Source organism: Carettochelys insculpta, chromosome 5 (assembly GCF_033958435.1).
Source record: "Carettochelys insculpta isolate YL-2023 chromosome 5, ASM3395843v1, whole genome shotgun sequence".
NCBI classification, from domain to species: Eukaryota; Metazoa; Chordata; order Testudines; family Carettochelyidae; genus Carettochelys; species Carettochelys insculpta.
This window is the reverse complement of record NC_134141.1, coordinates 45,358,577-45,487,835: the sequence shown is the minus strand read 5'-3', so window position 1 is coordinate 45,487,835 and position 129,259 is coordinate 45,358,577. Positions and strand designations below refer to the sequence as shown.

The 129,259-nt window shown below is 44.8% G+C and overlaps 1 protein-coding gene across 5 annotated transcripts; it reads right to left on the bottom strand.

The window, feature by feature from the left end:
* Nucleotides 1-41,142: 41,142 nt before the first annotated feature.
* GRAMD2B (GRAM domain containing 2B) lies at nt 41,143-108,085 on the bottom strand. 5 transcript variants are annotated; one of them, XM_074995019.1, is made up of 14 exons: nt 107,895-108,085; nt 67,423-67,545; nt 65,008-65,095; nt 63,205-63,271; nt 61,401-61,504; nt 55,433-55,528; nt 54,348-54,419; nt 54,163-54,243; nt 53,460-53,571; nt 50,443-50,565; nt 50,158-50,245; nt 49,402-49,506; nt 45,484-45,577; nt 41,143-42,476 (listed from the first exon to the last, which is right to left on the bottom strand). In XM_074995019.1, the coding sequence occupies exons 1-14, from the start codon at nt 108,017-108,019 to the stop codon at nt 42,435-42,437; spliced, it is 1,320 nt and encodes a 439-aa protein (XP_074851120.1). In that variant the 5' UTR covers nt 108,020-108,085; the 3' UTR covers nt 41,143-42,434. The 5 variants fall into 5 exon arrangements, with proteins under 5 accessions (XP_074851120.1, XP_074851122.1, XP_074851121.1 ...); XM_074995021.1 differs by lacking the exon at nt 107,895-108,085 and adding an exon at nt 87,609-87,688; XM_074995020.1 differs by lacking the exon at nt 107,895-108,085 and adding an exon at nt 87,167-87,284.
* Between the last annotated feature and the right edge of the window lie 21,174 nt (nt 108,086-129,259).

Here is a 129,259-nt window from a genome sequence, read left to right as displayed (position 1 = left end):
TTTAATTTCTAGAATTTTAATTCATGCTGAAAGCTTCAGTCCTTTGATGCTGTTTTGCATTACCCCTGTGTTGCTTCACTTGTTTGTGGTTTTTAAACTCGTTGACTTTAAAGAGTGAAGAAATGATTAGACAAACCTCCCTCCCCCGGCCCCGCACAAACTTGCTCCTTGCCTTTTAGATGCCTGCATTCTCTACAGATAAATTAACAGCCTTACCTTAACAGTATCCTGGTTTTATGTAGATGAAAAGATCTCTTCATGTTCTGGGCAGAATAAACAATTCCCATTTGTTTGTAAATTGAAGTTACCTGAAAATCTGAAGTGCCATGCGCAATGCAAAGTCTGGAAGTCTTAAGGCAAGACCAGTCCACTGAGCTCAAAACAAAAATATCCCAGTCACTTGCTAATATTATGGCCATGTTCAAGCTTTCGACTGAAAATGATCAGGAAAGAACGAGAGTAGGAACATCAAATCTTTGTTGCTGGTGACTGAGCTCTTCACTAGAATATAATAACTTTAATGTTTGAGATTAACTTGGATTTTATTTTTTAAAGGTGTTAGGTCTCCTCTTTCATCCCAAACCTTTTTGATGCTCTTCAGGTCTTACAGAACATTTCAGGGAAATTCTCAGTTTCAAGCACCTTTGCAACTACTCTTGTTTATTTCTGGCTACTGCCACCATTTATCTAACCTTACAAAGAATTAGTAACAAGCACCTGTATATTATTGGGACTATAATTCCATCTAGGGACTTGCTCACTTCACAAATCATGAGATCAAAGCTCATGTTTGTGTAGTGGCTAGAATTTGATCAAGAATTACAGTTCAATCCTTCACCATGTGATTGGTTATATTTTAACACAGCAATTTATCAGCTCTCTAGACAACTCTTGCTATCCTTTAGTGATTCTAGCAGCTCTATAAAAAGGGGTTACTGAATTGTCTTCAATTTAGTCACCAGAAAGGCTTTCACTGAAGCTAGTCTGGGGAGGGTATAAATGATGGTGGAGCAGTTTTTGGCATGGATACCAGTGCCGTAGATTAGATACCTGTAGCAGACCTGTATTTATGGTGAATTAATAAAAGTCCTAAATTGAACTTATGTCATCTAGAATTCTCGTCCAGCAACATCCATAATCCAGCATGATTTTAATTAGCTAGTTGGCCACTTATCAGTGTGTGGCCAAGTTTTCTGTGGTTCCATAAAGTTCGTTTACAGTCACCAGTCCAGGCTCTCAGTGTTATGTGCTGTTATTTAGCTGTAGTATACTCCTAAACATCTTGTAAGAGCCCAGAAGCAGTGAAGTGGTGGTAATGCTGCTAGACCATATTGACTTCCTGTGGTTTGGCAAACTTTCTGGTTTGGAGCCAGTCAGGTCCTGAGGGTGCTGGATTAAAGAGGTTCAACCTGTATTATGAACCATCTCTTTCTTAATTTCTGGGAAATAGTTGGGTTCACTCAGACTAAATGCATAAGCTGTCATTTGTTTCCGGCACCTGCGGAAGACAGTTTCACAGAATCATAGAATTCTAGGGCTGGAAGGGACCTCAGAAGGTCGTCTAGTTTAGCCCCCTGCCTAAAGCAGGATTAACCCCAATTAAATCATTTCAGCCATGACTATGTCGAGCTGGAACTTAAAAACCTCTAGGGATGGAGATTCCACCACCTCTCTTCTAAAGCATTCCAGGGCTTCACCACTCTTCTGGTGAAATAGTTTTTCCTAATATCCAACCTACATCTCTCCTACTGTAACTTCAAACCATTGCTTTTTGTTCTGCCATCTGTCACCACTGAGAACAGCCTCTCTCTATCCTCTTTAGAGACCCCTTTCAAGAAGTTAAAGGCTGCTATCAAATTGCCTGTCAGTCTTCTCTTCTGCCAACTAAATAAGACCAAATCTCTCAGGCTCTCCTCATAGATCATGAGCTCCACCCCCTTAATCATTTTTGTTGCCCTCTGCTAAACCCACTCCAACACGTCCACATCCTTTCTATACTGAGGGGTCCAGAACTGGAAGCAATACTCCAGGTGTTGCCTCACCAGTGCCAAATAGAGGGGAATAATAATTTCCCTAGATCTGCTGGAAATGTGTCTCCTAATCCACTCCAAAATGCTGTTAGCCTTCTTGGCTACAAGGGCACACTGTTGACTCATATCCAGCCTCTTGCCCACTGTAATCCCCAGGTCCTTTTCTGCTGCACTGCTACTCAGCCAGTTGGTCCCCAGCTTTTAACAATGCTTGGGAGTCTTCTGTCCCAACTGCACTTGTCCTGGTTGAACCTCATCATATTTCTTTTGGTCTAATCCTCCAATTGGTCTAGGTTACTCTGGACCCAATCCATACCTTACGATGTATCTGCCTGGCCCCCAACTCAGTGTCATCTGCAAATTTGCTGAGGTTGAAGTCCGTCCCCTCACTCAGGTCATTAATAAAGACATTGAATTTATGAAATATATCTTCTAGAGCTGCTAATGAGCTACATAGTGCAGTTTGCCATATATTGCAACTGCTGTGGGCCACTTCTGCTGGTGCACAAACTTAATTGTTATTAAGATATTAATAACTGAAACATCAGTTAATTGCAGTGTTGCAACATGTGCTCAGTAATTTCTTAGAAGGGTATCACTTACTTTGAAATGACCTCAAAAAGAAAACACTTGCAACTGCCTTCCTTTATGGAGGACATTTGTATCTATAGCCAATGACACAGATACTTTTTGCAAATGCCTTTTCTTTTATACACTCTATAGGACTGGCTTCTGTGACCAGCTAATCATAAAAAAATCACCTACAATTCAATGGGGAGAGAATTGTTGTTCTTCTTCAAGTGGTCCCCGTGGGTGCTCCACAGTAGGTGTCGGGCTCGCCCTGGCGCCGCAGATCGGAAATCTTTAGCAGTCTCCGTCGGGTCGCGCGTGCGCCGATGCGTGCTGGTCTTTCGCGCGCCTTCGGTCACATGCGCGATCTGGTCCCTGCCAGTTCCTTCTCAACCGCCAGCGGCTGCAGATGGATTCCACTTCAGCTCCAACGCCTGAGAAAGATAAAACTATCTCTTAATTTTGTTAATCTTGTTAATAGTTATTACTTTGATAGTTTAGTTAGCATTGTTAAAGTTGTTTCGTTAAATGTAGGTATAGTTAAACAAAAAAAAAAAAAAAAAGGAGAAAGAGAAGAACGGAGGCGGCCGCCTTAAGCGGTCTGCTATCCTAAAAGCCGCAAATGTTGTCTTTTTTTCCAGGACTGATTAGCTGTTAAGTGCCCTATTAACATTCAAATACTAAAACCCCGGGCCGAGATGTCCTCGCCGGGGTTTAAGAAATGTGTGTCATGCCGTGAGGCCATGCCTGCCTCAGATGGGCATAGCGAGTGCATTCGTTGCCTCGGGGAGACCCACGTCCCACAAAAGTGTCCTCACTGCTCCAAGCTCACGGCCAGAGCCAGAAAGGACAGGGAGATGAGGCTGAAAATTATTTTATTTGATAAGGCCCTCCAACCTGAACCATCGGAGAAGCCCCGTAAGGAGGGGCCCTCAGGATCACACAAGAGAAAGGTGGCTTCCCTAACCTCCTCTGTACAAAAGAAAAGGAAGCTTTCTCCAGCTCGATCCTTGCTGGTAACACCTGCGAGCAGGATGAGCGGAGCACAGGGCTCTGACCTGCGGGCTGCTCAAAGCGGGATGACCGTAGCTCACGCAGCTGCGCCGGGGCTTCTGACCATTAAGCAGTTGGCACCGGGGGCGCCGCAGGCACCAGCATCGGTGGCACTAACTCCCACGGCACCAAGCCCTGGGGCACTGATGACGCTGGAGCAGGGGTGCCCGGCACGGGACCCAATGGTGCTGGAGGAAGCTATCCACGTGGCGCCATGCACAGGGGCACTGAGCGCGGCACCCGCAACGTTGCCAAGGTCCCCGGCACGGGAGGGGGCGGCGCCTGCTTCACAGGGACAGGGAAAAGCAAAGGCCAAAACACAGCACCGCAGCCCATCCCTGGAGGCCACCGCATTGCCGTTATTGCCTAGCTCCCCCCAAGAAATACATCGGGCAGCAACTCCAATGGCCTGCTTCAGACCTCCATCCCCGTTCCTTCAACCACCAGCCCCCTGGCTCAGACAGCCTTCACCAATCTCCAGTAGGGACCCCTATGAATACTATCACAGAGCATCTCCACTATTAGCATCATCACGGAGGTCAAGCTCGTCTAGACCCCATGCTTGCATTTTTCAATCATGGTCTAGATCCCCATCACCGGGCCCTTGCCCCTGCTGTTATGGCCATCCCTACCATGCTGAATACCGGCACAGGGGATCCAGGTCCAGGAGTAGATCCCCACCCACACATCGCCAACACCCCTTCACACAGTCTGACTCCGTGAGAAGGACACAGCCTCCCCAGGCGGATGTTGGTCCACAGGCCCTGGACCTCCCCTCTGAATCCTCAAAAGAACAAGCATATGAACAAATCCAGGAATCGGAGGAATTAGGGGAGGTATATCATAGCGACACCTCTTCGTCCTCCCCAGATGTGGGGACTGTCCCCGGGGATATTTCCCCCCCCGGACGACCTTAGGCAATTCCAAGAACTATTCAAGAGGGTAGCACAAACACAGGACATTCACATAGCGGAGGTGCAGGAGAAACATCGTAAACTGAAAAATTTAAGACCCCCAGCTTCATCTAAGATCACTATCCCACTAGATGAAGTGATTATGGAATCAGCCACCAACATATGGCAGACTCCAGCCACTACCCCTCCCACAAATAGGAGGGCGGATAAGAAATACTTTGTTCCAGCCAAGGGCATTGAATTCCTGTTTAGCCACCCTCAACCAAATTCCCTGGTAGTCGAATCATTACAGCAGAGATCCAAGATACCCCAATATAAATCAGGAGGGTCAGAAAAAGACGTGAGGAAATTAGACACGTTCGGTAGGAAAGTCTATTCCTCCTCTACCTTACTGCTCAGAATGGCAAACTATGCAGCACACCTGTCAAACCACAACTTTGACAATTATTCCAGACTTGCTTCCCTCATGGACTTCCTTCCAGAGGATAAGAAACCGGTGCTAAAAGCAATCGTCCAAGAGGGCCACGCGGCCTCATGAACAGGAGTCCAGATTGTGCTGGACGTGGCAGACATGGCAGCACGCTCCACAGCCACAGCAGTGGTAATGCGTAGGGAATCGTGGCTCCAGATGTCAGGCCTTCCCAGAGATCTGCAAACAAAAATCGTAGGCCTTCTATTTGATAAACAGAAGTTATTCGCAGATTCAACTGACTCGGTCCTACACTCCAGCAAGGACTTCAGAACTATGCTTAGGACCCTGGGTATATATACCCCTCCATACAGAAGGAAGAAGTTTTACCCCCAGCAAAGGTGCTACGCTTATCAATCTCAGCGTACACAATACCAACGGAGTTATGACCAAGGGCGCCACCACCAGCAGCAACAGTATAGGGCCCCCAGACGACGCCCCCAGCAGGGTCGCGCACCCGTGGGGCAAGCCCTGAGACAGCAAGTTTAATGGGTATGTCGAGGACTGCAATATCAACACCATCCCTCAATGCCAATCCCAACACATGTTCCACCATCGGCTCAAACTGTTCTACTCTCAATGGCAAAACATCACCACAGACAAATGGGTACTGGAGATTATAGTCACGGGATACCCGATCCCCTTCCAATCACTACCTCCACCGAAACCGCCCACCCAGTCCTTCTTCAAGGACCCCTCCCACGAGAGAAGATTAGAACAGGAGATGGACCATCTCATGTTCATAGGGGCGGTGGAGAGAGTTCCGGAACAATTCCAAGGGAAAGGGTTCTACTCAGGGTACTTCCTAACAGAGAAGAAGATGGGGCTGGAGACCAATCCTGGACCTACAGGCCCTCAGCCGGCATCTGCACAAACAGCGTTTCAGGATGATTACAATTGCCTCCATGCTTACGGCATTGGACAATGGAGACTGGTTTGCAGCCCTCGACTTGCAGGTCGCGTATTTTCATATAACTATTCACCCGGCACACAGACGTTTCCTCCGCTTCACAGTAGGCAGGGAGCACTTCCAATACAGAGTTCTTCCGTTCGGTCTCTCTTCAGCACCCAGAGTGTTCACCAAAACACTGGCGGTAATATCAGCTTACCTACACAGACAGGGTGTGTTCATTTTTCCATACCTGGACGACTGCCTACTGAAAGGGGCCTCAAAGGCAGAGGTCATATGCATGATACATGTCACTACAAACACATTCACCTCATTGGGCCTAGTTATTAACCTCTTGAAATCAAAGACCAAACCTACGCAGAATATAGAGTTCATAGGGGCACGCATAGACTCTACTACATCAAGAGTATACCTGCCCGAGGCCCGTTTCCACACCATCAAATCCCTGGTACAAGCAATGACGTACAGCCCCACAGTGCCAATCCTAACATGTCTACAACTGTTGGGGCACATGGCGACCACCACGCTCGTGGTACAGACTGCCAGGCTGCATATGCGGGGCCTGCAGCATTGGCTGGCGAGCGTTTACAAACCAATAGTCCATACCATCCACAGGGCAGTATCGCCCACAGCGGAGGTGCGCAGGTCTCTGGCATGATGGGCAGATCCCAAGAACTTACTAGTAGGGGTGGCCTTCCACCAGCCACAAATCATGATTTTTCTTACGACAGACGCATCCCACATGGGATGGGGAGCGCACATCGGCAACAAAGTAACTCAGGGGCTATGGTCCCCCGTGGAAAAGACATTGCACATAAACATACTAGAACTCAGAGCAGTGTTCAACGCATGCAGACGCTTTCGTAAATACCTGCATGGCAAAGTAGTCGGGATAAATACCGACAACACCACCACCATGTTTTATATCAACCGTAAAGGAGGGGCCAGATCCCGTGCACTATGCATGGAGACAGTCCGGTTGTGGAACTGGTGCATTGCCAACAATATAACGCTGAAGGCCTCATACCTACCTGGTGTCCACAATGTGAAGGCGGACCAGCTAAGCAGGTGATTTGCGCTCACGCACGAGTGGCAGATCCATGCCGATCTGCTCCAACAAGTTTTTCACAAATGGGGGGTTCCCCAAATCGATCTGTTTGCCATTTACAACAACAAACAATGCCCTCAGTACTGCTCCAGAGCGGGCATAGGACAGGGATCCTTGGGGGACGCCTTCACAGTGCCATGGAAGGGCCCTCTACTCTATGCGTTCCCTCCCATGTCACTCATTCACAAGGTTCTAGAGAAAGCCAAAAGAGAGAGAGCACATATAATACTGATAGTCCCAACCTGGGACCGACAGCAATGGTTTCCTCTGCTTCTGCGCATGTCATGCCGCCCGCCACTCCCCCTACTGGTAGTGCCGGACCTTCTCACACAGGCTCAGGGGTCCACAGTGCACTCACACCCTCAAAGACTCCGCCTACAGGCGTGGCTAATCCATGGCTCAGCGCCTTAGAGAGCACATGTTCGGAGGGAGTGAAACACGTCTTGGAGTCCAGTCGAAGGACTTCCACCAGAAGGACTTACCCGCAGAAGTGGAAACAATTCATCTCCTGGTGCTCTTGCAAGCAGTTGGCGCCTCAGAGCATCCCTATAACTGCAATTCTAGACTACCTGCTGGAGCTAAAACAAGACGGACTCTCCCTATCTTCTCTACAGGTCCATCTTGCAGCTATATCAGCATTTCAACATAAAGAGGAAGGACCAACCATATTCGCCCATCCTATGGTCACACGCTTCCTAAAGGGGCTGGTAAACCTGTACCCCCCTCGGAAACCGCTATTGCCGTCATAGAGTTTGGACTTGGTCCTCCACACGCTGTCGGGACCACCCTTTGAACCATTGGCCATGGTACCCCTCCGGCTACTTACCCGGAAAACAACCTTCCTTCTCGCCATCACGTCAGCCCGCAGGGTGAGCGAACTCGCAGCAATAATGGCAACGCCACCCTGCACAGTATTCTCAAAAGAAGCGGTGATCTTACGATTCCCCCCCGGCCTTCGTTCCAAAGGTTTCCTCAGAGTTCCACATTAACGACCCAATAGTATTACCCTCATTTTATCCTAAGCCTCACAACTCCAGCAAAGAGGCGCGGCTGCACCTACTAGACGTAAGGAGGGCATTGGCCTTTTACATAGACAAAACTAAGCCCTTCCGGAAAACGGACAGACTCCTGGTGTCTCTTGCACCCAGGTTGAAAGGGGAAGGCCTATCCTCACAAAGAATTTCAAATCACATCGTATCCTGCATAAGACTGTGCTATGAGTTCAGTAAGACCCCTCTGCTAGTTCCGCCCAGGGCTCACTCCACCACAGCGATGGCAACGTCGACAACCTTCTTCAAAGGCATAGCATTAAAAGACATCTGTAGAGCGGCGACTTGGTCATCTTACGACACATGTGCCAAGCATTATGCCATGCACCGGGTGTTCGATGAGGATACACGCCTATCAACGGCAGTCCTGTCAAGGGCAAGTTGCACATAAGTCGACACCCACCTCCTTAATTGGGGTCACTGCTGGGTAGTCACCTACTGTGGAGCACCCACGGGGACCACTCGAAGAAGAAAGAGAAGTTACTCACCTGTGTAGTAATGATGGTTCTTCAAGATGTGTCCCCGTGGGTGCTCCGCTACCCGCCCATCCTCCCCGCTTCGGAGCTCTGTTTTTGTGTTTTTCAGAAGCATCCGGGGCGGTTGGTCAAGGAACTGGCGGGGACCGGACAGCGCATGTGACCGAAGGCATGCGAAGGACCGGCGCTCATCGGTGCATGCGCGACCCAACGGAGACTGCTAAAGATTTCTGATCTGTGGCGCTGGGGTGAGCCTGACACCTACTGTGGAGCACCCACGGGGACACATCTCAAAGAACCATCGTTACTACACAGGCGAGTAACTTCTCTTTTCCATTATGTTCTATTTTCTCCTAGTACAGTTTGCAATAGGACAGTAAACTGTCAGACTGATGGCACTGGAATTGCTTTCAGGCTTAAAAACTGATGGATACTACTACCCAATAACAAGCAGTCCTGTTCCTGTAGCACCTTAAAGACTAACAAATTTATTTACTGGGAATAACATGGCTACTCCTCTGAGTCTACAAGCTAACAGTGAGTCTCAGGTTAGATTTTTGCAAGTAGGAGTTGCCTCCCTGAGCTGAATTTAACAACCTTGCAGGTCTTCACAGTCTTCTTCTAATGCTAATATAACAGCAAAGTCAGACTTGTCGATCTGCCATATTATTACATCACGCTGCTCTTTCTGTGATATCCCTCATAAAAAAACTGTGTTTTGCTGCTGAACGTCATAAGGGTTCAAAACCTGTTGGTGATTGGAATTGTAATTTAATGCCACTGTCTCTATTGTGGGAGAAACCAATCAACTTGTATTGAAATCAGTGGAAGTCTTTGCATTAGTTTCAACTGAAGCTGTCCCAAAATGGATGGTTGTGTTCGAAAGCTTTGCCTAGCTTGTCTTTTGTAACATTTGTCACATTCCTCCTGCATAATGCAGTTCACTAGGTACACACTACACAAATGTATACTGCTAATAACAAAAACAGACTGGGTGGGATGGACAAAAGATGTGAATTATTAAATATGTATATATTACAAATGATATTGTTCAGAAGCTTATTTTTACCTGAAGCAAGTGAGGTGCAAGTACCTTTGCAGTATCTCTTACATAGTTTGATGTACAATGAGGTCTGGGTGGCTAATGTTTATGAAATCTTTGCATAATTGAAGCTGTAAAAGTGCAAATTATTTTTCAAAGTGAACAGGAGGCTTCATTTTTTTTCTTGAGCAGCATGGTGAACTTTGCATATACCTAGAAGTTGAAAAACTATCTTTGAATAATTGAATTAGTTTGCCAATACTGGCTGCTGCTGCTTTCTCCAGTGTTGGACATCTGGTCTCAATTTGGAACAGATCAGTAACGGATACCCCACAAACAATTTACACTGAATTGTCCACAACATCATATTTACGTTGAATACTTTGTGAGGAGGGGATGGTTGTGAGAAGAGAGGAACTTGTCCACCCACCATGTAACATGGACAATTTCCAATCTCTTGAGCTATGTCAAAATTAGGGAGTTTTGTCAACAAAACACCAGTTTTGTTGACAAAATTTGTGGAGTGTCCTCACTAAAAATGTATTCTGTTGACAGTAAATCGACAGAATGCAGCACAATTGTCAGAGAGTTAGCCGTGTTTGTCTGCACAATTGTCGACAGCATTCTGCCTCTCCCCCATGAGGCACTTTCTTGACTGAATCTGTCAATAAAAAAGCCGTGTGGACACTCTGGGGGAAGCTCTCTGTCAACAGACAGGGCTTCTGGGTCACCTCTTTCTGTCCGCTTTTTCGTCCACTTTGCTGTTTGGCTGCAGTCTGTCAACAGAAATTTAATCAGAAGGTATCTTCCAACAGTAAGTTCTGTCGACAGAACGTTGTAGTGTAGACATAGCCCCTGGAGTAAGATAAGAGGAAAACATTTAACAGTGTGGACTTGATCTTCACTGCTTTGTCCACTAGGTGGCACTGTTGGTCAGAACAAGACCTGCCAAATAGCAGTCAGGTGCATTTGGTTTTTCAGTTCTCCTTCTCACTGGTGAGGTCACAGCAGATGGGTAAAAACACCAGCCTCTACTTTTATGAGTGCTTTTTCCATTCTAGCACAGCTGGGAACATTACTTGAGCTGATAATTACAGCTACTTCTCTCTGCTTAAGCCTCAGTTGATTAATGCCATTCTTATATAAAACATTAGTTTAAAAAAAGAATCAAAGATAAAAATACTATTTCGATTTAATTGCAGTCAAACATCCATCCTCCATGGGCAAGTGCAAAGCAAATTAACTACTATATTCAATGCTTTACTTCTTTTGGGTTTTTTTTTTTTGTTCCTGTTTTAGTGCAAGAATCCCTTAAAATGGGCTGAGTATTCTTGTGCGGAATGGGAACTGAGAAAGTTACATTCCTGTGCCATAGAAGAAGAAAAACTTCTTCAGGAAGGCATGTGTTATACAACCCCTGTAAGTTGATAATTTTTCACTGTCTTAACATCTTTTATCTCGGGATCTCAACGCCCTTTCAAATGGTAATGAATTTAGCGTTATTTCACTGATGTAGGAAAGCATTATCCTAGTTTTACAGATGGTGACAGGAAGGTAAAAAGGTAAATAAACTTGCCAAAGTCACACCTAAAGGCTACGTCTAGATTGCTGAGAACTGTCAGCAAAAGATTTGCAACTTGCACAATTCGTTTGCTTATCTTTTGCTAACAGTACTGTCCAGAGAGGCTTTTCTGACATTTGGCCTGTCCACCTGGAGCCAAATGTCAGGAACAAAAAACCTCTCTGTCGAGACATCCCTTCTTCCTCATGATATGAGATGTACAGGGATGTCGACAGAATGCTCCCGCCCAGCAGATCTCTTCCGACAGATCTACAGTCTGGATGCGCGCTCTGTCAACAAAACTTCTGTTAACAGAAGTCTGCAGTCTAGAAATTGCCTCAGAGACAGAGTCAAAAATAAGTATCACTTGCATTTGTTTATGGTGCTTCTGGGGCAGTACATTAGATGTCTTGCTGATGTATTTATTTGCCATCGCTAAGGAGAGGGGCTTTGTGGGGCTTAAAAATAATTAGAGAATCATTGTGAATAAGGACGGTCCATGGCATGGAGCAGAGGTGGGCAATAAGTCTTGATAGGGCACCAGTCCGAGATTTTGGTAAGTGGTCAAGGGCCACTCTTTTTTTTTAGTGTGCATCCAGGGTCTGGAACAGAGGTTTGGTGCAGAAGACAGCTCAGGTTAGGGGCTGGGTTTCAAGAGACAGTGGGAGGTTTGAGAGGGAGTTGGGTGAAGGACAGGGGTTGTGACCTCGTGCAGGCTCCAGGAGGATGTATGGGTGGAGAAGAGGATTCTGGCCTGGGGGAAGTGTGTAAGAGGGATGCAGAGTTTGGGAGGGGAGGTTAAGGTGCAGTGCCAGAAGCAGACTCTGGCCAGAAGGTGGTTACCTGAGCAGCTCCTGGCCACCAGTGCACTTATGCAGGCTTCTCTCACTGCCAGCAGCCCCAGCCCAAAGGTTGTTCCTTGGGGCTCTCTGTGGTGGGAGGGAGGTCTTCCTGCTCCTGTCCCCAGCAAAATCTCTCACCTGTTGTTAGCCAGCAACTGGACAGTGGGAGCTGAGAAATTATGCTGCACTGCCCCCACTCCAACAAAATCTTTCAGCTCCTATTGGCCAGAAATTGGTCAATGGAAGCTGAGAAGTTGTGCTGCCCTGTTCCTACCTTCAGCTAAACCTCTCAGTTCCCATTGGTTAATTTTGTGTGTCTGGCCAATAGGAGCTGTGGGATTTTGCTGGGGGTTGGGCAGCCCAATTTTTCAGCTCCCATTGGCTGGTTTCCAGCCAATAGGAGCTGAAAGAATTTCCTCCGGGGCAGGGGAAGCACTTGAAGCTCTGCCCTCTCTGCAGCCCTAGGAGGTGGCTGTTGGCTGGATTAAAAGGATGCGGGGGGGCAGGTTGAATCCTGCTCCGGGCTCCTATCTTACCTGTCTCTGGCATAGAGGATCAGGAAGGGCATTCTAGGTTTAGTGGGAAGCATAAAAGAATGCGGGAGCAAGTTATGGGAGAAATGAAAAAGGTGACATGGAGGGAGGTGGATTGGTAAAGTTTGGGGTCCCTACACAAAGTGAAATGATACAAGCAAGTGTAGAGCCTTGAAAGTGAGAATAATGAGACAATCTGATAGGGAAGGAATGATAAAGAGAGGAGGAGTAATGTGGTCATGGTGGCATATGAGAAAGATGTATTTTGGATACATGAAAGGTTATGTTGGGAAGGCTATACTGGAGGAGGTACAGTATGGCAAGAGGAGATTATCAGGATGTGGACATGACAGCAGGAATGGAAAGGACAGGACAGGTTTTGGGTCTGTTGGAAAGGAAGAAAGGACAAGATTTAATAACTGTTTGAAAATGATGGTACAGGACAGAGAAGAACCAAGCATGACTCATAGGTTGCAGCTCTGAGGAGTGGGCAGGATTGTGGAACAATCTACTGCGATGGGGAAAGAATGGGAGGACTTGGGACAGAGTGAACCATTCTGGTTTTGTTATTCGTTCTAGCCTTTAGAAGAGAAATGACTACAACCTGTCTTAGCACATACGTAAATACTTGCTCTGTTTCTTTTGTCAACTCTGATGTTACAATCCACATATTTCAAACCTGGTTACAGCTGTACATGTGTTAATTTTACACCAGCCAATATTTGCCTAAAAGACACCAGTGTGCATATGCTGATTATCCCATTGCTGTTCCTCGTGGCTCTCTGCGCTGGGATGGAGGTCTTCCTGCTCCTGCCCCCAGCAAAATCTCTCAGCTCTTCTTGGCCAGAAACATGGGCTGTTCTGCTTCCTCACCACCACCTTCTTAAAGGAAAACAAATAGATTAAATTTGGGGTTTAAAGGCTGGTGCCTGAGTAACTTGTATTTGTTTTGGCAAAAGTGTCTTCTTTTTTAAATTGCACAAGACTCTGTTCTCTATGGTGAAAGATTTATGCTTGCATCTGAACATGAACATATTTCTACATCTGCTGTAGCTGAGTTACGAATTAGCAAGAGGGACCCTATTAATTTTGCAAATGGTAAGCAACTTGCCCACAAAGTATGAGTTGAGTACGGAATAGAACATATATTTCCTGCCTTCAAGCTGTGTGGTGTAACCACTAGAGAAGCTGCTGCCTCATCATAATGTCAGGTTAAACCACCAGGAAGTCACTGACGTCAAAGAGCCAGAACTGGCTTCTACTGGAGTTATGGAGAATTCTGGGGTAGATCCAGGCCTTGGCAGGCACTGTATGATTTGTACCCAACTGGCACATACTAAAAGTTCCCTAGTGCACGCTGACATAGTCTCATTACACAGGTGCATTATGTCAGTGCACACTGGGGAACTTCATGTGTGTCAGCATGGCCCATGTGTAAGTTAGTGCCCAATACATCTGTCACGTTCTACTTTTTGCCATGGCTGTTGCATACTAGCACATCATGCAGACAAGCCATTACATGGGATCAGGCCTCAGTTCCATCAGCACATTTTTCAGAAGTGCTGTTGAGTGTAATAGCCTGTCTATAGCAACTCTTAGAGCAACCTCCATTTATTTTAAAGGCTCATAGGTTCCAAGGCACCAGATGGGACATTTTGATAATCTAGTCTGACCTCCTGCGTAATGCTGACCATACAATTCCCCAAAATAGTTCTTTGGGCATCTGTTTTGATTTAAGCATACAATTTAAGCATTTGAGCATACAATTTTGATTTATAAATGGTCAGTGATAGAGAATCCACCATGCCCTTGGTTCCAGTGTTTAATTACTCTTACTTTTAAAAGTTTACACCTTCTTCCCCCATCAATTTGTCTAGCTTCAGCTTCCCAGCATTAGACTGTGTTTATCCTTTTTTCTGCTAGACTGACACGCCCATTATCAAATGTTTGTGATTAGAACAAGGTGTCTGGCAAATCCAGTAAAGTGGTATGTTGCTTGTGTGCAGTTTCTTAAAAAGGAACAATAAAGTTAAGCTCTATAGGTTTACTTGGAGAGGCCAGGACACTTCATAGCATATGGTTTTGGGGCCATTCAGTATGGGCAGTGTATTTGGCTCACCTTGCATAAAATAAGTGGGTGACTGAGACTAGAGAGGAAATGTTTGTATTGTAGGCAGGTTGCTGGAGTCGGAGTGATGAAATTGGGCTGCACGGGACACAGATATTCAGGGGCTTGTCTGCTGACTGCACTCAGGATTATAGGGCAGCTAGAGACACGACCTCTCACTGGTAGGGTTTGCACCCCAGAACCTCACACTATTGTGTTCTCTATTTATTAGGACTCTGATCTGTGAACTTTCCAGATCGTTTTCTGCTGAGTTAACAGTGACTCAGATATGGCCAGTGGCTAATGCCACTTTTGACACACACTACCACTTCCCCTCCTATTTTGCCCACTCACTTCCTTAAATAGGTGATAACCAATGAGTTTAATATTTCAGTCAGGGGACTCACACCCACCAGCTCCAAAAACCAAGCTTGTGAGAATGGACCAACTTCTAGGGTTCCTATATTTTGAGTTCCCCAACAGAGGACACAATCAGGGGAGAGGGAAGAAGAGCTGGAGGGGTATTTGGGTGCTGGGATGAGGTTTTGGAGGATATTGGAGGTGGGCTGCCAGGGCTGTGGAGGAGCAGGCAGGGCAGTATTAATGAAGGGACCCCAAGCTGCTGCTGAGGGAACACTGCATGCAGGGCTCCCACTCCCACCATTCCTGTATCCCCTTCACTTCCCCATCAGCCCACCTCCTCCTCTTGTCTGCCTCTCCTTACTCCATCCCCTTCCCTCTCCTCACTGTTCTCTTCCCCCCATTCCCCTGTCTTCACTCCCACATCTCCCTTTCCCCGCCCCTTTTCTTTCCCTGCTCTATCCCATCTCCCTTCCTTCCCCACTTCCTTTTCCTGCCACCTCTCCTTCCTCACGGGTACTCACCTTCATACAGAAGACAGGAGGGCAGTCATATAGGATGCTCAGCACAACTGTGCAAGGAGGAGGTGGATGGAATCAGGGAGCAGAATCTAGCTGCAAAGGTGGTGAGAAGCAGTTCAGAACCAGGCCTACCACTCTTGGCCTGGGCCTCTGTTATGGCCTTGGGCACAAGGCTGTGGGTAAACAGGCACGGAGTAGAGTCTTTTGTCTCATTCTGTATTTTTAACAATAGTTGGCAGACATTTTCTTCCACACAGGCATGAAGTGAAGAGGTTTTCCTCTCCCTCCGCTGTCTTGTCTTGCTGCCTGTTTGCAGGTCATAGATTGGTTGGGCAATCTAGGCTGCTATCACTTTTTTCCCCACTGCAGAGGGTTTGCCAATTGTTTCGTTGCTCAGATTACTCGTTTGGATGGAACTGACCTCAGCTGGGGTTCCAGTGGACAAACACTACAGTTTTGGTAGCAGCTTACCAAGATCCACACTCATTTACCTCTCCCAGCCCAACTGAGCACATCTTTGCCATTTTGGAGCATGCCAGTGCTTTTGCCCCTTGTGCTTTACTAAGCACAAAGGGGTTTTAATTACAGTAAGATTGATAAATATAGTTAAACGGAACATCAACCTAATGACATGAAACTCCAGCATAGCTGTTAGCTTATGCACATGTTTATTCCTTAAAATGGAATAGAAGGCTTTCAAATGAGAGAGAGACAGATAAGGCCCTCTTGTATACCTGTATGCAGTTGTGACTGTGGAAGCTCAGAAAGAGACATTTAATAATGAGCTTGTTCTTTGGGCTCAAGCCAGGCAACTGAGTCTGCAGAATAATGTGCAAAGTATACCTGTGTCTCGTCACATGTACAGTCAAATGCAGGCACTGGTGTGAACCATAAAATCCATATGAAGTGGAAAGGGTGCAATGTATATTTAAGTATTATTATGGGGGAGCTGATGACAACTGCTGTAAACACACACACACAGACACACACATTAAAATAATGAGCTTTATGTTCCATGTTTTAACCTTTTTATATCCAAGATACATTTTAAACCATGTTTCTGTATTGGGAAGGTGGAAGCAAAGCTCCTCTGCTGCTAATTAAAAAAAATTATATCCAGAAGCAAATCTCCCCTCCTTGCCAAAGGAAATTCATGATATGCTAATAGATCTTATTCCTTGAATTAGCTAGCTGAAGCTTGGTCTACACTAGGAATTTAAGTTGATTGCAGATACACAATTCTAGCTTTGGTAATTGTGTAACTGGAATTGACTTTCTGCAATTGACTTACCTGGCTGTCTACACAGAGGGAGGTTGATGGGAGAAAATCTCCTGCCAACCTCCCTTACTCCTCATGATATTGAGGAGTACAGGGGTTGACTGCTGACCCCAGCTAGTTTGATTTTGTGTGTCTCTACCAAGTGCAGAAAATCTAAGTCCAGAAGATTGACCCTGACTGAGTTGATCTTCCCAGTTGTGTAGACATACCCTGAGTGATTAAGAAATGAAGGGAAGAAAGAAAGACAACAAGTAGAGGCCATGAGCCAAGAGGGGTTGAATTTACTGTACTTAATGTTAAGTTGCCAAATTAATCTCTTTCTAGTCACTCCCAGGAGTAAAGCTGTCAACTAGAGAGGATTCAGCAAGTGCTCAGGGTTTCATAGGGGAAAATACAATACAGTATTTTTTATTATTCATAAAACAACGCTAATATTATACTTGTTATGGGAGACATTCCAATTTAGATATTAAAGGTCAGTGTTGTAATTTGATTTCTGATGGTGAGAGATAATATAACATAAGATCTTGCCTCTTGTGAAAAAAAATATATTGAGTGGAATCCCTAGTATCACGTTTTATGAGGGCCTGATTGCTATTGTTTGCAGTCCATCAGAGTAATCACCAAGAGTTGTATGAGAGTTCAACAGCACCACTGGAAGTCAGTCTGAATGATGAAATGTTTCCATTTCTGCATGGAATGAAATTCTACGATTAAATAGGGAATTAAAAAACTAATAATTGCAGATTTGATAAAAGCTGTTGCAGGCTTGGTTGCCAATAAAGGAAATGAGCAGTTCTGGCAATTACTGTCCCATAAGTCTAACTTTCATTTCTCACAACATAATAGAACAAGTTTTGAGGAAAAGTTAGAAGAGTAGTGCTGGCAGAAATGGGGACTTGAGAGGAGCTGGATTTGCTTATATCAATAGTGTATTTGATAACCATTTTTCTGAACACACAGGATAAAAGCTGGGGCCCTATTAAAATCAATGGCAAAAATGTCCTTGACTACAACAGGGCCATGATTTCACCCATGCATTTTCTTCACTAAGCAACAGGTAGTGTGTGCATGTGTGGAGGCTAACACCTGTAAGCTGATACTAAATAAAAGCCTAGCGAAGGCAAGGCAGGTGTAGTTTACACATTTGTCTTTGAGGTAAATCTAGGCTCTCTCCTACTGTGTACCTCAACTGGTTAACACACATGAAACGGACAAACTATTGTCTATTTGAGGATGTTACCAAATGTCAGCTAATGTGATAAAACTGCTGCCGTCATTTTTGAGCACTCAGACAATGAGAGCTTGCTGAATGGGGAAGTTGATTGCCACAGCTATTATCTTCATGCAGACAAGCCTTAAGATCCACAGGTTTAAAGTAGCACAGGTTGATAAAGACCAAATCTCAGCTAGCCAATGGGATAGTGTTTTTTGATAGAATTAGTAAATTTGTTAATGAAGGGGAGACAGTGATTTAATATACGGATATGCCAAAAAGTATAAGAAGGACAATCCAGGGAACTATAGAATGGTCAGCCTTACTTCAGTCCCCAGAAAAGTCATGAAGGGATCCTCAAGGAATCCATTTTAGAGCACTTGGAAGAGGGGAAAATGATCGAGAGTTGTCAGCATGGACTCACCAAGGGCAAGTTGTGCTTGGCCAATCTGTTAGTTTCTATGATACGGTAACTAGCTCTGTGCACATGGGGAAGTCAATGGCTGTGATATACCTTGATGTTAACAAAGCTTTTGATACAGTCTCCCCCAGTATTCTTGCCTCCAATGTAAGAAAGTATGGATTGGATAAATGGACTGTAAGGTGGATAGAAAGTTGGCTAGATGGTCAGGCTCAGTGGATGGTGCGAAATGGCTCAAAGTCTGGTTAGCAGTTGATTTCAAGTGGAGTGCCCCAAGGATCAATTCTAGGGCTGATATTGGTCAACTTCTTTGTTAATGACCTCGATGAAGGGATGGGTTGCAACTTCACCAAATTTGCAGATGACAGTGTGCTAGGGGGACAGGTAGGTACATTGGAGGGTAGGATTAGGGTCCAGAGTGACCTAGACAAATTGGAGGATTGGGCCAAAAGTAATCTGATGAGGCTCAACAAGGATAAGTGCAGAGTCCTACACTTAGGACGGAAGAATCCCTAGCACTGTTACAGTCTGAGGACCGACTGGTTAAGTAGCAGGGCAGCAGGAAAGGACCTGGGGATTACAGTGGATGAGAGGCTGGATATGAGTCAACAGCATGCTCTTGTAGCCCAGAAGGCTAACAGCATATTGGGTTGCATTAGGAGGAGCATTTCTAGTAAATCTAGAAAAGTTATTATTCCCCTCTATTGGCACTGATGAGGCCAGGTCTGGAGTATTGTGTCCAGTTCTGGGCCCCCCAGTATAGAAAGGATGTGGATACATTGGAGCGGGTCCAGCAGAGGGCAACAAAAATGATTAGGGGGCTGGAGCACATGACCTATGAGGACACGCTGAGCAATTTGGGCTTATTTACTTTGCAGAAAAGACGACTGAGGGGCGATTTGATAGCAGCCTTCAGCTTCCTGAAAGGGGCCTCTGGAGAGGATGGAGAGAAGCTGTTCTGAGTAGTAAACAGATAGCAGAACAAGGAGCAATGGTTTCAAGTAACAGAGGTGTAGGTGTAGGCTGGGTGCCAGGAAAAACTAGGAGAGTGGTTACCTAGAGAGGTGGTGAAATTGCCATGCCTAGAGGTTTTCAAGTCTCAGCTAGACGAAGTCCCGGATGGGATGATTTAGCTAGGGTTGATCCTGCTTTAGGCAGATGAATGGACTCGATGACCTCTGGAGGTTCCTTCCAGCCCTCGGATCCTACGATTTGATGAAGTCCCACTAGAAAGGTAACTCAAACTGGTCGGCATGGAAATAAAGGCACACAGATTAAGAAAACTGGCTAAAGGGTAAACTCAAGGGCTACATACATACATATCACACAGAACTAGAAGGGACCTCAGGAGGTCATCGAGTCCAGTTCCCTGCCCTCTTGGCAGGAACAAGCACCATCCCTGACAGATATTTTTTTTAAATCTATTTGGCCCAGACCCCTAAATGGCCTCTCAAGGGTTGACCTCACAACCCTGGGCTTAGCAGGCCAATGCTACATCTACACTAGAGGGTTTTGTCAACAAAATCCCAGTTTTGTTGACAAAACTCGAGGAGCATCCGCACTAAAAATGTGCTCTGTTGACACACTCTCAACAGAAATCCAAACTTTTGTCAACAGTCTTCTGCCGCTCCCTCATGAGGCAGAATGCTGGTCTCTGCAGAATCCGATGACAAAAGGCTATGTGGACACTCTGGCGGGGGCCTTATGTCGACAGACAGGGCTTCCAGGTCACTGGGCAGCCCTGTCTGCTGTACCTCTAGTTTGTCATCGTGTTGAGAGAGTGGCCGGGCAGTCTGGCTGCTCTCTGTTAACGGAGTGGATTGACAGAGCAATCCGCTTTCGTATGTGGCTGCAATCTGTCAACAGAAGACACTTTTGTCACCAATTTGCTGTAGTGTAGACATAGCCATTGAGTAATAAGTGGCAAAGTAGGTGTCTGTTGAAAAAGGTGTCCAGTGGAGTACTACAAGGATGAGTTGTCTGTTTAGGCTTAAAACTTGGGTAACTTTACGATTACCATATTTGAACTTTCAATAAATATGCTCTATTCCCTTCAATAACATTGATAACATAAAAAACAACAAGAAGTCCTGTGGCACCTTATGGACTAAGATATTTTGGAACATAAGCTTTCATGGGCGAAGACCCGCTGCATGCATCTGATGAAGCAGGTTTTTACCCATGAAAGCTTATGCTGTAAAATATCTGTTAGTCTATAAGGTGCCACAGGCCTTCTTGTTTTGAAGATATGGACTAACATGACTACCTCTCTGATAATTGATAACACATTAATACACCTGAGTTGGTAGATACTTATACAGATACACTCCCTCTCAGGAGTGTCCTCGTTATTGAAAGTTCAAATATGGTAACCCTAGACTTGGGCAATTTTGAACTAAGTTCTTGCAGACAGTACATTCAGAAAGGGACAGAGGTAGGCACATACCTGTTAAATGGTTTCAAGACCACTTGAAAGAGAAGCTACTCACTTGTAGTAATGATGGTTCTTCGAGATGTGTCTGCGTGGGTGCTCCACAGTAGGTGTCGGGCTCACCCCGGCACCGCAGATTGGAATTCTTCTAGCAGTTTCCTCTGGATCGTGCATGTGCCGATGCGTGCCGCTCCCTCGTGCGCCATCAGTCATGTGTGCGATCCGGTCCCTGCTAGTTCCTTGACCAACCACCCTGGATGCTCCTGAAAAACACCGGACAGAGATCCGAAGCGGGGAGGATGGGCAGGTAGTGGAGCACCCACGGGGACACACCTCGAAGAACCATCGTTACTACAAGTGAGTAACTTCTCTTTCTTCTTCGAGTGGTCCCTGTGGGTGCTCCACAGTAGGTGACTACCCAGCAGTAACCCCAAGTAAGGAGGTGGGTACTCGATTCATGTGCAGCTTGCCCTTGAGAGGACTGCTGTCGACAGATGGGTATCCTCATCAAACACCCGATGCAGGGCATAATGCTTGGCGAAGGTGTTGTAGGATGACCAAGTCGCCGCTCTGCAAATGTCTTTCAACACGATTCCCTTGAAGAAGGCCGTTGATGCCGCCACAGCTCTGGTGGAGTTGAGCCCTGGGTGGGGCTAGCAAAGGGGTCTTTCGGAGCTTGTAGCACAGTTTTATACAGGACACAATGTGATTTGAAGTTCTCTGGGAAGAGAGGCCTTCCCCTTTCGACCTGGGAGCGAGAGACACCAGAAGCCTGTCCGCTTTCCGGAAGGGCTTAGTTCTGTCTATGTAAAAGGCCAACATCCTCCTCACATCTAGGAGATGCAGGCGCGCCTCCTTGCTGGAGCTGTGAGGCTTCGGGTAAAACGAGGGTAATGCTATTGGTTTGTTAATGTGGAACTCTGAGGAAACTTTCGGAATGAAGGCTGGGTGTAACCGTAAGACCACCACCTCCTTTGAGAATACTGTGCAGGGCGGTGTTGCCATCACTGCTGTGAGCTCGCTCACCCTGCAGGCTGACGTAATCGCAAGAAGGAAGGTCGCTTTCGTAGTAAGTAGTCGGAGGGGTACCGTGGCTAATGGTTCAAAGGGTGGTCCCGATAGCGTGTGGAGTACCAAGTCCAAACTCCATGACGGTGGTAGCGGTTTTCGAGGGGGGTACAGGTTTACCAGCCCCTTCAGGAACCTTGTGACGATAGGATGGGCGAATATGGTGGGCCCTTCCTCTTTGTGCCGAAAAGCTGATATAACTGTGAGGTGGACCTTTAGCGAGGATAGAGAGAGCCAATCTCGTTTGAGGTCCAGCAGGTATTCCAGAATTACAGTTATAGGGACGTCAAGAGGAGCTAACTGCTTGGAAGAGCACCAGGCGGTAAATCGTGTCCATTTCTGTTCGTAACTCCTCCTGGTGGAGGTCCTTCGGCTACACTCTAAGACTTGTCTCACTCCCTCCGTACACGTGCTCTCTAAGGCGCTGAGCCATGGATTAACCATGCTTGTAGGTGGAGTCCCTGAGGGTGCGGGTGCACTATGGACCCCTGAGCCTGTGTGAGTAAGTTCGGCGCTACCGGTAGGGGGAGTGGTGGATGATCCGACATGCACAGAAGCAGGGGAAACCATTGTTGTCGCTCCCAGATTGGAACTATGAGTATCATGTGAGCTCTCTCCTTTCTGGCTTTCTGCAGAACCTTGTGGATGAGTGTTGTGGGGGGAAACGCGTAGAGTAGAGGGCCCTTCCATGAGATCATGAAGGCGTCCCCCAGGGATCCCCGCCCTATTCCTGCTCTGGTGCAGTACTGAGGGCATTTCTTGTTGCACTGGGTGGCAAACAAATCAACTTGGGGAAATCCCCAGGTGCGAAATATGTGTCGTAGCAGGTCGGAGTGGCTCTGCCACTCGTGCGTGAGTGCAAAGTGCTTGCTCAGTTGGTCTGCCTTTACGTTGTGGGCGCCGGGCAAGTACGAGGCTTTCAGCGTTATGTTGTTGGCAATGCACCAGTTCCACAATCGGACTGCTTCTGTGCATAGCGCATGGGACCGTGCCCCTCCTTGTCGATTGATGTAAAACATGGTGGAGGTATTGTCGGTATTGATCCCGACTACTCTGCCGTGCAGGTATTTCCAAAAATGTCTGCATGCATTGAACACTGCTCTGAGCTCCAGTATGTTTATGTGCAGTGTCTGTTCCACGGGGGACCATAGCCCTTGTGTCACCTTGCTGCCAATGTGCACTCCCCATCCTATGTGGGAGGCATCGGTTGTAAGAAAAATAGAAATTTGTGGTTGGTGGAAGGGTACTCCCACTAGCAGTTTCTTGGGATCTGCCCACCACGCTAGTGACTTCCATACCTCCGTCATGGGCAATACTACCCTGTGGATGGTATGGGCTGCCAGTCTGTAAACACTCGCCAGCCAATGCTGCAGGCTTCGCATGTGTAACCTGGCATTCTGTACCACAAAAGTGGCGGCCGCCATGTGCCCCAACAGTTGCAGGCATGTTAGGATCGGCACTGCAGGGCTGTACATCATGACTTGTACCAAGGATTTGATGGTGTGGAAGCAGGCGTCGGGCAGGTATACGCTTGATGCAATAGAGTTTATGTGTGCCCCTATGAATTCTATATCTTGCGTGGGTTCAGTCTTTGACTTTGCGAGGTTGATAACTAGGCCCAGCGAAGTAAACATGTTCATGGTGACGCGTATCATGTGTAGGACCTCTGCCTTTGAGGCCCCTTTCAGTAGACAGTCGTTCAGATATGGAAAAATAAACACGCCCTGCCTGTGCAGGTAAGCTGATACCACTGCCAGGGTTTTGGTAAAGACTCTGGGTGCCGAGGATAGGCCGAACGGAAGAGCCCTGTATTGGAAATGCTCCCTGCTGACCGTGAAGCGGAGGAAGCGTCTGTGTGCCGGGTGGATTGTTAGATGAAAGTAAGAGTCTTGTAAGTCGAGGGCTGCAAACCAGTCTCCATCGTCCAGTGTTGTAACTATGGAGGCAACTGTAATCATCCAGAAGTGCTGCTTGTGCAAGTATCGGTTGAGGCCCCTTAGGTCCAAAATCGGCCTCCAGCCTCCTGTTTTCTTCTCTGTTAGGAAGTATCGTGAGTAAAAACCTTTTCCCTGGAATTGTTCTGGTACTCTTTCCACTGCTGCTATGAACATGAGGTGATCTACCTCCTGCTTCAGCCTTGCCTCGTGAGAAGGGTCCCTGAGAAGAGGCCGGGTGGGGGGTTTCATCGGTGTTAGTGACTGGAAGGGGATCATATAACCTGTGGCTATAATTTCCATCACCCATTTGCCTGTTGTGATGTTTTGCCATTGGGAGTAGAACGGTTTGAGGTGATGATGGAACATGAGGTGAGAGTGTTGGTGGTGCCCTTGGTCATAGCCTCGCTGATATTGTGCGTGTTGTGGTTGGTAAGTGTAGTGCCTTTGCTGAGGATAGAATTTCTTTTTCTTGTATGGAGGAGTGTAGATACCCAAGGTCTTAAGTGTGGCCCTTGAATCCTTGCTAGAGTGGAGGACCAAGTCGGTTGATTCTGCAAACAGCTTTTGCTTGTCGAAGGGAAGATCTATGATCTTCGCCTGTAGATCTCTGGGGATACCAGACGTCTGGAGCCAGGATTCCCTACACATTACCACTGCTGTGGCTGTTGAGCGTGCCGCTGTGTCCGCCACATCCAGGGCAATCTGAACTCCCGTTCGCAAGGCCGCGTAGCCCTCCTGGACGATCGCCTTTAACACTGGCTTCTTGTCCTCCAGGAGGGAATCCATGAGAGAGGTAAGTCCAGAGTAATTGTCAAAGTTATGGTTTGATAACTGTGCCGCGTAGTTTGCCATTCTCAGTAATAAAGTAGAGGAGGAGGAGACCTTTCTGCCGAACAGTTCCAATTTCTTAGCATCTTTATCTGACCCCCCTGATTTATACTGAGGTGTCTTGACCTCTGTTGGGATGATTCGACCACCAAAGAATTGGGCTGTAGGTGGCTAAACAGGAATTCCACGCCCTTGGCTGGGACGAAGTATTTCTTATCCACCCTTTTATTCGTAGGCGGGATAGAGGCCGGAGTCTGCCATATGTTAGTGGCTGATTCCATAATGGCTTCGTCCAGTGGGATAGCGATTTTGGATGAAGCCGGGGGTCTCAAATTTTTCAGGAGTTTATGATGCTTCTCCTGCACCTTTGCTATTTGAATGTCCTGCATGTATGCTACTCTTTTGAACAGCTCTTGGAATTGTTTAAGGTCATCCACAGGGGAGATGTCCCCGGGGACAACTGCCTCATCTGGGGAGGATGAGGAGGAGCCGCTAGGATAAACCTCCCCCAAGTCCTCTGGTTCCTGAGTTCGCTGGTATGTTTGCTCCTTTGTGGGCTGTGAAGGAAAGTCTCGGGACTCTGGACCTATTTCCCCGTGGGACAACTGCGTTCCTCTCCTAGAGCGAGAGTGTATACGGGGGTGTTGGCGAGGAGTGGGTGGGGATCTGCCCCTGGATCTAGACCTCCGATGTCGGTGTTCGGTATGATGAGGACGGCCGTAACAACATGGACAAGGGCCCGGTGATGGAGACCTGGACCACAATCAGAGTGTGTACCTATGATGTCTGGGAGAGCGGGATCTCCGTGACGACATTAATAATGGTGAAGCCGGTTTGTGATAGTACTCCTAGGGATCCATGCCCAAAAAGGGTGAAGGTGGCCTGAGCCAAGGCGAACGTGGTTGGAGGAACGGAGAGGGGGGTCCGAAACAGGCTGGTGGAGTTGCTGCGCGGCGATGCGGCATTTGTATCTCGGAGGGAGGGGCTGGGTGATAATGGCATCGCAGCCATGTCTGGAGATGGACTGAGGTGCTGGGTTTTGGCCCTAGCTTTCCCCCACCCCTGCAGGGTGGGCGCCCCCCCTCCTGTGCCAGGGATCTCGGCCCCGCTGTCGGTGCCGCGCTTGGTGCCATCATATGCAGTGCCGTGCAGGTAGCTTCCTCTGGCGCCGTTTGGCCCCATGCTGGGTGCCCCTGCGCTGTTGGCACCGTGAGAGCCGGTGCAGCATGAGGCGCCGCCGCCGATTCCGGCGCTTGCCGCGCTGGCGCCCGTGGCGCCCTCGGTGCTGACTGTTGAATACTCAGAGGCCCGGCCCTGGCCACGTGCGTGACCGTGCTGCCGCTTTCATGAGCCCGCGGTTCAGGGCTCTGCGTTCCGCTCGTCCTGCTAGCTGAAACCGCCTGCAAGGATCGAGCCGGGGAGAGTTTCTTCTTCTTTTGCACAGAGGGGGTCAAAGAAGCCGCCTTCCTTTTGTGCGACCCAGAGGGCCCTTCTGTGTGAGGCTTCTCCGGTGGCTCAGGCTGAAGGGCCTTATCAAACAAGATCATTTTGAGCCTCATCTCTCTGTCCTTCCTGGCCCTGGTTGTAAGCTTAGCGCAGTGCGAACACTTCTGGGTAACATGGGACTCCCCCAGGCAACGAATGCACTCACTATGCCCATCAGAGGCTGGCATAGCCTCACGGCATGACTCATACTTCTTAAACCCTGAGGAAGACATCCCAGTGTCTTTACTGTTAATAGGGTACTTAGCTGCTAATCACTGTGTTCTTCAAACAAATAACATTTACGGCCTTGAGGGTAACGGACGGCTTAACCAGCCTTCCTTGTCCGCTCCCCTCCCCTCCATTCCTCTTCTCTCATACTATTTTATTTTTTTTTCCCTTTTTTTTTTGCTGCTTTTTTTTTTTGTATAATAGTAAAAACAACAAGCTGACAAGTAGAATTAACTGTCTTATCTGTCTCAGGCGTTAGAGCCGGAGCGGATTCTGTCTGCAGCTGTTGGCGGTTGAGAAGGAATGGGCGGGGACCGGATTGTGCACATGACCGAGGGTGCGCGAGGGAGTGGCGTGCATTGGCGCATGTGCGATCCAGAGGAAACTGCTAGAAGAATTCTGATCTGTGGCGCCAGGGCGAGCCCGACATGTACTGTGGAGCACCCACGGGGACCACTCGAAGAAGAACGGCTCCTTCACAGATTCCATGTTGTGTTAATAGGTCTGAAAGTCTTTTTCACTTTTAAGTTAACTAGTTTCTCTCCAGAGTTAGATTCACCAGGCTGCAACAGCCACAGAGTAGGGATCGAAAGCGGTGGCTGGGACATTAAGACCCAGTAATGTCCCAAATTTTCAAATGCTTTATGCAGTTGGATATTCTGTGTATGGGTAAGAATGGTCCCGGATACCACATTGTGATTGTTTTACATATAGTCATTCCTATGAAAATCTTGAATCAGTGTCACAAACTGCATTTCGTGAGAAGAAAAAGTCAAGAGTTCACCACTTATGTGTTGGAATTAAACACTGGTGCAAAGTGACTTCCTTTGTGTGAACTTCCCTTTATGTCTTTCCTAAGTTCCAGCTCTTGTACTGCAGCAAAATGAAATCACATTGAAGGGTTTGCACAGCCCTTCAAAGGTCATTGGCACTACCATATTAGTGGCACAGTTCCCAGAGCTAGGTTTTGCACCCAGGAACCAGATACAGCATATGAGGTGGTAATAAAGCGGTTGAGCCACTTGTTCATTCTTTACTTTACTTTGGAAAGAACGCAGTGCTATCTGCAGATATATAGATAAGAGCTCAGTTCCTATTTTGCACTTGGCAGCACATCCCAAATGATTGCTCTCCACTGCCACTGAGCCCTGGCAAAGTGCCTTCTCAGTGGAAAATTACCTCATCACTTTCATTATATATAGAATGCAGTTGAAGGGCCCCTTCAGTCTATAGTCCTCTTTCTATGCTGGCTACATTGCCAAAGGCCAGAAAATTTGTTCACAAACAACAAGACAATTTACCCAGCATTTCTTGGCTCCTTAGCTCAATTAATTTTTGTTTTGCTTAATTTAAATCATTGTGCTGGAGCTGAGAGGTTCAGTATGCACACTGCCCTGGGGACAGAGAACTATCCCAGAGTTGTCTCATTGGAGCAGCTTGGGGCCAGGTAAGAAGCACCTTTCCATGGCCACTGATGCTCTGCAGGTGCAGTCAAAGGAGGGGTGCATGCTCCCAGCCAGCCCCTTTCACCTGCCTGGTGATTGTCTCTTTTCTGTATGGTTTATGAGAAGCAATGCCATTCTGGGAACATCCCATTTCCCTGGTACTACCAAACCCTTGTGCTGCTTAAAGTGGTTGTAAGAGGAAGCTGTATACTGAATTTGGTGGTCCTAGTTCTCACCACTTAGGAAGCGTTCTTGAACAAACAGAGGAACTCTCTCAAATATGTAATAGACCAAAGGTGTTTAAAATGGACACTTCTGTTTTGTCACGACTTGAGTAACTGTGGGCTGGCCTTTCCCGAGGATTACTGTATGACCAGCAAGAGTGTGTTTTTTAAGAAATTAATGAGTACGTGACCAGTAAACAGATCAATTCAACCCAGTGGAAGACTAATGGTCATGTTATGCAGAGAACAAGCCAACTGCCATTAAACACAATATTCAAGATGGTTACCCACAACAATGGGGATTTTGTTTTGCTATTATTATTTAAGGAGATACCTGAGTATTAAATAAAAGTTGTTCTGGGAAGGAGAGAGGGAACTGAAAAAAGTATGCATAGGTGGACGAGATGTGCATAGCTACACCTTAGGAGGAGATAGCTAGAGGCTACATGGGGTCTTGTAGTAGCTTTTTATTGTTTCTCTGATATATGGGACCAAATTCTCCATGATGGGTAGGATAACCTCAAGTTATGTTAAGCTTTTGACTGGTTTTTCGTTAGCGGATGTTTGCAGGGGTGGAGAGGGAGTTTTTTAGTAAACAATCTAGTAGTAAGCTATCATCTGTTCCAGGGGTCAGCAACCTTTCTGTGCTGGAGAACCGAAATTTGACATTTTGAACTCTGTGTATGATCAGAGTGCCGGGGATACTTTTAAAAGCCACTGATAGACCTACTTACAAGTTTCATTAATAAATTAAGATGTAGACCTTTGCAATTTATGTGGTGGTTGGTAGCATTACCTGGTCTTTTGTTAATCCATGGGCAATGTGGCTTTGAGCGAGCTCCCAGATGCATGGGTAGGAGGAGTGGGGCAGTGATCACACCTCTCGTGCAAATGAACATCAGCTCGCATGTCACTCTCGGCATCTGTGCAAGGGGTTGGTGACCCCAGTCGACTCCCATAATGTTATGCTACTCTGATTTTTACCAAAGTTCTGTGTGTCCTGCAGCAGAAAAATCTCTGCTACAGGTACAGCAGGAATTAGGGATGAGCTCACTGATTTCAAGTCAGAGGCAACAACTAAGATTAGCCATTCTATGTATGTTAGCAAATTAAGAGTGTTAAATAAGGGTTCTGCTATTTCTCACCTCTCAAACTGTAATTAATGTTTAGCTGGTGAATCTTTCAACTGAAGAAGTTATTGTTGTTTTATTTATATAACCAAGCATATGACAGAGTGATAAAAGACTCAGTTTGCTTCAGTGTCACTTATAAATAGCAGTCCTTCCCTCATTATCTTTATTGCATACAGGTCTTCCTTAATAACATCGGAGTCTCAATGCTCTCAAATGCAACAGGTCATCAGTAACTGCAGCTGATCCAGTGAGGTGATAAACAGTGTAGAGCTGAAGGTTCATTTAGAGATTATCAGCTGACTACAACATCTATAGCAGTAAAAATTTGTCTACACAGCAACTGGAGAGTGTAATTCCCTGCTGGAGCAGAACTAGATGTGCCTAAAAATAACAACACAGACTGCAGTAGACTGGCAAGGGAGCCTGAGTACATGCTCAGAACATTTTTTCTTCAGCTTATTCCCTCCCAAACAGAGAAGGAATTTGATGAAAAGACAGGCAGACAAACTGACTCTCCCTCTTCATGAGTAGCTCTGAGGGAGATGTAAGGCCCAGTGCAGGGGCTGAAGGATTCCTGCAGGTGGGCAAAAACAAGTTGAAACAGAAAGGTGAAACTTAACTCCTCTGCCTTATCCCTGGCATCCTCCCACATATTTTACTACAGCAAGGGCTTTCAGAGGGGTATTTAAAGAGTGGGGTCCCAGTAAAAGGGAGGGCCAAAGCTGATAAGGTCTATTCAGCACGGTGGTAATGGCCCATTAGTAGTAGTATGTATCAAAAGAGGAAAAAACAAGTCAGATCAGACAGGCCCATTGTCAGAGTCTAATGGGGAGATATTAACACTCAGGGCTGAGAAGCTGCTTTTGTAAGGGGCCAGCCACTCCTAGTGTCTGTTTAATCCTTGGTTGATGGAGTCAAATTTGCAAATAAAATTGCAGTTCACAGATTTCTCTCTCCATTTGATTTTTGAAATGTCTTTGTTTTAGGACTGCTACTTTTAAATCTGTTACTGAGTGTCCAGGGAAATTGAAGTGCTCTCCCACAGGTTTCTGTACATTACTGTTATTTCAGTGGGTTTTTCACCTTCAGTCCTTATGATAGGATGTCCTTCTCTTTGCATTCGGAGAGGAAGAGGATGTCTGTCTGTATCTGTGCAAGTTTTTTCATGAGGTTGATGGATTTCCACTCATCATCATCATCAATAACCGTGGACTCAGCGGTGTCCGATGCCTCTCTCACTATTTCCTTCCATGGATTTCCCCTCAGTGCGGCTAAATGCAGTGCCTTGCATGGTAACAAGTGTCAGAGAGGTAGCCGTGTTAGTCTGTATTTTCGAGAACAAGAAGTCCTGTGGCAAAATATCTGTTAGTCTATAAGGTGCCACAGGACTTCTTGTTGTTCTCAAAGATACAGACTAACACAGCTACCTCTCTGATACAGCAAGGGGTCACCTGTGCAGGGATGAGCTAACTTTTTACGTCAGGCCCCACTTTTCATCCCTGCAAATAGCAGCCAACCTCCCACCCCCTGGCAACCTGTTGAATGTAATCCAAACTGACAGAAATGAAAAAAACCCCAACCTTTTGTTATGTGTAAGAATTAGGTATGTAGAAAGTAAAAACTTAGACAGTATATAAATGTGAATACACATGCATAAAACAGCCACATTTCAACATTTTTAATGAGATAGATGAGCCTGAGACTCAGTAGCTGATTGTGCTGTGACCCCCCTTATGAAATTTCATGGCCCCCTGAGCTCACCCCACCCACTTTTTGCACCCCCAGACTCAAGTCTAGACCAAGTTCAGAGCTGTGACAAAGGGGCTTTCTGTGTGTTCTTACCAGATCATCCTCACAGTGATTCCATGGGCCCTTTCCCAGCAGCTGTGGAGAGGGCTTTGCACCCTCATCGGCACATACACAACACCTTTTGGCTCAGGGCCCATAATGCTTTATTGAAACATGTCTTAAGCCCTGCCCTCACCCTTGTGAAGCAATCCATCACTATTCCAGCTTCTCATGTTTGGAAACCGACAACAAATGATGTGTGGAAGTCAGTGTGAAAGTGCCACACCTAGATTCAGCATGCAGTGAGCTCTCCTGATCTCCCCTCACCACACAGCTGTGCAGCAAAAAGACAAGGTGACTGAGGTGATAGCTTTTCACAGACCCACGTCTACTGGTGGAATAGCCAAGGTCTTGATGTTGCCTTCTTCACCACGTGTCTTTCTGACACCCTGGAACCAACACAGTCATGATGACACTACAAACAAAATATGGGTTCAAGGGCAGGTATCCGCCCAAGCATCTATTCATATCAACTTGGATTACTCATTCACTACTGCAGCTGTTTGTTCTGGTCACTGTTACCTAATACACCTGCTTAGGGCATAATAGGTTGGTGATAAATCTTTAGACGACCTGCTCTGCTTCAGGCTCTTCTGTAAGACCTAATTCAGCACATTACAAATATCCCCATAAAGCATTATTATAGCAAATCCCTGGCATACCTGCTGTTATAGTGGTATAATAGATCTGCTGTGTTCTGTGATCGGCAATAATTGTTGTGCTGCCTGGAGAACAGGAAATTCTATTGATGGATAGTGCTCAACCCATGCATTTTAAAGGCACGGTGCTCCCATTGAGTGATACATAGACCACAACAGGTTGGACCTCTTATGGTCTGGCCTTCCCTTACCCAGCAAAACCTGTGATCCAACATCCATGTAGGAAGTCCTAGGATGGAACACAATAGGGAAAAGCTGGCTGCCCCGCACTCAGCAACTGCTCCTCTCTCCCCCACCTCAGCTGCAAATAGCTCATTTATGGCACTTAAGTTTGGGGGGGGGGAGAGGGAAGGTGTGGGAAAGAGGGAGGGAGAGAAGAGCTAGGGTGACTGTGACGCCCTGTGGCCAGGAGCCAGGAGTGCAGCCCAGCAGCTTCCAGGCTCAGTGTGCTACCACAAGCTGCACTTCTGATCCCCCTCCAGTCAAAGGGCTCTGCAGCTACCCTGCCTCATCCCGTGGGTGTCCGCGTCAGTCCCCGATCAGTCAACGCTGACCCCTTTGCTGCCACCAAACAACTCCCAGCAGCACCAGAGGGGCTGGCATCGACGGCCCTTTGTCCTGCAAATTCCCTGGATTGGGAGTGGTGAGGTCCCGAGGGTGCTGGACTAGGGAGGCACAACCTTTACTACTACATCGTGGGAAACAGAACTATTCTGTGGGCGTTAGAGAAGTGTTGGGGGTATACAGCCCATTTTTCATGCTATGGCAAAACAAGAAAACAAACCAGAAAGTGTTCCAGATGGCTATAGAACTAGTGGGATGGGAGGAGGGAATGGCCTTATCCTATCAGGCTTATAGGGGAAAGCTGTGGAAATTCTTACCCCTCCCCAATGATACCTGAGGAAAGAGAAGTTACTCACCTGTAGTAACGATGGTTCTTCGAGATGTGTCCCCATGGGTGCTCCACAATAGGTGTCAGGCTTGCCCGGCGCCACAGATCGGAAATCTTCCAGCAGTTTCTCCTGGATTGCGCATGCGCCGGCGCGCGTGCTGCCCCCCCCGTGCGCCCCCAGCCACGTGCACAATCCGGTCCCCGCCAGTTGCTTGACCAACCGCCTCGGATGCTCCTGAAAAACACTAGACAGAGATCCGAAGCGGGGAGGATGGGCGGGTGGTGGAGCACCCATGGGGACGCATCTCGAAGAACCATCGTTACTACAGGTGAGTAATTTCTCTTTCTTCTTCGAGTGGTCCCTGTGGCTGCTCCACAATAGGTGACTACCCAGCAGTAACCCAAGTAAGGAGGTGGGTAATCAGTTTATGTGCAGCTTGCCCCCGAGAGGACTGCTGTCGACAGACGGGTATCCTCTCACAATACCCGAGGCAGGGCATAATGCTTGGCGAAGGTGTCATAGGATGACCAGGTCGCCGCTCTACAGATGTCTGTTAACGCGATGCCCTTGAAGAAGGCTGCTGACGCCGCCACTGCCCTGGTGGAGTGAGCCCTGGGTGGGGCCAGCAAAGGAGTCTTTTGAAGTTCAAAGCACATTTTTATACAGGACACAATGTGCTTTGAGATTCTCCAGGAAGAGAGACCTTCTCCTTTTGACCCAGGAGCGAGAGAGACTAGAAACCTGTCCGTTTTCCAGAAGGACTTAGTTCTGTCTGTGTAGAAGGCCAACGCCCTCCTCACATCTAGGAGATGCAGGCGTGCCTCCTTGCCGGAGCTGTGAGGCTTCGGGTAAAAACGAGGGTAAAACTATTGGCTCGTTAAGATTGGACTCCGGAGAGACTTTTGGAACAAAGGCTGGGTGCAGCCTTAAGGTTACCGCCTCCTTTGAGAATACAGTGCAGTGCGGCGTTGCCATCACTGCCGTGAGCTCACTCACCCTGCGGGCTGATGTAGTTGCAAGGAGGAAGGTTGTTTTTATTGTAAGGAGACGTATGGGAACTGTGGCTAATGGTTGAAAAGGTGGACCCGATAGCGTGCTGAGCACCAAGTCCAAATTCCACGATGGTGGAAGCGGTTTCCGAGGGGGGGGTACAGGTTTACCAACCCCTTCAAGAACCTGGTAATGATAGGATGGGCGAATACCGTGGGCCCTTCTTCTGTATGCCGAAAAGGCTGATATAGCAGCGAGGTGGACCTTTAGCGAGGATAGAGAAAGCCCGCCTCTCTTGAGGCCCAATAAGTATTCTAGTATTACAGGTGTAGGAACGTCAAGGGGAGCTAACTGCTTAGCGGAACACCAGGCTGTGAAACGAGTCCATTTGTGCTTGTAAGTCCTCCTGGTGGAGGTTCTTCGGCTACATTCCAGGACTTGTTGTGCTCCCTCCGTACATCTGCTCTTTAAGGAGCTGAGCCATGGATTAGCCATGCTTGTGGGTGTAGACCTTAAGGGTGCGGGTGCACTATGGACCCTTGAGCCCGCGGGAGTAAGTCTGGCGCCACCGGTAGAGGGAGCAGTGGGTGGTCCGACATGTGCAGAAGCGAGGGAAACCATTGCTGCTGATCCCAAGCAGGACTATGAGTATCATGCGAACTCTCTCCCTTCTGGCTTTGTGCAAGACCTTGCGGATAAGCACTGCGGGGGAAACGTGTAAAGTACGGAGCCCTTCCATGAAAAACATGAATGCGTCCCCCAGGAACCCCCGCCCCACTCCTGCCCTGGAGCAGTGCTGGGGACACTTTTTTTGTACTGGGTGGCAAACAAATCAATCTGGGGGAACCCCAATGTATGAAAAATGCGCTGTAGCAGATCAGAGCGGATCTGCCATTCGTGCATGATTGCGAAGCGCCTGCTCAGCTGATCTGCATTCATGTTGTGAGCGCCTGGCAAGTACGAGGCTTTCAACGTTATGTTGTTGGTGATGCACCAATTCCACAATTGTAGTGCTTCCGCACATAGGGCACGGGATCGTGCTCCCCCTTATCGATTGATGTAGAACATAGTGGAGGTATTGTTGGTATTGAATCCCGACTACTTTGCCATGTAGGTAATCTCGAAAATGTTTGCAGGCGTTGAACACTGCTCTGAGCTCCGGTATGGGTATGTGCAGTGTCTGTTCCGTAGGGGACCATAGCCCTCGCACTAACGTCGCCGATGTGCGCTCCCCATCCCATGTGGGAGGCGTCGGTAGTAAGAAAAATAGAAATTTGTGGTTGGTGAAAAGGCACCCCCACTAGCAGATTCTCGGGGTTTTCCCACCACGCCAGGGATCTGCGCACCTCTGTTGTGGGTGACACCACCCTGTGGACAGTGCGGGATGGCGGTTTGTAAACGCTCGCCAGCCAATGCTACAGGCTTGACATGTGCAACCTGGCATTCTGTACCACAAACGTCGCTGCCGCCATATGGCCCAGCAGCTGTAGGCATGGTAAGATCGGCACCGTGGGGCTGTATGTAATGACTTGCACTAGTGAACTGATTGTGTGGAAGTGGGTGTCGGGTGGGTACACCCTTGCTGTGATAGAGTTTATGCGTGCCCCTATGAACTCTATATGTTGTGTGGGTTCGGACTTTGACTTTGCGAGGTTGATGACTAGGCCTAGCGAAGAAACGTGTCCGCTGTGACGCGTATCATGCGTGAGACCTCTGCCTTCGAGGTCCCTTTTAGCAGGCAGTCGCCCAGATATGGGAGAAATAAACACCCCCTGTCTGTGCAGGTGGGCTGACACCACTGCCAGGGTTTTGGTAAAGACTCTGGGGGCCGAGGAAAGGCCAAACGGAAGAACGCTGTGCTGGAAGCGCTCCTGGCCGACCGTGAAGCAGAGGAAGCGTCTGTGTGCCGGGTGGATTGTTGTATGAAACTAAGCATCTCGTAAGTCGAGTGCTGCAACCCAGTCTCCATCGTCCAGTGCCATGACTATCAAGGCAACTGTGATCATCCGAAATCGTTGCTTGCGCAAGTAACGGCTGAGGCCCCGAAGATCTAAGATGGGCCTCCAGTGTCCTGTTTTCTTCTCCGATAGGAAGTAGCATGAATAAAAACCTTCCCCTGGAATTATTCCAGCACTCTTTCCACCGCCCTTGTGAACATAAGGTGAGTCACCTTCTGCTTGAGCCTCGCCTCGTGGCAGCGCCCCTGAGGTGAGGACTGGTGGGAGGCTTTGTTGGTGGAAGCGACTGGGAGGGGATCGCGTAACTGTGGCTATGATCTCCAGCACCCATATGTCTGTGGTGATCTTTTGCCATTGGGAGTGGAACGGTCTGAGGCGATGATGGAACATGAGATGAGAGTTGCATTGAGCGAGGGTATAGATAGTGCAGCCCCCGACATACCCATCAAACTTGTTGCCTTTGAGGCCTGACCCGAGGGCGTACGGCTTTGTTGAGAACGTCGCCTAGGGGTTCTGTTCTGTTGCCGCTATTGATAGCGCCCGTGGCCGTAGCCCCGTTGATATTGAGCACGCTGTGGTTGTAAACGTAGCGTCTTTGCTGAGGATAAAATTTTTCCCTCCTGTATGGGGGAGTATAAATGCCCGAGGTTCTAAGTGTAGCTCTCGAGTCCTTACTGGAGTGAGGGACCGAGTCGGTTGAGTCTGCAAAACAGCTTTTGTGTATCAAAGGAAAGGTCCACGATCTTTGCCTGTAGGTCCCTCAATATACCCGACGTCTAGGTTCAGGATTCTCTATGCATGACCACTGCTGTAGCCGTTGAACGTGCCGCTGTGTCTGCCACGTCCAGGGCAATCTGGACTCCTGTCTGCGATGCTGCGTAGCCCTCTCGAACAATCGCCTTTAACACCGGCTTTTTGTCTTCCGGGAGTGAATCCATGAGGGGAGTAAGCCCGGAGTAATTATCAAAATTATGGTTTGCTAGGTGTGCCCATAATTTGCCATTCTCAATAGAGAGGCCCATAGGAGAGGAATATACCTTCCTGCCAAACAGCTCTAGCTTCTTAGCATCTGTGTCTGATCCCCCGATTTGTACTGAGAAGCCTTTGACCTCTGATGTGGCGACCCGACCACCAAAGAATTTGGTTGTGGGTGACTGAAGAGGAACTCCATGCCCTTAGCCGGGACGAAGTATTTGTTATCTGCTCTCTTGTTCGTAGACGGAACAGAGGCCGGAGTCTGCCATATAGCAGTGGCTGACTCCAGAATGGCCTCGTCCAGCGGAATAGCAATTTTGGATGAAGCCGGGGGTCTCAAATTTTTCAGGAGTTTGTGGTGTTTCTCCTGCCCCTCTGCCGTTTGAATGTCTTGCGTGAAGCCACCCTTCTAAATGGCTCCTGAAAGTGTTTAAGGTCATCGGGGGGAGAGACATCCCCGGGGGCCATGGCCTCATCTGGGGAGGATGAGGAGGAACCACTAAGGTAAACCTCCCCCGAACCCTCGGGTTCCTGCGGTCGATGATACACTTGCTCGCCGGAGGATTGTGAAGGAAAGTCTCGGGGTTCTAAAATTAACTCCCCTTGAGACAACTGTGTTTCCGTCCCCGATCGGGAGTGCCCGCAGGGGTATTGAGCGGCCGGAGGGGGGACCTGCCCCTGGGTGCAGGCCTGTGGTTTGTCTGCGTCCAGCATGATAAGGACGACCATGGCAGCATGGGCAAAGGTCCAGGGATGGAGACCTGGACCACTCACGGGGTGTGTACCCCCGATGTCTGGGAGAGCGAGACCTCCGCGATGACACAGATAGAGGTGAAACTGGCTTGTGATAGTATACCAGGGGATCCAATCCCAGAAATGGTGAGGGTGGCCCAAGCCATGGTGACATTGGTTGGAGGAACGGAGAAGGAGGTTTTTTGTTTTTTTTTTTTTTTTTTCCAGATGGGCCGGTGGAGACACAGGCCTTCGGTGCGGCGTGTGAATCTCAGGGGGAGGGCTTGGTGCTAACAGCAGCGCAGCCCTGTCCAGAGATGGACTGTGGTGCTGGGTTTTTGATGTTGCCTTGCCCCTCTGCTGTGGGGCCGGCACCGCCCCCTCCTGTGCCGGGGATCTTGGCCCCGCTGTCAGCGCCGCGCTCGGCACCGTTAGCTGCGCTGCCGCATGGGTATCCCCCTCCGGTGCCTGCAGGCTCCGTGCCTGGCAGCCCTGCACCGCTGGTGCCGCGGGGGTCTGTGCCGCCAGTTCCGGCGCTTGCCTGGCTCACGCTCTAGGCGCCGCACGTGCCGGCTGTTGTATAACCGGAGGCTCAGCCTCTGCCACGTGCGCTGCCGCGCTGCCGCTTGCCTGAGTATGCGGCTGGTGGCTGTGTGCTCCGCTCGTCCTGCTCACTGCAAATGCACGGCAAGGATCGAGCCAGGGAGAGTTTCCTCCGTTTCTGCACTGAGGGGGTCAGAGAGCATTTTACGCCTCATCGCTCTGTCCTTCCTGGCCCTGGCTGTGAGCCTAGCACAGTGAGAACACATCTGGGTAAGCTGTAATTCCCCCAGGCGTCGGATGCCTTCGCTATGCCCCATGGAGGCCGGCATAGCTTCACGGCATGACTCACGCTTTTCAAAACCTGAAGAGGCCATTGCGGTGAGTCCTTTATTGTTAATAGGGTATTTAGCACTTAATCTGTGCCTTTCCACTCCAAATAGTGATCACCAGCCTGCGGGGCAGCGGGCGGCCTAAATGGCCTTCACGTCCGCTCTTCTCTTCTCCGCTCCTCATTTTTTCCTTTTTTTTTTTTTGCTGATATTCTCTTTGTCTTTGCCTTCTCTCTCTCTCTCTCTTTTTTTTTTTTTAAATAACCAAAAACAACAAATTGCACGTGGAACAAAACCACTAAGTAACCTGACTCTGGCCTTAGCCTAAGTGGATTCCGTCTGCAGCCGATGGCGGTTGAGAAGGAACTGGCGGGGACCGGATCGTGCACGCGGCCGGGGGAGTCCAGGGGGGAGGCGCGCGCCGGCGCATGCGTGATCCAGGAGAAACTGCTGGAAGATTTCTGATCTGCGGCGCCGGGCGAGCCCGACACCTATTGTGGAGCACCCACAGGGACCACTCGAAGAAGAAGGATAGACACAGGGCCAAGGAAAGCTCATTAACCTGGCTTGCATTTTATTACTAGAACTTCAAGAGCTGTGGCAGCTTGTGCCTGTGTGAGTATGAGTGAGAGTGCTGGGAAGCTGCTCTGTTGGCTTGCGTAATCAGAGCATGCTGACAGCGGGGGCCCTGCCAGCAGGCATGGGGGCCTTGCTTCCCTTGCTCTGAGGTTGTTGAAATCTATTTGAACAAAGACAGTGACAGCCTTTTTCCCATCCTGTGCTGTGTTTTGCTTATAGCGCCAGGAATCGCTTTGGATGAAGTAGGAGCCATGTGGGCACCTCCAAAGGCAACATTTGGCCCTTAGAGATCTAGATTATGCATTTTTGGGGGGGGCAAATAGTGAATTTGCTGAAACACATGGGTTCAGTTGAGCTGGGACTTTATGTGAATTTGACCCAGTTAGTTCTTCTTCAAAAAAAACTTTTTGCAGACCAGCAAAGTAAGAGTTTGTCCCATTATAACTTTTAGCCCAGTAGTTTAGTGTATTTGTACATGATCTGGGAAACCTCAGCTTAAATATCCTCTGTGGAGCAGGGTCTTGAATTTCGCACTCCCCTCTCCCAGGTGAGTGCCCTGATCATCACCAAGCTCTAGAGCTGTGGTGTCCAGCATGTTTGCCATTCGCCACATGTGGTGAACAGGACACTGCAGTGGGGCAGTTCTGGATCTGGAGCCATATGTGGCTCTTGGAGCCTTTAAATGCGGTTCCTCCTAGAGCTGCATGTGGGGAGTGCTGTCTGCTCGCTCCATGCACCCCCCCCCCCACAGGGGGCATTTATGGAGGGAGGAGGGTTGGGAGTGCCTGGTTCTGGGGAAGCCTGGCTCTGGGGGAAGGGGAGCGCATTTATTTAGAGCAGAGAGAGGATTTTAACCTGGGTCTCTCACATCTCAGACAAGTGTTTGACTTGCATGAAAGAATTACGCTGAGTTACAAGAACGCAACCCCTGCTTATCTCCAGGGTTTACCGTAGTCGTGGCCCTAAAGGTTGTAAAGCACCCACACTTTCACCATTATTTAACCAGCCTGAAACAGACTTTTCTGATCAGCCAACAAAACCCAAACATTTTCAGTACGAAACAGAAAACCTGATTTTCTTCCCTTCAACAATATTTCAAGGTGCCTCAAGAGGAAAAAATAAATGAGTGCAAGCTCTGTTATGACATCTCTCCCAGTAACGTCATGGAGAAACCTATTACCCAGCTGGCACACATTTTATATGGAAAACTCAGGTGCCAGATCCTCTGCACATTCTGGTAGACTGGTTGTTCCCAGGGGCCATCATGGGTTAGGTGATGCTGTGTTAGGGTGATCAGAGGCATGACTGGGGAGAGCCAGTGTTTTGGCAATTTGCCACTGTCATAATGCTGAGCAGTAGAATCACGTTAGAAGAGTTATCAGGGATAATCAAGCCTGCCACAGAGGCTGTGCCCATTAAATTCACAGTTGGAAGTCAGCTACTGCCCTCCATTGTACATATGCTACACTGCTGTCTTCATAAGGAAAGGCAGAATATGGCTCATATGTGGGAATGTGAGATGAAAAACTGTGGATGGAAATAGCTTAAGAGATTTGTTTATTAGTTTGCGCAACTAATGATACTGATATATCTAAGTAATATAAAAGACCCTCCTGGAAACGTTCCCTGAATCTGCTCTGTTTGTGGGTGTAACTTCTGCCATGCTGTGCTTAGGGTGGGATGACAAGAGGCCTCGGGGGGCGGGGAGAGGGGGCTGTGAACTCTTAACTTCTAGCAAGCTGGAGAGCCAAGCCTTGCAGGGTGCTCTTCACTGGAGGTGTGTATTTGTGGGAAAAAATTCCATCAGCCTGAAAGAGATCCGTTGAATGGGAAAGGTGCTAATCAGGCTCTATTTAGGACCGGCTCCTGGCTCAGTTGTGCAGATTGCTGCACCTCACCTACAGATGGAAGATGACAGAGGCTTCTGTGCCACATTCTCCAGGCACAGCTTTCCCCAGCATTCACATCGACAGATTACAACCAAGGGCCTGATCCTCAGGAATGAGGGCTACTGCCACTGCATCTGTCAACTTGAAAAACAAACACCAGACAGATGGCTTCTGTCATCAGCACCCCAATAGATCACCAGTTGGTATATATCAGCCCTGTTGTTACACTGATTTACAATAGCTGAAGATAATCTCCAGTGGCTGTAAGGAGAAAAAAATACATCCATAGCAAGAAACTGATTGAAAACCTCCAGTGGAAGGCCTGTCATGGCCTAGCTGCATTGTATAATGTGATGCATTAAAAGAAGTTTTGAAAACAGATTTTGGAAGCACAAAAAACAGTAAGAGCAACATTTCTGTTGGCAAAAAACTTGTATCAGGTTTGTTTATAGTATAAAACTAACTGCCACATGTTCAAATAGCCACATACAAGTACCAGACTTTTAAAAGCAGGTCACTTTTTATTAGACAAAATAAGCTACATTTCACAGAAATGATTGTAAAAAGCATATATAAATATCTCTTTACTTACAAGTTGTATCTTATTCTACCCCAAATATTGCCTCATGAGCACCAACCCACTTGGTAAACCAAAGAGTTAAAATTACCAGTTACTTCATCATATGAGGATCAGTGAAAACAAACAGATGAATGTAACAAGAGAGACACCTATCTCACTTCTATTCACTCCAGAAGAATGGTTTGTATCATTGTATTTTTCATTACCTTGCCAGTTCCCATTGTGTAAGGATGATGGAAGATCCCACAGAGTCTGTGACCAAAGTAGCTATGGGACTCCCAGTAACTGGAAAGGGAACTGCACAGCTAAGACCCTATGTGATCCTTTGAAAAGCTGACAGCATCACAGCATGGAAAGGCATTAAGAGCAAACTGTGTTACACAGATTAAAAATATACTGGATATTTTAAATTGTGCTTTGGTGGCACACTGTGCTGCTACCCTCATAAATAGTTTGCAGAAGCCACACACCGTAATGTGTGGGATACTGTGTAAAAATTGTGAGTGATTGCCTAGGACTTGATCTGGCCATCCGTTGGGCACTCAATTTCCATCTAAACCAACAAGCCAGGGACTCAGCTGGTATTAAGTTGGTGAAGCTGGTGAAGCTCCAGTGAAGTGAATAGAGTCATGTTGATTTACATCAGCTGAGAATCTGGCACATAAGGAGCAGAATGTACTGAATCAGCCTCAGAGGGACCGGCCATTAAGGTGCTTGCCACATGCGCCGATTTTGGGGAACTGGGAGAGAAGAGAAGTGGAGAAATGGAGTGTTTATTCATAACTACAGTGATAGGTGTCTCTCATCAAAGGAGAGCAAGCATTGCACACAGAGGTTCTGTAGCTGTGCATCCAGGACCAAATTCTGCTCTGTCACATCCATGTAAATGAAAACTATTGAGCTAAACGGAGTTACTCCAGATTTCCCCTGAAGTAATCAAAAACAGAATTTGGCTCCAAACTATAAAAATCACATTGTCTATCCTGATGTGTGACCAGCAGTGGACAGACATTGTCACAATACACAGATACATTTTATTGCACAAAAATAAACCAATCTTCACATCCTTCAGAAAGAAGCGCTTCTGCTGCAGTATAGGTACGGGGTAAGGTTAAAAGAATGGAACGTGAACTCTGGCCTGCAGAGTTCACTGCAGTGTTTGATGCTGCTTGTCATAAGCAGGGGAGTGAGGTACGAAGTAGCCCAGAACATCAATGTTTCAATCACCATCTTCAAGTAGTCTTTGTAAGTTGTTTTGTATCTTTAAAAACAAGCAAACAAAAAAACAAAACAAAACAAAACTATCAGAAGCTTCAGATAAACTTACAGCTACTCACACTGTTAAAAAGCCTTCTTTGGTGCAAGTCTGAATGCACCATTTAATTCTGGCACTACTGTTTACGCCCTTCATACATTTGGAATGACTGCTATACTGTTACTATACCAACATCCCCATGTGCATCAATCAGATATAAGCTGAGCTGGAAAGCTGGGACTGAGGCAGCAGGACTTAGGTGCGCTTTCAGTAAATTCCAGAGTCGTCCTGCTCTTCTACTAAGTTTGAGCTAGTGAGAGACCACGGCAGCTCCAGGACTGACAGCAGAGTTGGAAAAAAAAATCCCAGTAATTAACATAATCTTTTTAATTGATTTGTCAATACATTGCCATTATTCAAAATTTCATAACTGATCTTTTTTGGATAATTGAAAAGTGGTGACTATCTTCATAGAATGCCAAAATCTCAAGAAAACATGTACAGAACTTGTATCAAAAGCCTTTGGGTTTTTCAAAGTAGGGAACTGAAAGCATTTTGGCCAGCTCATAAGGGACAGGCTGATCCCCTCAGCTTACAGATAGTAGAATACAATCTACATATTGTGAGATAACACATTCCATGGTCCAGAAATTATCCTACTCCTTTAAGGAGCTGCAAGGTGGCAGCCAGCACTAGTGGGAAGACTCTGCCCCCAGATGCTTTGGGCTATTGAAGGCAGTACAGAGCAGCCAAAGTGCTGCCCAAGGCAATTGCTGAATGGTGCAAAGCTGTCATTGACAGTCTTACATCTACCTTGTCTTCTCTCCACTTCAACATAGGGCATTTTGGCATGGGATACGTGGGCTTCTGCTAGAGCCTCAGCTGCCAGAGCCACTCGCTACATATGGTGTAAAATGGAGCTGCCTTAAGGCTGCTCTAAAATGACACCATGGCCCAATCCAACCCCCAGTTGACCCAAGATCTTCAAGTCATGTTATCATGCCTTCTACTTTCCTGAGGCACACCAAAGAAACATTAAGAAAAAAGGCAGAGTTGGGTTCAACAAGGGAAAAGAAAGGAGAAAATGAAGTCAACTTCAAGGTTAATGTACACAAATTTATCAAGTGCCCTCATTTTATTCCCTTCCCAGAAGAGGTGCAGGAATAAACTGAGGTGCTGGGTCTGATGTATGTGAAGTGTACTGGTCATTTTGATTTTTCATTTCAACCATTTCCCTGATGGATACATCTGGCACATTCAGCAATCAAACTTTCTGAAACCACCAAAAATAGCCTAAATGTGAGGGAGATTGTGCTATTAACTGAATGGGAATTCAGCGGCTGCTAAGTGTGGAATTCAACGGAGCTGAGAGAACCACAAGATCACATTCAAGCGAGGTCCCTGTAATGGGCTCTAATTCTGAACAAGTTTTTTGAGAGTAGGTTGAAGGCCAGATTTCTGCAAGTCTATGAGAAAGATGTGATGAGAAGAAGAAAGCATGTATTAAGTACAGGTAGCAGGACTAATAACTTTCCTCATTTAAAAACAAAAAATCAGAGAAGAATGTCACACAAGCAATATAGTTTTCACACACAACAAATAGCTATTTCATTGTGTTAGCTTAAATACTTGTGAAGGTTAAGCAACACTTTACTGAAGAGTGCTAGTGCCAGTTTAAGAGCGGTGTGTTGGTATGCAACAACCTGTGCTCAAATGACACTAGGACCATTGTATTGTAAGTTGGCAGCAATCCAAGTATGAGAACAAGCAAAGTTAAAGTCTCTGTAGAGGTTCAATTCTTTAGACCCTAGTTGAGCAAAACATTTAACTTTAAACATAGGCTCAAGTCCCACTGAAATCAATGACACTTCAGACATGCTCATGTGCTTTGCTGAATTAAAGCATTAGTCTTTACATGAGACATCCTATTGAAATGGTTGGGCCTGTGTACTTGGGTCACGACTACAGGAGTGCTGTCTGAATATATCTTACCATCCAGTAATTCTCCCCTCACTCACTAATTTTAACTTAGTAAACACCGACACGGAAATCAACGGAATTACTCCACATTCACAGTGACGAGAGAATCAAGCCTCACTTCCTTGGTTACAAAATTGTACTGAAACCTTTGACATTTAGCTAGTAATTATATTAAAATAATCTGAGTGACATGCAACCTGAAAAGTATGCTCTGGAAAAACAAACAGTATTAAAGACATTGGCAAGCTACCAACATTTTAGAAACAAAGACTAGTGATTACAGCATGTAGGAATTCAAGTAAAGGGTTATGATGGTAGAAATTCAACTGTTGGGTCAGTGGTAAAAATAAAACAAACCACCTTAGCTTTAATAATCAGTTTACTGCAGTTGAAATGTGAGTGTAACTGAGTGAACATATACCTGCTTGCCTAATCCTGTTTTTGTTTGATTTTCCAGCAGGAAATAACAAATACATTTAGTTCTGCAAGTTGTAATGGAAAAGAGAAGTGGTTATCTGCAGGGAATAAATAGCTGGTGCGTTTGTACTACTAAGCAGTAACAGGCTACTCTTAAACACCCACTTTGTAGGGGGACACTGAAATTCCAGCAGCTTTTATTGTTTGGGCAAAACAGACAAGAAATATTTCAACTAAAAAGGGTAAAATCAAGAGTCTGTTATCTAATCAGCCAAAATACAGTTATTAACTGATAGTCAGCAGAATAAATCACTGGAGGTTTCAGAATAATTAAATTGCAATTGATCCTTCAAACTCTCATAAGGGAGCACTCACATATATCTATACATGTGCTCTGGCTGTTAGACAATGGGATAAATTAACAGTTAAGAACGGTTTCACCTCAGGAAGATAGTTCACATTCTTCCTGAGATGCTGTTGCAAGATCTATAAAAGCAAATTTGGGAAGTCTGGTGCTTTGGGGAAAGACAAATGTCAGTGGTTTGACAGGCAACTGGTGTGCTCATCATATATCCGAGCACTGGGCATTTAAGTACCTGCCAACTGTTGTTCGTACCTTTTCCAGTTTAATGAGGTTAGCTGTTAGTTCATCACAGAGAGCATCAGTATTCATTTGCAGATGGGACCCCAGACCTTTTTGCACTGGCTGTCTGTTAAACAAAAGAATGAGATATGAGGGAGGAATGAGGATATGTAACACATTTTACACAGAGAGCGATGAATGCTCAGAAAGGGAACATTGCTAGTCTGATACTTATTTAGTACAGTATTTCTGTAATGTAATTTGTGCTCTCAGACTGCATTCTTTACCAGACTAATTCTGCAGAAACGATGGTGGGCCAACAACCACAGAAGACTCAGGCAATGTGGGAGGGGGGCCTGGCTCAGTGTCCTTGGTGGGGGTGGGGCAATGGTGGAAGGTGAGAGCCCTAGGGTAGTCAGTCCCTAAAACTGCTCAAATTGTAGTACTTCCTCCTCTCCCTCCCATCTCTATGGAGCCAAGCTAGCAGCAGCGATGGCTGGAGTTCCAGGCCCCTTTGAAATGCCAGACCCTGGGGCAATTGCCCCCTTTGCTCCCCTCCCCCTGCCAGTGGGCCTGGAAGAAACCAAGATGGAAATTCTTAAGCATTTTTATTAGTAAAATCCCTCTGAAAGCATGCTTGTGGCTTATGACCTGGATCCAAACAAACTGGAAAAACAAGGGTAGGAAGTGCTGATTAGAAATTACTCTCTATGATTTAAAACTTTGGCCCACATTGGAATGACCCTCCCTCCATTTTGAAAGTAAGTCTGAAGGGGCCATAATGGTCTCACACAACTCTAAATAAGGAAAGAACTAGTGGATTAACAGCTTTCCAGACATTCCAGTGAAGGATAAGGCATCATTCCCTTCCTACCCCTTTCAATTAAGACTCACGAGCCTAATTCTGCTCTCTGATAGACATATACTGTCCCCACTGTCAATACAAGCTGAGAGCAGAATTGGATTTAAATGGTACAACAGATTTTTGAAGTGGTCTGAAGTGTTTTGTCAGGGAAACCAGATGAATCCAGCAGGAAAATGGAGTTAGAAGTTTTAACGCAACTTGGCCCAGGAGATTGGGCCCTTTCAACACTCTGCCAACAGGCCCACCCATTCTGGGTAAGGCACCACCCTGTAAAGGTTTTGCTATTTGTTGCTTTCTTTGGCTGCTTGTTTTTCAGGTGGTACTTCTCCAGCTGGCTCACTGTGTCAACATTTCCGGGTAAAGCACCTGCTGTTGCAAGTTTGCATTCTGGTTTACAATTTGATTATTAACTACTTTTGCATGCTAGACTAGGAAGGCACACAGTCACATGAAGAAGAGAACACAGTTCACTCTTTAATGTCACCATAAACAAACTGATCGGTTTCCCCAATTATCTCCACCTGTGAACCCAACTAGCAAGGGTTTTGGACCAGTGACTAGGCATTGCTGTGTCTGGGCAGGATCTTAGGTTTCTGGCGCTCAGACAATGCTGAAGCAAGTTATTCCCCAACAGAGTGGAGCACAGCTACTTTTACTCTAATTGGCTCTGTTACGTACAGCTGTCTCCCTGCTGCTGGGTCCCATTCCTTAGCCCAGGAATCATGTGCTTGCATCAGACAGCATGTAGGAGGAGTCTGGAGAAACCTCTCCTGTCATGGAGCCCCAGCCTGCTGCTGAAAACAAGGGTGGATCCTGACAACAGGGTAAAGTTGGCAAAGGAAATGTACATAGCAGGTGCTAGGAAATGGGGCCAGGCGAGGGAACCCTATTGTAACCAGGAGCAGGCCTGGTGTGTGCTTAGTTACCTCAGGAAGCTCAGTGAATTGCTTATCAATAGGCTAACAGAATTTTTGGAAGCAGGTCTTTGATCATGAAGGCTCATGCTCCTAAAATTCTGTTGGTCTATAAGGTCCCACAGCACTTCTCGGTGTTTTTGCGTATAAGACTAACATGGCTGCCCCTCTGATACAAACAGACTGTGTACCTCACAGCCTTTTCCCAAGGATGATCAGTGTTCATTCCAAGTTCTGAAGCGTTAACTAAACTGGCCACATACTGCTGGCGGGGGAGGGGCAAAGGGGCAGTGGCCCCCCGGCCCAGCATTTCAAAGGGGCCTGGAGCACCAGCCAGCACTGCTGCTGCGTTGGTGCTTGGTGCTCTTTTGAAGTGCTGCAGCAGCTCTGTGCGTGACTGTGAGGGAGTGGTGGTGGGCCAGTGCTGCTGCCTGGGTGGTGCTGAGGGCTGAATGCCCTAGGCCTCGCCACTTCTGCCCCTGGCTTCACCCTTTCCAGGGCCCTCCTCCCATGCTGATACAGAGCCAGTTGGCCCCACTGCATACTACTTACCTTCTACTGATTTTTCCATTCACTGAGGCCATTGTTGTGGTATATGGGAATTTATTTTAAGTCACCTGATTTGATTTTTTGATTTTTTGTGGGATTGGGGACTGTGCCGCTAATGGCTAAAACTACCAGACAGAGTCTGGCTGGAATAAGCTCTCCGTAAGCACACCCATTTGGAAGCAGATACACAATAAACCTGCTCTTTTGCAAGCAGCTTAAGTTAAGTGCTGAATGATCCCTGAATGACACAATTGGCTGTACTAGAAATAAGTACTTATTAGATCTTTTATATTTTTAGTGCAATATAGGCATTCATAGTACATATTGCTCCGTGAGAATAAATATTCATGAGTTAGTGGATTAAGTTACTGATATTGACCTTATCTGAATTACTAGTATTTTCCTTTCTACTCGCTCCTTGCCCCATTCATATCCTTAAGCCTTTAAGGCTAGGTCTGCTCTTATTTTTTTGCTGGGAAAGCTGTGTCAGTTAGCAATGTGAAAAAAGTTAAGGCCCCTCCTAATGTAGCTATGCTGACAAAGCCTTAGCTTACACAGTTATGACAAAAAATACAGCCTTGAGCTGGTATAGCTTATTTTATTTGGAAAATTGCTGTCAGATATATCTGCAAACAACCCTTCAATCTACATAAACTATGTCCCCGGTAGGAGGTTACCAACATAATTACACCAGAAAACCCTTTATAGTGCAGATCAGGCCTAAGTCTGTGAAGCAAGAAAACAGCCATGGGAGACAAATATTCCCCCTGACCTCAGCTCCGCAGGCTTCTGCAACACAGAGGGACTAGAACTGGGCCATAAGGGTCATGGGAAAATTCCCCTAGCGAACACACACCACATGGCAGACATCAGTGGTCTTAACGATTTTGGGGTGGGGGAAGGGAGGCAAGCCTATACTGCCCAGCACTGTGGGAGTTCCAGCCCGCTCTGAAATCTGTAGTAGCCAATAAACTGCCCTAAGGAGCCTGCCAGAAATTAAAAGACCCTCTGGCTTCTCTAAATTAAGTTGATCATTGCCACACTGGCACCCACAGCAGTCCAGATTCTTGAGGGAGTAATTTTTCCCCTTTCCTTTATGCTGCACCACAAAACAGGGTTTTTAGTTCAGTAAGATGGGTGTTCCCTGAAGTGAAGGTAACCCAAACCTTCAAGGCACCTTCTCCCCTACAACGCACACAAGCAGAGGAACCCACCTGCTGGTTCTGAAAGGGTCTAAAACTAGCCACATAGCATGTGAAGAATAAAGGTTTTCTTTGCAGAACAGCTAGTTTCAGTGCTCTGTAAGACTTGGAGAACTCTGAAATACACCTCTTTGAAGACAGAGTACAATATCACTCCATAATAGCCAGTGTAACCTTTACTCCCAATTAACTGAAATGTGCTTAAATTTGGTTTATACCTGAATTCACTTTAATTACGTTTACCCCAGTCCTTCTTGGAAAAAGAGAAAGTTGTGAGATGAGGCTAATGCAGGCTTGAGAAATACATAGCACTAAATTGCTTGTCAATTATCATGAGATTTTGAAGAAGATAGGTTTCCAGATGGACTTAATGCATAAACCAGAGGAATATTATTATTTTTTATAAATGATGCGTTCTTACCCATTAATATGGGATTCAACAAAGGAAGCCATGGAGACTAGCTGTTCCTCCAGAACATTGATTTTATATCTCATGTAGAAGGTAGAAAAGACAAGGATGCAGACACTGCAGGGGGAAAAAAAATGAAATTAATTAAATAAATAAATAAATAAATAAACCCTCAGTGGTGCTAATTGCAATGAAGCACCCTCATGTCCAAAAAGAAGCATGACAATATTTATTGTTGTAAAATCAATTAATAAAAGTTATTTGTAGACTAACATTCTTAGGGTGGCATTTTCAGAGCTGCTTTAGGACATAGCTTTTCTAATTCCTCTGGTGTCTGCATGTTGTAGGCAGCTTTGAAAATCTCATCTTTAGGCTCTACAGCCATGTAAAGTGTTATTTGGAATTGACATTCAATTAGTGTTATTAAATATAGTTGTCACAATTATCTTAGCGGGTTCTATAGGGCATAGACCATGAACTCCACCCCTGCTCTGGAGAACTTCTTTGAGCAGTTTAGAAAGATCACAATAAATGGTATTTTCCTGCTCGCATTAATGCAGAACACATTTTACTGTAAAATCCTATTGCTGGTACTGCCCTCAACCCCCCACCCCAAAAAAAGGGGTGGGGGAGGAATGAAGAAACCCTTTCTAAAATACACTTCTATTTTTACATTGGTGCAACTCCATTGAAAGCAGCACAGTAGTAAGTCTGGTGTAATAAAGGTATGAGGAAATTGATGGTGTTGGTAAGAAATTGTTCACTTACAGAACTGCATAGAAAATGAGTATGTGGTTCAGAGACACAAATCTGTGGGACTTGACTCTCTGGAAGAAACCAAAGACTTCAGCATGACCTGTTGTGAAAAGAATGGAATTATTTTGATCATACTGGACTGACTTAACACAATAAAAAGACTTTACAAATATGTGGCAAAGGATGTAAACAGCAAGAGATAGATGCCCTCGTGGTATAAATTGGTTTAGTTGCCTGGGCTTACACAGAACTACACCAATTTATACCTGCTGAAGATCTAACTTTTTGGTTCTTTACCATTTCTGGGAATGTTCCTGCCTGTTTCTTCAGGCATATGGTTGCTGTGTCCATCTGTATGGATAGACTTTCCTTCTGCTTTGGAAACTTTCAGATGAGTCTGGGTCTCAATGACAGCGTAATCTGTCAAAAACAAAAATGAAATGAAGCACAAAAGAAAATGATCTCCTCTTCAAGGATACAAACAATTAGTCCCTCAAAAAGGTTTCCTATGAGTGGAAGTGAAGTGTGGATGACATGATTACTAATTCCAGAACTTGCCCTTCTGAAACTAGCAACACTAAAAATAGGGTTTTTTTTCTTAAACCAAAAATAGCAAGCCACCAGGTCAATGTGACAATCGCAAATCCTGCCATTACCCACACGCTGACCAGCCATTCTCTTGACGACTGCCAATGTATTTTGCTGGGAATTGAATGATGGCTATATTTAGAAATCCAATTAAACTAATTATATCCAGTTCAGATTCTGACAGCATACATGTAACTGTAATATCTGACTATGTCATAGTGATGCATTAAGCTAGTTCTGTTTTTAAATGAGATGCTGTGCTTTTACTTATGAGGGTGGGTTGGAGAAGAGACCTTTGACTAGAGCAGTACAAGAAAGCTGTTAGTTTCTGCAGGACAGAATTCTGCACTCTCCAAGCAGCCTACAGTATGGAACCTTTAAAAAAGTTGGCCACATCGCTGGGGGTCTAAGCTATACTGCCCCAGAGAGAGGAGCTGAAACTGAATGTGTTCGTTGGGTGGGAGCAACACAGTAGTTTAGTTGTGGCTCCCTAATACTGCAAAAAGATCATTTCAGAAAACCTACTTGGTAAGCATGGGTGAGGGAGGAGAAATGAGTGTTCAAACATGGTGGCAAATTAAAAAGCCCTGCTAAATTATATCTAACCAGGTTAGTAAATTGAGATTCTAAGGCCAGAAGGGATTATTGTGATCATGTAGTCTGACCTCCTGAACAGAAAGAACATACAGTTTCCCAAAAATAATTTAGGCTATTCTAAACAAAAAAGGAGTTGAGACACTGCCTGAGTTGAAGTTACTGGTATTCAAATAGCTTTTGATGTGATACAGATAATGATTTGGAATTGCAAAATAATACAGCCCAGGGGTGTAAAATCACTTTATAAGTTCTAGACAATTTAGACACATTGGCCCATTTTGTGCTGTCAGTTCTTCTGTACAACCCCACTGACACAATCCTAACCTGGCTGATTTTTGCCTTATTTCTTTAAATTGCAAACATTGACATTCTACTATTCCTTCCCATTATGAAATTAAAGGAGGCAACAGAATCATCTCTACCTCCTTCTGCAATGTTTTGGGATGTCTGGCTACAGAAAGCAATTACGTCAAGCAAACACCTGGTCAAGGAAGGATAACTTTGTATATATTAAGGCATTTGCAGATATAGTTCAAAGAACCTTGAGTGAATAAATTCACATGACAAAAGCCGGTCTCTTCTAACAGCGTAATGGAAAAACCGAAACATCTGTGATATTTCCCAAGGCTTCAAGGATAAATAGTTTTCTGTTTTGTCTGTCTTGCACCGAGACACTAAAGCACTTATTTAATTAAGCTAATACGGGATAAAGCAGGAATTCAGCTGCTCATTTTAGGCATGGATCTGCAGAGAAGGAGTATTTACACTGCTACTTGACATATAAAACTGAAAATTAATGCAGTACACAATATTTCAGGAACTTATCTGGTTTCCAGAATAAAGGCATACAAATCACCCCAGTCACTCTAAGGGAATTTAGGTTCCTGAGTCTAAGAAGAGCATGTAATGCCCTCAGCTTTGCAGATGGCTGCCCTGAGCACCAGCATTCAGGGGTGGCAAGTCACCTTACTCAGAGGCTCAAAATATTTTGTGCACAAAGGAAACAAAAATCTAGGTCTGGACAAAGCCTTAGCTTTACTTACACTGGTTGCGCCACTGGCCCAGTGGGTCTGCTGTTGTGAATAAATGCACATATCCATAACCAGGGTCTTAGTAAAGCCATATTTTATTTTATTACATGCAAGGTTAGGAGGTATATATATATATATATATGGCCTTATTTAGACTCCCATCATACAAACAAGTAACTGAGGGATGAGTAGGATGCTGAGTCTACACTGTAGCTGGGAGGGTGCTTCCCAGTGTGAGTAAACAGCCACATGCTATTTCTGCTTGAGCAAGAGCGCTAGAAATAGGTGCATAGCTGGCAGTAGCATGGGTTGTGACTTGGCTCTACTTAAACTGGATCATGCTCCCGCTTGCTAGATTACCATGCTCATGTCTGGTATCCACACCTCTAAAAGGAGGTTAGAATGCTGGAATGGGTTCTGAAAAGAACTATAAGAATGGTTAAAGATGTGAAAAAATATGCCTGACACAACAGTAAAGCAGCCTGAGCTACTAGCATATTTAAAACAATGTTAAGAGGTACCTAAGGGTAACTACATGGAAAGAGAACAAGAAGTCTTGTGGCACCAAGGCACAACATGGAAAGAACAACTGACAGTAGAGAGCTCTCTAACATAGCAGACAAAAGCATAATGCTGCCTAGTGCCCAGATGTAATGTTAAAGGCCTGCACACATTATTTTATCAATCTTCTGTCCTTCCCCTTTTCCACCCAAACCACAATTTGGGAAAACATGGTGTAGACCGACATAATATACTTCCTCTCTATTCCTAAATTCTTTCATAGGGAATGCTAATATCTTAGTATTATTAGCATCTGATTTAGTGCCCATGCAAATTAAGGGTGCAGTTCACAATTCAGAACCATTGATTCAGGCTGCCAGCAGAATCCAGTGGATGTCTTTGCCTTGGTGGTACTTGGATCATGTTCTCAAGATGTTCATCACAATCCATAACAGCTAGACATTCTTAAAAAGTCCAAGTTGAGGCTCTGGAGAATAATTGAGATGTCCACCTGTACTCTCAAAGATAATCTGTCACATTACCTGACCTTTAGTGCTCTAAATACTTCCAGTCTTAAAACACTGAGATTATGCAGACCTTGAAAGTGCTCTGATTCAGGGGTCTGAGAGCCAGTACTGCTTGTCTCTTCCAACTCTTGCCTTCGATGGCGCACTATACCATCCAAATCTGAGTAGTCTTCATTGAAATCCTAAAGGGATAAAGTACGCAAAAAAGTACGACAAAAAACAAGGCAACTACTAAAGTTATGAGGATTTGTTTTTACACCATTACTCTTTGGGTTATCTGCATCTTAAAACTGTAGCAGAAATTTAAAGGCGTAACTCTACAGATGAATTATTAGTATAGCTATAGCTTAAACTATCTGGTCATTGACTGTGGCATAAATCAACTACTGAACAGCTGCTTTTTCTTCAGATCAACGTGCTGAACTGATATGTGGGGGAAGTGTGAAGGCAGAAGCTTTGAGAAGGCTGTTATTCTGCCTTCAGTGGCAAGGGAGGCCACTTGCTGCAAGTCTAAATTAGCACAAAATACAATGAATATCTGGCTGCTGGAAAAACAGACATGTGGAAAGGAAGAAAAATATAAATCAGTGCACAGCTCACATACAGACCTTAATAATTGTGTGCTCTGAGCACACGTACAGACATCACATCTATTCATTCATTGTTCTTGTGGAGAGGAAGATTACATCTACGCTTATGTCACCAACAGCTATCTGGCAGATCATTCAGAGATTTCTGAGGTGACAGAACTTGGATGTGACAAGCCAACTTACCAAAGTCAGAGTCATAGGGCGATTGGCCCTGAAGCTGTTTTCGGCAGAAGAAGGACTGGAGCTCTTGCCAACACTTGTATCCTGAAAGCCAATTTTTTGAAATTATCTAATTGCCAATCTTGAAAATACAATGCATGCATAAGAACCATTGCTGAGCTGGACAATTTCACTCTGTCAATACTTACCTCTAAGTGTCTACACACAGATTTTAGTAGCTTATAGGTAGTGTCTCTGGAGAGTAACGAGACAAATATGTACTGAAAGGCAAAAATAATTATTTACATAATTACTGCTTGAAAAGACATTTTTGCACAAGTTTAATCTTATCAGTTGCTAGTTCAGCAATTGCTTTCTAAGGCCTGCAGATAGTAAAGACAGGCCTAGAAGATATGGAGCAAAAAACCCCCACAGTTTAAGCATATTACAAAGAAAGGTGGACGAGGGCTACCATAATTTGCCAAAGCCTGCAGTCCATGCCCAGATAGAACACATAAGTTTTGCTGTGCAAGGACTATAAGACTTGATGCAGTATATTTTCCCCACCCCATTCAACCTGCCTTTCCCTCATCTCCTGGGTCGAATTATAGTAAATTTGAATCCTTTCATTGCACAGATACTGTAGGAGTTCTAAGAATTTTTCCCCCCTAAACAAAACAACAAAATAAAAACAGGAAGAAATAATCCTAGATACCACATGGGCTGCTATTACGCTGTAACCAAACTATGCTAGATTGTTGCTGGCTGGACAGGAAACCGTCAAGCAGAGCCACAGGTGCTGTAGGAGGTGGGGCTGGTGATTCAGCAGATGTGACTTTTCCCTTCCAGCCCTTCTGCCACTGGACAGGCCTCCTGCAGCTGCATAAATGATCCCCCAAAATAGATTAACTTCCTTAGCTGTTTTAGCTCCATCCTGGGAGGTGTGTAGTAGGTCCATAGAAAGCTACTGGTGTCCTGCTTCTCTATGTCCCCCTCTTCTTCCAGTACCTTGCACAGCTATATCTTCTGTGCATCCCAAGGAGAAAATGGTATTCTGGAAGGCTGAAGCACCACTCTGTGACAGGACAGGCAAGAAGTTCCCTCAGAAGGGTGCATCAGGCCTCACTGTTGGTCAACTCCTGCAGGGTTTGGTTTTGTGACACTCTAAAATGGTGACATGGGATTGATCTGTGTCTTGACATCTAAACAGCCACCTGACAACTGCTCCCTCTGACAAATACTGGGCATAAAGAGAGAAAATGCAAGAGGAGGTCAAAGAAAACCCCACACTCACCCGGTCAGTGACTGTTGCTATCACCAGAGCATTTGGCACCAGAAGGGCAGTTTTGGTTTTCTTTATCAGTGTTACGGACATCACAGGAATACTAATCTGAAAAGAAATCATTGTTGTTAGAGTGCCAAAAATAATATAATACTTCAATCACCACAATGGTTCTATAAAAGTAGCAGTTCATGCAAAAACCAAGCCACTAACATTGATCAAAGAGTGTTGAAACAATAAGCTTATCTGAGGACTTCCGGGGCTCTGTTTTAACTATTACATGTAAAAGCTACAGGCTGATGTAAGGAACCCTGGTTCTTGCTTTTGCTTAAGTGTAAATGTTACATTCATCAGCTGTGTTTTACTCTGACAAAAGTTTGTGATGTGTGTAAGAAACAAAACAATTTCCCCCGCCCCTTTTCTGGTCTAGAGTTTTCAACATTACTAGAAGTATTTAGCCCACTCACGCTAAACATAAACACATCTCCTTGGCCGTGTCTACACTAGCCCCAAACTTCGAAATGGCCACGCATATGGCCATTTCGAAGTTTACTAATGAAGTGCTGAAATGCATATTCAGCGCTTCATTAGCATGTGGGCGGCCACGGCGCTTCGAAATTGAGGCAGCTGGCCGCCGCGCAGCTCGTCCAGATGGGGCTCCTTTTCGAAAGGACCCCACCTACTTCGAAGTCCCCTTATTCCTATGAGCAGATGGGAATAAGGGGACTTCGAAGTATGTGGGGTCCTTTCAAAAAGGAGCACCGTCTGGACGAGATGCGCGGTGGCGAGCTGTGTCAATTTCGAAGTGCCGCGGCCGCCCGCATGCTAATGAAGTGCTGAATATGCATTTCAGTGCTTCATTAGTAAACTTCGAAATGGCCATTTGCGCAGCCATTTCGAAGTTTGGGGCTCATGTAGACACGGCCCAAGAGTTTCTTATGGGCCCCACTCTGAAATCCCATATTATTAGCGAGTGCTTGTAGGGCAGGCTCTTTGTTTCCAGTAAAAAGGCTGCCTGGAAGCAAAACAAACAGATGTGACACTTCAGCCTATACAGAGGATGGAATGGTTGCCCTGTTATCATTCCTGTTATTTACACTTCTGACTGATGCAGAGCCCAGAGGACAAGAATATGTGAGAAATTAAGACAGAAGGAAACCTGTCTAAAAATTAGTTAAAATGAGCATTCATAGCACTAAATTGAAAGCATATGGTGTTGCAGACTAAGAATTAAAATAATTACATACATAATTCATATTCATATCACCATTCAATTATTTAATTTATATCAGATAATCTTTTAGTTGTTAGCCTCTACTTATGAGGAGCCTCTAAGAAAAGCAGCAGTGAGACAAGAAACGGTGTCTCATTGTCTTTTGGCTAGACTCACTCCCCCCAAAGCCCCCATCATCACAAGTGCTTTTGCTTATGTTTAGTCAGGGTATGACACTTTGTCACACACCATTTTAGGGATGGCTAACCAAATGGATAAGCTACCCTCACCCTATAGGCTAGAGAAGAGGTCAAGGTCACTTTGATCAAAAGCACAGGTTACAAATTTCTTGATGAAAAGAGAGGCCTGAATCAAAACTGCTAGCTGAAAACACCCCCCTTGAGGTCTTGGGAGACTTGGATCCACAGTTTTGAAACTCTGGCCTATCTCCAGTTTGTTTAGTTTGAGTGTGTGAACTTCTGTTTGGCCTGCTTGCTAGGCTGTGTTCACAGCATGACTGGAATGCCTCTAACCCATTTCTTTAAATCATTACTGAAAATAGCCTGCCTACCTCAATCCGCTTTCTATGCCTTTTCCCAGTGATGCTGGAACAATTTGTACAGAGGGGTGCTGAAAGCATTTGGATCAAACCCTGTAAACCACTTTGAGCAAGCAAGTGTGGAAGCTCCCCAGGCACTCTTAGTTTCAGCACTTAGGCCTTTCCAGCTTGAGTTCATCATATGTTGTCCAGCTAGATGGTAAGAATTTCTGAAAAGGGCTTGGTTTGTAATTTTTTTCCTGGAAAATGACTTACAGTCAGCACTATTCAAATAAATATAGTTGAACAGAACTTGGACAATTAAAAAGATATTCTGCCAACTGCATCAAATACAATTACCCTTCTGCATTAACGTCTAATCGTGTTTCTGCTGCATACTATTTTGGTGGCCAGTCCTAGCTGTGATATCTTAGTTCAAAGAGGAAAAATAATCTAAGTGGGATGGAATACCCATTTCCTACAAACTTGCACCAGAGACCTTTTAACAGAGAAACTCACCAGAAAATAGTCCTATTCATCTGAGTTACCCATCTGCAGTATTCACTGTCCAGACAAGGATAGTGACTATGGAAAATTGGAAGAAGCCAGGTGGAGAACTACACAGCATAATGCAAGACAGTGATTCACAAGTGTGATTCACTCTTGGGAAAATTTATGGTTGCTGCACAGACAGAAGAGTGCTTGCTAGGCTCCACTACCAAGATGTGGCTACCCAGAGAGGCACCAGGAGCAGAGTTGCTAAGTCTTTTGATGTTTATCCAAGACTGCCATAAAAATCTCTTCCTTATTGAGCACATAGGGCATTGCCACTCAGCACATATCCTTCACACACCCTGTACATTTCAAACTCTGAGTAACTGATTAGTTGAAATAGTTATCTTCTACAGGGCCTAATACTACATTGTAAACTCTAGAGGTTAGAGACAGAAAAGATCCATTAGACTGTATAGTTAAGCTCCTCATCATAAGAAACAATTGCTTGCTGAAAAGTTTTCCTGTTTTTGTTCAGCCTTGTTTTAAGAGTTCCCAGCAATGGAACATTTATTATTTATTACATTATCCTCAATTATATTCTCTGTTCTATTTCCCTTTTTGTTGCTGGCACACATGAAATATTTGTAGGCATATCAGACACCATACCAGATCATTAGTTGCTGCTTAGCATATCTATAAACGTTTAAGTCTTTTCTCACAAGTCAGTCCTTTCTGATTTTAAGCACTGATATCTGTGCTTAAGCTATCAGCGATATCTGGGCTGACTGGGCTATCAGCGATATATGAATCGCTTCCGTTTCTCAATATTTCCATCAACAGGGAACCTTGGTGCAGTTGCACCACAGTCATTATTGAGAAACACAAATTATTGCTTCAAGAAATGGGATGTTTGTGTACTATATGTAGTCCAAAAATTTTACTGGCATATTGCAAAAGCATAACACATTGCTAAATGTCTAATTCACAAGTCTCTTTCTGCATTACTAACTTCCCAGGTTTGTCGCTGACTTTGAGCTTTGGAATGTATTTCCCCAAGTATATTAGCTTGCATATTTCAGAACTGAACTCCAGTTTGGGCCAAAATCAGCACAAACAACGGGGCACAGTATCAGCTTACTTTATAAATTGTCTCATTAACTTCAGTGGAACTACTTGGCCAGGGAGGCTGCACTCAATTAACAACAGTGACAGAATATGACCTTTTTATTAACTTCAGATTCTTTATTTATCCTATATGGCTGTTGTTGAAGTACAGTTCCCCATTCATGGAAGAGAATTTATTATGACTAATGCACTCTGTTAATTCACAACAATAGCTCAGTTACTTCAGCTCTGTAATAGTACACCTCACAAATCCAACGAGCTATTACTCTGAACAACTATTTATCATTACTCATTCTTTAAATCTGTATTATGTTCTTAAAAATTCTCTAAATGCAGGATTCTCTAAATGCCAGGCCTTTTATCAGATTTTCTTCTTGGGCTGCTATCTTTTTAATGTGTCTCTCTAATTAAGTCAATAGGCATGGCATCAGAATCCTAATATATACATAAGAAGGAAAAGGTGTGCATCTAACTCCAATTCCCCTTCAAGGAAATGTATAAATAAATATGTATAAATAAATATGTATAAATATTTTACACTTTCAAAGCACAGTCTTCCCCCTAAAATGGGCTCCCCGCTTCCCTCTGCATCCCAAAAAAAACCAACCAAACAAAAAACCATACTCAGATATACTGATTGGTTTCAGTGGGATCCCAAGGACAAGAAATCAGGGCAAAATTTATGTTGAAAACAGAAATCTCTTTCAGCAGGAACCACCTCTTCCCATTTGTAATTACAGTGACTAGTACAGTATGGCCCAAGATGGATGTGGCGCTGTCACACCATGATACAATAACAAACATTTGCTAGATTCAAACACAGAAGTCTCTCAGAACTTTCCCAAAACAGTGAGTACTGGTGACTGGGCTAAGTCAGTACCTCCACAGCTCACCTCTGCCCTTCGCAGCAGAGCCACAGACAAGAATCCAGAGAACTGGGTCCACTCCACATAAGGAGTGACAGCAGCAGGTGGGAGAATCTGTCTCCCCTCCTTTACCACATTTCCTCAGCTACCAAACCACACTCTCTCCATCAATGGTGCTTCTCAGCTTTGTCTCCTCCCTTCCCTTCCTATTGCTCTCCTCTCTTCCAATTCTACCCTGAGATCCCCCAAATACCTCGACTTTTTATAGCACATGTACACAAATAAAATTTATTAAAAAGGTATTTTTTTAAATCAGACATGGTGCTAACAATGATGTGGACTTGTGAGACTCTATGCATGTGTATGTGTGTGTGTGTGTGTGTGTCTGTCTACACATCAGACAATACAAGGGTTGACTGATGCTTTGGGGCCTTACTGCAACATACAGTAAAAGCTCTGTTGTCCAGTGCTCTGTTAACCAGGAAACTCAGTTAACCAGCATTTCTGATAACTCCCAAGAAAAATCTTCAATCTAGTAACCAGGTCTAGTCTTCTGTCCTGTGCATTATGTAATTGCATGTTCTGGGCTTTACTTTCATGCAAAAGAGGCAGAAAACAAGTAAGGAAGCTGAAACCCGGGATTTGTAAATAAAAACACAACTCCGCCCCATGTTCAAGGGTGTGTCACAGGGTCATTACAGATTCAGTCCAATCATCTACACCTTCTACATCTTCAGTAATGACTGATGTTGATAAAGATGACAACTCCACTATGAAGCCACTGTGAGCTCCATGCCAGTCCCAAGCCTGGATGAAGGAGGAGGGTTGGTCAGATGTGTGTTGATGCGCTGACTGTCAAACAACAATACAAATGAAATCTGATGCCAGTACAACTAAATATTAAAAGATGCCGGCTTGGACGTCGCCCGGATAAACAAGGTCTGCGATACCAATCGAGCAATCGGGGTTGGGTCGATAAGTTGGCTACCGAAAGAAAATTACACCTAATACCTATGCTATCCATTGGAACATGGAATGTCCGAACACTTTGGGATGGTTCAAATAGGAGAGGCAGACCCCACAGAGACTGGATAGATGATATAGTTGATTGGTGTGGAGCTAATCTACAGAAACTAAGCCACCCTGCACTGGACAGGGAAAGATGGAAGGAGATAGTGAGAGAGGCATCAGATACCAAAGGGCGCTGAGCCCACGGTTATTGATAATGATGATAAAGATGACAGACACTGCAAGGCCCTGAAGTACATTCTGAATTATCAAAAGGACGTTAAATTGTGTTCTGTATCGTATTAGCATTAAGTATATTTTTAGTAAACTGGGTGTACACCATGCACTGCCCTCAGTAATACCTAGTACCATAAAATAATGCACTATATAGAAAACTTTACCATTATATACCTAAGTGTTTCAAGAAACAAACTGGATCAGTGAGTACCTGTATAGTGTATTTTATTCATTTGATTGTATTCTAATTCTTTGAAAATTGGTATTCCATTGGTAATGTATAACTCCCAATTAACCTGAATATTTGATTAACCAGCACCCCCGTTCTCCTAATGTGCTGGATAACAGAGCCTTTACTGTAGCTGTTAGCATTCAATAATGCTCCAGAAGGAAAAACAGATGCTTAACACCATTTTCGCATCTTAGAAAAGTGAGAATTTCTAGAAATCACCAAAATTCCAGAGAATTATACGATTTGCATGCAGTGATGCTACTAACCTTGGTGTCTTTACCAAAAACCTTGGAATGGAAACAAATCCAGTTTTCAGATATAAATAACTTTCCTTGGTACAGAATTTCTTTTTGCAGAGCACAGGTAAAACCTACAAACACAGATATATTGCATTTTTCAGCACCTTTAGTATTTGTAGCCCAGACTTAGGGTTGCCAGTTTTGGCTGGACATCCTCCTGGAGGTTTCATCAGAGGACATAATATTTAATTTAAGTCCTGGACACTCCAGGATAATCCTGGAGGGTTGGCAACCCTAAACCAAGCGGGAAAAATAAAAAAACAAAACCCTGTATTGTTCATAAAACTAAATACATTTCCTTAAAGCACACAATAGAGTTAGTTATGCATAGAAAATCTTTAGAGCTCAAATCTGAATAAATCTGAACTCTGATAAATCTTTCAGATATTAAAAATGCACTGTACTTAGGAGTGAGCCAAAAGAGTTAAGAATTGTTCAGGAAGTTTCGTACACATTCTGAACTTATGTGCTGAAAACATGGCAAGATCTACAACTTGAGAAAGCTCACAAAGATCAAAGCACCTTACACAATGACTGCCACTTTCTATAAGCATATTATGCTCACTTTCAGGTTACCATATACTGAAAATAAGAAGAGTTCTTGAATGCGTTAGCCACTTTTCTCTTTAAAACCCCTAAATACTGTGTGAATCCTTCAGATAGTCCCAAACCATATTGAGAAATGCACATTTGAATAGGCTTTTCTCTACGTTATGGCTACAGAACAAATCTACCTCACACATTGGTGTAATGTATGCTAGCCACACACTAAGTTGTTTCCCTCTTTTAGGTGTTGTCACAATCTATATCTTTTGTGCTGTTATTTAGTTTTAGCAATGTATAAACTTTTAAAGTTTTTAAACACTCCACCACCTGCTATTTCTCTAATCAACACCCAAAATGTAAGGGATTGGGTTTGATCACTGTGTATTTCTACATAAAAAGACACAAAAAGTTTGACAGAATTTTAAGAGTTTTACAAACTTGAATGCCTTCAGAACGAACTAGACATTTGGTCAGTTCTCACTACTCTACTGCAGTTTTTGGTTAGTTTTAATTAGCAGTAACCAAGTAGAAAACATTAATCCAGGTTATTTCCATTTGGAAGTGCAAAATAATCACAGCAAGGATTATGATTCACAAAGTTTTCCAGACAACTGAAAACAAAGTGGCTGTGTCTACACTAGCCCAAAACTTCGAAATGGCCATGCAAATATTCAGCACCTCATTAGAATGCCGGCAGCCACGGCTCTTCGAAATTGATGCAGTTCGCCGCCGTGCGGCTCATCCAGACGGGGCTCCTTTTCGAAAAGAACCCACCAACTTCAGCAGATAGGAATTCCTATCAGCAGATAGGAATAAGGGGATTTTGAAGTTGCCAGGGTCCTTTTGAAAAGGAGCCCTGTCTGGACAAGCCGCGCTGTGGTGAGCTGCGTCAATTTTGAAGTGCTGCGGCTGCCGGCATTCTAATGAGGTGCTGAATATGTATTAGTAAACTTCGAAATGGCCATTTGCATGGCCATTTCAAAGTTTTGGGCTAGTGTAGACATAGTCAGTCTTTTGGTGGAAATTTTGCAGAATTCAACTTAAGTAGATGGGAAAACAAGTCTTATGTAAAATTTCAGGTAGCTAAAGGCTCTTACGTACAAAACAAAGTTAATTTACACTGTGGACTTCAAATAACAACTGAAATAATAGAATAGCTTCTATTGTCCTGTCATGGATTCATCTTTCATTCTGGGACAAGATAATGCAATGGTGTGTCACTTACTTTGCTTCAGGGGCTCTGTAGTTCGGACATCCAGAAATAGCTTGTGATAGTGAGCATTTGCCTTGAGCTAAAATTAAAATAAAAACAAACACAAATAGAACACATTTTGGTTATTTCTGCATTAAAATATATTGCCTCCCCTTACACTGGACACTTGCTTTTTTTCTCCTTTAGAATTCTGTGTTTGATCACATACTATGATGATTAGCACTAAAGAAATGCAGTTAAATGAGTAATACACTTTCCTCAAATTCAACAGTTCTTGAAGTTAAGATTGCCTTATAGTTCTTTTTTAAAATGCCTTAAGAGAAAAGAGCTCAGTATTCTGTGTCTACAACCTTTATGCAACAAAAAGATAGCACTATTGAGATTGGCACCACCTTACTGAGCTTTTCACTAATTTATCAGAGTCCTCCAGCTCTAAAGGCTGAACAATGCACTGTCTTCTGCAGACATGGAAGGTAATAAGGAAGAATTAGTTATAACTCTGTAGTCAGTGTCGAATTTTTTCTATAGCTGTACCAACTCTGGGGGGCAAAACAACATCCGAACTCCAGCTGAATCAGACAACAGAAAACAAAACAATCTCAGAACACTTTAAAGTGAGGAATATGTGTTTTAGATGTTGTCCCATAAGAGTGTCTGCACCAGTAGGCTGATGTGATATATTTAGAATAGATATGCAGGGGGCAAGGGAGAGGAGCGAGAGATGCATCATGGGCAAACTTTCCCAAAAGAACAAACTGGAAGTCATTTTGGCTCCTGTGAAAGACAGTTTCTTCCTTTCAAATCCTCACAGTCTGTACTACCTGTACTTGGTAGTAAGGCTGCGCTTTTGCACTTACTGGCTTCGTCTATGCTACTGTCCCCTTTTGAAAGAGGAATGCAAATTAGGCAAATCAAAAATGCAAATGAAGCATTAATTTGCATATCTTGAGCTTCATTTGCATAATCACATTTTTGAAAGAGTCTTTCAAAAGAAAAACAGCACTGTAGATGGATTCTTTCAAAAGAAAAGCCCATTTTTGAAAGCACCCTTCTTCCTATTTTTTTTTCAGGAAGAAGTGTGCTTTCAAAAATTGGGTTTTATTTCAAAAGAACCCTGTGTACACTGCTGTTTTTCTTTTGAAAGACTCTCTTTCAAAAATATGATTATGCAAATGAGGCACAAGATATGCAAATCAGTGCTCCACCTGCATATTCAATTTGCCTCATTTGCACTCCCCATTCGAAAGGGGACTATAGTGTAGATGCAGCCGCTGTGTTTTGAGCTGTCTCAAAAGCATTGATCAAGAAACCAGTGGGAGTGCCCAAACTCTAAAGCTGTGTCGACACTACAAAGTTCTGCCGATAGAAGTCGCTGTCAACACATAGTTCCTGACAGAACACGGCCACACCTAACAGAGGCTCCCCCATCAATGCCCTCTGTTGACAGAGAGTGGCCAGACTGCCCAGCCCTCTGTTGACAGAACAGCCAACCAGAACCTCTGCAAACAGGACAGTCCGGTGAACCAGGAACCCCCTGCAGCATCTACACTATTTTTTTTGTCAACAGACTCTGTCAACAGAGGCGCTGTGCCTTGTACAGTCAAGACAGAACTCTGCCATGAAAACTGCTGTGTTCTGTCAACAGATTCTCGACAGAACGCAGTTGTAGTGTGGACACTCCCGAGTTTTAGAGAACTGTGTAGTGTAGGCACAGCTTAAGTGCTTATCCGACAGTGAATAGTGCTATTACTGGTCCCAAGAAGAGTAATACAGTTCTTTACTCTAATTAAAACCCACAAATTATCTCTGCATTACTTGATTTGAACCATGTTTTTTCCTTTCAGTCTTGGCATCATTCTTGCTGTCTGCTGTCAGGAGAGGACTGTCCATATCAATCTTCCTCCTAAAGGTAAGAAAACATTACTAATATCATGCTTAGTATCATTTCATTAGTTTTGTTACCATCGGGATGTACCGGTTGTATCACTGTAATCCGGCACTCTCTCATCTGGGAACATCCATAATCCAGCATGATTTTAGTTAGCCAAATGACCACTTACCATGAGTGTGGCCAAGTTTCCCATGGTCCCATAAAGTTTGTTTACAGCCAACAGTCCTTGCTCTCAGTGTTCTGTGCTGTTATTTAGCTCTAAATTACCCCTAAATATCTTCTAAGAGCCATTAAACAGTGGAAGTCTTAGTAATGTGCTGGGCACTATTGACCCGCCAGGGTCTACCAAATTCTCTCATTCAGCACCAGTCAGGGCCTGAGGGTGTTGGATTAGAGAGGTTCAACCTGTATACATCTATCTATGGACACTTTCATCCTTTATTAACTTTCATTCCTATTCTCCTGTCTCCTGATGACAGGAAAGCAGATATGGATAGTTAACAGCAGTTTCAGAATATACCAGGTCTGATAGCTCAGTAGAAAAACCTTTTAACATTAGGAGGAATGTTCATTTGCTGTTTGGAATAAATTAACTACTGCTAGTTTGTTTTGTATACTTTGGTTTTATTAGAGACCACAGGCAGGCAATAAGCAGCAGCTGGAGGCAGTTCACCAGGGTTAGGGGGCTTTATTTACCTGCATGTTCACAGGTATGGACATTCACAGCACCTCTTGGCTGCAGATCGCCATTTCTAACCAACGTTATCTATAACCCTGAAAATTTGCGGATACCCACTTCATATCCACGGGTAATTGTTTTTGCAGACGAGGATACCAATTTTGCATCCATACAAGGGTCTAATGATATTCTTACTATCAGCCCCATAATAATAATAATAATAATAATAATAATAATAAAACCACTGTACAGGACTAGTCAGTAAATTTGTTCAGTCTATGATATTCTTGAACTTCCTCAAGATTTTTATATGAAGAAGCAGGGAAACCACAGTATGTGCAAAGAGATGCATAAGGCTCATGAACTTTTGGCTCATAAGTCAATCTGGAAGCCGAGGTTAGTTGTTGCATTGGTCATTGAAGGAGTGGGCAAGAAGAAAAATACATTAGGACTTGCATCTCATCATTGTGAGTGAGTAATCTAGCTCTTTGGCTGGCATTCTAAAACAATCACAGCCTTTGTTTTGTAGGAGTTATTGGTATTCCCTTGCCATTCAAATTCTTCAATTTAGCATTTTCATAAGACCTAGTGTATATTAGTTTGTCCTGCTTTGGGCAGAGGGTTGGACTCAAACTCCTGAGGTCTCTTTCAGCCCTAGGATTATATGATGTACTGCTACTGAGATTTCTGTCACTGATCCCATTTTCCCTAGAAGAATGACGTAATTGACAGGATGAAGACAGAAGATTCATAATACAGGGATCCCAAACTGAGGCTCAGTTATACCTTTGTCATGAACGAAGGATGCTACAACATTGTGCTGCACCAGGAATTGCCCTGGAACCAGACACAGCATGTCTTCCAAGCTCTCCCTGTTCTGCAATGGAAGTCACTTGTACCAGGTCTAGACCTGTGCAGTATTCTTCCACTTGTATGCCAGGTTAGCTATGCTAGCAGGTGCACAGAGGGGCCCAGAAGCCCTGGTTCTGCCCACTACCTATAGGTGCTGATTCCATCAGTGCTGCAGGACTGGTGCACCCATGGGGAAAAATTAGTGGGTGCTCAGCATTTACCAGTGCCAAGCTCTCACACTCTACCTTCTTCCAGCCATTCATCCCACCCACTGGTGGTCCACTGATGTACTCCTCCACCTCCCAGAGCTTGCTGAATGGTGGGGTGGGTGTGCTCAGGAGGGAAGGCAGGAACAGGGGCATAGCAGGAGTTGGAGCGAGGGACAGAACTTAGGTGGGAAGAGGAGGATGGACATGGTGCGTGAGGAGGAAGGGGCAGAACTTGGGAAAGGCGTGGAGTGAGAGCAGAACTTGGGATGAGAGGGTGTGTATGAGCACACCTCGCCCTCTAGCTGGAAGGGAAGTTTGCGCCTATGCTACTACCTAGCCCATTCTCTCCTCTCCCACCTACTTGATTAGGAGGTTGGATGTAGGAACCCAAAGGAGGCTGCTCTTCCCCTGCAATGCTCCTTTCCGCATTCCAGTAGCTGGCAAAAGTGAGTGTCTGATGCCCCATTATTCCCCTGTGAACCTGCACAAGCTGAGGCACAAACTAAATATTGATCCTGCTTCTCACCAGCTTCCAGGGATGGGGTTCAGCATTTTTTTTATTGCTGCTCAGTTTCTGCTAGTCAGTCCTCTGACATTACCTAGTGGCGCCCACTTTTTTCTGGTAATCAAAATATTCAGCCTCACTAGTGAGGGTCAGTGGCAAGCCACTGGGTGATTTTCCAGCCTTCTTCTTCTCCTCAGCACCATGTTCTCCATCTGAACTGCAGAGATAGAGAGAGAGAGAGAGAGAGAGAGAGAATTTTTCTTTGTTTTGAGGATTTATACCAAGTACTTCAATCATTAATTTTAGATGTTAACATGTAAAGATGTTAACAATCATTCTTGGTGCTTTTATCATGCTTGGAAAATTCAGGCCTGCAGATAGATGCATGTGGCGGAGGGGATGGGTGCAACAGTGGTGGTGGTTGGAGCCCTGGGCATTGTGTGTGTGTGTGTGTGAGTGAGTCAGTGAGCGTGCGTGCAACATGCTCAGGCTGGTTCTGAGGGCTGGCTGTCCCAGCCTCACCACTTCCATCCGAGGCCCTGCCCCTTCCAGGCGTGCGGAGCTGGGTCCCACCACCCGACTCCCCCAGGGGCTTGGTAAATCTGTCAGCTCCTGTAGTGAAAAAACTATATATCCATCCTCTACTTTTGTTTACTTAGAACTTCAGTCTGTGGTTCTGTCATATTAATCACGCCGGTCACTGTAGTATCTAAGGGCTCCTCTGAAGATTTTTACTAATTAGAAATTGACAAGTGCCTTGCCCTGTTTTTTTTAATCAGTTCTAACAATAGATATTTTGTCTGTTAAAACTTTCCATGATATGCATTTCAAAACACAGCCTCATTTTCTAGGATGTAGCAAAATGCATATAGCCTTATTAGGGTATGTTGCAGAACCCACCAATAGCCCCAAACTAAAAAACAACACTAAAACAACCAAAGCAGTTTCAAAGATCTTTGTGAAGAGTCTCACTAACATGTGGGAGCATTGAAAAAAAAAAAAACTAACCAGCCCACCACCCCCTATCATTTTAGGAACAGCACCATTCTAGCCGATAGAGAACTTCAAACCCTACATATGAATGTGAGACTAGCTTGTATTACTAGTGACAGAGAGATAGATGTGTTAGTCTGTATTTTATCAAAACAAAAAAGCAGTCATGTAGCAATTTAAAGACTAATAAACACATAAATTAAAGACTAATTTATGAAGTGATGAGCTTTCGTGGGACAGACCCACCATGATCTGAAGAAGTGGGTCTGTCCCACGAAAGCTCATCAGCTAATAAATTATTTTGTTAGTCTTTAAAGTGCTACATGACTGCCTTTTTGTTTTGTATTACTAGAGCACTGTTCCAATGTTGTAATTCATTATAATGCTTTCAAAAAATAAGCCAAGAAGGAGCCAGTCTTATTCCTTCCTCTTAAAATTCACGTAACTGGGAAATTTTATGCAAACAGAGATATCAAAGTATGCATAAAGAGTACACTTTCATGAAAAAAATACAATGACTTAGTACACATTGTCATTTAGTGTCCTGGAAAGAATCTCCAACTACAGACTAGCTATCTCCTGAGCAATGTGAGCTGCAGTATCGAAATTCTAGCAATGGGGTTGATATGACCAGAAACGAAAGTGCTGCTATTCACTGTCATGATGTTTGCAGCCCAGCTTTGGTTCCAAGTAGTAAAGGAATATATGTAAACTGAATGAATTCAGTGTTTAACTGACTCTAGTACTAGGCAATTTAGCACTCTAAAAATATTCTAATCAACCTACAAGCTATATGTCATGCTTAACACATTATTTATAGTTAAATGTGATAAAAAGAGACAAGCTAAGGAAGAGTTCCTGAGATCCTTTTACCCGGAACCAATAGATCCTGTTTGACCTTTAGCCACTACTTAGTGCAAAAACTTCCATGAAAGCATTTTAATTCCAGTTTATTTTGAATGTAAAGAAGCATCTGTCAGGTTTACAAAAGGTGATGCATGTCACAATATTCTGTAAAAAAAAAACAATAATTCAAGAGTCGCAATGCATGTGAATACAGGATGGTCCTTAATAAACAACGTCAAACTGTACTTTTTGTATCCCCTATTTTAAGAACAGTGCACATATATGATTTGTAATGCGATACGTGTTTACTGCAGGACCTTTACCATGCTTGGGGGAAGGGGTAAAAAGAGGCAAGGCAGGACTTGTGGGTGAGTGTGAGGTTAGGGCAGGCAGGTTAGGGAAGGAGGAGACCGAACAAACTTCCAGAGGCAGCAGACACCTATGCTTTAAAATATCAGCAGTACTATGTAATTTGTCTGCCATTTCAGGCTTGTTAGACACTGGTGCAGCTTGGTTCATCCAGTTCTCTGCCTGTGGCAAATAATATTCTCTTCTCATGTCAATGGTTGGATTTAGTGTGAATGTGCTGCTGGTGGCCTGTGATATACTTAGAAATTAGACTTTGATGATTTCGTCTTCCAAGGCTTTGCAATTTGAAGATTTCACTCTAATGGAACAGTTTGAAAAAAAGTAGCCCATTCCACCTTTAAAAAATAGGTGGTGTAATTTTGCTCAAATGTGATTTTCATGAAAGGTTATTTTTGTAAGAATAACCCACAGTAAAAGAAAAAAGATCAGAGAAATATATTAACAAGGAGCAGAGGACTGTGTCTCTCTCTAATGAAGCATACTGAGACCCCTCATTAGCCAGCACATTGGTTATGGGAGCTGGATTTTGTATTTCAGACATGGTATATAAACACAGGAAATGAGTGACAGATCTGGGAGACCAAGTTCTCTGTGCTATAGAAAGTACTTCTAAACTCAAGAAGAATGTCTTCTGGATTAGAACTTCAGCAGCTCAGACTTTTAGTTAACCTATGCTGCAAAAATTATATGAAACTGATTACAATGGAATACTTCAAAAGGAAAAAAAATTAAATAAAAGTTACGGTTATGAAGTATAATTGCAACTGAAAACATATACTTCATCCTGTTCCCTTTGCACTCACCAAAGACAGCTTTTTGGTTGGATTGGCAGATACTGAATGCAAATTGCTTACAAATATTCGGTATGACATGATCACCAGATAAGTAAGAAATTCAATAATAAGCAGAGCTATACACATTTATTACATGTACTGAGAAAGGTACAATACATTTATTTGGTGTTTTATTTCTCAATACGTAAGTCAGCAAAAATGACAATCCCTAAGACACTCTGAAGTGTACTAATGTAGATTTTAATATTCAGTAGGTTTGCTCATATTCCCTAGTGTGGCTAGTCTCTCCTTCCAAGTCCACCCTCTCTTGCTGAGTTCAAAAGCTACCTGAAGTAGTGTCCCACTAATTCAGTGGTTCTCAAAGCGTGGTCCAGGGACCGCTAATGTCTGTGACCATCTTGCAGGTGGGACGCCAGCTCAGGGCTTGTCTTCCCCAGCCCCTTTGCCTTGCAAAAGGGAGTCTGCCCCGGTGCTCCAGCCCCTCATCCCTGCACGACTGGAGCACAAGCACTGGCTTCACCCTCCTGGAGGAGTGGGGTGGGGTTGAGAGCACTGAGCCTTGTGGGCCAGATTCAGCTCACAGGGGGAAGCAGCAGCTCCACACGCTGCCACTCCCTTTCCCACTGGGCCCCCAGACTGGGGGAACAGGAATGCTGAAGACTTTGCCTGCAGCTCCCATTGGCCAGAATCGCAGCAAATGGGTACAGTGGGGACCATGCTTGAGAGCAGTGGGGAGCATGCTCATGTCCAGACCCTGCACTACCATCTTCCTGTTGCACCCCCATTCCCACCAAGACCCTGTACCCCACTCTACTCCTGCACAATCCTTCCCTCCCACACTCTGGCATTCCCAGCCCACTCCTGCAGCCTTCCTCCCCCCCGACATTGCATCCCCATCTGCAACCCATGTTCTAGCCAGAACCCCCGCCCCCAGCCCATTCCTGCACCCAAGTTCCTACCCAGATCTTGTACTCCCACCCCTCCTGCCCCCGCCTTCTGCCCAGACCCCACACCCTGTCCCAGGCCACTGAATCCCTCATTTTTGGCCCCATCCCAGAGCCTGGGGGTGCCCAAAAATCTGATCACTCCAGGAGCCTAGAAATGTTAATCTGACATATGGGAAACCCTGAACCTCAGTCATCATCCTCCTCCCATGGGGCTCTAGCACCACGGGTACTGTAGTGTCTCAGTCAGGGGCCACAGCAGGGGTAGGGGTGTTGCTTCTCACTTGTGTGGCCTCCAGCTGATTTTTCCGTGGGTCGGTGACCCTGACCCAGAAAAAGTTTCCCACAACTGCCATAAATAAAGAACATTGAAACCTTTTGTTTTGGACATTACCAAATCTTGTTTTAAATAAAATATTTAACAGGATATATGCAGTAAGATCTAATTATATGCCCCTTCATGTTATAGTTGCTTATTTATGTTTAATAGTAACAGAGAGAAAGCCACGCTAGTCTATATACTATCAAAACAAATTGAGTCTGTTCTGGTATGGCTACGATCTGAAGAAGTGGGTCTGTACCATGAAAGCTCATCACCTATACATTATTCTGTTAGTCTTTAAAGTGCTACTGGACTGCTTTTTTGTTTTTTTATTGATGTTTGTATGCTCCAGTAGCCTAATATGAATAACTTAGTAGTTAAGGTATTTTGACTTAAGCAAATGCATTTTGTCATCCTCGCTGGCTGGCTGGTAATCTGTGCACAGGTTGGTGCTGAATGAGGTTGGCTGTGGGCCCAAAAGTTTGAGAACCAATGTGATGGTTGCTTGTTAATTAAGCTGTTTCTCATCTACTTAGAGATATAAAACAAAACAAAACAAAAAAAAAACCCAAACTTGTTGCTTGAACAGCCAGTTCAGAAGCTCTGCCACCACAACAATGGGCATTTGCTTGCTTGCATTGCTTGTTGAATGTTTTCTAATTCTCAATAGATTAGAAAATGACTGCATCAGTTTGCCATGTCCCAACACACCACTATTTTGGCTAGTTTTGAATCCAATCAGCTCCGTCTTGAGTACTGGAAACAAGTGCAACATTGCCTCTAAAGATAGACTGCAACAGGGGCTTTCTTTTCTACTGGTTACCCAAGTTACTTGTAAATATCCAGGAGCATAAGGCCTTCCTTTGCAATAGCACAAACGGGTGCTTTCAACTGCTAAATTTAATCTGCCAAGGGAATGATGTGTGGCACACTGTCCTTGGCCTATGTCCTTATTGGTTGGGGCACAACGACCTGGGAAATATTTTTGAGTATGGTGCTTACAGCCATTGGCATGTCCACGCTGCAATTAAAGCACATGCGAGTGGTTTGTGTTTATTAATGTGGGCTTAAGGGGCTTGGGTTATAAAACTGCAGTTTTAGACTCTTGCAGCTCTAGAGCCTGAGCCACAACAGCACAAGTCAGTTGACACAGGCCAGCTGCAGGTAGTTAAATAAAGCACAGATTTCTGCTGCTTTGGTTTATGTGTTTAGTTATGGGTTACATGATGTGGGATTGTTAAAGGGACCAAGCAGGGAAAGTATAACTCACATAAGAGTCCCTGTACAAACAATGGGCAAGCTGTTTATTGGGGAACACCAACAAGGACCTTAAACAATTACAAGACCCAGGGCCTGCAAAAGAGTGGAGGTTGGGTGAGCCAAGGATCAGTAACCAGGAAAAGCTGACTCGGAATGGAGACACGCTGCAAGCAGGAAAGTCTGCTCTTCCCAGACAGAATCGGGGGTAACTAGGCCAGGTGAAATGTACCAATGCTTTCAAGAAAAGGTCAATATAAGCAAAAATATGTATGTTCTCACCTTTATTGTTTTGAACCAAATACACAACCTGGAAAGTGAAGGGTAAGTAAATAAATACTGTCTTTTGAAGATGCTGGTTCTGCATCCTGGGGACCTTATACTGCCACAGGTTCATGGGGAAAGGTGGTACACAGGTGCCAAGCTCAGTCGCTATTTTTGTTAAGGATGGCAGGCCTGCTGCTGGGAAGGCAAGGGGGTAATTTCCCTGGGGCCTGGTGAGTCAAAGGGGCCCAAGGCTCTTGGCCACAGCTGGAACCTTGAGCCCTTTAAATTGCTGCCAGAGCCACAGGCGGTATGTTCCAGACACCACTGGGGGCAGAGAACCAGCACGGTCTAGGTGATCCTGAGGTCTGGTGGCACTGGCCTGTCCCTTCCACGGAGGCCTTGCTCCTTGCAGGAGTGCATTGCCAAGCCGCTCCACCTTGCCCAGGGGCCTGGCAAATCTGTTGCCTCACGTGAAGGTTGGAAAATGGTGTGCTGCTGTTGGGGGATCCAGACCAGAGTGGCTGGAACATATGGGTCTGGCCAGAGAGGGGTAAAGGGAGTGAGGTCAAAAGGGTAAACACCAGAGGAACTAAAAGAAGAACTGTGCAGGTGGCATTTGACCATGAGAGTTGCCATGCTATCTTTACCACATAAGAGCCGTGTCTACATGTGCACGCTACTTCCAAGTAGCAGCACTAACTTCGAAATAGCGCCCGTCACGGCTACACGTGTTGGGCGCTATTTTGATGTTAACATCGACGTTAGGCAGTGAGACGTCGAAGCCGCTAACCCCATGAGGGGATGGGAATAGCGCCCTACTTCGAAGTTGAACGTCGAAGTAGGGCACGTGTAGACGATCCGCGTCCCGCAACATTGAAATAGCGGGGTCCGCCATGGTGGCCATCAGCTGAGGGGTTGAGAGATGCTCTCTCTCCAGCCCCTGCCGGGTTCTATGGTCACTGTGTGCAGCAGCCCTTAGCCCAGGGCTTCTGGCTGCTGCTGCTGCAGCTGGGGATCCATGCTGCACGCACAGGGTCTGCAACCAGTTGTCGGCTCTGTGGATCTTGTGTTGTTTAGTGCAACTGTGTCTGGGAGGGGCCCTTTAAGGGAGCGGCTTGCTGTTGAGTCCGCCCTGTAACCCTGTCTGCAGCTGTTCCTGGCACCCTTATTTCGATGTGTGCTACTTTGGCGTGTAGACGTTCCCTCGCAGCGCCTATTTCGATGTGGTGCTGCGCAACGTCGATGTTGAACGTCGACGTTGCCAGCCCTGGAGGACGTGTAGACGTTATTCATCGAAATAGCCTATTTCGATGTCGCTACATTGAAATAAGCTACTTCGATGTAGGCTTCATGTGTAGACATAGCTAAGGATGTGGTGTGTCAGACATAAGCTGACATGCTGCTAATACCATTTTCAATACATAAGGATGCTCTCAAAGCTCAACATTTAAAAGGAAGAAAATCTATTTGTTCCGAATTGTCCTGTTACTGGATTCAACATCTAAGCTCTGTAGCTTACACCCATCTGCCTTCTGTGATATAACACAGCTCCAACATTTAAAAAAAAAAAAAAGGGAGTGAAGAAATGAACTATTTATTGGGGCAAAAAGTAAACTACATAAACTAATGGTGTACTCAAGTGGATGGAGTAAATTTCTCTCTGTGTAATTTAAAATATTCAGTACTCCAACCTGATCATACAAAACTGAGCAGCTGATTTGGGAAGAATACCTTTTCAGTTGGTTTTGGAAGAATACCATCTCTGTGACTATTTCAGTTGTATGTTGGAGGGGTAAAATTGTCACTCATGTGAGGAAGGGGTATGTCCAAATCATAAAGAATTCAGGAACCTTAAAACTGGGGGTCAACTATTTATTGCACATGAATACAGCACTAAAGATAGCTGACACTCTATTCTTTCCTAGCAGACACTAATGGTCTGCATATCTTCAGTCCATTTGAGAGCAATGCTAGGAGGCTAATTTCCTCATTTTAGAAACAACTCACTTGAGCCAAATATAAACACAACCGAATGAACCTGCTACAGTAGATGTGACTGCATTTGAGTTGCACCCTTCTTCCAAGCCCCCTGGCTACTCCTTTTTTATTTTACCAGGTATTTTGCATACCACTGTTTTGCTCTGTGTCAGCCCTTCTCAGCAACATAGGTGGCAGATTCAGAACGTGATAGGCCTGTGATTGACTGTGGCTCCTGAGTGGGAGGGTTGGGTGTGAGAGGGATATGCATATTTTACTTATGAACTGGCTCTCTGACTGACACAGAAGGCATCTGGGGACATTAGCATAGGTGGGTTGCTTTTACCCACTGCTGGTGGTTTTTTCCTGTCATGGTTATATTTGTGAGGGTGAGGAGGGAGGAAGTCCTGAAGCAGAGTATTTTACTGATATATTCTCACTTGCAGCAATACCATTAAACTGAGTAATATACACACATTTGGTTTAAAACAGCAGAACAAAGTGGGAAGCTCCTCTTATCACACTGTACTTCCAGTGGATAAACATTTCACACAATAACCAGGTCAAGTTTCAGACCATAGTACCTCAGCGGACAGCAGTAAGGTCATTGTGACTTTGTAAATGTCATTAGCATGTAAATTCTCAGTTCTTAAATACCATCTATTATTAACAGGCAGTATTCCTGGTCTAATCAAAACCTGACTGCTATCATGTTTCAGAGAAAAATAAAGGCACATGGAATTTGTGTCTAAGTGAGAGGTAATATTTTTTGAAAATAAAGACTTGAACAGGAATGTAAGGCATTCTGGTTCTATCTTTCCTCAACGTGCCTCCAAGCCACTGAATAAAGGAGGGTAGCATGGACATGAACCACCTGCAGTCATTACTGTAGTGGCTGTAACTTTTTTAGATCCCCTAAGTTTTATTGAGGATCAAGAAAGGGAAGGAAGAGGCACCAAGAGGTCTGAACTTCCAATTCTTTTCTGACAAATTAAATAAGGAAAAGTGCAGTTCCCCACAGAATCTGTCAAAAGTCATATGTCCAGTAGGGCCTGACAAATGCTCATCTATGAAAATTCATAACACTGGCTGTGTCTACACTACCACCCTACTTGAAGGGAGCATGGTAAGTAGGGTGTTGGGAGTTTATTAATGAAGCGCTGTGGTGCATATGCAGCACTTCATTAAGCAAATTCCCCGCCATGGCAACTTTGAAGTGTCAAACTTAGAAGTGCCAGCTTGCGTCTAGCTGTGGCTCACCTGCTGGTACTTCGAATTAGCCCAGGCACTTCCAAGTACGGGCGGGTGAGCCGCAGCTAGACTCCAACCTGATCACCACAGCACTTCATTAATAAACTCCCAACACCCTACTTACCATGCTCCCTTCGAACTAGGGAGCTAGTGTAGACAAGCCCACTCAGTCTCAGAAACACCACCACCAACTGTGGGCGTTTTTCAAGGAGTAAACAAGTGAGGAAAAGCTTGGCTTCATCACTTGAAAGGGTGTGCCTAGGATTTTTCTGAAGTGTTTAAAAAAAAACACCTCCTTTCCAAAAGTGATACTCTTCACATGACTGTGAGCCAAGTTTTCAGATTTAGTTGGGCTTATGCAAGAGATTTGTTGAGGAATATGGCAGGCTCTTCTGTATCCCTATAACAACAGTTAATTTTGAAAGCACTTGGTACAAACACAGACATAAGGAATTTTTGTTAAACTTCGCATATCAAAAGAGCTTTAGAAAAAATGTCTTCAGAGATTCAGGAAGTCCTACTGGCTCCCTTTTAAAAATGCTCTCAATTCTGCACTTAGACTTACTAGATGCTGTGTACCTGGGTCTCTTCTCTTTCGCAGCACATTTTAGAACCATTCTATCGTGTTACTAGGAACTAGAGTTGTGCTTCATGCAAGCTGTTTTTATGCGAGTTATGAAACCACCACAAATATTTAGCTTTTGATTAGGTTCATAGAGAGAGAACGAAATATATGAAAGGGGCTCTTGGATGGGAGCTGGTCAGATAGGTGAGCTATCTGAGAGTTCGCATGGACATCTGATCAGCTAACACTGCAAGTGGAGTCTTCTTGCTAGAATCAGACTCAAAACAAGGTAGACTGGGTCAAGAAACTGGAGTAAGTTGATCTCAACCTTCTCAGTTTTTGATTACAAAATATATATTAAAGACAAGGCAATAATTGGAATCTGTCTGCTTAAAAAGATACCCACGTATGCTTCCTGATTTGTCCCAGGTTGTGATCAGAAGTAATGCATTGCCTGCCCATCTAGCTGCTTCCCTGCCTTTCACTGAGGAGGGCACAGGTCTATCTTAGTACTCAAAACTCTCCTGGAATCTCAGCAAGCAACCTACTTAAATTCAGAAGACTCCACATTTGTCTCACACAGCCATGCGCCTGCTTCCATAGACCCAGACAGCTGATCTGAGCAAATTTATCCACTAGGAAATGTGAAGACTTCTCTCAGTAGGAAATATTGGAGTGTAATGCTTGCTGTACACAATCTAGATTAATTAGATTCTGCCCAATCTGCAACAGCACCTTTGAACCAGACTCGTTGGAGACAAACACTTTTCTCTAAGAAATAAGATTGTAGAGGAGTTTTATGTTTGCTATATGATTATCATCTCCCCCATTTTTACATGGCATTAAAGATCAGTTTGCAATTGTGATAGCTCTCTCTACAGTTTCTCAGCCATTTCCACCATTACCACACGATTGCTGCTCTGAACGTTACAATGTTTTGCAGCATATTCCTTTCTAAACTCATCCTGACAGAACAAAGCAGCAGAAATGTAGCACTTCAAAGACTATTTATTAGATTACTATTTTACTTATTTAGATTACTAATTACTGTTTAATAAATAGTCTTTGAAGTGCTACATTTCTGCTGCTTTGCTTTGTTGGAGTACAGACTCACACGGCGACTTCTCTGTTACTATTCATCCTGACTGATTAGTGTATGTCTGTACATATATTCATCAGCAAACTGCACGCTGGTTTGTGAATATTTTGATTGTAAACTGCCATGAATCCTTCACTTCTGCACTGTAGCCTCCATCATGAGCTGGGACCCCCAGGAGGTGTTTCAGTCTTGTAAGTTACACACACGGGAGCCAGGAGCTATCAAGAGCCTCAGTCTGGCACTGGATAGTTCTCCATTCACATAGGTACTGTTGCATGTTGAATAGTAACAGAGAGTAAGCCGTGCTCGTCTATACACTATCAAAACAAAAAGCAGTCAAGTAGCACTTTAAAGACTAGCAAAATAGTTTATTAGGTGAGCTTTCGGGGGACAGACCCACTTCTTCAGACCGTAGCCAGACCAGAACTGGTCTGGCTACGGTCTGAAGAAGTGGGTCTGTCCCACGAAAGCTCACCTAATAAATTATTTTGCTAGTCTTTAAAGTGCTACTTGACTGCTTTTTGTTTTGATAGGTACTCTTGAACAACAGGCTGGAGGAAAGGAGGCACAATCAATCATTCTGTCATTAGGCAACAATGCTGCATTTTAAGATAAGAAGAGAGAAAAGTCCTATGCTGGAAGTAGACAGGAGGGGCAATTGTCACCTGTGTATCTCCTTCCCTCCTGCTGTTCTGTCAATAGACACAGGACAATGTGGCTAAGGAGGCCTCTGGGTTTTTACCTTGTTTGTGAGAAAGCAGTGAGTATTTGTCTCTGTTTGACTCAGCTATTGCTCCCTGAAGAGCTTTCTGTGGAAAACAGAGAGGCAGACAGAAGCAGCTGTACTTGGCTGTCTGCCTTCCACATCCTGAGCCAGAGCGTCTCGTGCAATGCAGCATCTGAGGAAATAGCTCTGGCAGAGAACTTAATTGTACCTTGGGAGTTGTCAAAGAATACTAGTTAAGACATTTTTCTTCATATTGATTTTATCTTTGAAGGTTGCTAGACCAAGCAATAGCTCTTCTAACATAAGGGCTGGAAGTAACATATGCCTGCATGGTAAATGGAATATATACGTTCTTCCTCAAGGGTCTGTCAACTAATCTGTCTGATTTGGGGGTACAGAGTGGGAAGACTCAGGCGGGTGACAGTGTTAGATCCCACTGCAACATCTGCTTTGGGAAGTGACAGAGAGATGTATGAAGTTCACAGACTAGCGACGCTGCTGATTGTAAACTATACTGCATGGGTACATGGAGCAAGCGGGAGGCTCTTTCACAGACAGCTTTCTAGCTATCTGGGGACACTGGCTACCAGGAACAAACTGCTTCAGGACCCTAGGAGCAGCCTGGGGGTCAGGGGGATGGGCTGAGTCTCAGCTGGATTGCGCGTATTAGCTCTATCTACACTACGAGATAAATTCTAATATCTTAATATTGATTTTGTAACCCTGGATTTTACAAATTCGAATTTGACTGTCCTCATCTCCTCACATGCTCCTCACAAAGTCGACTTATCGCTGCCACTCTCAAACAGCAAACATCGACTGTTGCAGCAGTACATTGTGGGAACCTGTCCCACAGTTCCCTCATTCCCGTAGCATCCTGGGTATGTTCGCTGGTATTTGACATCATCTTCCCAAACTGCATTGCCCTCATTCCCCTCCTGTGGTAAGCAAATGTCCATCTTTCCAGTCAAGAAAGGAAAAGTAGGGCATCAACCAAGATGGCAAAGGTAACCGAAATCTCTTTCTTCTGTGACTGAATTATCAAGGATTTTATAAAAATCAGCAAGCGTGTGTCTTCTCATCTGCCCATCCACTGACTGTCCCGCTCCCCACCCCGCAATTGCATCTGATCTCTGAAAATAACACAGGGACAATGAAAAACATAAAGAAAGAGTTGACAGTAAAGTTTTTGAAAAAAAAAAGTGTTGCCGAGAGGCTTCCCAGTTCATTATACAGCTTCTGTGCACAGTCTGTATTCTCACCTGGCCCTCCACCCACTCTTCCCTGCGTGAAGGGGGTGCAAAGTCAGAAGAAAGAGGATAGAAAAGGCTAGGAAAAAAGATTTTTTCTTCCCTCTTCACTACATAAAAACTGCTAACACAGGGGATAGCCCCGAAAATCTCAGCTGTCGGGGGAAGCAGCAAGCTTCCAAAAATCTTAACCGCTGGGGGAGACTTCCCCCACTGGTGGCATAAACCCCAAAATATTTTTTTGGGGGGGGGGCAGTTGAAGTAGTCTCCCCCTGTGGCAGAAAGGCCCCAAAAATCTTAGCCACCAGGGGGAGACTCCCCCCCCGACAGCTGCAAACTCCCCAAAATTCTTTCCCGCCCTTGGAGCCCTAATCGCACACAAGCCAGGACATGGTGCTGCCTGGTAGCATGGTCAGCACCGAATGGCAGGCATGTCCTTTTATTGGGTCAGAGGCTACTCACATGATGTGGTTAAGTGCAGGAAAGACCCCGACTGCATGGAGCCTGTGGGGGCAAGAAGGGGGTTCAGACACAAATGGAAACCGCTGAGAAGAAGTTTCTCAGACTTTTATGCAAGCATGACTCTAACAACAGTCTTGTTGCCATATGGTGCGGTGGGGCAGTGGCTGGCGCCAGGGAGCACAGAGAAAAAATGACAAGTGTAGAGACAGAACAATGAACTCTCTGCAGGGGCTATTTGTAATGGGTAGAAGCACTCACAGTGCTAATAGCAAAGAAAGAAAGACATTTCTCAGGCTCTCATAGAAACATGAGTCCACAGCTACAGACTTGCTGCTCCCGCTTTGAAATTCACTCTCTTCCTGCTTCCTAATTCTTGTGCACCTGAAGAGCAGCGGCCAGAGCGGAGCACTGAAGGGCAGTGTGGGTTACATACGGGACACCCCTGGAGGCTAATTAATTTGATCTTAAGATGTGGCGCTTCCACACTGGCCTTTATTGGAACTTTTAAATTCAAACTTGGCGCTAAACCCAGCTGGTTTCAGCGATGTTATGATGTCAATATTAGTGCCCCTTAAATTGAGCTAATGGTATTTAGAGTGAAGACAGTCATGTGGTAATATCGAGCTGACTGCCTTAAGTTCAAATTTCTCTTGTACCATAGATACAGCCTTAGTAGGAAGCCAGTGCTGATATTTGAGCATGGAGGCAGCACGCTCACAATGGCCTTTGGCTACAGGAGCAAAGTTACAATACTTAGCACCTGACTTTCAAGTGTTACATAATTATCCCTTATTTTGATCATTCTGATTTTCTGGCACCATATGGAAATTTGTAAGCTTAAATATTATTAAGCAATCTCCAGAATGGTCTAGTGGTTTGGGCATTAGCATGGGAGACTAGAAACCTAGATTCAGGTTGTGTATCCAGCCACAAAGTTCCTGTGTGGGTCACTGAGGCTTTGTCCATACTGTTCAGTTGACTGCGCAACTGTGGCAGCTCTTAAACATGGAAGCCTAGTCATGACACCAGTGCAGGAGGAGAGCTCTCCCAGCGATGTAGGTAAAACTCCTCTAGGAGGGGAACAGCTAACAACAGCACTGGGAACCTGTTTACACTCATGCTGTGCAGAGCTAGTAACTTGCTCCATTCAGGGATGTGAGTGAGTACATGTATGGTTTTTTTACATGCCTGAGCACGTTGTAAGGCAGTAAAATGGCAGTGTAGACAAGCCCTTATCTTCCCTGTGCTTTGGTTTCTTCTCTATAAAATGGGGATAAATAACGCTTCCCTACCTCATGCAGTTGTTATGAGGAGAACTACATTAAAGACTGTGGGGCACTAAGACAGTACGATAACAAGAGCCAGGGTGTTGTCCCACCAGTGTATCAAGAAACCCACCTTCTCCTAAGATAGAAGCTTGGCCAGCAATGCTTGCCTGTGTCAGTGTGTGTGAGAGAAAACAAGTCAGACAGTGTTTTAAAGACATGATCAAATAACACAAGGATTGTCTTACTTGTTTCTACAAAAATAGGGTATTACAGAGTTTCAGGTGACAGAACCCTCTTTGATGGCAGGATTTGTTTACATCCTTTGCACTCACAAAGTCACACATTTCTACAATTAATGTGACACATTTGATCTTTTTTATGTTATCTAGTGCTCTGAGAGATTTCAGAAGTCATATAGAAATGCACCCATTTCCTTTTTTAAAATTACAACACTGTTAAAAGGATTGTCGTTTAAACTATAGATGTGCACTTGATTTTACAGTAAACTCTTTCATAGTCAGCAACCCTGGGTCTGGGAGGTTGCTGGATATTCAAATATTCTGGATAAGAGAGAGGTATATTGAGCAATGCATAACACTAAAGAAAAACAAGATTTGATATGAAGAAAAACAAAAATGTATGCAGAGTACTTTATCAACAATAGTATTGTACACTGTAAACTTATACTGTATTTGTATTTACTTTCATTATATCGTACTTATAGAAAATGTAACTAAAATTTATTATGGTTAAAATGTCAGTTATCTGAGAGTTCTGAATAATAGAATGCCGGATATGAAAGAGTTTTATGTATATGCTACTATAACTAGAAGAGAATCTCGTGGGTATCTTCAATTTACGCTCATAGTGCAGTGTGGTATTAAACAGTCGAAGCGAATGTATCTAGCATAAAATTGACTCACATAGTATTCTGTGGGAAAAAAAAAGTACTACTATATGATTAGCAAATATAGGCTACAGTTAGACGAGATGATCCATATGGCCAGATGGTTGCACTATAGAAATCATTAGGGATCCACTAAATTGGACCTGTATGCAAAGTGAGGGGCATAAACTGCAAGAAGTCAATAAGCTCAAGATGGATTCAGGGAACTGCTTCCTCATTTGTTTAGGATATAGTTTCTTCCTATCCCACATAGGAGGGGGGGAAAATACAGTGTGCGCCTCTTCTTTCCTGAAGCATTGCCTAACAGGAACGAGTTATTTCTGCCAATGCATTTCACTATGGTGGGGAATTTTGGATCAGGACACAAATGTTGGAAGTATATACCACTTCCCAGAAAAACAATATAGTTGCTTTGTATGTTCTCTATGTTCAGCAGGACTGAGACTGGAGTTGGCTAGAAAATGTAATGATCTGCCTGTGAGAAATTTCAGTGGACAAATTATTTCATGCTAACTCCATATGAAGAGTCAAAGATTTAAAGATTTTCCATAGATGGGCTCATTCTAGGGTTTTATTTTTGAAGAACCGAAAGGGAATTTTTCAGCCTTCTCCTAACTCCTTGGACAGCTGCCTTTCCAAGATGCCCAACTCCCCTGGGGAAGCTGGACTCATAAGGTGTCAGGCAGGCCTGGGAGGGACTTCATGGGGAGCAGAGGCGGCCCAGGCAAGATGATTTGCTTTCTTGCCTGTGTGGTTTCCATCAAAAGTGTTGGCACACTACTTAGATTCCATCAAATCGGCATGTTCTGTCAGGAAACGGTTGTGCTGAAAAATTTTTGACCATGTCTAATCATGACCTGTGATGCATAATTGAGAATTGTGATTTCCAACAAGGATAGGGCCTTAGGGTACAAAATTCAAACTCTCTCAAATGAAGGTTACTTTGCATTTGGTTACTTAGCATGGATATAAAATTGGTATCTGCAAAAATGATCTGTGGATGTGCATAGACAGAGATATAAAATGGATATTTGTAAATTTGGAGGGTTCTGGTTACAAAGTTTTTATCTGCATTTGTATCCATAAAAATGAGCCACAGATATCTGCTTCCACATCTGCAGCTATAAAGTGGATATCCATGGATTTGCAGGGTTCTGTGAATATTTGATTTGGATAGACTCAGTGCTTTTTTTTGTCTGACTTGCTGGTACTGAGTACTGGCACCTCGGCTGCACTGGCCATGAGATTGGCTGGGGTTGAGGCGGGGGAGGGCCAGCTGAGTACTGGCACCTTTTTAAAAACAAAAGCAGAAAACAAACTAAAAAGGCACTGGGTAGACCTGTAAACTCTGATGCTCTGGGTAGCAAGTGAGCAACACTGTTCACATCTTCAATTTTGTCAGCCAAAATTGTATATTAGGTATTTTCAACTTTAAGAATACTTTACGTTTATTAGTGCTTTGTATGGTGAGGACTCCTGCTTCACCAGCTACATACCTACAGCATGCATGAAAAGCAGCCACCTGTCAGGCAGTTAAGTGGAAGCTTAACAGTGCACAGCACACTGTACAACATTTTGGCAGGGAAGGACAGCAGGGGAAATGCTCACCAAAGACACCAGAGCAAACTATTTCATCTATGTAGAATCATGAGGGTTTTCACATTCCAGCAGAAGTTCAGTTTTAACTGACTTTTTTGCATGCAATTTTCATCATCAGCGACACATAAAATTACGTATATGCAGAGCAGCTGAAGGGTAGGGAGGGGACCTGTCTTGGGGCCCTTTAAGTCACCCCTGAGCACTATATGGTGCATTCCACAGCCTGGGAAGTGCACTGGGAATGGTGCTGGGGGTGGGTGGCATGGTCCAGGCAGCGCTGAAAGATGGCTGCCCCCAGCCCTGCCCCTTCTGCCTGAGGCCCTGCCTCTTCTCTGACTGCAGAGCAGGACTCTCCCCCACACCTTGCCAGGGGGTCCTTGGAGTCTTTCAGCTCCCCTGCGTACAGGTCATAAAACTGCCATACAAAGCTCTTAACTAAACATAGTGGAGGGGAGAATAAACAGGGAAGGTGTGAAGGGTGTAAACTGAAATAGTGGAAAAAATCAGTATAATGTAGTAGCAGTTCTTTGGATTTAAGAAAAGACACAGATACATAACTATGCTGAGGCAGTAGAGGGATCTGCAAACAGCACCCAGAATTAAGGCTGAGGTGGGCTCTTCTTTTTGAAGAAATGTTGGTGGGAAGTAGTAAGAGTTAAGGAGGGATTTTAAATGAGGAAGCCTTTTGTGCAAAGTTAAAGCTCTAGTCCTTCAGGAAGTCACTGCCTTTACGTGCACACCTTGAGCATTCTATTCTCCTTTGTTCCTCTCCCCCCCACACTTTCAAGTTTTCAGCTAAACATTTTCATAAGTACACAAGGATTTTAGGAACCTAAGTCCCATAGGGCTTCAGATTCTAATGCCACTGTGTTTCAATGAGACGAGTCTAAGTTACTTTTGGAAGCAGAACTTCTAGCTTCCTACTTTAGCGCTTTTGAAAATTTTACCAGCGTCTTTTTCCATCTTCTGAGCCCCTGTAGCACGGAACTATTTTAACAAGGTTACTTTTTTCCCCCCTAGTGAAGAAATAACAATATAAAGAAGTATCATAAAGACACTGATCCTTTCAGGACAGGCATTTCTTTCCAATTTTGCTATTCTCTGTCTTGAATCTCACATATTAATGTTATATTTAGAATCACCATTTTATCTTTAAATCTTTCCCCATTCTCTAAATTAAGCTCATTATAAAAAGGTGACCCATGATATGGAGTACAAGAAGAAGTCCTGTGGCCCTTATAGACTAACAGATATTTTGGAGCATAAGCTTTCGTGGGCAAAGACCTGCTTATGCTCCAAAATATCTGGTAGTGTATGAGGTGCCACGGGTCTTCTTGTTCTTGAAGATACCGACTAACATGGCTATGTTTCTGATACATATGGAGTACAAGAACAGAGTTAACACTGACCACACAGCTAGAGATACTGATTTTTACAGACAAGATCTGTGCTAACAATAAAATTTGGACCTGCATCCCATCTACAAGTATGGTCTCTGGATGCAAAGCAGATTTGCACAGCACTGCTCAAGTTTACATAATTTTGCTGCAGTTTTTCCATTATTATTTCTCCCACTCCAACTCTGGAACCAGAAGTGATATAACTTCTCCCTCCTCTTAAATTATGGGAACCAGGACAAAAGGGAGCAGCATTTTTGTTGCATCAAAGGAAGATCTGACCTTTCATTTTGCCTCCACTTAAGAGATAAGAAGCCTGCTTCTAGTCTCATTTACACCCGTTTAAACGAGCCATCAACGGATTATATGAGTGAAAACTATTCTCAGTAGACTCAGAAACATCTATGCTGCTTGCAAACCAGCATTGGACCCCATAGTATCCTGTCCTTTTAAGGAATCTCCCAACAAAGGGTTTAGAGGTTTTATTTTACTCAAGATCCAGTCCATAAAGATGATAAATTTAGCTCTCTCCAGTGCTGTGCTGTTCTGAAGCTGCAGGAGTGTGTGTGTGTGGGAGGGGATGGAGGCAAAAAAAGATTCAAACCACTAACAAAACACACTAAAATAAGCTGAGAGAGAACTTCATAGTTACTTTACTAACTAGTAACAGAGGTAACCGAGTGATTCTGTACTCCAACAAAACAAAGCGGCACAAATGTAGCACTTTAAAGACTAACAAAATGATTAATTCGGTGAGGAGCTTTTGTGGGACAGACCCACTTCTTTAGATCGGAAGAAGTGGGTCTGTCCCACCAAAGCTCATCCCTGGATAAATCGTTTTGTTAGTCTTTCAAGTGCTACATTTCCCCTGCTTTACAACTAGACCTTCAAACCCACCAAGAAGTCCTGTGGCACCTTGTAGGCTAAGAAGATATTTTGGAGCACAAGCTTTCGTCGGCAAAGACCCTTTTTCATCAGATGCCTGAAGTCTTTGCCCACGAAAACTTGTGCTCCAAAATATCTGTCCGTCTACAAAGTGCCACAGAACTGCTTGGTGGTTTTGAAGATCCAGCCTACCTCGGCTCCCCCTCTGAGAACTAGACCTTGTACAAAAGAAGCTTTGCTGAAGGCTCCCACTGGAGGCAAACTCGACACTGCACTCCCGCAGTCAGGCCTCTGCCGGCAACACGAGCACTAGCCCTCAAGCTTTAGAGAAAGCCTGAGCTCAGCTCTCCTCAGCCCTACTCGCGGGCTTTGCCTTGCAAAACGAGCCCCCCGCAGCTGTGGTATACACAGATTGCAAACGGAGTTCCCACGCTCTCCTGATTTCCCAGGAGCACCGCGAGCCGGGCGCCACTCCTGCAACGCTGGGGTCTCGCCACTAACTCAACAGCTGCGCAAGGAAACAGCAAAACCCTAAGGTAGCCAGGGGTTAGCACCAGACAAACGGGCAGGAACGTTCCCTTCTCCTCCCGTCCCTACGCTCAGTTCAGCACCCGGCCGCAGGCAGCAGAGACGTTCCACCCGCTCCGGCGGATACTTACAGGAGGCCGCCACCTTTGTGGTCACTTTTATTGGCAGCTCGTCCCGGTTTTAGCTCTTCCCCTTCAGACTGCTGGTCAATCATCAGCCCCGTCCGCGGAGAGCAGCCGCGTGGCTCCTCTCCCCTTACTCCCGCCAATGGAAAGAGAGTGCAGCTCCCCCCTCCCTGTCACACGACTCGCGTCGGAAACTCCAGAGCAAAGGCAGCCAAACTCTTTGGCTGGAGCTAGCCCGAGCAGGTTCCAACTGGTCCTAGCAGCTGGAGCTAAGGGCCAAGAGGAGGAGGAAAAAGCGAGACAAGAGACACCCTTTTCCCCACCCCCCGGGGAAGGGGGAGGCGGAAGAGAAGGCGAGGGAAAGCCCGTCCAACAAGTCTTTCTGGCACAAGGAACTAAGGAGCCAAGCAGGTGAAACCACGGTGCTAACAATTCACAGCGGCTGTACCTTTCAAAGGGCACTGGCGCTGGAGTGCAGCTCCATAGTGGAATTGAATGCTGCTCCTCGTCCATCCTGACAAGCCCTGGCTTTATCGAGCTTAAGACATTACACCAGTGGCAAAGCTGTAAGGCAACACGCTGTGATCATGTCCTTTAGGGGCTGGTCTATTAGCCAATTTGAATTATTCAAACAGGATATTGCCTCATCCGGCACAGCCTCCTGATTACTTAAACAAAAGGGTTATTTAATGTTTCATGTGGGAATGACAACATGGCCAGAGATGCAAGTGGCTGTGCCCTTAACCCTTTGCTGGGTTTGTTGTTTATTTGGGTTTGTTTTCAGAGCAGACAGAAGGCATGGAGTAGTGGTAGAGTTACCATATAAAAAGGTATCAGGGAGGTAGCCCAGTAAGTCTGTACCTTCAAAAACAAGAAGTCCTGTGGCATCTTATAGACTAACAGATATTTTGGAGCATAAGCTTTCTGGGGAAAGACCTGCTTCATCAGAGGCATCACAGAATCACAGGCACATTCTCATGTTCCTCAACTAACATCATACATGCCATCATGTGCCAACAATGCCCAGATGCTTTGTATATTGGACAGACTTCAAACGCTCTTAGACAAAGAGTTCATGGGCACAAAACAGACATAAAAACACTCCTGATTCACAAACCTGTCAGTCAGCACTTTAATGGAGCGGCCCATTCTGTTAATGACCTGAAAGTTTGTGTCTCACTGAAGAGGAATTTTCACAGCGCTTTGGAAAGAGAGGCTGCTGAACTCTCTTTTATATTCAAATTCGACACTTTTACATGTGGTTTGAACTGGGATGGAAATTTGCGAGGTCATGAGAGGGGATCTTATGCATACTTAGCTTTATCTAATTCTTGACCCCCCCACCCTTCTGCACCTCTACTTTCTGATTTGCTCACCTTGATATTTTTCTGATTTGTCAACCTTGATTACTATTTTTGGTTCTCTGTGCCTTAAATATTAAGTCTGTTCTGGTATGGCTATGGTCTGAAGAAGTGGGTCTGTTCCACGAAAGCTCGTCACCTAATACATTATTTTGTTAGTCTTTAAAGTGCTACTGGGCTGCTTTTTTGTTTTGATAGTATATAGACTAGCACAGCTTTCTCTCTGCTATGATTAAGAGGGTTTATAACAACAGTATTAACATACTGCATTACTACAGACTTCATGAATCTGCCAAAGTGGGTTCCAGCCCCATGAAAGTTTGTGCCCAAATAAATTGGTTAGTTTTGCACTTTTAAAGTGTATTTCATTCTGAAGAACCTCAGAGTGCATCACAAAGGATGCCACTTGTCTTGTAAATTGCAGAGTCTATCTGCATGGAGACTGTTGGAAATCAATGGTGTTATGTATAAGTACAACAGTCTTGTCCTATGCAACAAATGCAGAAAAAGGCTTAAATACTTACACATCCTGGAGGGTGGCAGTCAGCCTTCAGGCAGTAAATGAAACGGTTATTGGGAGTTGGAGGAAGAGGTGAGGAGGCGGCGAAGAACATTGGGTAAAAACTTCTATCTACATTTACCAAAAAGACTTGCAATCTCTATGGGTTAAAAATTACAGCACTTTTTGGTGTGTAAAGAAAACCTGAGAGGGGCTGGGGAGCAGAGTTCTTATTTTATGGTTTGCATATTAGACTCTCTGGTCTCCCAGGACTGAAAGTTTTCAGGTGTCTAAAGAAGGAGTGTGTCTAAAGAAGGAGTGCAGTTGTGACATCACAAAGGCCTTGGGGAGGCCGGCTGCAACTATGGTGGCCAGGAGCCCAGCCAAGGCTGGCATGCTGGTCTGGGACTCCCTTTGGTCCCTGGCTCTTGGCTGTGAGCTTCAGGACCATGGATGGGCTCTGCTCAGCTGTGTGCAGAGTGCAGCACCACAGGCCTCAGCAGCTGTTCAGGGAGGGGGTGTTTGGGAGGGTCCCTGGAGCTCCCAGAAGGGCTTTCTGGCCATGCCACCTCTTTCCAGCCCCATTCTTTCAAAACAGCACTTATGGCTGTGTGGATGCTCTCTTTTGAAATTCCAGATGGCTCTTTTGATCCGCTTTTTGTGTGTGGATGTGATCTTTTGAAAGATGATCTTCCAGAAGCGTAGTGTAGATGCACCACAAGGTCTTCCTGTAAATCCAGGGAAGCTCAAAGATCTACATTTCTGCTATTTCTAACATAAGCAAATATGGACATTTTGGGAACTTCACAAGAGTCATTCAGCACTTTCTAGGTTTATGTCCCAAGATTTACCTGTGATTGTTAGTGTAGGCAGTACCCTGCAGAAGTCTGCCAAAGTACTGGTGATGTGGACCCTCTCTTTTAGTATAACTTGCCAGAATGATTCACGAGAATAATTTATGAGGTGGTGGTTTCTTCCTCTGTCTAGCAACATCCTAGGTGGGCATGACAGCTCCAAGGACCCATCCCATGCAGCAAATATACAGAAGGATCAAATGTCAGACCCCCCACCTGTACTCAGCAGCATGCTGCTATATTTGCAGGGAAAGTGTAATATTAAATGGCGGCATTTCACAAAGAGGCTTGTGTATGCTAGCAATGAAATATAAATGAGAGTATAAAAATAAATATCATAGGTTTAAAAGTGTGGACTTTATACCTATTTGAATGTATTATAAAGACTAAAATATATTTATTTTAAAAATCCCATATAAAACTTTTTCATGGCATCTAAAGTGTATGCTATGAATACGTTTGCCAAGCACTTTAAAGACTAAAAAATTATTTATTCGGTAAAGTGGAAGGTGTAAAAGCGTAAGGTGGAAAATTTACCTGCTTATATGTGCTAATAGGAGGGGGATTCTGTGCATGCCCTACACAAGTGGAAAAGTAGAACATGTCTGTCACTGGCAGGAGGAACTCAGCAGTGGCAGTCCCAATCTGTTGCTGTATACAGCAGCACCGTGGAGAGGTGGGAGATCTCTGTTCAGATGCTTTCTTTTCATCAGGCAGAGAGGGAAATTGAGCTGGGGTCTGTCACAGCATGGCTGAGTACCTCAACTACTACCCTAAAGTTTATCAGCAAGGTCTCCTCCTCAGAACGCCACAAATGGACTGCGGGTGAGACACGCAGGGATCTGCCTAGCTACAGCTGGGTCAACAATTGCACTGAGGCTGAGGTGTGAGATTGGTGTTAGGTGTCACTGCCTCAGGCAAAAGCCTGACTCAGAAAGTAGGCATCTTAGAAGACAAAGCAAAAAGGAGCTGCTGAGTGAGTCTGGGACCCAGGGCACCGGGTGGGGCTTTTGTGGATGTCAGTGGCACCTGAAAGTGGGATTCTAGGCACCTCTATCTCTTCGTGGATGTGGGGCTCCATTCGTCACTTTTAAAATGGGGAGCAGTAGCACACCCCTAACTCACAGGAGTGATTCAGGATTCTCCAGAACTGAAGAAGTGGGTCTGTCCCATGAAAGCTCACCACCTAATAAATTATATCATTCATCTTTAAGGTGCTACGGGACTGGTTGTTTGTTTTGGAAAGATACAGATTAACACAGCTACCTCTCTGAGACTATTCACAGGAGTGATGTGAGTCCTCCAGACACTATGGTAAAGGGGACCATGTGAGGAATGGATGTATTGTCTTTTCCTCTCTTAAAAGAGGTTTGATGTTTGAATGAGGAGCACACGTTGTATACAAAGGTGCAGAATGATAGCACTGAAATACAGTCATTCCATCAGTCACAGAAAAAATTATCGTCAGTAGAGTAGCAGCTTTTGGAGCTCCTCTACCATCCCCAGACAATTTAAACAAGGATTTCTTGTTTACACTGGCAGCTACGAATGAAGGCTGAATGGGGCTTAAGCCACCTGTTAAATTTCCTCCTTTAATTCTTTAAAGAAATAAAAGGCCTCCATGGCAGTGACCCCTTTTTCCTTACCCCGCCTCTCTGGCTGTTGTGGCAGTGGAGAGAAGGGAGAAAAGTAAAACTTCAGGCCAGCACTATACATAGGGCCCTACCAAATTTATCATAGAATCATAGAACAATAGAGCTGGAAGAGACCTAAAAAAGCCATCAAGTCCAGCCCCCTGCCCTAGGCAGGACCAAACCCATCAGATCAGCCCAGCCAGGGGGCTTTGTCAAGGTGAGACTTAAACACTTCCAGGGATGGAGACTCCACTACTTCACTGGGTAGACCATTCCAGTGCTTCACCACCCTCCTGGAGAAAAAGTGTTTCCTAATGTTCAACTTGGACCTTCCCAACTGCAACTTGAGACCATTGTTCTGTGTTCTGCCATCCGTGTCACTGTCTCTCTCTAGCCTCTTTGCAACTTCCCTTCGATAAGTTGAAGGCTGTTATCAAGTCCTCCCTCAGTGTTCTCTTCTGCAGACTAAACAGTGCCAATTCCCTCAATCTTTCTTCAAATGTCATATGCTCTAGCTCCCTAATTATTTTGGTCGCCCTCCGCTGGACCTTCTCCAGTGTATCCACATCCTTCCTATAACTGGGGGCCCAGAACTGGACACAGTACTCCAGATGCGGCCTCACCAAAGCCAAATAAAGAGGAATAATCACTTCTCTGGATCTACTGGCAACGCTCCTCTTGATGCAACCTAATATGCCATTAGCTTTCTTGGCTACAACTGCACATTGTTGACTCATGTCCAGGTTCTCGTCCACTACAACTCCCAGATCCTTTTCTGCAGAACTACGACCAAGCCAGTTGGACCCCAGCCTGTAACAATGCTTGGGATTCTTCTGGCCCAAGTGCAGGACTCTGCACTTGTCCTTATTGAACCTCATCAGATTTCTTGCAGCCTAGTCTTCGAATTTGTCTAAGTCACTCTGGACCCTATCCCTACCTTCCAGCGTATCTACCTCTCCCCCTAGCTTAGTGTCATCCGCAAACTTGCTGAGGGTGCAATCCAACCCCTCATCCAGGTCATTGATAAATATGTTGAACAGAACAGGACCCAGAACCGACCCTTGGGGCACTCCACTAGAAACTGACCGCCATCCCGACTTCGAGCTGTTGATCACTACCTGCTGGGCCTGACCTTCTAGCCAGCTTTCTATCCATCTTACCGTCCATTTATCCAATCCACATTCCTTTAACTTGCTGACAAGAATATTGTGGGAGACCATATCAAAAGCTTTGCTAAAGTCAAGATAAATCGCATTCATTATGGACCACTGAATCAATTTTGCAGTCATAGGATTTTAAAAATCCTGAGGAAAATGTAATGAATTCATATGAAATTTCACAGTATTATAATTGTACAGGTCCTGAACCAAAGGGAATTGTTGGGGAGAGGTCACATCGCTCTTGTGTGAGTGGGGGAGGGTTGCAGGGGCTAAGTTACTGTTACCCTGGCTTTTGCCTTAGAGTGGTGGCAGTGGTGCCTTCAGAGCTGGGTGCTTGGCCACCAGCTGCCACTCTCTGGCTGCCTGGCTTTAAAGGCAGTGCAGAAGTAAGGGTGGCAATACTATGTTCCCCCTGCACCCCTCCCCCCCCGAAAAATAACCCCTTGAACCCCCTGAAATTTGGGTCAGGGCTCCCAATTTGAGAAATGCTGTTCTCCCCAATTAAATACACATAATAGAAGGTAAAAGCACACGCAGACCAGTTTTCATAGTACATGAATTTTTCATGGCCATGGTTTTGGTAGGACTTACATATGCAGCATAATCAGGCAAGGTTAGGGCTGACAGCGTCCTCAGCACAGCAGCATCATATAATGCAGTCAAGGGAAGAAGGAGACACCAGCTTAATACTCCTTATCCTGAAGTACATAGTAATGCAGAGCCACACATGCTCACGATCACGGGGATGCCTTTTCAGTCCCCTTTGGGGACTAAGAACTGTTGTCTCAAAGGACCATGAGTCACTGAGAGGCATTCACCTCTGCAGGGGGTCTCCAGCACAGTGATGGATAATGTGATCTCTGTGAGTTGGACATGATAGGCATTTCAGACACAGGTTTAATTTTTCCCAAAATTCTGGCAGGTAGGTTATTGCAATAACAATGGGGCTATTTGAAATGTTCACATCTTTGCAGCTATGAGGATTCACCAAATGCTTTCATATGCATATGTTTATATATCACTATTAGTTTTGAGAAACCAAAACCAGGCTGATGATCTTTTGCAAAACCAAAACATTAATGTCTTACAAAGCCAAAACCATTCCTGCTTCTGCTCATCCCTGCTAAATTATTAGGTACCATATAAGAATTATAAGTTTGGATTGCATAAAGGAGAAACTGATTCTAGTTTGCCAAGTATGTCTGTTACTCTCTTTGGGATTCCAAATGAGGAAAATAGTGGACCTGTGCAAATACCTTTTGTATTCATTTTGTAATAAAAATCAAACTTTGGTTAATAGTTGTTTGCACAAATCCATTGATGTGTATGCCATTGCCTTCCACAGCATAGGTGAAACATGATATGTAGCTTGCAATCAAGAGTTGTCCAAAACTGAACAGAAGCAGGAAAAGTTGGGGGTATACAAATAAGTAAGAAAATGCTAAAACTGTCTTGTGGCGTATCACACAGAATAAAGGAGAGGGACGTGTGTGTGGTCAACTGCCTAGGTCACAGCACAGTGGGGGCCAGAGTGCTCCATAATGCTGCCATGAAACTGTGCAGAAGAATTTGTCTAGCACTAAATACTAGGTGTCAAAGTAAAGTTGCGATACCCAGAAAGTGGAAGGCAAACACAGACCATTAAGAGCAGAACCATGTTTTTGGTTTTATAGCACACACCAACATCCACTTAGAAAAGTCCATGGATGAACAAAAAGTGTCCTGTAAGCAACTTCAAAGTAAGAGGCTTAAAGCCAGACAAAGAAGCAATACGATCACCAAATTACTCTTGCAGCAGGACCCAAGAACTTCCGAATCACAAGACCACATATACAGTTACCTGTCGTGCCCTTTTCATGGATAGATTCTCTGTAACTTGAAGTCTTTAAATCATTATTTGAGTACTTCAGTAACTCAGCCAGGGGTTGGGGGTCTCCTACAGAAATGGGCTGGAGAGGTTCTGTAGACAACATTGTGCAAGAGGTCAGACCAGATGACCATGATGGTACTCCTGACCTTTGAGTCCATAAGTCTGTAGTAGGAGTCTGAAGTATCCTATCAGGGTCATTTCAATGACAAAGATAAGATTAGATAAAGACTTTTCACTAAGCCCCACAAATGCGAGACATGAGCAGGCTATAACTGCAACCACATAGATACAAAAATTGTGCAGGAAAGAAACATGTAATTCAGACATGTGGAAAGGTGTTGAAACCACAGCATGACTTCTAATTCTATTACACATGCTAAAGAGCCATTCCTATTAGGAACACAAGCATGTCAATGAAGTGTTGTGAATCATGTGCAAATTCTCTAGCACACAAAGCCTGTACAAAGGGCAGAAAGTAAGTCAAAGTCCTGGACAGGTTTTAGAAGCTAAGCAACTACCTGGGACTCGAGTTGAGCAAACCATGCACTGTGAACAGTTGGGCAAATTTAGCCTGTTCTTGTCTGATTATTATTATTTTTACATAACATTTTTTTTGGAATTTGGTGGATGCTTTATGCATTCAGCTATGACTATTGTTTTGTGGCAAGGCAAGGTGCCCCATCTGCCTTGGCTCAGGTCCCTTGCCTCTTCCCCTAACAGACTTCTTGGCCTGGCTTGGGGAGGGAAGTCGCCTGCTTCTCCCCCCAGCCATGCTGCCAGCACTCCTCTCCTCCTGCTACTTTTACTCCCCTCACAGGGTCACCCACACCCCTCTACCTCCTGTCCCCTCGCTCTGTTTGTCTCCCAGCTTTTTAGCCTCCTGGCAGTTAGCTCAGCTGGACCATGCTACATGATTATTTGTACCATGTCCTACTGCCTCCATGTGGGAGCTTAATTAATTCCTTCCACCTTTTCCCTAGCTCTGTCTGGGTTCTGGGCTGCCTTCCACCCTTTGCCTGCTGTCCTGACCCTGTTACAACATTTGTAACTGCCCACAGGCAGATTGAACCTGGTACTTCTAGAGCTTCATGCAGAAGCCTCTGCAGTTTGAGCTGAAAGCCTTGCTGAAGAGGAGACTCATTCTTTCTCTCTGTAAGTGGTCTAGGTGCCATTATGTGGGTAAGTGAAGCACAGTATTTGGTGTCACTACATGGGACAATGAACCAGTATTTGTGTGGATTATATGTTCACTAGTTATCATTCCTTACTTGTGAGTTTTAAGCGATTCCATCTTCGCAAATCCTATTTTGCACCATTTGCACATATCTATTTGGGAATGAAATGTACATAAAGATTATGAATTAAGTTAAACCAGATGGTAGCTGGACATTTCCTACACAGATGGTGAGGCACACATAACTCACTTGTTGTGGCGATAGTGTTCGAACAATTGAATGAGCTATCCCTTAGTATATACACTCTAGCCAATGTTCCAGCATCTACTGGCCTGACATTCTGACACCCTGACACCAATAACTTTCAAATAATTTTACATGGGGAGTCTCCATAGGCACACTGTGTTCACATGAGCAAGTGTCATTGCAAAAGTACTATATGGAAAGGGAGGCTAATGTAAAACACACCATAACTGGTGGAACAGAGGGTCATTCACATCCCCAGTCTGCTTACAGAAACCTCTCTATGGCTACATCTACACGAGCCCCACACTTCGAAATGGCCACGCAAATGGCCATTTCGAAGGTTACTAATGAAGCGCTGAAATGCATATTCAGTGTCTCATTAGCATGCGGGCGGCCGCCGCACTTCGAAACTGACACGCCTCGCTGCCACGCGTCTCGTCCCAACGGGGCTCCTTTTCGAAAGGACCCCACCTACTTCGAAGTCCCCTTATTCCCATCAGCTCATGGGAATAAGGGGACTTCGAAGTAGGCGGGGTCCTTTAGAAAAGGAGCCCCATCGGGATGAGACACGCGGCGGCTAGGCGCGTCAATTTCGAAGTGCGGCAGCCGCCCGCATGCTAATGAGGCACTGAATATGCATTTCAGTGCTTCATTAGTAAACTTCGAAATGGCCATTTGCGTGGCCATTTCGAAGTTTGGGGCTCGTGTAGACACGGCCTATGTGTTGAATAAAGCAGCTCTGTGACCTGTAACCATTGAGTACTCTGGTTCCATCAGGTATTCTCCAACTGGCAGTCTAAGAGGAAAACACAACTATGGTGTCATTTTCTATTTTACAAAAAAAGAAAAGCAGTCTGTAGTCAGAGCGTATTTCCCAAGAAATGCATTGTTGTTGACCCTATGGGAATATTACTAGAATGGCACAATGGCTAGATGATGCTCTTATGACAAGAGTACCAGATACTGTCGACATAACACTCTGTTTCACACAGTAATCTCCTTTAGCTGGTACCCGTGCCAGCTGCCAGAGAGACCTTAATACAAATATTGTTTGTTATGCCATAGTAACCTCAATGATCCTTCACATATTCTGTGATCAGAGATCACCTTGAGACTGGCACCCAATTCTCCATTACAGGGTCTTGACAACATCCAGGAACACAGCACAAAGAAGGATTGTAACCTCCTAGTACATTCATCTTACTCTATATAAAAGTTTTACACAGTGATAGCTCACAAAGTTTATTCTCTTTGGCTATGTCTACACTAGAGTGAACTGTTGACAGAAGTTACTATTGGAAGATATCTTCTGACAAAGCTTCTGTCTACAGATTGCGGCCAGAATGCAAAACAGATCAAAAGAGTGATCCACTCTGTGGACAGAGAGCACCTGGACTGCCCAGTTACTCTCTCAACAAAATGGCCCGCTGAAAGCACAGCAGACAGAGTTGCTTGGTGTCCTGGAAGTCCTGTCTGCTGACAGGAGGGATGGCTCAGTAGTTTCAGAATTAATCCTCCAAACCCAGGGTTGTGAGCTCAGCCCATGAGGGGGCAATTTAAAGATCTGGGACAAATAGGTTTAAAAAAAAAAGTGTGGAGGATGGTGTTTTGTCCTGCTAAGAGGGCAGTGGTCTGGACTCAATGACCTCCCAAAGTCCGTTCTATGAGATGTGTATGTCCCTATTTAAAGCCCCCCTGGAACATCCAGACTGGCTTTCTGTTGACAGAGGTGTTAGGCCTCCTGGGGGGAGTGGCAGAATGCTGTTGACAAAAGTACTGTGTTCTGTAGATTTACTGACAATAGAATGCCTCGGGAATGTCGACACATTGTGGGTTCTGTCGACAAAATACTCTACTGTACGCATAGCCTTTATCAGTGAAAGATAAACACTTATTACTTTTCCCTTCCTCATAACAGTGATTCATACTGGGTTTGATAATAAACAAAAGGGATTTTATTCAGTATAAAAATAAGTGGTTGCAAGTGATGACAGACAGATCAAAATAAGGTACTAAGAAAAGATAAACAAAAGACAGCAGCTAATACACTGAGAGAGATTGTTACAAATCACCATGTCTCACTCTAGTCCTGGGGTTGGCAACCAAAATAGCAAGAAGAGCCATTTTTTCCAATTCGGTGAAAACCTCAATAATTCAAGAGCCACAATGCATGTGAATGTGAGACGGTCCTTAATAATGCCAAAGCATACTTTTTGTAGCCCCTGTTTTAAGAAGAGTGCACAGACAGTGATTTGTAATGCGATATATGTGTATTGCAGGATGTTCACAAACTTTTTACGTATTCTATTTCCTCACACTTTATGCGTATGCTTGCACCACTGTCTTCCCGACTTTCACGCCTGAACTTTCCCTCTCTCTGGAGGATACTAGGGGGTGTTATCAACATTTCAAAATCACATATTGTTTTCTATTTAGATATGAGTTGTTCATTTTGGGCTTTTAGACGTTCACCGTTTATCGAAAATAATCAGGAGGTTTTTTTTTTTTTTTTTACTTTGCAATTATAGTGTTAGGAGCCACAGAAAAGTCCTTAAACAGCTGCATGTGGCTGTGGCGCCACAGACTGCAGACCCTGTCTTAGTCCTTATTTCAAGTATAAGTCTTCAAGCCAGTGCTGATCTTTTCTCTGACCTGAGTCTTATAGCTTTTTCCCTCGTCAGAGTTCCCTTCTTTCCAGGTCCTTGTTTGTTCATTTGTGATGAGAAGCAGTCTGTAAAGCCAGCTGAAGACAATCAATGTTTACTCTCCATGCCTAAATAGTATTTCCACAGCTGGAAATCTTTTGTTCAATTCTCCACCCACCTCTGGAAAAGGACTAAATTCAGGATGGATTCCAGCACCAGGTGGTATGATCCCTTGTCTTTGTCGGACCAACCATAATCCAGGCTTATTGGAAAAACAAGATCACTCACAGAACTTGTCTTGAGCTCTTGGCCACTAAATTCTTTAGCACCAATAATGACTTTCACTAAAAAAACTAGATTAATAAGCAGGTTTTCACTTCATATTTCTATCTTCTCATATGAGAATGATCCATGCATACAAATAGAATATACACATCTAGCAGATTACAAGTTTTTCAACTAGAGGTTACATGTTGCACTTTGCATAAAATATATTTGAGTTATGCATATTCATATTCAAAACATGTCTCCATAAAAATATGAGAGTGTAGCATCACATCAAGGACTGTATGAATACAAATGTAACACACCTACCGTGTATAAAGTCCACAGTGACAATACTTTCAAGACACGTGTGCTAGTGGATTTTAGACAAGTAATAATGGTGACTAACCTGAAGACTATCACACAGGGGAACAAGGCTTTACAGGCATGCTTGTAGACCTTTGTGAACCAACTGTGCACACGCTCATAATCAGTACATAGAACCGGTGGATTGCCATAAGAAGTCAGCATGTAGGGCTGTGAAACATAGTAACTATTAACCACAAGTTGCAAAGCGCCTAAAATTAATCCCACAGGCCTTACTGTCATATAAGTGCCATCTCGCTGTGATTAGGCTAGTCAAAACGCCACCCCTGTATCATCAGCACTTCCTCTCCAAAAGGAGCCACAGACATACTGTATGCCAAATCCATCCCCTCGTAGAGATGAGTATATCTTCGTTAACCACTGCTATATAGACACACCACTACTTGTATAGTATGCATTGCCTACTAAGAGTCATCAACATTAAAACAGGTTGGTTGGGTTCTTCTATTAACCCACCTTATTGTGGGCAAGGGGAATTCTGCACAGAGATGCTAATTGAACCCTGTTGGTGTACGCTAGGAAATACAGTATGTTTACTCACTGGTGAGGTGTGCCTGGCCTCTGAGTAAGCCTAAGGAAGGAACAACTGAGTTTAGTAGGAAGGAGTGGCCTGATGGTCATATAATTTATTTGAACACAGTATGCTGGGGCAGTTTGGCAGCAGGATGCTCACAAACTCATCTGATGTAAGTGACTGAATCACAGTTTAATCACATTCACTCAGCATAGAAAAAGCAGTCAAGTAGCACTTTAAAGACTAGCAAAATAGTTTATTAGGTGAGCTTTCATGGGACAGACCCACTTCTTCAGACCATATCCAGACCAGAACAGACTCAATATTTAAGGCACAGAGAACCAAAAACAGTCAGCAAGGAGGACAAACCAGAAAAAGATAATCAAGGTGAGCAAATCAGAGAGTGGAGGGGTGGGGGGGAAGGTCAAGAATTAGACTGAGCCAAGTATGCAGACGAGCCTCTATAGTGACTCAGAAAGTTCCCATCACGATTTAAACCATGTGTTAATGTGCCAGATTTGAATATAAAAGCCAGCTCGGCTGTTTCCCTTTCCAGAACGGTGCGATAATTCTTCTTCAGTAACACACATACCTTTAGGTCATTAACAGAATGCCCCATTCCATTAAAATGTTGACTAACTGGTTTGTGGATCTGGAGTGTTTTGATGTCTGTTTTGTGCCCATTGACCCTTTGTCTAAGGGAGTTAGAACTCTGTCCAATATACAAAGCATCTGAGCATTGTTGGCACATGATGGCATGTATGATGTTAGTAGAGGAGCATGAGAAAGTGCCCGTGATTCTGTGAGTAACCTGGTTAGGTCCAGTGATGGTATTTCCAGAGAAGATATGTGGACAAAGCTGGCAGCAGGCTTTGTTGCAGGGGAAGGTTCCAGGACTGGTATTTCTGGGTTATAGACTGTGGTTGTTAGTGAGGATCCTCATGAGGTTGGGAGGTTGTCTGTAGGAGAGAACAGGCATGTCACCCAGGGCCTTCTGGAGTGTGGTATCCTGATTAAGGATAGGTTGTAGGTCTTTAATAATTCGTTGCAGTGGTCTGAGTTGGGGGCTGTAGGTGATGACCAGTGGTGTTCTGTTCGTGGCTTTTTTGGGCCGATCTTGGAGTAGCTGGTCTCTGGGTATTTGTAGCCAGACATGAACCCCCTATTTGGGCTTTTCTTCTTCTCCCCCCCACTGGGAGAGACAGAGAGAGAGACAGAGAGGGAGACAGGCAGCCTTTGATGTCCTGGGAACGCAGGTGTGCTGTCTCACTCAGACTCTCTACTATACACAGAAACCAGACAGTGAATGGGCTAGCTAATGACCGCCCTTCTGGCTGATCTCGGTAATTGACACACCTGATCACTCCCCCAGGAAGAACGGGGAATCTCCACCCATCACCTCCAAAGGTGCCCAATTGTCCACAATTCACAGGTGCAAATTGAGCCTTGCACCTTCCCTGGGAAACCTGGGGTTCAAACACATTCCTCCTCAATTGGCCACTTGAGACCAGGAAGAAGCCTACGTGACTAAAGGGGGTATAAAAGGGGTTTGACAGCCCACCCCCCTTTGAGTTCCAATCACCTACACCTGCTGGCCAGGTCTGGAATTGACTCCCGAGACTGGGGACGCCTGGTTCGTATCTACTTCTTCTTGAGGGATTGAGAGAAAGATTCTGGGTCACACCGGATCTAGGAGGCAGGGGTAAGAATTACACCTGTATTACACTTCTTTCCTATAGGATTGAGGGAAAGACTCTGGTTCCACCAGGTCTAAGAGGCAGTGGTGAAAGTCACACCTGCAACGTGCCTTTCTTGTGTACACATTAATTGTATTAGTTTAAGCTAGCTAGTTTGTCTAAAACTTTTCTTAAGTTAAATTGTGTTGTTTCCCCTTTAAAAACCACGAGTACTAACTTGTACTTTAATCATTTGTCTTAGTTAAATTGTTTCTATCTTTGTATAAATAAAAAGTAACTGTTAAAGCCTCTCTAAGTGTAATTTTCCTCTTGCTGCTGTACCCGAACTAAACGCAAACCAAAGAACCCAGCCTGCCCTGGCTGCTTAGTGTAGCTGCTGGTGCGGCATCACCCCCTTTGCCCTACCGGACCTTTAGCTGGCACCTGGGCATCGACTCACAGAATTCGTCTGGCCCTGTCGATTTGTTTTTTTACTTCTCCTGGTGGGTAATTCAGGTTTATGAATATTTGGTAAAGTTCTTGTAGTTTTTGATCTCTGTCAGTTGGATCAGAGCAAATGCGATTGTACCTAAGAGCTTGACTGTAAACAATGGATCTAGTCACTTGTGCAGGATGGAAACTAGAAGGGTGTAGATAAGTATAGCGATCAGTAGGTTTTCGGTACAGTGTGGTACTGATCAGGCCATCCTTGATCAGTACTGTAGTGTCCAGGAGGTGTATCTCTTGCATGTTGTAATCGAGGCATAAGTTGATGGTGGGGTGTAGATTGTTAAAGTCTTTGTGGAATTCTTCTAGAAGCCTTCTAGAAGAATTCCAAAGAGACTTTAACAATCTACACCCCACCATCAACTTATGCCTCGATTACAACATGCAAGAGATACACCTCCTGGACACTACAGTACTAATCAAGGATGGCCTGATCAGTACCACACTGTACCGAAAACCTACTGATCGCTATACTTATCTACACCCTTCTAGTTTCCATCCTGCACAAGTGACTAGATCCATTGTTTACAGTCAAGCTCTTAGGTACAATCGCATTTGCTCTGATCCAACTGACAGAGATCAAAAACTACAAGAACTTTACCAAATATTCATAAACCTGAATTACCCACCAGGAGAAGTAAAAAAACAAATCGACAGGGCCAGACGCATACCCAGAGACCAGCTACTCCAAGATCGGCCCAAAAAAGCCACGAACAGAACACCACTGGTCATCACCTACAGCCCCCAACTCAGACCACTGCAACGAATTATTAAAGACCTACAACCTATCCTTAATCAGGATGCCACACTCCAGAAGGCCCTGGGTGACATGCCTGTTCTCTCCTACAGACAACCTCCCAACCTCATGAGCATCCTCACTAACAACCACAGTCTATACCCCAGGAATACCAGTCCTGGAACCTTCCCCTGCAACAAAGCCCGCTGCCAGCTTTGTCCACATATCTTCTCTGGAAATACCATCACTGGACCTAACCAGGTTACTCACAGAATCACGGGCACTTTCTCATGCTCCTCTACTAACATCATACATGCCATCATGTGCCAACAATGCCCAGATGCTTTGTATATTGGACAGACTTCTAACTCCCTTAGACAAAGGGTCAATGGGCACAAAACAGATATCAAAACACTCCAGATCCACAAACCAGTTAGTCAACATTTTAATGGAATGGGGCATTCTGTCAATGACCTAAAGGTGTGTGTGTTACTGAAGAAGAATTATCGCACCGTTCTGGAAAGGGAAACAGCCGAGCTGGCTTTTATATTCAAATTTGGCACATTAACACATGGTTTAAATCATGATGGGAACTTTCTGAGTCACTGTAGGGGCTTGTCTGCATACTTGGCTCAGTCTAATTCTTGACCTTCTCCCCCCACCCCTCCACTCTCTGATTTGCTCACCTTGATTATCTTTTTCTGGTTTGTCCTCCTTGCTGACTGTTTTTGGTTCTCTGTGCCTTAAATATTGAGTCTGTTCTGGTCTGGATATGGTCTGAAGAAGTGGGTCTGTCCCACGAAAGCTCACCTAATAAACTATTTTGCTAGTCTTTAAAGTGCTACTTGACTGCTTTTTGTTTTGATAGTGTATAGACTAGCACGGCTTCCTCTCTGTTACTACTCAGCATAGAGTGTTAGAGAGACACTTATCCTGAAAGTGGGGTAAATCACAGCACAGTTTCTGCTACTGGCTCAGCCAAGTTCACATAGCTGGTATGGCCATTCTTAGTTGTATTGCATTCCTTTCTTCACAGTCCTGCTTCACAAGCATGAACTGCAAGTCCTCTTTTTCCATAGCTTGTCTAGTTCATGTGACATGATCCCACACCCTTGAAAAATGAACTCCCTCCATGCCTTGGTGAACAGCAACATCAATGAAGTATCTACTGTTCCTTCTGTGTAAACTTACTGCCTGTGAGTAAACTTGTCAGTGTCTGGACTTCAGGCCCAAATACAATACAACCCCTGAATGCTTCTGGGAGACAAACATCAAGATGGCAGGCTGGAAACAACTTTATTATGATACTAATACTCAACTCATACGGAACAGTTTGGCAGCGAGTTACAATCCTTCACTGTCACAGACCTTGGGAGGCAGGCCTGGCCTCACCTACAGACAGCCTGCCAACCTTAAACAAATTCTTACCAGCAACTATAGACCACAACACTAACTCTAAACCTGAAACCAATCCCTGCAACAAACCTTGCCGACCACTCTGCTCACATATCTACACCAGCGATATCATCACAAGACCTAACATCAACCACACCATCGGGGCTCTTTCACCTGCACATCTACTAATATAATATATGCTATCATGTGCCAGCAGTGCCCCACTGCAATTTACATTGGCCAAACTGGACAGTCTCTACGTAAAAGAATAAATGGACATAGATCAGACATCAGGAACGGTAACATACAAAAACCTGTAGGAGAACACTTCAGTCTCCCTGGACACTCAGTAACAGAATTAAAAGTAGCAGTCCTACAACACAAACATTTCAAAAATAAAATGCAAAGAGAAATTTCAGAGCTGCAAGCCATTTGCAAATTTGACTCCATCAACCAAGGACTGAATAGAGACTGGGAGTGGTTGGGCCACTGCAAAAGCGGTTTCTCCCCTCTTGATGTTCACACCTCCACATTAGCAACTGACAATGGGCCACATCCCTCCTGACTCAAGTAACTTGATTTCTCCTCTCTTGATGTTCTTAGCTCCACATTAACTGCCGATAATGGGCCGTATCCACCCTGACTGAATAGCCTTGTCAGCTCTGGCCCTTCCCTTTACTGAGACTCCACTCTTTTAATCCTCCTGTGAAACCACCGCACTCATACATCTGGTGGGTCTTTGCCCATGAAAACTTATGCTCCAAAATATCTGTTCGTCTATGAGGTGCCACAGAACTTGTTGTTTTTGAAGATATAGACTAACTTGGCTATCTCTCTGATATTTATATTTATAGTCAGGCAGTCCCAGACCCAAAGATCTTAGAATGTCTAAACAAAAAAGACACACAAAGGGTGCAAGAGGAAATTGAAAGGTAAGGTGACCTGTCTAAGCTCACATAGCGGACCAGAAGCAGGAATAGAACCCACAACCATGTTGCCTTTCTATTGCTGCTGTAGTGATTGTGCTTTTGTTATAAAAGGATTCTATCCTCATCATAATCTATTTTCTTATGATTCCCCACCCTACCCAGTCCTCCCTGTTTAATTACCTACAATTACTTTAATTGGATGAGACAGCGGTTATTCATTTCTTTCTTTATAGTATAGTAACAGAGAGGGAGCCGTGCTAGTCTATACACTATCAAAACAAAAAGCAGTCAAGTAGCACTTTAAAGACTAGCAAAATAGTTTATGAGGTGAGCTTTCGTGGGACAGTCTGTCCCACGAAAGCTCACCTCATAAACTATTTTGCTAGTCTTTAAAGTGCTACTTGACTGCTTTTTGTTTCTTTATAGTAGTGCCCAGATTTTTCCAGACATCTATGAAAGGAAGATCCTACCCTGAATTGCTCAAGGTCTAGAGAAAAACTCAGAATGAATTAAAAAACACAACAAAAATGAATTACACTAGTCTAGTCATCTCTTTGCTGTTTTTACAGCAGAGAAAACTGTATATAATAAACTGATAATAATAAAAATCTTATTTGTATATATTCAAAACACTGGATCAGCCTAATCACAAAGTTTGAATCTAGGTTAAGACTCGTCTGAAGTGTGGGGGATTTTGACAGTAAGGTTTTGATTCAGCCCCAATATAGAGGCAAAGGTCAGCTGTGGAGTTCAGATCTTCATTAACTGGCCTGGATTGCTGGAAGGCAGATGTCACGATGGCTTTATGCAGGCCCACCCCTCCACTGATGTGGGGGAGGCGGGGCGAAGGAGGCAGTTGCACTGGGGCCTGGCATTTCAAAGGGTCCCAGAGCTCCAGGCCCTTTCGAAGTGCCACAGCAGCGTTGTTCCAGGTATGCATGGCTGTGATGGAGCTGGGAGGACCAGTGCCAGATCTGGGCAGCACTGAGAACTGACTGCACTTGGCCCTGTACCTTCTGCCCTTGAGCTGGGCCCTTCCTTCCACCTTATCCTGTGGCTCATGGCAGCTGCTGGGCCCCTTGGCTTCATGAATCCATCCTGACAGTGCTGCAGATGCATATCGTTAACACTGTGTTAGGATACAGATTCCTAAACCTGATCTATAAACAAATAGTGCTGTGCATGCTGTACTTCTAACTGAAACCTCATTTACAGCACCACGTCCTCTGTCTGTTTCCGAAATCAGGTCTGCTCTTTGTCAGGAGCTACATGCTGCCATGGTGATAAATGATGAGCTCTCCTGTCTGAAATGTTAATAGCCCCCTGGATTCCTGCAAATTTATACTCATTTGCGCAGTGCCAATTACAGCAAGAGAAAAGGGGGGGTATATAAAACATTAAATATACAGTCACTCTTTGACCTCAAGCATGACTAATTATGATGACTGAGAACAATCATAAATATATTAAATTGTCTGTATTTCTTCACACAGGGATAATGTTCTATAAATAAACAGGACAGTCCCGAAAATTAATTGGAATAAAAATATCTGCATTGTCTTTTTTAAAAACCTTTTTCACTGACTCACCCTAGGTGTGTCATAACTGTGACACACATACCAAAACCAAGTTCATAAGAGCTCACTCCAACTGCCAGTTTATGCCATGGAATTACACATGCTTCTTGCTAGATTGTCTGGTTTTTTTTTTGTTTTTTTTTGTTATGCTTGTCATGTTGAACTAGTGTTTGCGGTTTACAAAGGAATGTTTTTGTGGAAGCCTTTCTGATCACCACCCTTCACTTGACTGAGCAGGACTGGACAGGGTTTCTACAGGGTCTGTCCACACCACTTGATATTTGGCAGAAGAGGTTGTTTTTGAGTGACGTGAAGCACAGGAATCTCTAAGGGCTGACTATGCTGCTTCCAGAGGATCTCTGGTAGCTAGGTGGGAGTCCATGGCCATCCCCACCCGGTATATGATTATGTGGTGAAGTGAGTGCAAAACAGCACACAAATAAACTCAGGATTTTGATCTGAAAAGCAGGCCTAAGTTTGACTTGTTTCAGGAAATTAAGAAGCCTCTGTTGCAGATTTAATTAGAATTCAGGAATTCCTGGCTCCCAATCCTGTGTTCAGGACAGTAGACAATCTTCTCTCCTTTATTCAAATTAGAATATATATTAAAATTAAAATGAAGAATAATATTGCCCTGAAAATGAAGTGGGGACTTCAAACTGATTTTCACTCGAACTGTAAACAGCATTTTTGAATGCAGCTTTCCAATTATTTTACAACTTTGAGATTTATTCTTTGTAGCAAAATAACAACTAGACAGGGGAGTTCGCAGGATGCTCTTCAAGATCTCCAGGTGGCTGTGCTTATATAACACATACCAATCACCAATTTCTAATTAAAAAAAAATTGTGATAGTTATGAATAGTGTCTCGGGCACTGGACAGGGATCAAACTGGTGAAAAATTCTCATTCAAGTTAGAGCAATGGTAGAGCTATGAAAAGAGGATACTTCAGCACATAGGTCTTTGCATAGCTCCTGTTTCCCATAGACTAGACATAGGTGCTGGAAGCAGGTGCCGTTGCATCCCCTGGTTTGAAATGGTTTCCATCATACAAAGGGCTCACACTCAAAGTCCTATAGTCTCAGAAATTTTGTGCTACCCCATAAATTCCCTTTTGACAAACTTCATCTAAGTGCAATCATTAATCCAACTGTAATCTTTGTTACTGTGTACTTTGCCTTCACAAATTAAACTTCTTTGTGAGGGCTTACAGCCGCATAGGCTCTTCTGGTGCCATCCCACTCACAGTGCAGATATAAAATAGTTCAAAATGCTGAATCAGTATGAACCGTTCTGAGCTTACCTCGTAAACTCGGGTCCAATGCTATCTGGAAGGCTGAGTGGAGAGTCATCGCAAGACTTTCGGAAGCTGTTCTGGTTGTCAGAGTGAAAAACGGACTCATCCCAGGACTGCCTTTTTCTCACCATTTTAATGGAGTTAACTGTGGAATTCAACAAATACAGCACAAATTGCTGATCTCCAAAGTGATCCTTTAAAAGCTCAGCCTTTCACTGATCTAGGAAGTGAATTCTTGATCTGAACCCAGCTCAAGCTAGTTTTTTAAAAAAAGCTGTTAATAAGTAACACGTTAGCATGACATCACCAGGTGCTTTTCCATTTGTCCACAGGGCTTCCTATATACTTGATCCAGACAAGTCATACTATGTGGTTTAATATGACTTTAGAAATTATTACTACTAGTCCTGTTTTCTAGTTAAAATGTTTCACTTCTCATATGTAGCTCTAATACTAATAGGGAAAACATTCTGCCATTTAAATAAAAAAATGAGGGTCTCTAAAAGAATTGCACTTTTTTCAGAAAGTATTTCTTTGACAAGGTTAACATCAGAAACAAACAGAAATATGTCCTATCAGTGACCTACATTTATAGAGAATCAGCCTGACTCTAATTATCCAAACCAAACAACAAAATATATTTTATATACTATAAAAACTAATTTATCTAAATCATTTGGCATGCCAAAGCTGTTTTATTGCTACCAATATTAACATATGTGTATGTGTGTACAATTACCAATACATGTAAATCTTTTAAAGTGAAGATACACACATACAGCAGCTCATTTAAATATGGCCTTTAACATTTAAATAACCAGATAACAATGAAGCAAGAGCAGTTTGCTTAACTTTTCTTCCAGAGGGAGAAGACAACAAATATCTGCAAGCTTACACAGTTTCCTATTTGCTGAAGATGGTGGCAGTGATTGTAAACAAAAAAATTGTGTACCTGATGGAAAAAGATTGTTTAAAATATGACTTCAGTCATCCTGGATGAAGGCCTCGGTCCACACAGACACACCCATACTAAGTCCCTTTACGTTCTGTCTGCGTATAAGGGCCAAGCATAAGCATTCCACTTCTTGATGGATTCTAAATCTATGACCTTGACTTTTTCTAAAAGTTCCATAGACACATTCTTTTACAATGCAAACGACAGTTAATTTGGACAATTCAGTCAAAAGAAGTGCTGTTTAAATCATGATTTTCTGTATAATTTGCTCATGTTTCTTTGTATAACTATCTTTCCTCTCCCAACCCTCAAAACTTCTTAGTTTTAGAGAACAAAAATCTTTTTTGTGATCAACCTGTAATTACATTTACTATAAATGACAGAAACAACAGAGGGGAAAACAAGCAATGACAACACCATGATTATCACCATGAGGGAGGAAGTAAAGATCAATACAAAACAGCACATCATCTGCAAGGTGAAAAATAAAAATCAACTAAAATATCAGTGATAACTAAGTTAACTTTGGCACAAGAACAAACTATAAGAAGCAGAAATTTGTATGAAACACAAAATGGGCAGGTAAAAATTGTACAAAGATTGTAGATAAGAATGATCTGAAATGACATTTTAAAAAATGAATGAAATCTGTACTTTTGATCTCCTTAAATATTGTCTATGCAATAACAGACGAATGATTTGCCCACTCCACCAGTCTTGCCCTCAGCAAAAGGAAATAATTTTAACTCGTGAGTAAAACTTTCTGGAATTCCCATTAATTAGTTCTTTCCAGAACTACATTTTTACAGTGCCTTTTTTCTAGAATGGTTTCTGAGGGAAAAAGTTGCTGGAATGCCATTCTTGAAGCGTTCCAACAGAACAAAAAGCTCTGTTTTTTTTTGTATCTTCAGATTCCAGCCATCTGAATCTTTTAGTTGCTTGTTATCTGCTGGCTATATTCATCTTAATTCATAGACTGATTAGCAATACAGAATCTCTGCAGTTGATTCCTCTTCTTGGAAGACAAACAGATAAAAGTTCAACAAGATGAGCAAAACCAATGACAATGCCATTACTTACACATATCATATATGGAGATACACATATCTCATAGAGCTGTAAGGGACTTTGAGAGGAAGTCAAGTTCAGTCCCCTGCCCTCTAGAAAGGCCAAGCATTTTCCCTGACAGATTTGTATTTCATACTTTTTTTTTTTTATCTATTTGCCCCAGACCTCTAAATGGCCCCCTCAAGGATTGGGTTTATAACACCAGTGCTCAAACCACTGAGCCATCCCTCCTTAAAGAAGACTAGAGAGCTCATAAAACAAGAGTGTGGAAGTGACTAAAAGAACAAAGCTCAGGCCAGTCTACCAGTTGTCATTGTTTAGCAACTTCTGTTTCCCCTAATCCTGGTTCACTCAGGGTATGTCTACACTTGCATTCGTCTTTTGAAAGGAGAATGCAAATGAGGGAAATCAAAAATGCAAATAAGACACATATTTACATATCTGGCACCTCATTTGCATATTCTTTCGAAACAGCTTCTTTCAAAAGAAGAAAAGCAGTGTAGATGTGGCTCTTTCGAAAGTAAACCCCATTTTCAAAAGGACCCTTCTTTTCATTCTTTCGAAGATGGGGTTTATTTTTGAAAGAGCTGTGTCTACACTGCTTTTCTTTTTTTGAAAGAAGAATATGCAAATGAGGTGCCAGATATGTAAATTTACACCATATTTGCATTTTTGATTTCCTCATTTGCATGCCTCTTTCAAAAGCACAGTGCTATTGTAGACACAGCCTCAGAGGATGGCTGCTCCTGCATGAGTTTGACAAGCCAAGCACAGACGTCTAGTCTTGCCAAGCCCCAGAATTAAATAATCATACACCAGGCAGGGCAAGGTTCTAAATGATCTTCAGAATTGCTTTCCCTGTCAACCATCTTAATTGATTCTGAGCCAGAGGCTGCCCTGCTTCACTCAGAGATTTCATGCTTGCTATAGAACCTGAGTGTTTGAAACAGAGAAATGACATCAACTCCATAGTGAAACGGCAACATCGTGATTTAGGTAACAGAGTAGAACCCCACTAGTAAACACAAAGCACAATGACACTGGTTTAGATATGTGAACCAACAGTAGTGTTGGGATAAACACTGTGAGGTACTACATTATGGCCCTGGCCACACGAGCCCCTCCTTTCAGAAGGGCTATGGTAATGTGGCACTTTATGAACTGTGAAAATTTAAATAGGAAGAGAAAAAATGCTTTAAAATAAAACATATTATCCATCAAAATGTTATATAAAAATATCAAATTCTGCTAAGCCTAAATATGACAATACACCAAAGAGCTAACAAGGACACACACATTTAAAGCCTGGTCCAAAGCCAGCAGAAGTGAATAGAAAAATTCTCATTAACTTCAATGAATTTTGCTCAGGGCCTTAATCAAAGCAGCACAACCATGACTCAAAACTGTCCTGTGTGGCAACAATGAGCCAAGTCTGTGGAGAAAAAAACACAGGGGAAAAAAAATAAAAAAAACTGAAGTACCTACGCTAATCAATAAACACAGCTGGAACAAATCATGGGGTTTGATTGCTTCGATTCTCTCAGGAAGTGGAGAGTGCAGCATTTATAGAGACAAAGAAAGAGAAGGCGCTAAGTTGGCCTAGGAAATTTTATAATGTTTAAAACCTCTCCTCTCTTCTTTTCCACAAGAACCATTAAAATTTATAATTTTCTACCTTTGCGACTTACAAGCCCCAATCAGAATCATGGCCTAATTGTGCTGAGAAATGTCCAAAAATATGGTACTAATAGCACATAACTCAATAAGCTAGATTGAATTAAATAGGGGAATAGCTTTATTTTAGTAATTATTTTGTTTCCCATTGCTTATCTTTTTAAAATTTGTTTTTCTAGCAGAATGCTCTTTCCCGTATCTCTGCTCTTGTCTGATTCTAATTTTTAAAAAAATGTACCTTAAAAATCCTTTATCATTAAGAAAATAAACTAACAACACAGACAAAATATCACAAGGGGTTCCCCAGCTATCACCTTCTTGACTATGGCCCTCCCAAAAAGCAGTCAGTGCTATTTCCCTTCAGAAATAGTATCACATTTGTCTACAAAACTCTACATGTACCATACTTAAATTAATTATTCTTGGGTTTCTTCCCACTTCAGGGATAAAGAACGTATAAATCCTATCTTGTTGTTTGTTTAGAAGCCTACTTCTTCAAAACAATTATCTTTTTGTGTGTACTGTTTGGAAAGGGTTTGCTTATCTATTTTTTGTTTCTTTTGTTTGATTAATTTCCTCACTGCCAGGGGTCTCTCTAGGGGGGCTATGGGAACTATCATATATTTCCCTTCCTACATAGCAACACTAATTGCTGTATCTACCAAGTGTATCGATTGAATCCAACTGTCTCCCATATTTCTGTCACTCACCACTTATCACAATTCACCACAGTCTCTTCCACAAAGAATTTAGCAGTTGGGCATCTGTACTTGGGCTTTGGTCTGAAGGCTGAGGGCTCAGAGCCTTGCTGTCTCATTTGATTTAACTGTGTTTGTACTAGGTCTCTTCCTAGGGCACTTTTCTGGAACTTTGGCTATGTCTACACAGCACAAGAAAAAAAATAGGTAGCTGGGCTGTGCTAGTTGATTCAGCCTTGCAGGGTTTGGGCAGTGAGACTGTTCTGCTGTGTAGAATTTTGGGCTCTGGCTGGAGCCTAGACTTGACCTCTGGGTAGGCCAACCACAGAGTTTTCTTTCTGGTATAGACATTTTTTGTGTAGTCAGCATCTCAGCATTGCCATAGACAATGTTATTTCTTATATCTACTAAATACATGTATAGGTGCCTGGTTTTCTGTCAACAATTATCACTATCCACAACAGCCATTAGCACATATTTTTGGAACAGTAATTTTATAATAGTAATTTTATGTATAAGTACATGCCTAGTCTTAAATAGGAAGGGCATCACATAGCATAGAAAATCTGGCATTTACATTTTTCCTTGAGGTCCTTTTGGAGTTGCTTTAAGTATTCAGAGGTGAATCTGAGACGTGGAAAAAACAGTTGAGGCAAAGAATGGGTTATGGGATTTATAGTGATGTAGAACATTTTATTTCTAGGTCACTGGTTTAATTCTAACCAAGTTATTGGCAACATGAAGTTGTCTCTGCTTCCTGCTTGTTCAGTGGTTAGTGTGAAATGTGTTAATGTTCTCTATCTAGTCCTTGGGACTGACGGATAAACTGCCAGCCACTGTCACTACTTGCTGCCTTTATTAGCATTCCAGGGAGATAGGCTTACAAGGATTGAATGACATAAAGACAGATTCTCTGGTACCTTTATTAGAATGCCTTCTTCCAGAACATGACTGAGGCACATTTGAGGGGCAACGTATGGAAACAGACATTAATGCTGCTGTGTTTTTTTTTTTATATGCCACAGCTGTTTTGTTAATTGTCAACTAAGGCCAGCACTAAATTCACTTGAAAGATTGAGCCATTGGTTTTCATCCCACTCATCCTTTTCCTTTACAAGTTATTCTTTATTTATTTGTATTACATTAGTACAGTGAGGTAGGTCCATCTGGGCCACGTTGTGCTAGTTGCTGCATAGACTTATGAAAGACAGTTTCTACCTCTCTAGAAATTATTGTACAGGTGTGAAACAAGATAAGCAACAAATGAACAAATAAAATAGGGATGGGGTGTGATGAGAGAACATTCTTTTTCCATAGACCTAATCTGGGTACAATTTTTAATATAATCAGAAGCAGACCTGCTGACAGGGGAGTGGTAAAAGAGCTCAGGGTTCTTGGCTGCCACTGCAGCAGGAGTGGTAGCAGCTGGAGCCACGGACCCTTTAAATTGCTGCAGGAGTGCTGGGCTACGTCTACATGTGCACGCTACATTGAAATAGCTTATTTCGATGTAGTGACATTGAAATAGGCTATTTCGATGAATAACGTCTACACGTCCTCCAGGGCTGGCAACGTCGACGTTCAACTTCGACGTTGGGCAGCACCACATCGAAATAGGCGCTGCAAGGGAACGTCTACATGCCAAAATAGCACACATCGAAATAAGGGTGCCAGGAACAGCTGCAGACAGGGTCACAGGGCGGACTCAACAGCAAGCCGCTCCCTTAAAGGGCCCCTCCCAGACACAGTTGCACTAAACAACACAAGATCCACAGAGCCGACAACTGGTTGCAGACCCTGTGCATGCAGCATGGATCCCCAGCTGCCGCAAAAGCAGCCAGAAGCCCTAGGCTAAGGGCTGCTGCACACAGTGACCATAGAGCCCCGCAGGGGCTGGAGAGAGAGCGTCTCTCAACCCCTCAGCTGATGGCCGCCATGGTGGACCCTGCTATTTCGATGTTGCGGGACGTGGATCGGCTACACGTGCCCTACTTCGATGTTCAGCTTCGAAGTAGGGCGCTATTCCCATCCCCTCATGGGGTTAGCGGCTTCGACGTATCGCCGCCTAATGTCGATTTCAACTTCGAAATAGCGCCCAACACGTGTAGCCGTGACGGGCTCTATTTCGAAGTTGGTGCCGCTACTTTGAAGTAGTGTGCACGTGTAGACGCGGCCCTGGAGGGGGAGAGCAGTGTGGCATGCTCCAGATGGTGCTAAGGGCAGGCAGACGCTTTCACCCCCGGCACTGCCCCTTCTAGGAGCATGAGCCTGTCAATGCTCTCAGATGCCCCAATCAGAAGGAATCTGGTGAGAAATCCATGTACACAAGTTACAGATCATCACAGAAAAGGGCCCTTTAATGCAGTGCTCTGCCAGCCTTGGCTGGTCGTTTATCCATCAGTCCCAAGGACTAGGTAGAGAACATTAGCACTTGGTGCGACTCAGAGCCCCGTGCTGGTAGTGCCGTACGCTGCTTTGTGCATGCGCCCCATCCCTTGGTGGCAGCAGCGGTGGTGGCTCTGTGGGGGCAGCAGTGGCAGTGGCTCTGGGGTGGTGGGAGCTCTGGCGAATCACCAGCATCGAGTTCGAGTGGGAGCTGGAGATGCCTGGCTCTGGGAGAGGAGAGGAAATAGAGCACAGGGTTGGGGGTGCCTGGCTGTGAGGGAGGGGGAAGGGACTGGGTTACATGTATATTGGGTGTGCTGTGATGTTATAACGTGGTAAAGTGTGCCACAAGATGAAAAAAGTTGCTGAGAACTGCTTTAATGTTACAATATTTAGCATTTCCATGGCACTTTTCACCTGAGGAACTCAAAGTTCCTTACAACTATTAAAACAGAATAGCAGTAATGCAGCACTTGAAAGACTAACAAAATGATTTATTCGCTGACGAGCTTTCGTGGGACAGAGAAGTGAAGCTCATCATGCTGTTGTGTTTTGTTAGAGTACACTCTGTTACTATGGCAACTGTGAGTTAATGAAGTACATGCCGGTTCATGGAATGAGGTGAAAAATAGGTTATCTTATTTTGCAGTTGGGTAAATTGAAGGACAGAGATTTGAGGGTGGATTTTTTTTTTTAGAGGGCTCAGCAGAGGTCTAATGAGAGGCCATTGACTTCTGTGCTTTTGAAAATCTTACCTCACTGACTTGCCCAAAGTCGCAAAGCAGAGTCAATGATAACGACTGGGAATAGAACTCAAAATTCCCACTCCTCTGCTGCAGCCACAATGCAGCACGCCTTCCTGTGAGTGACTACTTTGTGTCATGAATTACTATTAAAAAAGAGCAAAAGAGAAAGCAGAGATCTTTTGGTTCTGCTTCCAGCTGGCAGCATTACTAGCAGGAGCAGAAGCTTAGTTCTGGTTTATTCATTTCTGTACATATCCCAAAGGTGGTGGTGATGGGTATTAGATATTAGATTTTTAACAAACTTCTTTACACAGCTCCACTTTACGCTCCTAATGGCATTTTCTTCCTTAATCGGTCAAATGAACGTTACAGGAACTTGCAAGATATTATTTTAAAAGATAAAATACATTAATCATTACTTTTTATTCCCAAACATTTTTACATAAGAAAGCATGTTTAATCTTTGCATAAAAATCTGGTTTTGTGTTACAAACATTCATTCTTTCTGGTAATTACACAGCTAATGGTTTAGATGCAGACTATTTTCTTCGGTATAGGATATTACTCACTGTGGAATTACCATTTTCTGTAGCAAACACAGACAGGCTGGGAAGCCCATATCTAACTCACCAGCTCTTAAATTTAGATATCCATAAGGAGTGGGCAGACGAGTGGGAATTGTGAATTATATTCCCACTTGTACCATTGACTTTGCCTTGGGACTATGCGCAATTTCATGAGGGTATGCCTTCTTATTGATGGTACATCTTGTCCAGGATATAACATTGAACTAAGAGTGAGCAGTAAACAAAGTCTGCAGTGTGTTTGTGTTAAATGGTGCAATAATGGCAGAGAGGGTACACGTGAAATGGGAGACAGTATTGCACTGCTTGAAAACTTTGTTTTGAACTACAAGATGCTCTTTAGAATATTAGCATTGAACGTTAGCACCTTCAGGGTGATTAAAACCAGCAGAAAATATTGTGACCTTTATTAAGAAATGAGAGAAAAACATTTTTTTCTGTCCCTTTGAGTGAACCAACTGGACTTCTGTTCAAAAACAATTAGTTTTGCATTCACTGTCTCTCGTGTCCCCTGCTTCCTTAGTAAACATTTTGTTAGTGCCTTTGTATATAGTCAAAACTACTTGAAAACTGTAAACAGGTCTACTCGAAGAATTAAATTACAACAGGCAAAATTATTGATTGTTGTTAATATGTGGTATAACTATAGCCAGAGTCAGTTCTACAGCATAGGTCAGTTTTAAGTAGCATCATTCTGACCCTAGGGGTGACTCATTATGTCATTGCCATTCCTCTTTGGATAACTTATTATTTATTAGCAACGAAGGGTCCTGTGGCACCTTATAGACTAACAGAAAAGTTTTGAGCATGAGCTTTCGTGAGCACAGACTCACTTCATCAGATGCTGGTGAATTATTTATTACAGTTTGAACCTCTCTAGTTCAGCACCTTCAGGACCTGGCTGGTGCCGAATGAGAGAATTTGCAACCATGCAAGGTCAACATTGTCCAACACATTACCAACACTTCCACTGCTTACTGGCCTATTAGAAGATATTTAGGGGTAAATTACAGTTAAATAATAGCACAGAACAGCAAGAACTTTATGGGACCACGGGAAGCTTGGCCAAACTCATGTTAAGTGATCGTCCAGGTAACTAAAGTCATGCCATATTACAGATGTTACTGGACAATGGTGTGCCAGATTAGAAACATTCAACCTGCATTTGTGTTATTATAGTGCAGTGGTGTCTAATAGGAACTCGAAGATCGCCACCCTTGTGGTTGTTGTCTTTACATATTCATAGCTGTATCTACACGTGCACGCTACTTCGAAGTAGCGGCACTAACTTCGAAATAGCGCCCGTCGCGGCTACACGCGTCGGGCGCTATTTCGAAGTTAACTTCGACGTTAGGCGGCGAGACGTCAAAGTCGCTAACCTCATGAGGGGATCGGAATAGTGCCCTACTTCGACGTTCAACGTCGAAGTAGGGACCGTGTAGACGATCCGCGTCCCGCAACGTCGAAATTGCCAGGTCCTTCATGGCGGCCATCAGCTGGGGGGTTGAGAGACGCTCTCTCTCCAGCCCCTGTGGGGCTCTATGGTCACCGTGGGCAGCAGCCCTTAGCCCAGGGCTTCTGGCTGCTTTTGCGGCAGCTGGGGATCCATGCTGCAGGCACAGGGTCTGCAACCAGTTGTCGGCTCTGTGTATCTTGTGTTGTATAGTGCAACTGTGTCTGGGAGGGGCCCTTTAAGGGAGCGGCTTGCTGTTGAGTCCGCCCTGTGACCCTGTCTGCAGCTGTGCCTGGCACCCTTATTTCGATGTGTGCTACTTTGGCATGTAGATGTTCCCTCGCAGTGCCTATTTCGATGTGGTGCCGCGCAACGTTGAAGTTGAACATCGACATTGCCAGCCCTGGAGGATGTGTAGACGTTATTCATCGAAATAGCCTATTTCGATGTTGCTACATCGAAATAAGCTATTTCGATGTAGGCTTCACGTGTAGACGTAGCCCATCACAGCTCCACACAACTCTAACTGAATGCCCTCCCCCAGAGCCAGGCACTCCCAACCCCCTCTAAATAAATGGTCTCTCCCTCCTCTAGAGGCAGACACCGCCCAGTCCTCATCCCCAACTGAATGCCCTCCCCCAGAGCCCAGCCCCTCTTTTCAAAATGCTGCTGAGTCACCAGCGCCTATGGAGCCACCATCATGTGCTTCTCCTACCAAGTGGTGTGGCATGTGTGGAGCAAGCAGATGGCACTCCCTGCGTGTGGCTCTCAGAAGGAGCCTCATTACAGCATTGTGGCAAATGCGGCTGTTGAGACACATGCAGCTCGAAAGCGATATTCACCACAATGCAGCTCCTATTCACCACATGTGGCCATCATATTGGACACCGTGACTGTAGTGCCTAGGAGCCCTCATCATGGACCACTGTGTTAGGAACTGCTCCGAGGAGATTACAACTTAAGCATAAGACAAGAGACAACAGATAAATACAAACAGGCCAACCAGGGGAGACCCAGTGAATAATCAGATTGCATTTGTCAGGATGAGGGGCCACGGCCCCTGCACGTTAGCATCCCAGTTTTTGTAAAAATTTCCACAGGCATCAAGGAGAGTTTTGATGAGGAACTTGGAGATGGATAATGCGATAACTGTATGGGTGTTTACGGGCAGTGCCTCCCAAGCATGTGAGGAAGCATGAAGGCGCTTGTTTGTAAATTTAACACGTGGGGAGCAGAGGCTGGAATCATGGGTGAGCACTGGCAGCTGTATAGTAAAGAAAAAGAAGAAGAACTGGTAAAGTGGGGATTAATTGGGAAGGGCTTTGAAAAAGAACACAAGCGGCTTATGTCTGATGTACTGGTGGTGGCAGGGGGCAGGAAGCCAGTGCAGGACTGCAAAAGGAGAGGTGATGCAAAGCTTTTGTTATCCATGTTGAATTTGAATTGATGGCTAGTCTTTCACAAGGAGATGTCAGAGAGAGAGAAGCTGGAATTTTAGTTGCACGCTTTAACTTTTTGTTTGAAATGGGGCAGTGGTGTAGAGCTGGGGGGAGGGGAGCAAACTTTTTTATGTCACATCCCACTTTTCATCCCTGCAATTAGCAGTGTCCCCCAGCCTGTCTAATGTAATCCATTCTGATGGAAATTTTGGTTATGTTCATATGAAATTAAAAAAAAACCCAAACCTCTTTCAGCTTGTGTAAGAAGATAAGTATGTAGAATGTAAAAGCTTTTATTAATCGGTATACAAATGAATGCACATACATAAAAACAGTAACATATTTCAACATTAGCAGCCAATCTTGATGCATCTCCCTTATGAAATGTCATACACTGCATTTTGCTCACCCCTGATGTAGAGGTTAACTATATCTCTATATATACACATATATGTCAGGAGTTCTCATTACTGGCTTACTTGAGCATCTGTATACAAACAGAAAGAACACTGGGTCTAACACGTCAGATTTAGCTAACCTTCCAGCTGCATCTTTGATAAAGTGCACAGCTGCTGTTGTACTTTTCCAGTGATAGAGTCTCCAATTGTAATCTTGCATTCCTTCTGTCTGATTTCATCCTGGACACTCCCCAATCTGGTTCTGCCTTCTTCACTTCCCTGGAGTCGCTCTTGTCAAAGTCTCTAATCACCTAACATTTTTTCTAACAATTTTTGGACCTCTGTGCTTTATATGTTGAGTCTGTTCTGGTCAGGCTGTAGCACTGAAGAAGTGGGTCTGTCCCATGAAAGCTCATCACCTAATACATTATTTTGTTAGTCTTTAAAGTGCAACTTGACTGCTGCTTTGGTTTCATAGACTACAGACTAACACAGCTACCTCTCTGTTACTTTTCCAGTTGAGATTTTGGGATGTGTACTCTGTCCTTATCTGCCTTGAACTCTCAGCTGTCCTTTGCATATATTGATAACTTTTTCCATCTTAGCTTTTATGATTACATTCTTTCCCAGCTTTCCTCCTATCTGTCAGGACCCTCCTTCAGCATTTCATTCATGGGGCCTGTCCTCAACTTTTCTTCCTCTCAGTGTAGATTCTACAGGATTTTATCCTTGATTCCCTCCATTTTACGTTCTATGCCTCATTGATGGGCAAAATTATCACTTTACCTAGCTTCAACCATCATCTCTACACCCATGACTACACAAATCTATCTCTTTTTTCTGTCTCCCTGGCTGTGGCTATACTGCCCCTCCCTTTTGGAAGGGACATGCAAATACAGCCAATCAGAAATTCAAATGAGGCATGGAATTAAATATCTCTCACCTCATTTGCATACTCTCGTGGGATCTTGATTCTCGAAGAGCCGATTTCGAAAGCCAAAACAGTTGTGTAGATGAGGTTCATTCAAAAGGAAACCCCCCTTTCGAAAGCACCCTTCTTCCTAATTTTTTACAGATATAACCTGGAAAGTTTAGAAAAAGAGTCAAAATGAAGGATAAAAATACAGTAGCAACTTACTCTCTGTGCACAATTCAGTACTTTCTTTCTAAGACCGGACAGCTGGGAACTTGTAAATTCTATATTTGAGTAAAATTGAAGACTACCATCTGTCGAGTCCTAAATATGTGGCAGACTAGCACCACCTAATGGATTTTAACTCTAACTTTGTTGTACTGTTGGCTCTCTTTCTGTTACTGGGCACAGAGATGTAGCTGTGTTAGTTTGTATCTTCATGATGTTCATCTGAGGAAGTGGGTGTTATCCACGAAAGCTCATGGCCTAATAAATTTAATTTGTTAGTCTCTAAGGTGCTACAGGACTGCTTATTATTAGTTGCACTGGGTGATTTTGTCCCCGTTGCACCTTCAGGAGAATTACTGTTTTCAGAGGGTTTGGTGGAGATTTACCTGAATGAAGTCCATAATAATAGGAGTCACATGACTAAACTCGCAAGCTGCCTGGTACTTCATCTTTTGGTTAGGCAAGGTGTTGAACTCTGAAAGCTCTCAAGATTCCAGGAGCCCATCCTGGGTATGCCTTGCCTTTCCACATGTAAGAAGCAGCAGGCCTGGAAACAGACAGCAGATCGTGATCTTCAGGATGTGGCCCACAGAGGGCCCAACTGACAGGACATTCGGTGTTCAGTTATGAACGTGAGGCAGTTCCAACGTCCTCTAAGACAATACCTCACAGTGAGTAGAGTCAGAAAGTCACCCTTTCTGAAAGCTGACTTATTAACACATAAATTAACAGTAAGGTAACGTGACATATAGCTCAAGGCCTCTCTTCAAGCTTGACTCCTCCCTGGTTTTCTACCTCAGGATTGCTCAGTCTACAGCCTAGGTCAGGGAGGGCAAACTTTTTGGCCCAAGGGCTACATCTCCATATGGAAGATATGTGGAGTGTCAGGAATGCGGATGTCACTGAGGTGGAGGAGAGGGGCTTTATAGGGTGTAGTATGGGAGAGCTCTATAATGAATGCTGCTGTGATGGGGGGAGCAGGGCTTACTGGGGAGCTCTATGGGGCAGTTTCTACACAGGCCACTTCCTTTGGAAGTGGCATGCTAATACAGGGAGCAAAATATGCTAATGAGGTGTGGATGCAAATTCCCCACACCTCATTAGCATAACATCATGTGATTTGGAGTCCAGAAGACAATTCTTATGGACTCCAAAATACCATGTAGAAGAGCGGCCGCTGGGGGTGGGGGGGCTTCCGGAAGGAAGTCCTTCTTCCAGAGGCCCCTTCTTCCCGAAAACTTTTGGGAAAAAGGGGCCTCCGGAAGAAGGACTTCCTTCCGGAAGCTCCCTGCCCAAGGCTGCACTTCTACACAGCATTTTGAAGTCCATAAGAATGGTCTTCCAGATTCCAAATCACAGGATGTTATGCTAATGAGGCGTGGGGAATTTGCATCCATGCCTCATTAGCATCTTTCGCTCCCTGTATTAGCATGCCACTTCCAAAGGAAGTGGCCTGTGTAGAAATGGCCTGGGAGTGAAACTGGGGAAGCAGATGAGCAGTGAGAGTATGTCTGGGAAAGGCTTATCCCAGGGTTTCCCAAACTTTATATAGTTGGGACCTGTTTTTTTTAGTATCTTTTTTTGTGGCCCAAAAATATAAACACATATAAAAAAAAATGAAAAGAGAATAAGTTTCACTGTTTATTATTTATTCACAATAAGGATAGTACATAGGGGCAATTTGTATATTTTCTAAGGACCAGTATTTTTTTTCCAAGGACTGAAACTGAGCCACAGACCACACTTTGGGAAACACTGGCTTATCCTGTAAGCCTGTGAAGAGCTCCTTACTCCCTGACTGCACCATCTGGGGCATTGAGTTCGGAGGTGTGGCAACTGTGCTGCTCAGATTCTGGGGGAGCTGAGGCTGTGGGAGAGGGGCTGAGGTCTACCCTCCTTAGGCAGCTCAATCACCGGCTGCTCCAGCTCACTATGCTGCCCAAGAGTTGGGTTGGCTTCTCCCAGCATGACTGTCCCAACTCCATTCCCTGGAAGGGCCTCCAGGGGCTGGACTGACAAGTCTGATAGGTTGATTATGGCCCACAGACTGTAATTTCCCCTCTGCTCTAGGTTCTCTTCAGTAAAGCATCTCACAGAATCCCCTTTCCCAGTAGGATCAACACCTGCTGACCAATTGTTTCTGCAGCCAGCGCAGTTGCACTCATGGAAAGATGTCATATTAGACCTACCCCTTCTCCTGCACTGTAATAAATAAGAAAAGTGACTGTTATGTAAACGAACAGTTCCAGTGTTGGATGTATTAATTCTATTTCTCTATGATTTGGTTATATGTTACAGGGTTGATATGGGTGAGAGAGAGCCATGTTAACATTTATATCAGATAGACAAATGCAGAAAACAAGTGTAGGTTGTCAAGACATGTGGAAGCTTAAGAGTTGGTGTGTGAAGTGAGCAATCAGCTCATATGTAATTGAGGAAATCTTTCCTTCATCCATGAATCAAAGAGGTAAATGATTGAGTCTATATAGGACTTGAGAATAATCAATAAATAATAGAGATAAGCCTGAGTTACAAAAATCAGGTAGACTGGAATCTGGCCAAGCATGTTGTAATTTATTGGTGGGTAGCAGTGTACAGCCTTGTTTTACACCAGTTTGAGTGACAAGGGCTCAGAGTTAGAACCACTGCACAGGATGGAGGAAATATCTGGCCATGGAGGAGACTTAACAATGGTGATAAATGTGCATGGGCAGTCAAACTTTGACATGACTTTCCACAAAGCCTCATGGCTGACGGAGCTGAAGGCGGTGGTCAGATTGATACAGGCCATAAACAGCTCCCAGTGATGCTTTTGACATTTTTCCTGGATCTGTCTGGCTGTGAAAATCATGTTGGTGGTGCTTCGTGATGGTCTGAAATGGTGCTGGGGCTCTGGAAATACTACCCCTGCAAGAGAGAACAGGCACTTCAGTGAGATTCTAGCAAGAATCTTCCCAGTGATAGAGAGGCCACTGACTCGATAGTTGGCACAGTTGGCCTGTCTCCCATTTTTGAAAATGGTGGTGCAGTAAGCTTATGAAAGTCAGCAGGTGCACCAGATTCTGAGGAGCAGCAAATGAAGCTTGTTTGTTAGTGTTTCTCACCCCCACCCTCTACCTTCAGAACTTCAGCTTGTACGCTGCCAGCACTCGGTGCTTTATGGTTCTTCATTTGTTTAATTATTCCACAGACCTTCTTGGGCATTAGTGGTTTGTCAAAAGTTTCTCAGACTGGGTGCTGAGGGATGGAGTTGATGGCATTGCCAGTCAAAGTCAATATTTGATTTAGAAGATTTTGACATTGTTCCTTCCAATGCTCTTTGACGGATTTGTTATCTATAAGAAAGGTGCTACCATCTTTGGATCTCAGAGATGTGAAGCCCTATGAGTTTGGCCCATACAGAGTCTTTGTCTCACAAAAAGACTTCTGCACATCATATCTATCCAACAACTGTGAAAAGATTAACTCACAACCATCCTGCACAGGGAATTGGCAACCAACATTGGAGTGACAGCAATTTCTTCCACCTTTCTTGTGTTTGTGTGAGAACTAGAGTGATATCAGCAACAATAAACAAAGGCCAGTGTGCAGATGACTGTGCTGCAGTTGCACACTCAAAGGAGGATCAAAACACAGCCCTTACTTGCTTCTCTGAAGCTTACAAAAGCTTACGACTAACTGAACATCATCGAAACAAAAATTCTCCACCCGTCGGTCACTGGTCACTTATCAAACCCAGCAAGGAAGATCTACACTGACAAAGAACTGGAAAATATAGAATACTTTGCCTCATTTGGCACCCATCTCTCACAGAGGGCAAACATAGACGTCAAGATTTACAACAGAATTCTCTGTGCTAGCTTTGTCTTTGGCAGACTATCTCACCAGGTATTCAACAATCACAGCATCAAAACACACACTGGACTTTTAGTTTGTAAAGTGGAGGTAATCCTAACTTTGTGAGATTTGGGTTACCTATAGAAAGCATGTGAAAAACCTGGAACACCCCAACCAGCACTTTCTTCAGAAGATGCTCAACATATAACAGGAGGACTGTTGCACTCACACTTCAGCATTGATGCCCATTTATCCAGCATCAACTGCGGTGGAGCAGGCACTGCAGATACGTGCCTGACCTACACTTACCAAAATAACTGCTGTACATCCATCTCACCAGAGAAGAAAGGAAATGGAAAGGCCAAAAGAAACACTTTAAAGATATCCTTAAGATAAACATCAGGAGATGTGGCATGAGACCACACACTGGAATATAGCAGCCCAGGGCAGGGATAACTGGCAATGACTTGTCAGAGTTGGAACGTACGCTTTTGAGGAAAATTGTCTTGCCCTGGTTGCAGAAAAACACCAGAAAAAAAAGAAAAGAAAAGACAACGGTCATACAACAATCATGGTCCACCCCTGTCTTCCAACCCCACCTGCAATATCTGGCAATGAACCAGTGGCTCAGAGACTGGACTTCTCAGTCACCAAAGGACACATGAAAAATAAAAGCTATGAAAAAGACCATCCTTGACCTCGAGGGATTGCTGATGATGATATGAATTTATTGGTGAAGAATGCTTGAAGGCTTCTGCTGTATATAATAAAGCATATCTAAAACACTCAAAGTGCAACATGCCTCACAGCAACTACAAAGGGAGATTAAGGGAACACATAAATCTCTAAAATAAATTCACATAAACAACTGAGAAAACATAAAAAAGGAAATAGCACTTGAGCTTGTACCCAGGGTACTTTACTTATAATATACTTATAGCCTACATAGAGGAGAGAATCCTAGAATTATGAGACCTTGATTAGGCATTCCATCAGAACTACTCATCCTGCTAGTTTAGATGGCCTCATGGGAGTAAAGTGAGAAGTAAAATGGGGCTAATATCACAAAACAACTTCTGTATTTATTTGCTTAGAATTCATAATAACATCTGGCTCTTCTCTAATGTTTTAAATCAGTAGATTTCAAAAGCTCTTTACAGAAGAGGTAAATGTTATTATTCCCATTTTGCAGACAGGGAAACTGTGGTTCAAAACAGGCCCAGTCCTAATGAAGTGATGGCCCTGGACAAATGAGCCCTGTGCCCTTCAAGTGGGGAGGGGAGGGTGGCTGGTGTGCCCTCCTGTGGGGGTGTGTGTGTGGGTGCACCCTCTTGGCTGCTGCATGCCTCCTGCTGGGCCCTGCTGTACCCCCAGCCACAAGCAGTGTGCTCTGGCTGCCAGGCTGGTCAGCTGTGGCCCTGCCCCTCCCTTATCCCCACACAGCAAATGCCCACTGGCTCCAGCCCCACACAGGCCAGTCCATTTTGGCAGCTCCTTGAAATTGGCGGCACCGGGCAACTGCCTGGCTCGCCTGCCCTTAGGACTGGTCCTGGTTCCAAGAAGCAAAGGGATTTCTCCAAGGTCATCAAGCAGACCAGTGGCAGAGCTGGGACTAAAAACCTAGGCTTTTGAACCTCAAGCCAGCATACTTTTCAGGAGGATATACTGCCTCTCTTGATTTCCATGACCAGCATCTGATGAAGTGAGTCTGTGCTCACAAAAGCTCATGCTCAAAACTTTTCTGTTAGTCAAAAAGGTGCCACAGTACCCTTCGTTGCTGCCTCTCTTGAGTTTATTTCATCTTGATCCCCTTTTGTGAATGAGGATTAATGGCAAAAGTGTTTATGGAAAGTGAATTTTAATCTTGCATACTCAGGTATTCACATTAGAGCCGTGTCTACACGTGCACGCTACTTCGAAGTAGCGGCACTAACTTCGAAATAGCGCCCGTCACGGCTACACGCATCGGGCGCTATTTCGAAGTTAACTTCGACGTTAGGCGGCGAGACATCAAAGTCGCTAACCCCATGAGGGGATAGGAATAGCGCCCTACTTCGACGTTCAACGTCGAAGTAGGGACCGTGTAGTCGTTGCGCGTCCCGCAGCGTCGAAATTGCGGGGTCCTCCATGGCGGCCATCAGCTGAGGGGTTGAGAGACGCTCTCTGCAGCCCCTCAGCTCAATGGTGGCCGCGTGGAGCGGCCCCTTAAAGGTCCCCTCCCCCTCCCTTCCTGGGCAGGAAGCTGAGAGCACGTGCAGGCAGCAGCCCAGACACGCGGCCAGCCTGCACGTCCCTCAGCAGCCACAGGACCCTCAATGGCCACCCGGCAGCCCCCCCAGCGCCCCCAGGGGACCCCCCCCAAGGGGAGCCAGGGCAGCCAGCCCAGCCAGGCGGGCAGCCAGGCTGGCAAGCGGCAGCGGGGCCCCTCCTGGACGGAGGCCGAGCTGCGGGACCTGCTGGGGCTCTGGAGTGAGGAGGAGGTGCTCCAGGTAATGGGGAGCAAGAGGCGGAACGCGGATGCGTTCGCTTGGCTGGCCGACGGCCCGGCTGCCCAGGGTCACCCTGCCCGCACTCCTGATCACGTCAGGAGTAAGGTGAAGGAGCTGCGGCAGGGTTACTCCCGGGCCCGGGATGCGGCCGGCTGATCTGGGGCTGCCCCCGTCACTTGCCCCTTTTACAGGGAGCTCAGGGACATCCTGGGCCCCCGGCACACCTCCTCCCCTCCGGCCACCCTTGATACTTTGGCCGACGAGCCCCAGCAGGCCCTTCAGCCGGAGTCCACCCCAGAGGTAAGCCCCGCACCCTGGGGGCCCCCCTGGAGCCCACCCCCGGGCCATCGCGGCAGGAGGAGGAGGAGGGGGGCTCCTCCTCCGCAGAATCCGGGCTGCAGATCCTCCTCCTGCCATCCCGGAGCAGCAGCCGGGCCTCCGCCCCCTGGGGATCTCCGGACTGTGGGAGTGGACCGACAGGTATGTACCCCCCTCTGGTGTACACCCCTGGGCTTGAGGGGCGGGGTGTAATAGATATGTGTCCAGGGCCCCCCACATGCTCACATGGCCATGGCCCCAAGGACAGCAGGGCCATGTCCCTCACAGCAGTGCATCAGCCCCTGCCCCCCACCCCCCGCACGACAGTGCCATGCCCCATCCCCGGGGCAGGGGGGAGCGGAACCTCGAGGGGCCCCCGGGAGGAGGGGTGGGACACCCCGCAGCAGCAGCAGCAGCAACAGCAGCAGCAGCAGCATGTGATGGAGTGGGGGGAGTGCAAAAGGGAGACTCAGGCTAGATATGAGCAACAAGAGCTGAATAGCTCCCAGGGGCAAAGGATGATTGTGGGGCTACAGCTGGCATGTGACACCTCTGCCCTGAACAAAGAGGAGGGAGGAGCCAAGCTGGCTTTGAATTGGGGGGGGAGGGCGGGGGCCACAGGTAGAGGCTAGGGGAAGGGAGAGCTGGAAGGCAGCCAGCCTGAGGAGGGGGAAAGCTGCATCCCAGAAGGGCACCCCTTGGGGTCCTCTCCCCAGGACGGGTTGGAAGGACTGTCTCTTCTGACAGCTAGTGCTGTCACTCCTGGGAGAAACTGGGCATCTGTGGCCTAAGAAACCTCTCCTGTCAGACCCTGCGGAGTGAAGTGAGAGTCGCTCCCACCAGGGGACGGGGTGCAGTGCAGGGGGACCCCTGAACCCCATCCATCACAGCAGCATCTCCTGGGGACGGGGATGGGGAACCTGCAGCACAGGGCTGGGGGGACAAAGGCCACGGCTCGGGGCCCACACTAACGCCTGTCTCCATTCTTCTTCCCCCGCTCCTCTCCTGTGTCCCGCAGCTGCACCATCGGAAGGGCCGGAAGAGAGCGCCGGCGAGGCGTCAGTGGTCCCGGAGACCCCTCCGGGGCCATCGCTCCAGGCAAGCCCCTCGGCCGAGGACCGACCGGCCCCACGGCGGGCTAGACGGCGGACCCCGCGCCACCACCAGCCGACGGCTACGGACCCCCATCTGCTGGCCATCCACCATCGGCAGCTGGAGGTCGTGGAGCAGCACCTGCACCTGCAGGAGCGGGCGCTGGCCTGGCGCCAAGAGGCATGGGGGGCCTACATGGAGACTTTCAACCGCCTGGTGGACTACCTGGCCCCCCATGCTGCGCTGGCCGCCGCAGCGTCCGCCCTGCCTGCTCCACCCGTCGCCGTCCCGTCCGCCATCGCCCCGCCACCCACCGCCAAGGGCCTGAGCACTGAGGGACCCCTGGAGCCAGCTGAGACTCGCTGGGCATATCTTCCGGTCTGCCCCGCCCCCAGTCAGCCCTGGAAGGGCTCCCGGCCGCCCACGCCCAGTGCCGGACTTTAGGGGCAAGGGGCCCGGGACGTGGCCCCCCCCTTGTATATAGTTGGGACTTATTAATTTGTGCCCCCCCGTTTGCCCCGTCCCCCCCATGTAAATAGTTCTCCCCTTTATCATCCCTGGTTTTCTTTTTGTTAGTGAACAAACTTTTTTATTACTATTGTTTTATTTGTACATATTACTTTGGTTCCACACGTTGTATATAGTTTGTTTTTGTTTTATTTATAGTTAAAAAAAAAAGTTCTAAAAGAAAAAGCAGTTTAAGTTCAGCCACAAGTGCGTGCTGTCATTTGTCCAGGAAAAGTGGGAGTGGGGTGCGGTTGGGTGCTCCATGGTGTGGGCGTTGGGGCAGGGAGTGTGGTGGAGGAAAGGGTGGGCAGTGGGGGGGCCTGGCAGAGTTCACCCCGCGGCCTCATCATCGAAGTGGGCCCGCAGGGCCTCCCGGACCCGGGTCCCTTCGGGGTCCACCTGCCGACAGGGGGCAGTGGATGGCTGTACGTCGGCCCTGCCGGCCTCCACAGCCCAGCCCTGGAAAAAGGCCTCCCCCTTGCTCTCCACCAAATTGTGCAGGGCGCAGCAGGCACCCACAATCAGGGGGATGTTGTTGGGGCCCGCATCCAGGCGGGTCAGGAGACATCTCCAGCATCCTTTCAGGC

What these genes read in the sequence shown, in the direction of transcription:
- GRAMD2B (XM_074995019.1), bottom strand. Translation starts at nt 108,019, where the DNA reads ATGGTGAGAAAAAGGCAGTCCTGGGATGAGTCCGTTTTTCACTCTGAC. An exon ending in AAAAAAGTGGGCGCCACTAG is followed by an intron (nt 65,096 to 67,422) that starts GTAATGTCAGAG and finishes TCTTACCTTTAG; the next exon opens with GAGGAAGATTGATATGGACA. An exon ending in TTTTTGGTAAAGACACCAAG is followed by an intron (nt 55,529 to 61,400) that starts GTTAGTAGCATC and finishes ATTTCTTTTCAG; the next exon opens with ATTAGTATTCCTGTGATGTC.